This window comes from Triticum aestivum, chromosome 7D, assembly GCF_018294505.1.
Source record: "Triticum aestivum cultivar Chinese Spring chromosome 7D, IWGSC CS RefSeq v2.1, whole genome shotgun sequence".
NCBI classification, from domain to species: Eukaryota; Viridiplantae; Streptophyta; class Magnoliopsida; order Poales; family Poaceae; genus Triticum; species Triticum aestivum.
In genome coordinates this window covers 102,003,975-102,148,153 of record NC_057814.1, presented here as the reverse complement: position 1 = coordinate 102,148,153, position 144,179 = coordinate 102,003,975, and the positions used below count along the sequence as shown (strand labels likewise).

At 45.7% G+C, this 144,179-nt stretch overlaps 4 protein-coding genes and 1 long non-coding RNA gene across 7 annotated transcripts; 4 read left to right on the top strand and 1 right to left on the bottom strand.

The window, feature by feature from the left end:
- Nucleotides 1-87,933: 87,933 nt before the first annotated feature.
- Nucleotides 87,934-89,511, top strand: LOC123168796 (hydroxycinnamoyltransferase 4). The gene has a single exon (XM_044586663.1). The coding sequence runs from the start codon at nt 88,007-88,009 to the stop codon at nt 89,297-89,299; it is 1,293 nt and encodes a 430-aa protein (XP_044442598.1). The 5' UTR covers nt 87,934-88,006; the 3' UTR covers nt 89,300-89,511.
- Nucleotides 89,512-92,649: 3,138 nt separating this feature from the next.
- On the top strand, nt 92,650-96,065 carry LOC123168026 (pentatricopeptide repeat-containing protein At3g25210, mitochondrial). Its single transcript, XM_044585889.1, has 5 exons — nt 92,650-94,261; nt 94,591-94,722; nt 94,806-94,994; nt 95,106-95,582; nt 95,731-96,065. Exon 1 carries the CDS (start codon nt 92,712-92,714, stop codon nt 93,906-93,908), a length of 1,197 nt encoding a protein of 398 aa, XP_044441824.1. The 5' UTR covers nt 92,650-92,711; the 3' UTR covers nt 93,909-94,261; nt 94,591-94,722; nt 94,806-94,994; nt 95,106-95,582; nt 95,731-96,065.
- Nucleotides 96,066-110,199: 14,134 nt separating this feature from the next.
- Nucleotides 110,200-111,132, top strand: LOC123168025 (uncharacterized). The gene is made up of 2 exons (XR_006484191.1): nt 110,200-110,452; nt 110,555-111,132. It is a non-coding gene; the product is annotated as an uncharacterized lncRNA (long non-coding RNA).
- A 2,835-nt stretch (nt 111,133-113,967) lies between these two features.
- Nucleotides 113,968-114,728, top strand: LOC543081 (hydrophobic protein OSR8). The gene is made up of 2 exons (XM_044585888.1): nt 113,968-114,272; nt 114,369-114,728. Exons 1-2 carry the CDS (start codon nt 114,177-114,179, stop codon nt 114,501-114,503), a joined length of 231 nt encoding a protein of 76 aa, XP_044441823.1. The 5' UTR covers nt 113,968-114,176; the 3' UTR covers nt 114,504-114,728.
- A 20-nt stretch (nt 114,729-114,748) lies between these two features.
- On the bottom strand, nt 114,749-127,219 carry LOC123168024 (ABC transporter C family member 13). 3 transcript variants are annotated; one of them, XM_044585885.1, is made up of 36 exons: nt 126,976-127,217; nt 126,846-126,886; nt 126,671-126,755; nt 125,781-125,945; nt 125,570-125,698; nt 125,224-125,324; nt 124,689-124,758; nt 123,985-124,239; nt 123,474-123,543; nt 123,028-123,088; nt 122,122-122,209; nt 121,563-121,681; nt 121,365-121,462; nt 120,987-121,053; nt 120,742-120,859; nt 120,538-120,654; nt 120,368-120,448; nt 120,028-120,282; nt 119,544-119,645; nt 119,396-119,463; nt 119,129-119,260; nt 118,903-119,050; nt 118,483-118,766; nt 118,239-118,386; nt 117,912-118,087; nt 117,728-117,839; nt 117,574-117,627; nt 117,040-117,162; nt 116,795-116,893; nt 116,588-116,680; nt 116,358-116,468; nt 116,123-116,284; nt 115,864-116,051; nt 115,552-115,741; nt 115,261-115,428; nt 114,749-115,035 (listed from the first exon to the last, which is right to left on the bottom strand). In XM_044585885.1, the coding sequence occupies exons 1-36, from the start codon at nt 127,003-127,005 to the stop codon at nt 114,958-114,960; spliced, it is 4,386 nt and encodes a 1,461-aa protein (XP_044441820.1). In that variant the 5' UTR covers nt 127,006-127,217; the 3' UTR covers nt 114,749-114,957. The 3 variants fall into 3 exon arrangements, with proteins under 3 accessions (XP_044441820.1, XP_044441819.1, XP_044441821.1); XM_044585884.1 differs by having other exon boundaries at nt 126,671-126,886; nt 126,976-127,219; XM_044585886.1 differs by lacking the exon at nt 125,570-125,698 and having other exon boundaries at nt 126,671-126,886.
- Between the last annotated feature and the right edge of the window lie 16,960 nt (nt 127,220-144,179).

The following is a 144,179-nucleotide window of genomic DNA, read 5'->3' as shown; positions in this document are numbered from 1 at the left end:
ATCGGCCACTTTACTGCCTTCCCTCTAACACAAACTTGTTCGTGTTTTGTGTTATACCTTGAGATCCTTGCTATCCAGCATTTGTTCCTCTTTACTTTGGAGTATTACCAAATTTTATATCAAGAATGTCGTGAGAATTTCACCACCTCTTTAGAATTCTTGATATAGTAATACATCTTACCGTCTACATTCAGTTCTTGGTCCCCATGTTGATTTTAACCGAAGTACCCACAAATGAACTGTGATGTGTAAAATTCAAAACTTCCAGCAACCCTATTGCTTGTAAGTTACTGAATGATAGTTACATTCTTGTGTTTTGGATATCGAATCACCATTCTAACATTGATCATGCTACCTAGGCCCATATGTCGGGTGCACCTTTCAACCAAGGTTTAAATTGTGTATGATATCCTCGAGCATACATCATTATATCATTTGATCTGACAAATGTTATCTCCTTGTTCACATAATTGTGGAAATCCATCTTTTGGAAATCTCAATGGAATGTCGCTGAGTCCATCAGCCACCTCCTAACCCTCTCCTTGGTATAATGATGAACTCTTGTTTCGGAACTTGCTTTCATAGTTCATTTCCCGAGAATCTTACTATGTCATCCCATCAATTCGTGTTGCACTTTCTTCTCAGACATCCTAAGTCTGAGGTATCCTGACACCAATCAGATCTGAATCTCGGTCAGATATGATGGTTGAGACATATTTCCAAGAGTTGTAACATTGGTCTATTTATGACCCGGTAAGGTGATGTCATGCCTAACACACCTTGCCAGAGGACCTATTGTTATAAGTTTTCCTTTTTAGCAAGGTTAGCTATTCTTCCATGAGGAAATTGTAAGACTTACTCTATAAGTTGTTCCTGATGGATCCTTTTTGTTTCCAAAGTCTGATCTTCACCTGTTGACCATGTCAATGCTATCTCGAAGCATGTCTATGGTACTCCGATTTTCAACAGGAACATTTGAAGCCCAATGCTAAATGTTTCCTGCTCAATTATCCAAACACCGTTGTATGGGTAATGTCCTGAAATTTCTCTCCCCTACCTAAAGAGTTTTCTACATTATATCCTGTCATGAATATCATGCTCAGCTTGTCCTTGGGAAGGATATACCCTTGAACTATGTGTTTAAACACATTTTCCTTTCCATTCTTCTGTTTAATCTGATAATCATATTTTCCTTTCCATTGTTTGGTTTAACCTTTCTGGTGATCTATATGATCTAAGCAGTAATATTCTCCTGCTTATGTAAACTCCTCGGTGTACAACACTGTCAGTAAGACCATGTTATTATTGTTGGTGATATTTCGGTAACCACCGATGGACGAGAACTCTGCCTAATGGTCCGCCTCGTTTCAACGAGCAGGAAAATGGTTCTCTTCGTCCCTCGCCCTTGGTACCGACGATGTTGCTGACATATAACTCACAGGCTACCCTCTGACATGCCTTGCTATCATGATCATGCAAGATGTCACCGCCCTTCCTACTTTTAACCCACATGGTGGGCCCATAACCCATAGTTCCACAGGATCGAAACCTGACTCTCCTGTGCACCCCCTGTTCCCAAATTTATTCATCGCGCGTGGCCTCGTATGTAATTCACGGACCACCGTCCTACTGATCTATACTGGCATCAGACATAATACTTATTCCGATTGCTTTGAACCCCTTTCACACTTTGTTTCAAGCTTCGAACGATTGCCTACCCGTTTGAAACTTCTCTTGGTACTTTCTTACTTGCTCTCGGCTTTTCTTAAGGTTTAGTTCGAGAGATACTTTCCGCCATTTTCCCCGGTGATGTTGACCAGATAGTAAACCCTGCGGAAGTCCGTTCTTCCAGAATACCCCCTTACTCTGTCATAAGTACGATGGAGTTCCCGAAGAAAGGACGACAACTTCATCATGATGACCTGAAGCAGAGAAATGAAGACCTCAACATAATGGATCGACCTCTTTGAGAATAGCAACCAAGACCGAGAAGACTCGTTAGAATTTCGCGACCAAATCCCTTCCCCCTTACTTCCCCTCTTAAATCTCGGGACGAGATTTCTTGTAGTGGAGGAGAATTGTGACGCCCGGATAATTAGGCTACAGTAATTCCACACTAATGATGCCACGTCACCTCGGTTACTGTTGTTAATCTCGCGATGGTCCAAAAACAATTCCAATTCAAATTCAAAATCAAGCAAACAATAAAACTTTTCAAATGTCAAAACTAAAATGTTCTAAAAGTGACAAATAAATCATATGTAATATTGGTGGAGGAACCAAGTCTTTATAAAATGTTTAAATGCACCAAACTAATTAAATCAGTAGCTAAAACCATTAATTAAATGCCTTTTGTATTTTGTAAAATTTTAAACTATATTATTTTGGGATGAAACTTTTTGTGGTAGTGACATAATTTGTAACAACAATTTAGGTGCCACTTTCGTATTTTATAGAAACTAAAACAATTTGAAAGATTAAACAAACAGACCAAAAAAAATATGAAAAAGTAAAAGAAAACAAAATAAACAAAAGACCCCCCCTCCCCTGGGCCGTTCGGCCCAACCGGGCCACCAGGTCGGCCCACCCCGCCTATAACCCCCCCCCCCACTACCAGAAACCCTAACCCACCCACTCTCCCCGATCCCCTCTCTCTCGCTCCCCCTCGATCCCCCTCTCCCTCCCCCGTTCTGGATCGGGAGCGGGCGCCCCCGACGCCACCCGTCGCCCGCCTCGCCGCCCCTCCTGGCCTCCTCGCCGCCGCCCCGGTCCGCCATCGCACTCCGCCGTCCAGATCGAACCGCGCCCCGCCACCCTGACGTCGTTCCCCGCAGCGCCGCCCCCTGCTTGGGTCAGGTCGGGGCCGACCGCCGCTGCCTCGACCTCGACGCCAACCGCCGTGGCCGGACCCCGACGCCGCCGCCACCGGACCTCCTCAAGCTCCTCCTCGACCCCCGTTGCCGAACCCCTACCGCCCCTGTGAGCTCCCCCTCTCCTCGTTCCCCCTGTGCGCCCTGCCTCTCCCCTGCGCTCGGCTCCGCCGCCCGCCGGCGCCCGCGGACAGCCGCCCCCGGCCAACCACGTGGTGCCCCGCCCGTCGCACGCCTCCCCTGCTCCTGGCCGCGCGCGCCTCGCGTCGAGGCGACGCCTCGCCGGCGGCCTTGCCGTCGATCGCCCGCGGCCCCCTCGCTGGCCGCCGCTCGGGTACGTCCCGCCGGGCCACCGCGCCCCCTGCCCCGGCCACCTCGGCCATGGCCTCGTCCCTGGCTGGCGCCCCTGTCCTCCTGGGCAAGCGCCCAAACGGGCTGGGCCTGAGCGCCTGCTAGCAACCGCCCCGCAATGGCCCTCTGGGCCACTGACTATGGGCCCCGCCCACAGAACGGTTTAAAAAAACAAATTTAAAAAAATAATAATAATAATAAAATAATAATAATAAAATAATAATAAATAAATAAATAAAAATAAAATAAATAAAAATAAATTAAAAATAAAAATAATTAATTAATTAGTTAATTAACCCTGTTTAGATTAATCTAATTTAATTAATTAGTTTAATTAATTAGTTAACCCTAATTACACTAATCAGTCTATGACATGTGGGACCCACGTGTCAGATGACTGCTGACGTCAGCATGATGTCATGCTGATGTCATCGCAACACTGTTTTGGATAATGTTGAATTAAATAATTAATTAAAATTCAGAAAATGATTAAATCTTTAGAAAATCATATAAAATAATCCGTAACTCGGATGAAAATACTTTCTACATGAAAGTTGCTCAGAACGATGAGACGAATCCGAATACGCAGTCCGTTCGTCCGCCACGCGTCCCTAGCATAGTGAACCTGCAACATTTCACCTCCGGTTCATCTGTCCGAAAACGTGAAACACCGGGGATACTTTCCCGGATGTTTCCCCCCTTCACCGGTATGACCTCATACCGCGTTAGAACACGTCTAGCTCTACCTGTTGTCCTGTTATGCACTTGCTTGCTATGTATTTACTGTTTCTCCCCCCCCCCCTCTTCTCTTCGGTAGACCCCGTGACGATGCTGATGCCCCTGTGGTCGACTACGTCACCGATGACCCCTCCTTCTTGTCTGAGCAACCAGGCAAGCCCCCCCCCCCCCTTGATCACCAGATATTGCCTATTCTTCTCTATACTGCTTGCATTAGAGTAGTGTAGCATGTTACTGCTTTCCGTTAATCCTATCCTGATGCATAGCCTGTCATTGATGCTACAGTTGTTACCTTTACCTGCAATCCTACATGCTTAGTATAGGATGCTAGTGTTCCATCAGTGGCCCTACACTCTTGTCCGTCTGCCATGCTATACTACTGGGTCGTGATCACTTTGGGAGGTGATCACGGGAATATACTATATACATTATATACATGACACATGTGGTGACTAAAGTCGGGTCGGCTCGAGGAGCACCCGCAAGTGATTCTGATGAGGGGGCTGAAAGGACGGGTGGCTCCATCCCGGTAGAGGTGGGCCTGGGTTCCTGACGGCCCCCGACTGTTACTTTGTGGCGGAGCGGCAGGGCAGGTTGAGACCACCCAGGAGAGAGGTGGGCCTGGCCCTGGTCGGCGTTCGTGGATACATAACACGCTTAACGAGTTCCTGGTATTTGATCTGAGTCTGGCCATTTGGTCTATACGCACTAACCATCTACGCGGGAGTAGTTATGGGTATCCCGGCGTCGTGGTATCAGCCGAAGCTCTTTTGACGTCAGCAACTGAGTGGCGCGCGCCGCATTGGACCGTAAGCTCGCGCTTGTATTAAGGGGGCTAGGTCTGCTTCCGGCCATGTACGCAACATGCAGGTGTGCATAGGGCGATGGGCCCAGACCCCTGCGCACATAGGTTTAGACCGGCGTGCTGACCTCTCTGTTGAGCCTAGGTGGGGCTGCGACATGTTGATCTTACGAGGCCGGGCATGACCCAGAAAAGTGTGTCCGGCCAAATGGGATCGAGCGTGTTGGGTTATGTGGTGCACCCCTGCAGGGAAGATTATCTATTCGAATAGCCGTGTCCCTCGGTAAAAGGACGACCCAGAGTTGTACCTTGACCTTATGACAACTAGAACTGGATACTGAATAAAATACACCCTTCCAAGTGCCAGATACAACCCGGTGATCGCTCTCTAACAGGGTGACGAGGAGGGGATCGCCGGGTAGGTTTATGCTATGCGATGCTACTTGGTGAACTTGCCATCTACTCTCTTCTACATGCTGCAAGATGGAGGTGGCCAGAAGTGTAGTCTTCGACAAGATTAGCTATCCCCCTCTTATTCTGGCATTCTGCAGTTCAGTCCACTGATATGGCCCTTTACACATATACCCATGCATATGTAGTGTAGCTCCTTGCTTGCGAGTACTTTGGATGAGTACTCACGGTTGCTTTTCTCCCTCTTTTCCCCTTTCTATACCGGATTGTCGCAACCAGATGCTGGAGTCCAGGAGCTAGAGATCCCGAGGATGATTCTACGTGGATTTCGGCTTCCAGGAGTTAGTTAGGAGGATCCCAGGCAGGAGGCCTTGCCCTTTTCGATCGTTGCTACTTTTGTGCTAGCCTTCTTAAGGCAGACTTGTTTAACTTATGTCTATACTCAGATATTGTTGCTTCCGCTGACTCGTCTATGATCGAGCACTTGTATTCGAGCCCTCGAGGCCCCTGGCTTGTATTATGATGCTTGTATGACTTATTTATCTTGTAGAGTCGTGTTTTGATATCTTCCCGTGAGTCCCTGATCTTGATCGTACACATTTGCGTGCATGATTAGTGTACGGTCAAATCGGGGGCGTCACATTTATCTCCCGAGAATGAAGTTCTTAATTTTAAACAAAGGGAAGGAGAAAATCTAAAAGATGCTTGGTATAGAATCTGCAATGCTCAAAATAGATCTACCCGAAAGCAATCTACTACCATTCTTCTTCGCAATTTTTATCTAGGCGTCACTCCTTGGTATAGATATATTCTTGATACCATTACTGGAGGGAATTTCTTGGGTAGCCATACTTTTGATTCTTATAATGCTATGATAGATTTGTTTGGCTCACCACCTCTTTTGCTTAATGGAACTATGCTAACTTTGGAACATGTGATGCAAAGGCTTGAAATTATTGAAAATAAAGTTGCCACTACGGAATTGATTGAGAATTTGGATAAAAAGATCCATAATCAAATTACTCAATATGGATCTAAAGTAGGAGTCACTTTGAAAAAATTTAAAGAGAAGGAACCCATAGTTAATGAAAGAATAGTTCAAGATTCTACTAAATTGATAAGCTTGAGGGTATTACTACCAACTTGGGGTCTGCTTTTTCTTCCTTTAGAAATACTCCATATCCTTCAACCAAAATTTCCAAGCTTATGTATGTTCCTAAAAATAAGGGTGAATCTTCTAGTAAGGAAACTGCGGATCTCAAATCAGTAAGTGTTCACCCCAATTTTTTTGCTATCATTAAGGAACCATTTGATACAAATGAATTTCTTGATTTCTTTCCCAAAAGTTGGATCATCAATAAGAATAAAGAAGTTCCTAAGGGTTATAGGTGTTCTATTGAAGAATTGCCTACCAAAGATGGCAATACCTAGATCTATCCTTGCTTTTATGCCTAGCCAGGGGCGTTAAATGATAGCGCTTGTTGGGAGGCAACCCAATTTTATTTTAGTTTTTTGCTTTTTGCTTCTGTTTAGGAATAAATACTTGATCTAGCCTCTGGTTAGATTTGTTTTTATGTTTTAATTAGTGTTTGTGCCAAGTTAAACCTATAGGATCTTCTTGGATGATAGTTATTTGATCTTGCTGAAAATTCCAGAAACTTTCTGTTCACGAAAACAATTGTTAAAAATCACCAGAACGTGATAAAATACTGATTACAATTGCAGTAGATCAATAAACAAATTTTCTAGGTCGTCCTATTTTGGTATATTTTTCTGAGTTCCAGAAGTTTGCGTTAGTTACATATTACTACAGACTGTTCTGTTTTTGACAGATTCTGTTTTTCGTGTGTTGTTTGCTTATTTTGATGAATCTATGGCTAGTAAAAGAGTTTATAAACCATAGAGAAGTTGGAATACAGTAGGTTTAACACCAATATAAATAAATAATGAGTTTGTTACAGTACCTTGAAGTGGTATTTTGTTTTCTTTCGCTAACGGAGATCACGAGATTTTCTGTTAAGTTTTGTGTTGTGAAGTTTTCAAGTTTTGGGTAAAAGATTTGATGGATTATGGAACAAGGAGTGGCAAGAGCCTAAGCTTGGGGATTCCCATGGCACCCCAATATAATCTAAGGACACCAAAAAGCGAAAGCTTGGGGATGCCCCGGAAGGCATCCCCTCTTTCGTCTTCGTCCATCGGTAACTTTACTTCGAGCTATATTTTTATTCACCACATGATATGTGTTTTGCTTGGAGCGTCTTGTATTATTTGAGTCTTTGCTTTTTAGTTTACCACAATCATCCTTGCTGTACACACCTTTTGAGAGAGACACACATGATTCAGAATTTATTAGAATACTCTATGTGCTTCACTTATATCTTTTGAGCCATATAGTTTTTGCTCTAGTACTTCACTTATATCTTTTAGAGCACGGTGGTAGATTTGTTTTATAGAAACTATTGTTCTCTCATGCTTCGCTTATATTATTTTGAGAGTCCTACAAAACAACATGGTAATTTTCTTTAATTATGATAGGCATCCAAGATTAGTAAAAAAATTCTTATGAGTGTGTTGAATACTATGAGAAGTTTGATGCTTGATAATTGTTTTGAGATATGAAGATGGTGATATTAGAGTCATGCTAGTTGAGTAGTTGTGAATTTGAGAAATACTTGTGTTAAAGTTTGTGATTCCCGTAGCATGCACGTATGGTGAACCGTTATGTTATGAGTGGCGGTCGGGGACGAGCGATGGTCTTTTCCTACCAATCTATCCCCCTAGGAGCATGCGCGTACTACTTTGCTTTGATAACTTGTAGATTTTTGCAACAAGTATATGAGTTCTTTATGACTAATGTTGAGTCCATGGATTATACGCACTCTCTTCCTTCCACCATTGCTAGCCTCTCTAATACCGCGCATTTTTTGCCGGTATCATACACCCACCATATACCTTCCTCAAAACAGCCACCATACCTACCTATCATGGCATTTCCATAGCCATTCCGAGATATATTGCCATGCAACTTACCACCGTTCCGTTTACTATGACACGCTTCATCATTGTCATAATTGCTTTGCATGATCATGTAGTTGACATCGTATTTGTGGCAAAGCCACCGTTCATAATTCTTTCATACATGTCACTCTTGATTCATTGCATATCCCGGTACACCGCCGGAGGCATTCACATAGAGTCATATTATGTTCTAAGTTTTGAGCTGTAATTCTTGAGTTGTAAAGTAAATAAAAGTGTGATGATCATCATTATTAGAGCATTGTCCCAAGTGAGGAAAGGATGATGGAGACTATGATTCCCCCACAAGTCAGGATGAGACTCTGGACGAAAAAAAAGAGGCCATAAAAAAGAGAAAAGGCCCGAAAAAAATGAGAGAAAAAAGAGAGAAGGGACAATGTTACTATCCTTCTTCCACACTTGTGCTTCACAGTAGCACCATGATCTTCATGATTGAGAGTCTCCTATGATATCACTTTCATATAGTAGTGGGAATTTTTCATTATAGAACTTGGCTTGTATATTCCAATGATGGGCTCCCTCAAAATGCCCTAGGTCTTCGTGAGCAAGCAAGTTCGATGCACACCCACTTAGTTTCTTTTGTTGAGCTTTCATATACTTATAGCTCTAGTGCATCCGTTGCATGGAAATCCCTACTCACTCACATTGATATCTATTGATGGGCATCTCCATAGCCCGTTGATACGCCTAGTTGATGTGAGACTATCTTCTCCTTTTGTCTTCTCCACAACCACCATTCTATTCCATATAAAGTGATATGTCCATGGCTCACGCTCATGTATTGCATGAAGATTGAAAAAGTTTGAGAACACCAAAAGTATGAAACAATTGCTTGGCTTGTCATCGGGGTTGTGCATGATTAAATACTTTGTGTGATGAAGATAGAGCATAGCCAGACTATATGATTTTGTAGGGATAACTTTCTTTGGCCATGTTATTTTGAGAAGACATAATTGCTTAGTTTGTATGCTTGAAGTATTATTATTTTTATGTCAATATTAAACTTTTATCTTGAATCTTGCGGATCTGAATATTCATACCACAATTAAGAGGGTTACATTGAAAATTATGCTAAGTAGCATTCCACATCAAAAATTCTGTTTTTATCATTTACCTACTCGAGGACGAGCAGGAATTAAGCTTGGGGATGCTTGATACGTCTCCAACATATCTATAATTTTTTATTGTTCCATGCTATAGTATATTCTGTTTTGGATGTTTAATGGGCTTTATTATACACTTTTATATTATTTTTGGGACTAACCTATTAACCGGAGGCCCAGCCCAAATTGCTGTTTTTTGCCTATTTCAGTGTTCCGCAGAAAAGGAATATCAAACGGAGTCCAAACGGAATGAAACCTTCGGGAACGTGATTTTTGGAACAAACGTGATCCAGAGGACTTGGAGTCCACGTAAAGTAATCAACGAGGAAGGCACGAGGCAGGGGGCGCGCCTACCCCCCCCCCCCCCAGGCGCGCCCTCCACCCTCGTGGGCCCCTCGTTGCTCCACCGACGTACTTCTTCCTCCTATATATACCTACGTACACCCAAAGCATCAGATACGGAGCCAAAACCCTATTTCCACCGCCGCAACCTTCTGTACCCGTCAGATCCCATCTTGGGGCCTTTTCCGGCGCTCCGCCGGAGGGGTCATTGATCATGGAGGGCTTCTACATCAACACCATAGCCTCTCCGATGATGTGTGAGTAGTTTACCTCAGACCTTCGGGTCCATAGTTATTAGCTAGATGGCTTCTTCTCTCTCTTTGGATCTCAATACAAAGTTCTCCTTGATCTTCTTGGAGATCTATTTGATGTAATCTTCTTTTGCAGTGTGTTTGTCGATATCCGATGAATTGTGTGTTTATGATCAAGATTATCTATGAACAATATTTGAATCTCCTCTGAATTCTTTTATGTATGATTGGTTATCTTTGCAAGTCTCTTCGAATTATCAGTTTGGTTTGGCTACTAGATTGATCTTTCTTGCAATGGGACAAGTGCTTAGCTTTGGGTTCAATCTTGCGGTGCTCGATCCATGGACAGAAAGGGAAACGACACGTATTGTATTGTTGCCATCGAGGATAAAAAGATGGGGTTTATATCATATTGCATGAGTTTATCCCTCTACATCATGTCATCTTACTTAAAGCATTACTCTGTTCTTATGAACTTAATACTCTAGATGCATGCTGGATAGCGGTCGATGTGTGGAGTAATAGTAGTAGATGCAGGCAGGAGTCGGTCTACTTGTCACAGACGTGATGCCTATATACATGATCATACCTAGATATTCTCATAACTATGCTCAATTCTATCAATTGCTCGACAGTAATTCGTTCACCCACCGTAATACTTATGCTCTTGAGAGAAGCCACTAGTGAAACCTATGGCCCCCGGGTCTATTTTCCATCATATTAATCTTCCAACACTTAGTTATTCCTAGCACCGTTCATTTTTGCAATCTTTACTTTTATTCTTTATCATAAAAATACCAAAAATATTATCTTATGATATCTATCAGATCTCACTCTCGTAAGTGACCGTGAAGGGATTGACAACCCCTTTATCGCGTTGGTTGCGAGGTTCTTATTTGTTTGTGTAGGTGCGTGGGACTCGCGCGTGGTCTCCTACTGGATTGATACATTGGTTCTCAAAAACTGAGGGAAATACTTACGCTACTTTACTGCATCACCCTTTCCTCTTCAAGGGAAAACCAACGCAGTGCTCAAGAGGTAGCAATCATATGTATTCAAGCCCAACCAGTCCGGAAGGCCGATCCCAATGGTGGAGAAGGGGTCTACCGGAACAGCCGCACTGCTGTGGATGTTGTGCAAAATGATGGTGGTATCCGGCCGGAGGTATGCAAGCCAATCTTCGTTGGCACCGACCCAGACCTATATATAAGACGGTGGGTAGCGGAGAAATTACGGGATGGAAATGGAATAACTAAGTACTACATGAACAAACTCCATTACTGACCTGCTCATCGGACAAAATCCGACTACCTCTCAACGTCGGCAACTCTAGCGGAGTCAACGTGCAACCATGGCCAGGGAGCGGTGGACTGTTCGAAGGATTGTCCCATAGAAGAACCTTCTCCTCGAGGACGCATGGAAGACCAACAAGCATGGCCTTTTCCCAAGCCATTTTAAGCACCGTCTTGAAATAGTTGGTGCAGGAAGCACCGAGTCTTGCGGCGGTGAGGACGTCGGAGCAGCGTGCGATTTCTCCCAGAGGATCGTCGTCCAAGGCCTCCCAGCCCCGACGAGGAGGAGAACCGCCTGGCAAATCCATGGGAGCAGCGACAAACTGCCTTCTCTTCGGGGGGAGGGAACTGGCGAGGAGGAGATAAGAGCGTAGTAACCGCAGGGCCTCGTCCCTTCCAACTGTAGATCGTTCGTTCCAACTGTAGCGAAGGGGTGAGGCTATTATTTACTACTAGTACTAGCATTATGGGACGTTATGGGATTGCATTATACTGTAAATAATGGCACTAGTAAGAAATTTTTGGCACTAGCTAGTAGTTTTTGGCGTGGATTAAGAAATTTTGGGTATGTTTTTGCTATTTTTTGTACACGCCAACTAGTGTCAAAAAACGTCTTACATTATGTGACGGAGGAGTACGTACTCGTACTGTAGCAGTACTAGTACTACTTTCTCAACTAGTAGTGCGAGGGTACTACTAGTTCTATGTACTGTACTTCTAGTATAGTGCACCAGTTTTGAACTCTTGAATCTCAGGGCCAAGGAGCTACAGTTGGAAGTGGAGGGTACTACTACTGTTCTCTAGAACCATTGTTGTACTATCAATGAAGGGAAAGTGCACCTATGTAGTGGCCTAGTGGGTACTCTCGGTGCTCTATTCAGCCGCTCCTCTCACGTAGCTGGCCTACTCGGCCGCTCCTCTCACACACACACTAGCAGCCTGTTTATCAGCGACGGTTACTGCGGGGGCAGAACATTTGAGTTATTTGATACAGCGAGACTAGGATTTTTGCTTCCATTTGTGGAGGTGTAATGGATCTCGTCGAACTTTGTTAGTAGTTCCTTCTTTATGAATGAGATGAAGCAAAGCTTTTGCCTCTGTTTCAAAAAAAACACGTCAAGAGGAATTTCTTTTATAGTAGAGCCGATAATGGAGTGATGTCCATGCGTGCAACGCCACAAGCTACAGAGTAGTAGTAGAGCACTTTACGTACAGAGCCATATTGCATAGTTCCCAATGCCCCGCCAGGCTTTTCCGGCTCCTCGGGCTTAATTGGGAGGCGCTAGTTTAAATATGCTACTAGCTGATGAGGAAGCTGCAAGCGAGGTGCGGCTAGGGCGAGCACGCGAGCCACGAGATGCTGGGAAGGAAAACCCGTTCACGTGGCTAGGCTATCTAGTGCACCCAGATTGTGGTGCCGCACGTCCATTTGACTTCAAAACTCAAACTACCCGTGTAAAATATTGGCTCGCGGCAAAGTTACTATTTAAAAAAAGGCCGTTGTGCGTTCGACCGGGATCGAACCCACAAAACGAGGTATACACTCCCGCGACCACTAGTAGTACTCGTTGGAGTACAACGCAACCTAGAATCGCCTTTTGTCGCTAGTAGTACATTGTTCCTTACAAGAAACCCCTAATAATGCAAGAAACCACTAATAATGCCAAGAAACTACTACCACTTGCATACGTGGCAGACTTAAGATAAGACTACCTTATCAACCATTGTACATGCTCTTACAAACCAGCCCTACCAAGAAACGACTACTCTACAAAGTGCCGTTATAGGCACGTTTCAACCCATGGCCCTGTTTGGATACATTTGTTGTCAATCTAACCCTGCCATCCAAACACCACTTTGGTTAGAGTTAGTTCAGGGTTAGAATCTAACCTCTGACTTAGAGTATCCTAACAGGGCACATGTCGGCCATTAAGTCAACGCCTTCTATTCGACCGGGCGGTATGACTTGTGGGACCTACATGTCAGTCTGCACAAAAATCCCCGAGTGACCTCCTACCTCCGGCCCGTCCACCTAGTCATCCTCGGCCATGGGACGCAGCTACTGCCGCCGGTAGAACGCGAGGTCAAAACCGCCGGCAGTGCGGAGCCCATCTTGCGGTAGCCCGGATACCAGCTCCGTCCGGCGCTCGCGGCCGCTAGCTGGCCAAGATAGCTCCGTCCAGCTGCTTGTCTGCAAGGTTTGCTAGCTAGATTGGCACTGCGGCGCGGCAGCTTGCTCGCGCGCGCCGCGCTAAGGCCAGCCATCTGGCTCAAGTGAAGGCCAGCACGGCGGCTTGCTCGTGAGTCACGCTCGGGCCAGCCTGCCAACCCGTGCGGAGGCCAGCGCGGCGTCCGGCCCGTCCGGCGAAGTGGCGGCCAACTCGCTCATCACCGGCGCCACCGACGAACACGCATCAGTATTGTTTGAAGTAATGTTCAGGAAAAAATAATGATTTGAGGGGGAATAACAGGATAGAAGGTCAGATGTGGGTCCCTCGTGTCAACGGTCAAACAAAATGTGTTGGTTTAAGTTGCCTCGTCAGCATGGACATGTGGGCCAACCCTGTCATAAATGGGTTTAAACTAACCTAATCGGTAGGTAGTAGTTTTTGGCGTGGATTAAGAAATTTTGGGTATGTTTTTGGTATTTTTTTGTAGAATAGATTCTTCCTAGGGCTGGTTGAAAGTGGTAGTTTTTTGTTAAATACTCTACATATGTAAGTAGGAGTGAAAGTTAAGCTTTGGAACCCAATAAGCAAGGCTAGTTACATAGTGCATATGTGTACATGATTGAAGTAAATATCAACCATGAGTGACTAATATCTTGATGGAGAACTCGAAACTATGGAATACTAGGGAATTTTTTTTGCATGGTTTGAAATACTAGCAATGTTCATGTGCGTTGCAACGAATCATAATTAGAATAATACTTATTCACAAACTTGATACAAAACACTCTAATTTTGATATACATATATCACTAGAGATATATTATGTTTCAATTAGAATATATTCCTTGGGCTGTTTTGATGAGGTCAGGGAGGGATGTGGTTGGTTTTAAGATACTAATTATGGGTTTTTCCGCAAATTGGTAGACAAGTGGGATGTTTGTGAGAAAAGGCAACAACTTACCTCACAGTCATTAGATGTAGATCTAATGGTCACAAACGACGGATGGCAGACACACCATCATCACCCACTTAGTCTTCTGTAGGAGTACTAGCAAGATCCGTGCATTGCACGGAACATCAAGATGCATTTTTTTATAAAAACACTCATTGTGATTGACCCATGCGGGAGTAATCCCATGTGTAAAAACTAATGATATCTCGAGAAATAGGAGATAAGGTGAAGAGGAGTGGGGCGTGGTGGTGATTGGTGGTCGGACTGAACGGAGGCATGGGCGATCCAGATTAATGGGTGTTTGTGCGTGTCTGTGTGTGTTTGTGCATGCGTTTGTGTGTGAGAGGGAGTGTGTGTATGTGGAGTAGAGAGACCACTAATGATGTAAACCCAGTATAAGGGAAGGGGGAATGGTGTGACATGTGTAGTAGCAGGATAGCATGGGTGCGGGCGGGGGGAGCAGACTATTTGGAAGAGACATCGATTGTGTGTGGGAGAGGGGTGTGAGAGCGAGAGAGAGGGAGAGAGAGAGAGAGAGAGAGAGAGAGAGAGAGAGCTAGCGACGGAGAGAGAGAGGAAGAGAGGGGGCGTTTGTGTCCATAAATGGCGTATAGATAGGGAGACAATGTTGATGTTGTTTGAAATTGGCCTATGTACGGAGACGCAAGGGAAGCGAGCCATCGTGTGTGTGATAGGGACTTCATGAGAGATCTAGAATAGATGGTGTAGAGAACAATGTGCAAGATCGAGAACGATGATACATTAGGGAGCTATGGAAAGAGTCACGACATATATGTATACAGGGAGGAGCTGGGGCGGGTCCGCATGTGGGAGAGGTAGAAAGAGGAGAGTGGTGCACAAGGAGACAAAGTGTGCTTGTTTTGCAGTGGGGGTGGTGTGTGAGGTGAGTGTGCGAGAACCTCATAACTAGGGAGATAGACGTTTGGGGGCAACGTTTTGTGTGTATGGGAAAGATACACTCTACATAGTGCGTGTGTTTGGGAAAGAGAGATGCCGGGAGACCTAGCTAGAGAGTGGGGGAAGAGATGTGTGCATGCCCAAGAGACAAAGTGATACAGACCTATATTGGGGTCCGGACTTTAGAAGAGAGAGGGGTGTTAATGTGCTCGTGTGTTGGTGTTTGGGGGAGAGAACGACTTCTCTGTGTGTGGGGGGTGGGCGACGAGGGGGGGGTTGGCTTCAGATAAAGAGTGAGATGTCTATATTTGAGGGACTTTAGCGTAATTGAGATATACATGGTCAATAGTGTGTGCACTCAAGGTTGATCAATTTGTTTCACAGTTTGGACTATGAGATAACGATACTTTTGAACACGCGTGATATACTTTGATGTACCAAAATTACAAACCTAAGATTGGAATTTTGGAATTCGACTCCATCATTAGCTTTTGTAATTCATTTAAACGAAGGTACATTTTTAAGCCGGGATTCCGTGATTTCAAATTCGTATATCAAACCTAGAGATATACACATACGGGCATGTTCAAACTTTATAATCATCCACTTTATTCATACACATACACATTTTTGCTTTTGTCATCATATTTAGGATAAACACATTTGGAATTTCATTTGAATTGGACCATATGTTGGTATTTACTTGTAGTAGCTCAGTGATCCATATTTGAATTGAATGGACAATCTAAGTTTCGAGTTGGAGACACTGATTTAAAAAACTTGCACTTTTTTTGCGTGCAAAACAAACAAATTCTCGGCCATGATATCATAGTCGGCCGTACAAGAGCAGAATATAATTTCAGGCGCCAAAAGCTTTCAAACTTCCCGCTCACATCGAAATATCTCGCGCCCGAAAGTTTAGCCCTGCGATATTCCTGTTTTACCCCTGCCACATGAACGGAAAAGGGCTGCTTTAGTAACTCCATTGTTTTCCCCTCTTTGCCCCCAACATTCTTCCCCAGAGCCCCTCCCCTTCCCCTCCCCGACCCCCCCCCCCAACCACGGCAAGCCGCCGAATCTAGTCCTCCGCCGCAGCGGTGGACCTCACACCCCGACGGATCTACCTTCCGCACCTTGGAACCCCCAACTGCCAACTCACCACTTCACCGGAGCCGCTTCAGCGACTGGCTTGTACACCACTCCAGATCTCCTTGACCGCCATCATGGTCCATCGCACTGGATCTGCTTAACCGGCGCCCTCGTCCACCACAGTGTAGGCCCTTCACTGACTCCCTCGTCCGTCCCTTCGCTGGCCCTTCATACAAGCCCTCGTCCGCCGCAACAGATCCGCCTCACCGAAAGCACTGTACAACGCGCCCGCCGAAGCCTTCGTCCACTGCACCGGACCCGCTCCACGGACGCCATATTCAACTCCACCGGCCCTGCTTTACCGACGCCGCAGCCTCATCAGGTTATTTCGATCTGTACTCCTTCGGTTTTTCTCTTTATCAGTGCAACTGTTCACTTACCACAGATGAGCTTTCTTGTATGTCGACAGGCGCCGCAACCATAGCACCGGAGCCGCTTCAGCGACGGCGACAGCCGGCCCAAACTCAACCGCAACACGAGCACCATCGACGATCCTTAGCTATCAAGTATGCCAACGATACCCATACGCCGCCGAGAATCAGGTACTATTATCCAACGGCCGGCGCCTACGTTCACTTTCTTAGCATAAGCACCGCACCTTTGAATTTCTTCAGGGCATCATTCAGTTTTTCATGAGACGCGTTATTCTGCTTGCACCTGTAGGGCCATACTTCTGGCAGTGAACATGTTACATGTGCTAAATTACATACCAGTGCACATATAGTTAATATGCTTTAGTTTTGTCCTAAGTATTACTGTACTTCCTAGATATCACTGCCTACTATTTTACTTCTTGCATGCTATATTTATGATAATGGTGTTGTTCTGATGCCACCTGTTGGTTCCATCAGACTGCTTCATGTTCTCTATGCTTAATTACACATCAGCAAACTAGCATGTGGTTCCGCTGGTTTTTGTTTGTTTTACCCTACATTTTCTGATGCTAGCTATTACATCACTGCTACGAGCCTCTGTTCATTACTTTTTGTGTGTTCTTGATCTTCCCAAGTTGCATGACTAATTTGATGCTTCTATTAATTATGGAGCTGCCAACCCCATCAAGCAAAATATTTGTTCTTTTGGGGCTGGCACCTCGAACAAGCATAAAAATAGAGGGAAGCAGATATATTGTCGTGTATGCACACACCCTTCTTTCATTAGTTTAGATGAACCATTGATGATCAATTCGAACCAGTGCATGCGATTAAAATTAATTTTACCTAAATAGAGGGTGCAGAATAAACTACAACAAGTAGATTTGCAACCACGGGATGCTGACGATATCTTCAAAGAACATTGCAACAGCAGCGAGGCTTCACAGCAACATATGGTAAGCCAGTGTGTTTTAGTACATGTGAAATGTAATGCGTGTGGGCTGCTTTCTTGGCTTGTGCCCTCAACCTGTAATCCTACAGAATAACAAATAGTTCAGTTGTCTGCTTTGCTGTATTGCTTGATTCGAATGCTTGTTTGTTACTTGTTACGCTATACCTGAGTTGGCCAATATGTCAGCAGTGCCTGCTGTACTATCGTAAAGAAATGCATGCCTAGTTCATTTGAGTCCTTAACTTTTCCTCTGAACTTCATCACAAGACTGTCTTCGTAGTTTATATGAGGCCACACTGTTAAGTGCTTTCTCAGATTATTTCAACTGCTTAGATGCCTTGGCAACTTAAATATAGCGGTGGTACACTCCCTTTCAACTAGGGATGTCAACTGGGTCCCGTTTAATCCCGATTAAAGTCCACTAGTGGTATGATAGTTCAAAAGAGTTTTTGTTTTTTGAGGAAAATGAACCAGGGAGCTAGCAAAAACTAACTAGATGGGACTGGCGGATGTCGTTTATTTGCCACTTACATCCCTAGTTTCATCTTACCATTTTAATTTCTTTTCGGCTGATGCTGCTTCGAACCATTTAAATATAGCTTGCCATGCTCGGCAATAATTCGTATGTCGTTTACCATGTAAGCTTACTGCCTGGATCATGCGATAACTATCTCTTACTTATGTCCAGCGGAAACCTTTCAGGATGCCGTTCACACTAGGACACAATGTACAACCCCAGAATCTATTTGTGGAAGCAGTGCGCCATCCATGTTACCAGATGGTAGCAGTTCAGAGGCAACACCGCCGGAGAGCAGTCTGAGCACATATATTATAGTTCTTGAGGCTCTACTAGAGGTAGAAAGAGATGGTGTGGCTGCCATGAATGAGGTAATCTCGATCTTGAAGCTGGAAATTATGCAATTAGCTGCACGCATTATGCAAGCAACCCAAGAATTGGAGGAAGTAAGAATGTTGCATTTGAAGACGGAGGAGGTCCTGCTGCTTCTGCTATCTGAAGCCTAGGGTAATCCCAGTTCTTCTTTAGATAGCAGTTGAAATTGTCATTAGATTATTGTACTTGCATGTTGTGTCATGTCTCTGAATGGATTATGTTGTAAGACCCCCTATGTTGTCCATGTGTTGTAATGATCCAAATTTTTAGGCGAGGTAATCCTCAGTACTTGTATGATTGACATAAGGTGAACTGTTTTTCGTGTGAGCATATTGTATTGGATGAAATAACTGTTTGACTCAAAGTGTATCCAACCTACTGAATTCGAAGATCACGGCATTTCTAAATCATAATCATATATAAAGGTGGAATAAATCTTTGTTGTGGTTTTGAAGAAATAAATAACAAAACGTAGAATTATCTGTGGATATTCGTAATCGAATAAAAATTGGATTTGGATTTAGTTGCCAGGGCCCAGGGCAAACGTGAATGCTAATTCTCCCAAGTTTTGAACGAAGCGGCTAAACACCCACTATCATTTGTGGGCTGCCCGAAGCAAGTGTTTGCGAGATGGAAATTACTGTCTACCCCTGACACTTGACATCCTTATCGACCGGATTTACACTGCTGTCGATAGGGGTAGACTAGTAACTTCAATCAGACGTGACACGACGGCCTCTGAGCCCATTCAGACACGGTGGGCGCCAAACGTGGGCGGCAAAACACATTTGATTCAAGCTCGTCCGAAAGACATGTGTCTCTCCCTCCATTTCCCCATTCATCCACGGTGGGCGGCAAAACAAACTCTCCTCGTCCGAAATCGATGTAGGCTAATATTTTAAATAGGGGCAGATGTGTAACTTCCCTCAGACGTGACACAACCGCCCTACCTGTCAGCCCCGTTCATACACCGTGGGCGCCAACCGTGGGCGGCAAAACACCCTCTCCTCGCCCGAAATCGTTACCGGCAAATATTTGGGAGATGCGAGATTACCGTCCTATCCCCAACCGACGTGATGTCCGAAATTTTAAACGGGGGATAAGTTCGTAACTTTCCCACATTTCAGACAAGCGCGTCCCAAAGTTTGAGATCCCCCCTCCCCCTCCATTTCCCCATTCATACACCGTCGGCGCCACGACAACCTCCCCACTGCGGCCAGCCTCCTCCGTCCGCCACCCCATCCTCCACCTTGCCGGAGCCGCTACCCCTACCCCGTCGTCCACTGCAAGAGATGGACGTCTCTCATCCACGGCGCCGGACCAGGATCCTTTCATCGCGTCGTCTCGCTTCATCGGCGCCGTCGTCCACTTTGTCGTTGCCGCTCCTACGACCGCCTCGTCCACGGCAACAGGATTTATCCCCTAACCCAGGCGTCTGCCATCTAAAGTCTTCTTCCCCGCCGCCGACAGCCATCGCACCCGCAGCACCCTCAACGTATCAGCAGGGGCCTACACGGCGTCGCAAGAGAGGTGGTACTCTTCCATATGTGCTTAAGTTATTGATCTCACCCGGAAAATAGATCTTAAATTGTTTACTGTACTTTTCTTGTCCGTACCAAATCGTAGTGGCTAGTTGAATGCAAACATTGGTTGCGAAGTAGCTTTGTCCGGTTTGCACCTTCAGATCCGCCATGTCACGGTCACTATACTCGTAAAGCTTATGGTTTCCCCCCTTTATATTCACTACCATCATCGTAGGTGCTTCACTGCTTCGTGTCGTGCTAGCACTGCTCCTCAAGACCTCAACCCATCAAGCGAAACAACATGCCACTCATAATTCCAAAGCTTACGTGTTGAAATACGAATCTGATATGATGCTCATATTACTAAAACAGAGAACGTTTAATTGGTCACCTAATGTTCCTATATTCGTTTCGAAAAGCATGTGCGCCACCCACTGGTCCAGCTAGTTCCACTTTCCTGATTTTACTCTTGATGCTTAGGGTTTTCCCCTTTTATCTACTCTACTATGATCTGCGTAGGTGCTTTCTGTCATACTAGCATTACTCCACCCTTCAAGCTAAACAACACAACACTCAAAATTCCAAAGCTTAGTTGTTCAAATATGATTGTGATATGATACTGATATTAGTTAACAGACACATTTAATTGGTTAGCTAAAGGTCCCACTTGAGTTTCCAAATGCATGTCGCGACATATAGAGAGACAGCAGAATTGCATTTCTTTGTCACTTGTTGACTGTACTTTCTTGTCCATACCAAATCTTAGTTGTTATTTCAAAGCAAATATCGGTTGCTAACTACCCTTTGCGCGGTTTGCAGCTTCAGATCTGCCATCCCACTGCCACGGTCAACACTATACTCATCATGCTTACGGTTTCCCCATTTTATGATGACCACGATCAGCCTACGTGGTTCGTGTCGTAATAGCACTGCTCCACCCATCGAGCTAAACAAGCTTAGTTGTACAAATTCAAATCTGATATTATGCTGATATTAGTAAAACTGAGAGATGTTTAATTGGTCAGCTAAATGTTCCTACTTTAGTTTCGAAATGCATGTGAGCCACATATGGAGAGACCGGAAGGAATAGTATTTCTCTGTGCGCTCTGGTTCATCATGGGTGGCCAACCGACATTGTATAGAAAGACTTGTAATATCTTCAATCTGCTTGCTCTTCTGCTCTTCTTTAAGATGATCCTCTTCTCTTGCGGTCGACTGGTCAGGTCGAGTTATTCTCCCTTAGTATATTTTGAATCTGTCAGGTCAGGTCGACTTGTTCTTCTTTACTATATGTTGAAGCTGTCATCTGCGAAGTATCATCACTTCTGGAGCTCTCATATTTTGAGTAGTAGGCCACATTATATTAATGCACACACCAAATTACAGCATGCATGGCACCTCTTAGAAGAATTGCAGAGATAGCACAAAGGGGTTTACAGGGAGGAAGTATTGGATTAGAATCACTTCTGCATTACAAAGATAATCTCACTTGTTTTTATGTTTTCATGCATGTCAGGTATTGAACATTATCAAAATGAATATGAGAATGGGCGCACGAGAGGAATATTGCGGAACAATCCACTGGCTAACAAACTTGGCATGGTGGAGGATGGCCTATCTTATTCACCCATCAAGGTGCATGCTCTAACTTGGCAAGGTTGTATTGGTCGCACATATTTTGCATCTGACCTCTTGCATTACTTCTACTTTGTTACACCATCTGCTTAGTTTAAGCATCATATATGAGTATATGCCATACCTATCCATTTTCTGTACCTATTCCATGTGTCGTCATACTATGTTTTTCCAGTCAAATGTTGTTCTTTCGTAATAGATGTCCAAAAGGAAGAGGGTGATTGCAGATCCTCAAGGAGTACAAACTAGGTATTTGGAAAAGGTAGTGATACCTGTTAAATCAGATAGATCAGCAGCCACAGAAAACACAGGCCCAACTGTAACAGACTTTACCCCTACTCCAGTGGCCAAACCCCTATTAGAACTGCTGACAGCCCAGCGTCAGGTACTGTCTATGATATCAATTCAAAATTTGAACTCCTAAATTTCTGCATGTGCCTTACCTTCTCTCTTGTATGAAAACTAATTTCAGATGAATCTCCTTGCTCAAAGGATCATAGGATCTCACGACAATACTGGGCTCTGCATTGCTCTTGTCAGTACCTCTTGCCCTTTGTCAGCATACTTACACTCATTGTTGTTTGATTATGTAGCATCACTGTAAATGTTCGCTTCTTTATCCTCCCTTTGCTTGAAATTATAAGATCTATATTTACTCTTAGATAAATGTAGAATTAACACAATGGTTATGAAGTTTTGGATTGCTCATGTAAGTACCTGTTGTCATGTACTCCCTCTGTATCGAATTAATTGTTGATCAATTGGATGTATTTAGAACTTAATAGTGCTAGATACATCCATTTGAGCGACAACTAATAACGGACGGTGGTGGTATTACTGTACATGCATCGCGAGATAGTTGATTGTCTAGCATTACTCTGCATCTTATCTGCCCTGCCCTCCACTTTCTCCAAATTATCATATCTACATTTACTCTTACCAAAATGTTGAATAAAGCCAATGCCACTGCACACGTTGATGTCTGCATTCCTCTTGTCAGTACCTTTTGCCTTGTAACGCTGTACTTAATTAATTGCTATTTGATTATGTATCATCAGTCTGCACCTGAGCTTCATTATCCTCTATTTCTTCCAATATTATTTGATCTATATTTACTCTTTGCAAAATGTAGAATAATGGCAACGCTTATAAAGAATTTTCTTTGGGGAATTTATTGAATTATCTTTCCATCAACATGGAGAAGGGCTTTGTCCAGCCCGTGTTAACATGTAATGTAAGTTCATCCTTCTCAAGCCTTCAAACTTTGTTCTAGTATAGATTTGGATAGGCATCATTTCCTCCACTGCTGTTTACATCTGATTGGATGTTTGCAACAACTACCAGTTTTAAATTGTAGTTGTAAAAACATGTTCCTTATGCAGAACAGATCCATTTATTTGCTTATATAATTGTGAAACCTGTTACGTGTCTCCTTGTTTCTCTTTCAGAGTCGTATCTCTTATGCCAGGCAGAACTTTAGGAAAGATAGTGAGCCAAACCATCTTGAGGACAGCGAGATGACCCCAAGGTCCTGTCTTGATGAAGACAGTGAGTTGAAGCTACTCACCAGCAGGTGTGAGACAACCTCTGTGCAGTCGCTGCCTCAATCAGTTCGACTTCTTCAGTCTCAACTTAAAGCGGAAAGGCTTGCTTCAGCTCAGCTCCGACTTGAAGTCAAAGATGTAATGAAGATGTCAGGGGACTGCCTTGCGCACTATGGTGCCATACAGCTAGGGATGAAGCATCTATCGTTGACACAACTGAGGTCTCATCAGCTTGTTCGGCTGCTTGCGGGGCCCGAGCTTGCCAGGTCTAGTGCCTTCTGAAGTGCTCTCAGTTTTGTATATTCTTTTGTCGGCGCGTTTATATGCACTGGTGGCGACCTTTGATGCCCAGTGTATGTAATCCGCGGTCATGTTGCGCTTTATTATCACCGGTAGCGAACTTTGATTCCCAGTGGATGTAATATGCCGTAATTTCTTTGTTGTATAGTCTAGGTTTATTCTTTGGTCGGTATGCTGTAATTTAGGCCGGAAGGTTCAGTGGATCTCAGTGTTGTCGGTCTTCAGGCCGGCCCGTTACTCATATGGGCCAAAACGTGGGCCTATAATCATCTTGGGCCATTAGCAGGTCTAAACCTATAGTAGTTTCCCGCCTTTAACAGGCCATGGGCTACATATTTACTGTAGTGACACTGGGCTTCCTACGGGCCGTAGAAACAATGGGCCTTCTACGGTCCGTAGAAACAATGGGCCTTCTACGGGCCGTATCATCAATGGGCCTTAGACGGGCCGTATGATCGATTGGCCAAACATGGGCCAAAAACAGACCGCATTATGGCCGTAAACGGGCTAGAGTTGGAGTCGTCCGTTCATGGGCCGACCATAACGGGCCGTCGTTAATAGGCCGTATTTGATGACGCTATGAAAACGGCCCAACGTATTAACGGGCCACAAACGGGCCGACTGTAACCACGGGCTGAATTTGGCCCACAAGCAGAAAATGGCAGTAACGGGCCGTAAGTAACCGAATGCTGGAAATGAGCCCAAGAATAAATGGGCCCTGAGAAGGCCGAAAGATAACATGGGCTGCAAACGGCCCAATGGATTAATGGGCCGTTAATGGGTATAAAGTGATACACTGTTCATTACGGGCCAGTTTCACCACGGGCCGTTAATGGGCCAAGAGTTACAAAGGGCCTCATATGGGCCGAAAGACGTCATGGGCCATACATGGGCCGGAACTTAAAATGGGCTGGAATCATATTGGACGGCCCAGATGACGCTACTGGGCCTAATTCGGATAGGTCGTAACGGGCCCTGGGTTAGCGGGCTGTAAATGGGCTATATGCGAACAGGCCGTTAACAGGCTTTCCGTGGGCCGGCCCGCCACCTTTTGACCAAGTCAAACGGGCCGGCCTTTTCACAGGAATGGGCCTCTGTTGGGCCGTGCCACGTGTCGACGTATCATAGGCGCCTTCGGTCCAATGAGTGGATGACATCTGTCCCAACGGTGAGCCGACACGTGTTTCCTCCAGCCAATGATGATTTTACACGTGGAAAATCCCCATTGGCCGGGGCTGTTAGCGGGTTATCGGATCCAAAACCGGACCCAATAGCTTAACGGCGTTCCGTTACGGTGGATGCCACGTGTCGGTCACCCTTGACGAAAGCACTTCTGTGATGCACGATTTATCGTCATAGAAGTGGACACTTCCGTGATGATAATTTTGGTAATGTCATGGAACACTTCTACGACAGCACAGGTATGACTATCTTGATTCTGTCATAAATTTGTCATGGATGTACATGCATGACAGAAAACGTGACTTACTGTGACAAACACGTATCATCACGGAAGTGTATTTTTTTTTGTAGTGAGGGTAGCTGACAAGCAGGAATATGAGAAGCAGTTGACACTGACTTGGGAATGCACTAGAGCAAACACTACACTAAAAATGTATCAACTAAAAATGCCAACAATGTGACTAATTTGACACTGACTTGGGAATGCACTAGAGCAAACACATTTGTAAAAATGCCCAGAGCAAACACATTTCATCGACAACATACATGATCACAATAACAATATTGTAGTGCCAGAAGAACACCACCACACATTTCTAAAATTATCTTCCACTGCCAGCCTACTCACTCTAATTCAATTGTGCCTACCATTCCAATTCAATTTGGCCTAGTCAATTCACTAAAACCCTAGCGATGCAAATCAAAGCAAAATGAAAATCCTAGCGAGAGAGGGAGATTAGCCGCTAGCTCCGCTGCCGCCACTGGAACCCTGGTGTAGGGGGATGAACCCTAGTCGTCGGTCATTTTCGCCGTCGTCATTGCTGAAACCCTAGCGGCGATGCAAATCAAAACGAAATCAAATCAAATCAAATCGGACGGCAACGAGCGGCGAGAGGGAGAGAGAGAGGGAGATTAGATGTTACCTCACCACCGGAATCGGCCAGAATCGGAGCGCCGACGTCGACAGAAGAAAGGGGGACGAGAGAGGAAACAAAGAGAGAGAACGGGCACGGGGCATAGAGAGAAAGGGAGGGAGTAGTGGGGCGAGGTGGCCGTTGCCCCTTGATTTTTGGGCTTGGGCCAATATGCAAAAAATAATTAATTTAGCCCAAACATAAAAATTACTTACTTAAATAAAAGCAATACAACATTTCTACTTTGCTAAAAACAAATAATAGAGTAATATTATTAAACACATTATAGAGTAATAATAATATAAATTTAGCACAATATTATTAATCTAATAAAACATTAAATACTAAATATATTTTAAAAAATGTCGGAATTTTTAACTAAATAATATAAATTAAAAACTACAATATAATATAAATATGATCACCACCTACAAACAAATAAAAAGGAAAAAATTGAAGTCTCAAAATATAATATAATAATGTTCACATTGACAAAATAATATTATTAAACACATTCCAATCAATTAAAAATAAATAGTTATAAAAAAATTAATTCCAAAAATAAAACTATCTACAATATAATATAAAAATGAACCCCACGTCTGTTTGGTTTGTGCCCAAGATTGCCCCACCAAAGCATTGGCTAGCCAAAATTTTGGTTGAGGTTTTGGTTGCCCATGATTTCGCCAACACTGAAAGAAAAATGAAGTAGAGTTGGCTAGAGTTCATTGGCATGCCAAAAAATTGGCAACCAACCAAACAAAGACTAATCTTTGGGTCATGGTCAAAATTTTGGTAAGGTGCTCTTTGGCCACAATCCAAACACACCCATAGTACTGGCGTGGAAACCCATGTTACGCCATAACTAAACATAATTGTTCTGGCGTTCTTTGTTATACCACGCCAACACTATATTACGCCCTTTACTATCCGTGGGACCCGTGTACCTGTGACATTCAACGATTATCTAGCGCCACCACTATGTCCCTAGTAATGTTGTACGAAATAAGCCAACACCACAACTATTTAAAAAAAACTAGTGCTAGCGTTGGTTGAAAATGGCGTGCACCAACGAAAGTTGTGGCTAGCACTTTTTCCACTAGTGAAATATGGGCCACTTCTTGTCATTTGAGTATTTTGGTGAGTTTTACCTTGAATGATGGGAGGGTTGTTACTTTTTTATTTTCTTTCTGTAAGATCCCATTTTCTAAATTATGAAACGGTGGCCCATAGAGAGGAGCCTCATGTGTTTTAGAGAGTGTTGCTACAGGCGCATAATAAGAGCATTTGTCGAAACGCTAGACCTCTATAGTCTTACCCGAAAGAGAAAATACTCATTGGCTCTCGGGTGTGTATGCACCTGACACGGGAAAAAAATAACTACAAAAATAGTAAAAACAATCGAAAACAAACTTGACCTTCTTTGTACCCATATAAAAAGTTTCACGAAGGGAAAACTCCCTCGACTTTAGGGCAAAAAGTAAACAAAATTTTTAGGACAAAAAATGTGAATAGTAAGTTGTATATAGTGTTGGGGTTTTTTCAATCCAGAATATGTTGAATGTCATTGCTTGGTGAAACTTTTTATACAAGTACAGTAGAAGGTCAAGCTTGTTTTCAAAAAGTTTCAGATTTTTTGAATTTTTATACAATTACTTATCGTTACATCTAAGGTGCATATACACCCGAGAGCCAAGGGTATTTGTCCTACCCTAAAGACTATGTTTTGGTGATAGCGGATTATAACACAGACACACATCCCCGCATGGGTTAAGCACAATAAGGCAGGTTGGAATTTTCTCATTTTTGTTTATTATCTTAGTTATTTTTACATTTCTTTATTTATTTTCTCTTTTTCTTTTAAATATTCCATTCTTTTGTTTCTATACGCATGCGTTATGCCCAGTAAGGCAAGTCAGAATTTTCACCTTTATTTATTTATTTAGCAATTTTCTTTTTTATCTCTTTGTTTGTTTTCTCTCTTCCGCTTTTTAAATATTTTATATATTTTTTTTCTATATGTCGACTGTTTTCCGTTTCTTCATTTTCTGAAATAGATGATAATTTACTAAATTTTTACCTTTTATTTTATTTATTTTCACATTGTATTTTTGTAATTTTCTAGGTAAATAACTTGATTTTAATATGACGAAGATGAATATATTTATGGAATACCTTCTTTTTTATTTTTTAACATTAACTCATTTTTAATATATATGTACATTATGTACAAAAACCAAAATTTGAACATACATGAAGATTTTTAATTTGATATGTGTGAACATTTTTTTTACAAGGCATAAATATGTTTTTCACATACTAAGACATTTTAAAGAGGACGTATTATTTCATATATGTAAAAAAAAATTATCCTTTGAAAAATATAAATAATAAAATGAATATTATTTCATGATTTTACGTCTTTTGAGAAATACTTGTAACTTTATTTATGTTCGCAATAATTACATGTACACTGATCCAAGATTCAAGAAATTACAATGTAACTCATACAACTAATAATTCCAACGTAATCTCTTAGTCATCTTTTGTAAAGGGACAATTATTGGACTGCAACTTTGGTACCGCAACTCATTCATCTGCACGAACTTGATCACAGATAAAGGTTTATGGATGCCCCCTTGAGCTTCCCATCCAAAAACATGGGAAGTTGTGAGCGATGAACATACTTGGACCTGAGATGATCCCCTAAAAGTGCAAGTCGTTGGACCATCAAATCATCACCATAATGTAAAGGAAAGATTCTAACTCCCCCAAAACCAAAAAAAATATGATGCAATAACAGAAACTCATCCAAATAACTGGATCTACAAGGACACACACACACACCTTTTTGACTCCATCAGATCTCTACAAAGAACCGATATAAATTTATTTGTAAAAATACCACGATGACCACTAAATGTCGAGGAAAACTACATTTTTTTTAAAGATTCGAGGTCCTCATCCCTCATCACTAAGGGCATCTCTAACACCGACCCGCAAATTCCTCCAGTATATGTTCGTTTTTCTGTCCGGACGTGGTCCGCGGATATGATACGGGAGGGAGCCATCTAACGTTAATTACAAAGTATTCGGTTGGGAGGAGAAAAAGTAGGTGAAGACAATGCATGTGGTGGCTATTTGTGGTGTGACATCCAGTTGGGAGGAGAGAGAGAGGAGAGAGGGACCATGCATGTGAAGAGAGAGAAAAGAGGGGAGGACCACGCAGAGGCTTTTGGTTGGTCAAGTGGATGTACAGACTCCGGTATATTTCACCTACTTTTGTCTCCACTTTGCCCAAAACGGACATTCGGACCGCTCCGCAGATTGATACAGGTCCCTATTGGATTGCAAAAGTAAACAAATGTGTTTGGTCAGACATATATCAAAGTTTTCCGGGTCTCCCTTGGAGATGCCCTAAGATGACATCTGGAGTTCAGGGGGCCAAAATTCCCTCGTGCAGTGTTGCTAGGGTTCCTACGTAAAGGAAACTATATTTCAAGACTTCGTGCAGAAAACAACAATACCAGCTAATGGGCTGCATCAAGGCTAACCCATGTAGGATCCTTCATGCGCTATGAGTGAGATGCAGGGCTATGTGCTGTCCGTACCGATTCCTATTAGGAATCTCCTACAAAAACAGGCGGCTATCGGGTAGGCCCAACACTGTAGCCAAACGGGGATTTTCTCCTGTTTATTTTGTTTTTCCACCATTTGTAGCAAGATTTTTCCCTGGTGTTTTCCTACACATTGTACATTTTTCTTCTACATTACTACAAAAATTATACACATTTAAAAAATACAAAATAATTGAATAATATTTTTTTCATATATATGTTTTGATACCAAATTTTTCCCATACATACTAGACATTTTTTTATATATAAAATATTTTCTTGTATATATTTACCATTTTTGAATACATGTTTTCGAGGAACATTTTTAAATAGATGAATAACATTTTTTACAAATGCTTGTTTTCATTTTTTTTCTCGAATGCACACCGAAACATTTTTTGTACGATAATACCTTATTTTAAATGGTGTGACATTTTTATATATTGTATAAATAGTTTTTTAATGTCAAAATCATTTTGTTTGAAACACGTAAACATTTTTTCTAAAATTTACCATACATTTTTTGTTTGATAAGAAACATGTTTTAAATTGCAAGGACATTGTTTTATATTGTACTAGCAAATATGTCCGTGCGTTGCAACGGGAGAAAAAAAGCATAGAACATTAAGGATCAAACTACTGGCCCCTTTGCTTTCTATTGGACGTGTTGTGGGCCATCAGATAGGATGCATGATGGTAGACCTCGCCATCCGTTGGCCATGTAGAATAGGCAGCGCATCCCCCTCCACGGAAGAGCTTCAACATGTCCATGGTATCCGGGTGTAAAGCAACAATGAGTTGTCATCATCGACATGTTCAGAGCCAAAGAGCCAAGAAAGAGCTGCAACAGGAGAGATAATATGAAACAGGAATTTTTTAAACATATGTCCGTGTGTTGCAACAGGAGAGATAATATGAAACAGGAATATTTTTTGAAATTTACAATTTTTTTTAGAAAACATGAGCCTTTTATAAAATCACTAATATTTTTGAATTGGTGATTTTTTTAAACGGAAAAATATTTTCAACATTCAGAACAATTTTAGAAAATGGATTTTTTAGACACGAACGTTATATTCAATTTGCGAACATTTCAGTAAAACAATAATATCTTTCGAATTTTGAACAATTTTTAAAATGTAACTATTTTTTGAATATCTCAAGCAAATTTGAAAAAAAAAACTATATTTTTTTGAATTTTGAACAACTTTTCGATCGAGAAAAATAAAATTCCAAACAAATTCAAAAAGTATTTGTTTTAAATTTCTGAAAAGTTTTTGGAAATTTAACAAAAATTGAAATTCTGGAAAATTTTGTGGAAAAAAAATAAAGTTGAATGGGAAAAAATAAAAAATAAACAAGAAAGAAAAAGTAAAATAATAAGTAAAGAACAAAGAAAATGGGCCGGCCCAGTCTTGGGCGCCTTGTGCGAAGCCCATACTATATGGCGCACAGTGCGGCAAATGGTGTTTTACCCACTACGTGGGCAGTAAATTAAGTGGGCTGGTTTCGCTGGGCTAGAGTGCATGTGGCCCAGATATGAAATTCTGGACAAACCATTATTTTTTCCAACAGACAGACGCAAAAAATATTTAGTACCACCTCAAATAAAAGAAGAATCTTTTCGGTGGTGAACGGATGAAAAAATCAGAGAAACGCACCTTGCTTTATTAGTAGGTATAGATATAGATATATATTTTTTAAATCACATTGATTTTTTGAAAATTATGAACATTTTGTATTGTTACATACAATTTTTAATGATACAATTGTTTTTTAAATGTTGAGGTAACAATTTTTGAAGTACATTTACAAATTTTAATGTGCGTTGAACACTTTTTAAAAACTAAATTATTTTTATAATACATTTATTCAAAATTTAAAAAAGGAAAAAAAAGCACGTGACACCAGCATGATGTGGCCACATGGTCACGATGCCGGCTCATTACTGGCTACCTGGAGGGGACTCTCGCCTAGAAGTCGCCGCGCGCGGCACGCTCCCACCAGTGAGACTCGTGGTCGCGCAAGGCACACAGCCAACAGGTCATCGCTGATGTATAGAGGAGCGCCCAATGTGTGGGCCTCCCTATTTTCTTAGTTACTTCAATAGTATTTTTTTCTTCTGCTTTTCTATTCTTTTTTCTTCTTTAAATAATTCGGTATTTAAACAAGTATTGAAATTTAAAAAAATGTTCAAGAGATAAAAAATGTTCACGGATTCAAAAAAATATTAGTCATTTAAGAAAATATGTTCGCATATTAAGAAACGTTCACAATTTTGAGAAACATGTTCATGATTTTGAAAACATGTTTGTGTATTAAATAATTGTTTGTGAAATTGAACAAATGTCACGATTTTTTTAAAATGTTTGCGAGTTACAAAAAAAGTCATCCATTAAAAAATTGTTTGCTGACTAAAAAAATCATGTATTGAAAAAATGTTCATGCATTTCCAAATTATTTTTCAAAACAAAAAAATGTTATGAATTTCTGAAATTCACCCCAATTTCCAAAACAAAAACACCGATTCAGAAAAAAATCAGTAATTCAAAAATAAAGTTCATGGGTTTCAGATTATTTTTCACAATTACAAAAAATGGTCGTTAAAAATGTTCAAGATTTATAAACAAATCATGAATTTGAAAATGTTCACTATTTCAAAATTGTTAATGAATGTGAAAAATGTTCATGATTTTAAAACTGTCCACAATTTCAAAGAAATAAAAAATAAAAGGAAAAAAATAAATGAACATGAAAAAGAAGAAAAAAGGAAAGCAAAAGAAAAAAACACACAAAAACTTGGTTTGGGAAGGAGGTGATGGAACCTTCCAAAATCGGAAAGAGCAAATGGGGGAACCTTCCAAAATCAGAAAGAGCAAATGGGCCGACCCAAATATACGTAGCGGTAGCTGAGGGGGATGGGTGTACGCGCTCGATCGGGAAGTTGCGGCCTACGCGCCAAATAGGGTTGGCCTATGGCCAACTCCAATCCAGCAACGGATTTGGTCCATTCCCGTCCCTTTGGGTTCGAGCGGGCAAAAATCACGGCCCAACGTGGGGACGCAAATAGACGACTGTTTGTTTTTTGTACGCCGCGACCCATTTCTAGCACAAATTAGGGCCGATTTTGTATCCAAGCGGACACGCCGTGGACGCCCGCAATGCCCTCCCCTTGTCCCTCCTGGCCCGCCCGTGTGTGGCACAACATCCATTGTTCAACCCCCCCCCCCTCTATTGCAACACCCCGACCTCGTCGCCCTCGCCGCCGGTACCCAGATCCGGCTGCTTCGCCACTGCCCACCCCCCACGGCCGCATCGCAACCGCCCCAGCCCCCTCGGTCGCATCCACCGACAACCCCACCGCTGATGCTACCACCGATGCCCACTCTTTGTCCGCGTTGTTGCCGCTACTCACCACCGTTGGAGGACTACAGGGCACGCCGAGGCCCGGGTCGCCGGCAGCACCTCTACCTCCACGGACACCACCGGAGGACGCGGGCTTCTACAGGCCTGCTGCGATGAACCGAGGGCTGGTTCTTTCCTCGTCTATTACTCGTCCACGCTCGCGACAATCGACGCCTGCAGGGTGTTTGGTCATGTTCTTGGCTATGGTTCCTTCACACCACAAGGTACAGATTCACCACTCCGAAGGGGCAAGGATGGATTGTTCGGATGAGTTTTTTTCAGCAACATCCTATGTTCATCATCCAACGATGAGGAATTCATGGTTGCTACTATGGTCGTCAAATAGCACATCTTGAGCCAGTGACCAATGTTTAGGGGATCCATCCCGGGCCATGCTCCAGGTTTGCATCGTAATAGGGAATGCGGCCATTGCCTACTCTACGACTATTATTTCCAGCTTACAAACCCACTTTTAAGTGCTAAGTTTTTTCCAGCGACACTTCCAAATGTAGAGCTTGTGCTCAACCGTCTTTGGAGGGAGTAACACTACTAGGGAAATCCCTAGCAGTAGCACTGGGTTTTTGCATAGCAGTAGCGCGGGGCCCATGCTACTGCTAGGGCTCTACAGCTAACTTTTAGCAGTAGCGCTGGTCTGACCCCCGCTAGTGCTAACTCAGTTATCAGTAGCGTGGGTTTATACCCGCGCTACTGCTAAGTACTAGCGGCATGTGCCCTTACCCCGCGCTACTACTATTCATCGTATTTCATTTCTTTTGTTTTATACTGTATTTAGATACCATTATACAAGTTTTGATACAGTTGTAATTAAGAGATTGTTATATCATTATGACCATGATGAGTTATTATACCAGTGGATGAAATAAACGTGGATTAGATTCAAGTGGATGGATCCAGAGTGACCAAGTTTGGATTAGTAGTCTAATCCAAACTTGGTCACTCTGGATCTATCCACTTGAATCCAATTCGTTTTTCTTCACCCAATGATATAATAACTCATCATGATCATAATAACAACTCATCATCATCATCATCATTATAATAACAAGTCCTCCTCATCATCATCATAATAACAAGTCCTCACCATCATCATAGTCATATAGCAACTCATCATTCTAGTGCATACTCCTAATAATAATAATAATAATAATAATAACAACAACAACAACAACTCCTCATCATCATAGTCATATAACAACTAATCATTCTAGCACACAACTCCTCATCATCATTGAAGGAAATATGCCCTGGAGGCAATAATAATGTTATTATTTATTTCCTTATTTCATGATAAATGTTTATTATTCATGCTAGAATTGTATTTACCGGAAACTTAGTACATGTGTGAATACATAGACAAAACAGAGTGTCCCTAGTATGCCTCTACTTGACTAGCTTGTTTATCAAAGATGGTCATGTTTCCTGACCATAGTCATGCGTTGTCATTTGATGAACGGGATCACATCATTAGGAGAATGATGTGATGGACAAGACCCATCCGTTAGCTTGGCATAATGATCGTTTAGTTTTATTGCTATTGCTTTCTTCATGACTTATACATGTTCCTCTGACCATGAGATTATGCAACTCCCGAATACCGAAGGAACACCTTGTGTGCTATCAAACATCACAACATAACTGGGTGATTATAAAGATGCTCTACATATGTCTCCGAAGGTGTTTGTTGGGTTGGCATAGATCGAGATTAGAATTTGTCACTCCGTGTATCGGAGAGGTATCTCTGGGCCCTCTCGGTAATGCACGTCACTATAAGCCTTGCAAGCATTGTGATTAATGAGTTAGTTGCAGGATGATGCATTATAGAACGAGTAAAGAGACTTGCCGGTAACGAGATTGAACTAGGTATGAGGATACCGACGATTGAATCTCGGGCAAGTAACATACCGATGACAAAGGGAACCACGTATGTTGTTATGCGGTTTGACCGATAAATATCTTCGTAGAATATGTAGGAGCCAATATAAGCATCCAGGTTCCGCTATTGGTTATTGACCGGAAGTGAGTCTCGGTCATGTCTACATAGTTCTCGAACCCGTAGGGTCCGCACGATTAACGTTCGATGACGATCGGTATTATGAGTTTATGTGTTTTGATGTACCGAAGGTTGTTCGGAGTCCCAGATGTGATCACGGACATGATGAGGAGTCTCGAAATAGTTGAGACATAAAGATTGATATATTGGACGATGTTATTCGGACACCAGATGAGTTCCGGGGGTCACCGGGTAAATATCAGAGTGCCGGGGGGTTATCGGAACCCCCGGGGGAACTAACGGGCCTCTATGGGCCTTAGTGGGAAGAGAGGAAAGGCCGGGAGGGGCTGGCCGCGCCCCCCCTTGGGTCCGAATTGGACTAGGGGAAAGGGGCGGCGCCCCCCTTTCCTTCCCTTCCCCCTCTTCCTTCCTTCCCCCTCTCTCCCTCTTGGTGGATTCCTACTAGGACTTGGAGTCATAGTAGAATTCCCCTCTTGGGGGCGCGCCCTAGGGGCCGGCCGGCCTCCCCTTGCTCCTTTATATACGGGGGCAGGGGGCACCCTAGGACACACAAGTTGACAGTTGTCATTGCCGTGTGTGGTGCCCCCCTCCACATATTTCCACCTCGGTCATATCGTTGCAGTGCTTAGGCGAAGCCCTGCGCCGGTAACTTCATCATCACCGTCACCACGCCGTCGTGCTGATGAAACTCTCCCTCGGCCTCAGCTGGATCAAGAGTACGAGGGACGTCACCGAGCTGAACTTGTGCAGATCGCGGAGGTGACGTACGTTCGGTACTTGATCGGTTGGATCGCGAAGATGTTCGACTACATCAACCGCGTTACTTAACGCTTCCGCTTTCGCTCTACGAGGGTACGTGGACACACTCTCCCCGCTCGTTGCTATGCATCACATAGATAGATCTTGCATGACCGTAGGTAAATTTTTTGAAATACGGTGTTCCCCTACAGTGGCATCCGAGCCAGGTCTATGCGTACATGTTATATGCACGAGTAGAACACAAAGAGTTGTGGGCGATAATAGTCATTCTGCTTACCAGCATGGCATACTTTGATTCGGCGGTATTGTTGGATGAAGCGGCCCAGACCGACATTACGCGTACGCTTACGCGAGACTGGTTCTACCGACGTGCTTCGCACACAGGTGGCTAGTGGGTGTCTGTTTCTCCAGCTTTAGTTGAATCGAGTGTGGCTACGCCCGGTCCTTGTTGAAGGTTAAAACAGCACACTTGACGAAAAATCGTTGTGGTTTTTTGATGCGTAGGTAAGAACGGTTTTTGCTAGAAGCCCGTAGCAGCCACGTAAAACTTTCAACAACAAAGTAGAGGACGTCTAACTTGTTTTTGCAGGGCATGTTGTGATGTGATATGGTCAAGACGTGATGAGATATAAATTGTTGTATGAGATGATCATGTTTTGTTAAAGTTATCGGCAACTGGCAGGAGCCTTATGGTTGTCTCTTTATTGCATAAGATGCCAGCGCCATATAATTGTTTTACTTTATCGCTATGCGATAGCAATAGTTGCAAAAGCAGTAGTTGGCGAGACGACCATGTGACGACACGTGGATAAAGATCAAGATGATGGAGATCATGGTGTCATGCCGGTGACGATAGAGATCATGACGGTACTTTGGAGATGGAGATCAAAGACACAAGATGATGATGGCCATATCATGTCACATATTTTGATTGCATGTGATGTTTATCTTTTATGCATCTTATTTTGCTTAGTACGACGGTAGCATTATGAGATGATCCCTTACTAAAATTTCAAGGTATAACTGTTCTCCCTGAGTATGCACCGTTGCGACAGTTCTTCGTGCTGAGACACCACGTGATGATCGGGTGTGATAAGCTCTACATTCACATACAACGGGTGCAAGCCAGTTTTGCACATGCAGAATACTCGGGTTAAACTTGACGAGCCTAGCATATGCAGATATGGCCTCGGAACACTGAGACCGAAAGGTCGAACGAGAATCATATAGTAGATATGATCGACATAATGATGTTCACGATTGAAAGCTACTCCATCTCACGTGATGATCGGACATGGTTTAGTTGATATGGATCACGTGATCACTTAGATGATTAGAGGGATGTCGATCTAAGTGGGAGTTCTTAAGTAATATGATTAATTGAACTTTAATTTATCATGAACTTAGTCCTGATAGTATTTGCATATCTATGTTGTAGATCAATAGCTGACGTATAACTCCCCTATTTTATTTTTGATATGTTCCTAGAGAAAACTAAGTTGAAAGATGATAGTAGCAATGATGCGGACTAAGTTCGTGATCTAAGGATTATCCTCATTGCTGCACAGAAGAATTATGTCCTTGATGCACCGCTAGGTGACGGGCCTATTGCAGGAGCAAATGTAGACGTTATGAACGTTTGGCAAGCTCGGTATGATAACTACTTGATAGTTTAGTGCACCATGCTTTACGGCTTAGAAACGGGACTTCAAAAAATGTTTTGAACGCCATGGAGCATATGAGATGTTCCAAGAGCTGAAATTGGTATTTCAGACTCATGCCCGAGTCGAGAGGTATGAGACCTCTGACAAGTACTTTGCCTACAAGATGGAGGAGAATAGCTCGACCAGTGAGCATGTGCTCAGAATGTCTAAGTACTAAAATCGCTTGAATCAAGTGGGAGTTAATCTTCCAGATAAGATAGTGATTTACAAAGTTCTCTAGTCACTATCACCAAGTTACTGGAACTTCGTGATGAACTATAATATGCAAGGGATGACGAAAATGATTCCCTGCGCACTTCGCGATGCTGAAATCGGTGAAGGTAGAAATCAAGAAAAGCATCAAGTGTTGATGGTTGACAAGACCACTAGTTTCAAGTAAAAGGGCAAGGGAAAGAAAGGGAACTTCAAGAAGAATGGCAAGCAAGTTGCCACTCCCATGAAGAAGCCCAAAGATAGACCCAAGCCTGAAACTGAGTGCTTCTACTGCAAAGGAAATAGTCACTGGAAGTGGAACTGCCCTAGATACTTGGCGGATAAGAAGGATGGAAAAGTGAACAAAGGTATATTTGATATACATGTTATTGATGTGTACTTTACTAGTGTTTATAGCAACCCCTCAGTATTTGATACTGGTTCAGTTGCTAAGAGTAGTAACTCGAAACGGGAGTTGCAAAATAAACAGAGACTAGTTAAGGGTGAGGTGATGATGTGAAATGGAAGTGATTCCAAGGTTGATAAGATCACCATCGCACACTCCCTTTACCTTCAGGATTCGTGTTGAACCTAAAATAAATGTTATTTGGTGTTTGCGTTGAGCATAAGTATGATTGGATCATGTATTGCAATACTGCTATTCATTTAAGTCAAGGAATAATTGTTGTTCTATTTACATGAATAAAACCTTCTATGGTCATACACTCAATATAAATGGTTTATTGAATCTCGATCGTAGTGATACACATATTCATAATATTGAAGCCAAAAGATGCAAAGTTAATAATGATAGTGCAACTTATATGTGGCACTGCCGTTTAGGTCATATTGGTGTAAAGCGCATAAAGAAACTCCATGCTGATGGGCTTTTGGAATCACTTGATGCTTGTGAACCATGCCTCATGGGCAAGATGACTAAGACTCCGTTCTCCGGAACAATGGAGCGAGCCACTGACTTATTGGAAATAATACATACCGATGTATGCGGTCCGGTGAGTGTTGAGGCTCGCGGCATGTATCGTTATTTTTTGACCTTCATAGATGATTTGAGCAGATATGTGTATATCTACTTGATGAAACATAAGTCTGAAACATTTGAAAAGTTCAAAGAATTTCAGAGTGAAGTGGAAAATCATCGTAACAAGAAAATAAAGTTTCTATGATCTGATCGCGGAGACGAATATTTGAGTTACGAGTTTGGTCTTCAATTAAAACAATGTGGAATGGCTTCACAAACTCATGCCACCTGGAACACCACAACATAATGGTGTGTCTGAACGTCATAACCGTACTTTATTGGATATAGTGCAATCTAAGATGTCTCTTACCAATTTGCCCCTATCGTTTTAGGGTTATGCATTAGAGACAACTACATTCATGTTAAATAGGGCACCATCTAATCTGTTGAGACGGCACCGTATGAACTATGGTTTGGCAAGAAACCTAAGTTGTCATTTCTTAAAGTTTGGGGTTGCGATGCTTATGTGAAAAAGTTTCAACCTTATAAGCTCGAACCCAAATCGGAGAAATGCGTCTTCATAAGATACTCAAAAGAAAGTATTGGGTACACCTTCTATCACAGATCCGAAGGCAAGATCTTTGTTGCTAAGAATGGATCATTTCTAGAGAAGAAGTTTCTCTCGAAAGAAGTGAGTGGGAGGAAAGTAGAACTTGATGAGGTAATTGTACCTTCTCCCGAATTGGAAAGTAGTTCATCACAGAAATCAGTTCCAGTGATGCCGACACCAATTAGTGACGAAGTTAATGATAATGATCATGAAACTTCAGATCAAGTTACTACCGAATCTCGTAGGTCAACCAGAGTACGTTCCGCACCAGAGTGGTACGGTAATCCGGTTCTGGAAGTCATGTTACTAGACCATGATGAACCTATGAACTATGAGGAAGCGATGATGAGCCCAGATTCTGCGAAGTGGCTCAAAGCCATGAAATCTGAGATGGGATCCGTGTATGAGAACAAAGTATGGACTTTGGTGGACTTGCCCGATGATCGGCAAGCCATAGAGAATAAATGGATCTTCAAGAGGAAGACGGACGATGATAGTTGTGTTACTATCTACAAAGCTAGACTTGTCAGAAAAAGGTTTTTGACAAGTTCAAGGTGTTGGATACGATGAGTTTTTCTCACTCATAGCGATGTTGTAGTCTGTCCGAATCATGTTAGCAATTGCCACATTTTATGAAATCTAGCAAATGGATGTCAAAACTGCATTCCTTAAATGGATTTCTTAAAGAAGAGTTGTATATGATGCAACCAAGAGGTTTTGTCGATCCTAAAGGTGCTAACAAAGTGTGCAAGCTCCAATGATCCATCTATGGACTGGTGCAAGCATCTCGGAGTTGGAATATACGCTTTGATGAGTTGATCAAAGCATATAGTTTATACAGATTTGCGGTGAAGCCTGTATTTACAAAAAGTGAGTGGAGCACTATAGCCTTTCTGATAAGTATATGTGAAGGACATATTGTTGATCGGAAATGATGTAGTATTTTCTGGAAAGCATAAAGGAGTGTTTGAAAGGAGTTTTTCAAAGAAAGACCTTGGTGAAGTTGCTTACATATTGAGCATCAAGATCTATAGAGATAGATCAAGACCTTTGATAAGTTTTTTTTCAATGAGTACATACCTTGACAAGATTTTGAAGTAGTTCAAAATGGAACAGTCAAAGAAGGAGTACTTGCCTGTGTTGCAAGGTGTGAAGTTGAGTAAAGACTCAATACCCGACCACGGCAGAAAATAGAAAGAGAATGAAAAGTCATTCCCTATGCCTCAGTCATAAGTTCTATAAAGTATGCTATGTTGTGTACCAGACCTATTGGGTACCTCGACATGAGTTTGGCAAGAGGGTACAATAGTGATCTAGGAGTAGATCACTGGACAACGGTCAAAATTATCCTTAGTGGAATAAGGATATATTTCTCGGTTATGGAGGTGATAATAAAGAGTCTGTCATAAAGAGTTACGTCGATGCAAGCTTTAACACCGATCTGGATGACTCTAAGTCACAATCCGGATACATATTGAAAGTGGGAGCAATTAGCTAAAGTAGCTCCGTGGAGAGCATTGTAGACATAGAAATTTGTAAAATACATACGGATCTGAATTTGGCAGACCAGTTGACTAAACTTCTCTCACAAGCAAAACATAATCACACCTTAGTACTCTTTGGGTGTTAATCACATGGCGATGTGAACTAGATTACTGACTCTAGTAAACACATTGAGTGTTAATCACATGGCGATGTGAACTATGGGTGTTAATCACATGGTGATGTGAACTATTGGTGTTAAATCACATAGCGATGTGAACTAGATTATTGACTCTAGTGCAAGTGGGAGACTGGAGGAAATATGCCCTAGAGGCAATAATAAAGTTATTATTTATTTCCTTAATTCATGATAAATGTTTATTATTCATGCTAGAATTGTATTAACCGGAAACTTAGTACATGTGTGAATACATAGACAAAACAGAGTGTCCCTAGTATGCCTCTACTTGACTAGCTTGTTTATCAAAGATGGTCATGTTTCCTGACCATAGACATGTGTTGTCATTTGATGAACGGGATCACATCATTAGGAGAATGATGTGATGGACAAGACCCATCCGTTAGCTTGGCATAATGATCGTTTAGTTTTATTGCTATTTGCTACCTCTTGAGCGCTGCGTTGGTTTTCCCTTGAAGAGGAAAGGGTGATGCAGCAAAGTAGCGTAAGTATTTCCCTCAGTTTTTGAGAACCAAGGTATCAATCCAGTAGGAGGCCACGCACGAGTCCCTTGCACCTACACAAACAAATAAATCCTCGAAACCAACGCGATAAGGGGTTGTCAATCCCTTCACGGTCACGTACGAGAGTGAGATCTGATAGATATGATAGGACAATATTTTTGGTATTTTTATGATAAAGATGCAAAGTAAAATAAAAGCAAAATAAAAGGCAACGGAAATAGCTAAGTGTTGGAAGATTAATATGATGGAAAATAGACCCGGGGGCCATAGGTTTCACTAGTGGCTTCTCTCAAGAGCATAAGTATTTACGGTGGGTGAACAAATTACTGTTGAGCAATTGACAGAATTGAGCATAGTTATGACAATATCTAGGTATGATCATGTATATAGGCATCACGTCCGAGACAAGTAGACCGACTCCTGCCTGCATCTACTATTATTACTCCACACATCGACCGCTATCCAGCATACATCTAGAGTATTAAGTTCATAAGAACAGAGTAACGCTTTAAGCAAGATGACATGATGTAGAGGGATAAACTCATGCAATATGGTATAAACCCCATCTTGTTATCCTCGATGGCAACAATACAATACGTGCCTTGCTGCCCCTACTGTCACTGGGAAAGGACACCGCAAGATTGAACCCAAAGCTAAGCACTTCTCCCATTGCAAGAAAGATCAATCTAGAAGGCCAAACCAAACTGATAATTCAAAGAGACTTGCAAAGATAAACAATCATACATAAAAGAATTCAGAAGATTCAAATATTGTTCATAGATAAACTTGATCATAAACCCACAATTCATCGGTCTCAACAAACACACCGCAAAAGAAGATTACATCGAATAGATCTCCACGAGAGAGGGGGAGAACATTGTATTGAGATCCAAAAAGAGAGAAGAAGTCATCTAGCTAATAACTATGGACCCGAAGGTCTGAGGTAAACTACTCACACATCATCGGAGAGGCTATGGTGTTGATGTAGAAGCCCTCCGTGATCGATGCCCCCTCCGGCGGAGCTCCGGAACAGGCCCCAAGATGGGATCTCACGGGTACAGAAGGTTGCGGCGGTGGAATTAGGTTTTTGGCTCCGTATCTAGTAGTTTGGGGGTACGTAGGTATATATAGGAGGAAGGAGTATGTCGGTGGAGCAACAGGGGGCCCACGAGGGTGGAGGGCACGCCCAGGGGGTAGGCGCGCCCCCTACCTCGTGCCTTCCTGGTTGATGTCTTGACGTAGGGTCCAAGTCCTCTGGATCACGTTCGTTCCGAAAATCACGTTCCCGAAGGTTTCATTCCGTTTGGACTCCGTTTGATATTCTTTTTCTGCGAAACTCTGAAATAGGCAAAAAACAGCAATTCTGCGCTGGGCCTCCGGTTAATAGGTTAGTCCCAAAAATAATATAAAAGTGTATAATAAAGCCCAATAACGTCCAAAACAGAATATAATATAGCATGGAACAATCAAAAATTATAGATACGTTGGAGACGTATCAAGCATCCCCAAGCTTAATTCCTGCTCGTCCTCGAGTAGGTAAATGATAAAAACATAATTTTTGATGTGGAATGGTACTTGGCATAATTTCAATGTAATTCTTCTTAATTGTGGTATGAATATTCAGGTCCAAAAGATTCAAGACAAAAGTTTAATATTGACATAAAAATACTAATACTCCAAGCATACTAACTAAGCAATCATGTCTTCTCAAAATAACATGGCAAAAGAAAGTTATCCCTACAAAATCATATAGTCTGGCTATGCTCTATCTTCACCACACAAAATATTTAAATCATGCACAACCCCGATGACAAGCCAAGCAATTGTTTCATAGTTTTAGTGTTCTCAAACTTTTTCAATCTTCACGCAATACATGAGCGTGAGCCATGGACATAGCACTATATGTGGAATAGAATGGTGGTTGTGGAGAAGACAAAAAGGGAGAAGATAGTCTCACATCAAGTAGGCGTATCAACGGGCTATGGAGATGCCCATTAATAGATATCAATGTGAGTGAGTAGGGATTGCCATGCAACGGATGCACTAGAGCTATAAGTATATAAAAGCTCAACAAAAGAAACTAAGTGGGTGTGCATCCAACTCGCTTGCTCATGAAGACCTAGGGCATTTTGAGGAAGCCCATCATTGGAATATACAAGCCAAGTTCTATAACGAAAAATTTCCCACTAGTATATGAAAGTGATATCATAAGAGACTTTCTATCATGAAGATCATGGTGCTACTTTGAAGCACAAGTGTGGTAAAAGGATAGTAACATTGTCCCTTCTCTCTTTTTCTCTCATTTTTTTATTTGGGCATTTTCCCTTTTTTATGGACTCTTTTTTTTCGTCCGGAGTCTCATCCCGACTTGTGGGGGAATCATAGTCTCCATAATCCTTTCCTCACTTGGGACAATGTTCTAAAAATGATGATCATCACACTTTTATTTTCTTACAAGTCAACAATTACAACTCAATACTTAGAACAAAATATGACTCTATGTGAATGCCTCCGGCGGTCTACCGGGATATGCAATGAATCAAGAGTGACATGTATGAAAGAATTATGAACGGTGGCTTTGCCACAAATACAATGTCAACTACATGATCATGCAAAGCAATATGACAATGATAGAGTGTGTCATAGTAAACGGAACGGTGGTAAGTTGCATGGCAATATATCTCAGAATGGCTATGGAAATGCCATGATAGGTAGGTATGGTGGCTGTTTTGAGGAAGGTATATGGTGGGTGTATGATACCGGCGAAAAGTGTGCGGTATTAGAGAGGCTAGCAATGGTGGAAGGAGGAAAAGTACGTATAATCCATGGACTCAACATTAGTCATAAAGAATTCATATACTTATTGCAAAAATCTACAAGTTATCAAAGCAAAGTATTACGCGTATGCTCCTAGGGGGATAGATTGGTAGGAAAATACCATCGCTCGTCCCCGACCGCCACTCATAAGGAAGACAATCAATAAATAAATCATGCTCCGACTTCATCACATAACGGTTCACCATACGTGCATGCTACGGGAATCACAAACTTTAACACAAGTATTTCTCAAATTCACAACTACTCAACTAGCATGACTCTAATATCATCATCTCCATATCTCAAAACAATTATCAAGCATCTAACTTCTCATAGTATTCAACACACTCATAAGAATTTTTTTACTAATCTTGAATGCCTATTATTGTTAAAGCAAACTACCATGCTGTTTTGTAGGGCTCTCAAAATAATCTAAGTGAAGCATGAGATAACAATAGTTTCTATAAAACAAAATCACCACCATGCTCTAAAAGATATAAGTGAAGTACTAGAGCAAAAACAATATAACTCAAAAGATATAAGTGAAGCACATAGAGTATTCTAATAATTTCCGAATCATGTGTCTCTCTCTCAAAAGGTGTGTACAGCAAGGATGATTGTGGTAAACTAACAAATAAAGACTCAAATAATACAAGACGCTCCAAGTGAAACACATATCATGTGGTGAATAAAAATATAGCTCCAAGTAAAGTTACCGATGGAAGTAGAGGAAAGAGGGGATGCCTTCCGGGGCATCCCCAAGCTTTGGCGTTTAGGTGTCCTTAGATTATATTGGGGTCCCATGGGCATCCCCAAGCTAAGGCTCTTGCCACTCCTTGTTCCATAATCCATCAAATCTTTCACCCCAAAACTTGAAAACTTCACAACACAAAACTCAGCAGAAAATCTCGTAAGCTCCGTTAGCGAAAGAAAACAAAAGATCACTTCAAAGTACTGTAATGAACTCATTCTTTATTTATATTGGTGTTAAACCTACTGTATTCCAACTTATCTATGGTTTATAAACTATTTTACTAGCCATAGATTCATCAAAATAAGCAAACAACACACGAAAAACAGAATCTGTCAAAAACAGAACAGTCTGTAGTAATCTGTAACTAACGCAAACTTCTGGAACTCCAAAAATTCAGCCGAAATAGGAAGACATAGACAATTTGTTTATTGATCAGCAGCAATTGGAATCAATATTTTATCACGTTCTGATGATTTTTAACAATTATTTTCGTGAACAGGAAGTTTCTGGAATTTTCAGCAAGATCAAATAACTATCATCCAAGAAGATCCTATAGGTTAAACTTGGCACAAACACTAATTAAAATATAAAAACACATCTAACCAGAGGCTAGATCAAATATTTATTCCTAAACAGAAGCAAAAAGCAAAAAACTAAAAATAAAATTGGGTTGCCTCCCAACAAGCACTATCGTTTAACGCCCCTAGCTAGGCATAAAAGCAAGGATAGATCTAGGTATTGCCATCTTTGGTAGGCAATTCTTCAATAAGACACCTATCACCCATAGGAGTTTCTTTCGTTTTATTAATTATCAAACTCCTAGGCACAAATTCGAAAAAATCATTTGTAGCAAATGGTTCCTTAATGATAGTAAAAAGATTGGGATGAATACTTATAGATTTGAGATCCGCAGTTTCCTTATTAGAGGATTCACCCTTATTTTTAGGAACATACAGAAGCTTGGCAATTTTAGTTGGAGGACTTGGAGAATTCTTTACAGAAGAAAAAGTGGTTCCCAAGTTGTTAATGATACCCTCAAGTTTATCGATTCTAGTGGAATCCCGATTTATTCTTTCATTAACTATGGGTTCCTTCTCCTTAATATTTTTCAAAGTGACTCCTACTTTAGATCCATATTGGGTAATTTGGTTGTGGATCTTTTTATCCAAATTCTCAATTAACTCTACGGTAGCAACTTTATTTTCAACGATTTCAAGTCTATGCATTACATGCTCCAAAGTTAATGTAGTTCCATTAACCAAAAGAGGTGGTGAGCCAAACAAACCTATCATAGCATTATAAGAATCAAAAGTATGGCTACCCAAGAAATTCCCTCCGGTAATGGTATCAAGGATATATCTGTACCAAGGAGTAGCGCCTACATAAAAATTGCGAAGAAGAACAGAAGTAGATTGCTTCCTTGTAGATTTATTTTGAGCATTGCAAATTCAATACCAAGCGCCTTTTAGATTTTCTCCCTCCCTTTGCTTAAAATTTAGAACTTCATTCTCGGGAGACAACGGAGAAGATAGAAGACTAGCCATAACGACAAGCAAACGGAAAAGAGGCAAACGGAAAAGAGAGGGCGAATAAAACGGCAAGGGTGAAGTGGGGGAGAGGAAAACGAGAGGCAAATGGCAAATAATGTAATGCAGGAGATAAGGGTTTGTGATGGGTACTTGGTATGTTGACTTTTGCGTAGACTCCCCGGCAACGGCGCCAGAAATCCTTCTTGCTACCTCTTGAGCACCGCGTTGGTTTTCCCTTGAAGAGGAAAGGGTGATGCAGCAAAGTAGCGTAAGTATTTCCCTCAGTTTTTGAGAACCAAGGTATCAATCCAGTAGGAGGCCACGCACGAGTCCCTCGCACCTACACAAACAAATAAATCCTCGCAACCAACGTGATAAGGAGTTGTCAATCCCTTCATTGTCACTTACGAGAGTGAGATCTGATAGATATGATAGGATAATATTTTTGGTATTTTTATGATAAAGATGCAAAGTAAAATAAAAGCAAAATAAAAGGCAACGGAAATAGCTAAGTGTTGGAAGATTAATATGATGGAAAATAGACCCGGGGGCCATAGGTTTCACTAGTGGCTTCTCTCAAGAGCATAAGTATTTTTGGTGGGTGAACAAATTACTATTGAGCAATTGACAGAATTGAGCATAGTTATGAGAATATCTAGGTATGATCATGTATATAGGTATCACGTCCGAGATAAGTAGACCGACTCCTGCCTGCATCTACTACTATTACTCCACACATCAACTGCTATCCAGCATGCATCTAGAGTATTAAGTTCATAAGAACAGAGTAACGCTTTAAGCAAGATGACATGATGTAGAGGGATAAACTCATGCAATATGATATAAACCCCATCTTGTTATCCTCGATGGCAACAATACAATACGTGCCTTGCTGCACCTACTGTCACTGGGAAAGGACACCGCAAGATTGAACCCAAAGCTAAGCACTTCTCCCATTGCAAGAAAGATCAATCTAGTAGGCCAAACCAAACTGATAATTCGAAGAGACTTGCAAAGATAACCAATCATACATAAAAGAATTCAGAAGATTCAAATATTGTTCATAGATAAACTTGATCATAAACCCACAATTCATCGGTCTCAACAAACACACCGCAAAAGAAGATTACATCGAATAGATCTCCACGAGAGAGGGGGAGAACATTGTATTGAGATCCAAAAAGAGAGAAGAAGCCATCTAGCTAATAACTATGGACCCGAAGGTCTGAGGTAAACTACTCACACATCATCGGAGAGGCTATGGTGTTGATGTAGAAGCCCTCCGTGATCGATGCCCCCTCCGGCGGAGCTCCGGAACAGGCCCCAAGATGGGATCTCACGGGTACAAAAGGTTGCGGCGGTGGAATTAGGTTTTTGGCTCTGTATCTGGTAGTTTGGGGTACGTAGGTATATATAGGAGGAAGGAGTACGTCGGTGGAGCAACAGGGGGCCCACGAGGCTGGAGGGCGCGCCCAGGGGGTAGGCGCGCCCCCCTACCTCATGCCCTCCTGATTGATGTCTTGACGTAGGGTCCAAGTCCTCTGGATCACGTTCGTTCCGAAAATCGCGTTCCTGAAGGTTTCATTCCGTTTGGACTCCGTTTGATATTCTTTTTCTGCGAAACTCTGAAATAGGCAAAAAACAGCAATTCTGGGTTGGGCCTCCGGTTAATAGGTTAGTCCCAAAACTAATATAAAAGTGTATAATAAAGCCCAATAACGTCCAAAACAGAATACAATATAGCATGGAACAATAAAAAATTATAGATACGTTGGAGACGTATCACTATTGCTTTCTTCATGACTTATACACGTTCCTATAACTATGAGATTATGCAACTCCCGAATACCGGAGGAACACCTTGTGTGATATCAAACATCACAACGTAACTGGGTGATTATAAAGATGCTCTACAGATGTCTCCGAAGGTGTTTGTTGGTTTGGCATAGATCGAGATTAGGATTTGTCACTCCGTGTATCGGAGAGGTATCTCTGGGCCCTCTCGGTAATGCACATCACTATAAGCCTTGCAAGCATTGTGACTAATGAGTTAGTTGCGGGATGATGTATTACAGAACGAGTAAAGAGACTTGCCGGTAAAGAGATTGAACTAGGTATGAGGATACTGACGATCGAATCTCGGGCAATTAGGATTTGTCACTCCGTGTATCGGAGAGGTATCTCTGGGCCCTCTCGGTAATGCACATCACTATAAGCCTTGCAAGCATTGTGACTAATGAGTTAGTTGCGGGATGATGTATTACAGAACGAGTAAAGAGACTTGCCGGTAAAGAGATTGAACTAGGTATGAGGATACTGACGATCGAATCTCGGGCAAGTAACATACCGATGACAAAGGGAACAACGTAAGTTGTTATGCGGCTTGACCGATAAAGATCTTTGTAGAATATGTAGGAGCCGATATGAGCATCCAGGTTCCGCTATTGGTTATTGACCGGAAGTGAGTCTCGGTCATGTCTACATAGTTCTCGAACCCGTAGGGTCCGCACGCTTAACGTTCGATGACGATCGGTATTATGAGTTTATGTGTTTTGATGTACCGAAGGTTGTTCGGAGTCCCAGATGTGATCACGGAGATGACGAGGAGTCTCGAAATAGTCGAGACATAAAGATTGATATATTGGACGATGTTATTCGAACACCGAATGAGTTCCAGGGGTCACTGGATAAATATCGGAGTGCCGGGGGGTTATCGGAACGCCCCGGGGAACTAATGGGCCTCTATGGGCCTTAGTGGGAAGAGAGGAAAGGCTAGGTGGGGCTGGCTGCGCCCCCTCCCCCTTGGGTCCGAATTGGACTAGGGGAAGGGGGCGGCGCCCCCTTTCCTTCCCTTCCCCCTCTCTTCCTCTTGGTGGATTCCTACTATGACTTGGAGTCCTAGTAGGATTCCCCTCTTGGGGGCGCGCCCTAGGGGATGGCCGGCCTCCCCCTTGCTCCTTTATATACGGGGGCAGGGGGCACCCTAGGACACACAAGTTGACAGTTGTCTTAGCCGTGTGCGGTGCCCCCCTCCACATATTTCCACCTCAGTCATATCGTTGCAGTGCTTAGGCGAAGCCCTGCGCCAGTAACTTCATCATCACCGTCACCACGCCGTCGTGCTGACGGAACTCTCCCTCGGCCTTAGCTGGATCAAGAGTACGAGGGACGTCACCGAGCTGAACGTGTGCAGATCGTGGAGGTGCCGTGCGTTCGGTACTTGATCGGTTGGATCGCGAAGACGTTCGACTACATCAACCGCGTTACTTAACGCTCCCGCTTTCGGTCTACGAGGGTACGTGGACACACTCTCCCCGCTCGTTGCTATGCATCACATAGATAGATCTTACGTGATCTTAGGTAATTTTTTTGAAATACTGCGTGCCCCTACAATCATCATAGTCATAACCAACACTAGCTAATTGTGCTTAGCACATGATGAGTACTAGCTAGGACATGCTACTCTCTCTAAGGTAAAATAGCATAAAACAGGATAACCCCCGAGTACCCATTATGGAGAATAGAGATCCACCTGTCTCCAATTTATGGTTGCGCACCATGTTGGCTCCAAGTAGTTTCCTGCGATCATTCATAACTTTTCTCCATCCTTTGATTGTGAGGTCTTCATCTCTTCGAGAAATCGAGTATGCACTCCGGTGAACCATAGGCAAACTTGACTATAAGCTAATAATATCCATGTCACCTTTCATATGCATCAGATGAGGCACACAATCCTTCAGGAGTTTCTGTTAAAGAACATCATAATAACATACTTAGCAATGTAGTCTAGCTTAAGAAGAATGTATGCAAAAGATGCACTAGTGACATAATAGTAACAAAAATCTTACCATGCTATTTCCATGGATGTTGTCATAGTTCAACATGTGGACTAGTGGCACATATTGAGCATAATTTTTGTTAATTTCACAATTGTTCTTAAAAGTCTCAACATTATTAATAAATGAGACAAGATGATTTTTAAGTAAACAATATTAGGTTTTGTCTACTGTATTAAGTTTTGTCTACTACCTTCCGTACATTTCTTGAAGAATGGAAATAAACTGTCAACTATTTTTAAGTAAATAATATAAATTACTTAACAAATTTATTTGACAAACTCACATAGAGGTAGAACTGGAAGCATATCCACATCCACCTAAATGTCGATATTATCTTCAATATCATCTTCAGGATGAATATCAAAGGTTATTTGCATATCCTCCTCAAATCCATAATGCTTTGAGCTCTCCAATTTGAGCAACCAAAATGTGAGTGATTAACTACATAGTAGAGCCTAAACCGAAAAGCGCAACCATGTTGAGTACTAAGGTGAGCTAGCTTCGTCTCCATATTGTCACTCTCTTGGAAACCGAGCTTTTCCAAGACAAACAGTCTTGCATGGCAGGGGATGCACTAGTTAAATTGAAAAAAAAAAGTTACACGTTGAAGTAAAGAAGCACAAGTCATGCTTAATTACACGTTCATGCAAAGAAGCACAAGTCAGTACTTGTCGTCGTTACATACCGTAAAAACATCGAAGGTCTCGTCCAGCTTGATGGTGAAGTACCTACCATTTTCCAGGTGACGCCTGTCGCACATACCCCGGTCGTCACCGCAGTAATCACACTCAGGCATTCTATCATCGCGAGACATTTCCTGTGTTCATAATTCAAAGATTATAAATCGACGATAATTACCAGGAACTCAACACACAGATCACTATTCAGCATGGGTTGACTTTTGGTCTAATGTGTCTTCCTTGAAAACTCTCATCTCAAGTGGTGTATACGGTGGGCAGTCCCTCTCTAACATATTCGACCGGCGGTGATGGTCACTCCTCCCTTCGTTCCGAACTGCATTACACAAAAATGTCTAGCACACGGGAATGAAGAAGAAGCGACCCCCATGACAACAGTTGGGATTCTTCCTCTCTGATATTTCATTAGTATATGGTGGACACTGGCTCACAGATATTTCGACCATCGGTGATGGTCGCTTCCCCTCCTTCTCTCATGCATTACAAAGGTATATCACGAGAAGAAGGAGAGGAAACGACCCTCACGACAACAGTCGGGATTCTTCCTCTCTGATATTTCGAAAGTATATGGCGGAAACTCCCTCACAGATATTTCGATGGTCGGTGATGGTCGCGCATCCTTTATTTCGAAAGTGCATTACACAAAAATGTCTAGCACCTGCGAAAGAAGAAGAAGCGGCCCCCATGATACGTCTCCAACGTATCTATAATTTTTTATTGCTCCATGCTATATTATCTTCTGTTTTGGACATTATTGGGCTTTATTATTCACTTTTATATTATTTTTGGAACTACCCTATTAACCGAAGGCCCAGCCCAGAATTGCTGTTTTTTGCCTATTTCAGAGTTTCGCAGAAAAAGAATATCAAACGGAGTCCAAACGGAATGAAACCTTTGGGAGCGTTATTTTTGGAACGAACAAGATCTAGGAGACTTGGACCCTACGTAAGAGAAGCTTCCAGGAGGCCATGAGGTAGGGGGCGCGCCTACCCCCCCAGGGCGTGCCCTCCACCCTCGTGGGCCCCATGTTGCTCCACCGACGTACTCCTTCCTCCTATATATACCTACGTACCCCCAAACGATCAGAACAGGAGCCAAAAACCTAATTCCACCGCCGCAACCTTCTGTACCCACGAGATCCCATCTTGGGGCCTGTTCTGGAGCTCCGCCGGAGGGGGCATCCATCACGGAGGGCTTCTACATCAACACCATAGCCTCTCCGATGAAGTGTGAGTAGTTTACCTCAGACCTTCGGGTCCATAGTTAGTAGCTAGATGGCTTCTTATCTCTTTTTGGATCTCAATACAATGTCCTCCCCCTCTCTCGTGGAGATCTATTCGATGTAATCTTCTTTTTGCGGTGTGTTTGTTGAGACCGATGAATTGTGGTTTTATGATCAAGATTATCTATGAACAATATTTGAATCTTCTCTGAATTCTTTCATGTATGATTGGTTATCTTTGCAAGTCTCTTCGAATTATCAGTTTGGTTTGGCCTACTAGATTGATCTTTCTTGCAATGGGAGAAGTGCTTAGCTTTGGGTTCAATCTTGCGGTGTCCTTTCCCAGTGATAGTAGGGGCAGCAAGGCACGCATTGTATTGTTGCCATCGAGGATAACAAGATGGGGTTTTTATCATATTGCATGAATTTATCCCTCTACATCATGTCATCTTGATTAAGGCGTTACTCTGTTTTCATGAACTTAATACTCTAGATGCATGCTGTATAGCGGTCGATGAGTAGAGTAATAGTAGTAGATGCAGGCAGGAGTCGGTTTACTTGTATCGGACGTGATGCCTATATACATGATCATACCTAGATATTCTCATAACTATGCTCAATTCTGTCAATTGCTCAACAGTAATTTGTTCACCCACCGTAAATACTTATGCTCTTGAGAGAAGCCACTAGTGAAACCTATGGTCCCCGGGTCTATCTTCATCATATTAATCTTCCAACACTTATTTATTTCCTTAGCTTTTTACTTCGCTTTTATTTTACTTTGCATCTTATCATAAAAATACCAAAAATATTATCCTATCATATCTATTAGATCTCACTCTCGTAAGTGACCGTGAAGGGATTGACAACCCCTTATCGCGTTGGTTGCGAGGATTTATTTGTTTTGTGTAGGTACGAGGGACTCGCGCGTAGCCTCCTACTGGATTGATACCTTGGTTCTCAAAAACTGAGGGAAATACTTACGCTACTTTGCTGCATCACCCTTTCCTCTTCAAGGGAAAACCAACGCAGTGCTCAAGAGGTAGCACCCCACGACAACAGTCGAGATTCTTCCTCTCTAAAAGTCACACTAGGAGCCCCAACAAACTGAAAGCCAACCCGTTACATACATGGAGTAATGACATAAAAAATGGCCTATGTTTTGCCGGAATGTCATTTAATTCACGTTCCAGCAAATCACGGGCACTCGATATGTCCTACTTTCTAGCACAAGTCATGCCAAAATTCACGGAAACTTTCGGCATGACCATTGATAAAACATGACATATTGAGCGCCTGAAATTTGCCGGAACGGAAATGAATCAACATTCCGGCAAAACATAGGCCAATCGAAGTTTCCCTGCAATAGAAAGAGACATATGTGGCCAACTTTTGCACCACATACACAGCAATTCAAGTTCATACAATCTCTGTATATAAATGTTGGTCATTTTCATTTCTACTTCGAGTGTGCATAGACTTTGCTGCCATGTCTACCCTAAGTGATTGGTATTGATTCAGAAAGTTGAAAGGCGATGATGTTCTTGATTAACTATATATTTGCAGTTATTTTTAGCCTTAAACAAATATGGCTTCTTAGTAATGTGTTCCCTGGATCAATAGCAACATATCTTCTTCTGTGAATCATTATATATTCAATGTATAAAACAATCTAGCCTAAAAAACCTAAATATAGTCGTAATAACCCTAAATATAGCAAAATATACCAAATAATCTTAAATATAGGAACATTAAATATAGCAAAAATACTACAGAAAAATTTGCCTAAATAAAACAAAATAAGAATTGGACTATACAATGCCATGTATACCCATTATCATCCAATATTGGCAAAAAAATACTAAAGAAAATACTAAAGAAAAATCTTTGTTGTCCTAGAACATATGAACCCTAGAAATTAAAACGAAGACGAAGAGAGGCGGAGGAGGGAGGCTACCTGTGGCGGAGGGGACTTGGAACGACGGAGGGGTTTGAGGACGACAGAGAGAGGCAACGGGGTCTGGCGGAAGTGGGGGAGGGCGGTCGCGCGGGGGAGGGCTTGGACGGGGGAGGGAGTCCACGCGGGAGGGCCAGGATGGGGGAGGGCGGCCATGCGGGGAGGGCAGGACGGGGGAGGGAGGTCGTCAGAGCAGGGAGAGTGAGTGAGAGTGTGAAGAATGGAGAGGGAGAGTGACGGGCATGGGTGGATAGGGCCGCTTAGTAGTAGCGCAGGTTGAAGCATGCACTACTGCTCATGGAAATACCTTCAGCGGGGGCAGGCGGCCTAGCGCTCCTGCTAATTGAGGCCCACCAGCTGACCCGTGTAAGCATAGTAGCAGCGTGGGGCCAGTGGCCTGCACTACAGGTATATGATTTGTTGTAGCGTGTGGTGTAGAGCCCGTGCTCCTACTAACGCTCGACTCGGGGGTACCTGGGGCTCGCTTAGCAGCAGCGGTTATTGGGCCACAATGCGCTACTACTAACATGTACCTGTAGCGACGGTCTTACGCCCGCGCTACTGCTACTTAATAGTAGCGCGGGTCTGTCACCCATCGCTACTACTAAATATCTACCTATATCATTTTCCCTAGTAGTGTAATGGGGTATGTTGATTACTTCAAATATAAGCCCGATGCCCTTGGAAAGGTTGGCTTCTCCTCTTATCAGAAATGTACTACAGCTGTTCGAATGCTTGCATACGGAATTCCTTGTGATCTTGTGGGTGAGCATGTATGCATGAGTGAGTCCACATACCTTGAGGCATTGTACATGTCCTGCAAAGCTATATATTGTATGCATTGGGCGTGGAAAAACTTTCCTTTTGCATGGTAGGGGCAATATAAGGGACATGTTAAGGCTTGCACGGTTAGACTTAAAGCTGTGGCATCACAAGATATCTGGATTTGGCACTCTCTTTTGGTATGGTAGATTCTTACAATGACATCAACGTGCTTCAGCGATCTCCGGTGTTCGATAGGCTTTCTGAAGGCCAATCCCCAGATGTCAACTTTGAGGTCAATGGGCACCAATACAACAAGGCAAGCTGATGGTATCTATCCTAAGTGAGCAACTATTGTGAAGACAATCTGGGAGCCCGTATGAGAGAAGAGGGCTAGGTTTGCCTAAGAACAAGAGAATGCTAGGATGGATGTGGAGCGTGCTTTTGGTGTGCTCCAATCTCAATGGGCTATTGTTTGACACCCAGCTAGAACATGGAGAACTCAAAAGATGTGGCGGTGATGACATGTTGTGCGATCATGCACAACATGATCGTAGTGGATGGACGTGATGACAGCCTCTTTGACAAAGAGTTTTGTCGGAGTAAATGACCACGGGTAGCCTCATCAGCCTCCCATGGTATTTCAAGACATCGGGGCTGGCTGCGCCCCTCAAGAATCAAAGGCAGAAGGCCGCCTTCCTGGGGCCGGCTGGTCCAAATGGCCGGCTGTTAGGAGGCGGCAAAACTCAGAAGACGACCGCCGAGTGGGCCGACTCCTAGCACGCGGCCTCTAGAGAGGCTGGCTCCTAGCAGGCGGCCCCTCGTGCCCTCGAAGTTAGCACCCACATAAACACGACGAGACGGGGCGTGGCTACAGTGTAGTCTGCCACCACCGAATCCAGGGTGGAGCGTGACCACAGTGCAGCATACTGGGCGGACACCCCTCGCCCGACGCCGCACTGTTGCCATGCAGCCCATGACATCATCCATGGCAAAGAAGGCCATGCTCCACAACGAACTGTCGGTACGACCTACAAGCGGCGGGTCCCACCTGTCCGTGAGAAGCCAGAAGACGGCGAGCCCTAATCAGCCGGCTTGTGGGGAGGCCGACTCCTGACCAGGCGGCCCTCCCCCTCCATTGGAGTCCGTGCACCATTAATCAGAAGAGACGGGGAGTGGCTACAGTGAACGCCCACCAGGCGGCGGGACTGTAGCCACGCTCCCCCCGACAAAGCACACATCATCAGCGGCACGGCTACAGTACTAAGCAGCCGGCAAGACCCGCCAGCGGCGGGAGCGGCTTGTCGGCCGAGTACTAGACAGCCGGCGGGACCCACCAGGCAGCGGGCCCCAGCTGCCGGCGAAGAAGCCGGCGACTAGAGACGCTGACAGCCGGGTCCTACCATCTGGACAGATTACCATCGTACCCCTGGGGGTGGGCCTATATAAACCCCCAGGGCACCCATGCAAAGGGTTCAACCCCTGAGATACTACACACACCACGTAGAGAGAGGAGTAGAGCCAGCCCTGCCCTTCTACCTCCTTAGCCAAACAGCTCAAGGAGCACTTGTAGTCACTTGTTGAGTTAGTGATCATGCGGAGACCCCGCAGAGCAGGACTAGGGGTGTTATCTCCTAGGAGAGCCTCGAACCTGGGTAAAGTGCGCCGGCGTTCGTGTCTACGCCTTATCCCGTTTCCAGGCACCGGTGACGTCTTACTAGCTCCCACCATGATAAGCCATCCTTTGGCATATGTCGCCCCAAACCCCCGACATTTGGCACCCACTGTGGGGCTAGGTGCACCGTCGTCCGGAGATATGTTCTGGACGGGAACCTTGTTCCTTCCTGGCGAGTGCAGCCAGCCCAGCACGCCCGATGGCGTCTGCACCGACGCGCTGCATCGCCCGGAAGTCGCCTGCGCGGCGAGCTGCCTCGCTGATCTTGTCGCCGAGATCCGACTCACCAACGAGCATGTGCCCGACACGGGAGTAGCCAGCTCCAAGAGCTGCCTCATCGACCTCCTTGGCAAGCTCCACATCGCCAACAAGCCCTTCTCCGACCTAGAGTCGATTGGCTCCACCGACCCGATGCTTGTCGACTCCGACACGGCATCCCTCGATGCCTTCCCCACCAACATGGTGGTCATCGACATCCCACTCCCTCGCGCGGATAGTAGCGGCAGCACTGTCACGGAGGTGCTCGTCATCAGCCACGACGGGGCCTCTGGCGGAGCTGCTCAGGACCCGCTGCAAGCGGTGCTGCGAGACCTGTCCGCACCCATCGCGGCAGCCGCTGACGCCGAGACCTTGGAAGCTCACCGCATCGCGCTCGTCGAAAGCGCCAAGAAGTTGGCTGCCATGAGACGCCTCTCCGAGGCCTATCAGCGTGAGGTCGACCGCGCCATCGATGGCACCCCGACTGCTGGAGAACCCAGACGCGTGGGCACGATCCAGCAACGTGGGGGCACCATCGCCAGATGTTTGGGGTGGACCGCCCGGTCTACGCCACACCCGCGGAAAACGTACATGCTGCCCAAGTGGCGGAAGACGAGCTGGACCGCCTGGAAGGAGACGAGCGTCGCTACATGACGGAGCGTGTTCAGCAGCTCATCGATGCGGCTGATGTGCCGCAAGAAGCCGGCCGCCGCATGCCAGAGCCCGACGCGCACGATGAGAATCCTCCCCCCCCCCCGCCGAGATCAAGGCGCGACCTCCTGGACGCCGACAGGCGGCGCCCGCGACCAGAGAGACCGAGAGCCGGCTGCTAGCCGCAGCCAGACGCGTATCACCATCGAGCGCGACCAAGACGGCCGCCCACGAGCAGTGGAACGACGGGGCGATCGCTCGCCTCCTCCTCCCCCTCGCAGGGAGAGGCGCGCCTCCCCACAACCTGTTGAGCACCCGACTCTCGACGACCTGCTGGGCCACCGTGAAGGAATCGGAGAGAATGATGCCCGCCACCGGATCGACCGCCTCGCTTGATCCCTGGCGTTAGAAGAAGAAGACGCGATGGGCCCGCCTTGTTTCGGCCCTCTCATTCGTGATGAGCCCTTCCCCAAAGGATTCTCGCTCCCACGGGACACGCCCAAGTACAATGGTTCCGTGAAGCCGGAAGATTGGCTGGTCGACTACTCCACGGTCGTCAACATAGCGAATGGCAACAAGCGCGTTGCCGTAAAGTACATTCCGCTCATGCTCCAGGGCATGGCCCGGACATGGCTGAACAGCCTGAAGCCCTACAGCGTCAACAGCTGGGTAGATTTCACCGAAGTGTTCGTCCGCAACTTCACCAGCACCTACAAGCGGCCGCCCAAGCCTCGCAAGCTCTCGCTGTGCGTTCAAGGCCCGGACGAGTCCACCCGCGACTACTTGACGCGGTGGGCTGAACTGCGCAACTCCTGCGAAGGGGTGCACGAAGTGCAAGCCATAGATTACTTCACTGCCGGGTGCCGAGAGGGCACCTTACTCAAGCACCGACTCCTCTGCAACGAGCCGGCCACCCTCGATGAGCTGCTGATCACAGCGGACAAGTACGCCACTGCTGATTCCTCCATGAAGTCGGAGCTCGAGTGGACACTTCCGGAAAAGTGCTCCCTCCAGCTCCTAGAACGCTGGCTGGAGACAATAGCCGGCGCCAGCAACAGAACAACAACAAGCGCAAGGCCCCGCAGTTGGCTTCCACCAGCCGGCAGGTGGCAACAGTTGAGGATCAGCAGCCGGAGGGACAACCCTTACCGAAGCGTCAGAAGGGCGGCAAGCCGGCTTGGTTGCCTGCCATCTCCTATGAGCAAACCCTCGATGCTCCCTGCAAGTTCCACAGCGGCATGAAGCCGTCCAACCACACCACCCAAAAGTGTCACTGGCTCACCCAAATCTCCAAGGGCGAAGGACTACTGTCTCCTCCACCTGCCGGCCTGCCGCCGCCGCCTCCTCAGCAGCCGGCAGCCCGTCCGGCAGTCGGCGCCATCCAAGACGAATTCCCTGAAGAGCACAGAGCCTACATTGTCTTCACCAGTGTGGCCGACGACAAGCACAGCCGACGCCAGCAACACCGAGAGGTGAACGCTGTCGCTTCGGAAGCTCCTGAGTTCATGCACTGCTCCGAGAAGCCCATCAGTTGGAGCCGAGTTGACCACCCGTAGGTGATGCCTTCTCCGGGTTCTTATGCCGTGGTGTTGGATGCCACCTTTGCAACAGAGAGGCGAGCTGCTCGCTTCTCCCGAGTTCTGATAGATGGCGATAGAAGCATCAATATCCTCTACCGCGACACTATGGAGAAGTTGTGCATCAAAGAGAAGCAGCTCCAGCCCAGCCGGACTGTCTTCCGCGGTATTGTGCCTGGCCTTTCCTGCTCACTAATCGGCAAGATCAAGATAGATGTCCTCTTCAGAGACAAAGATCACTTCCGCCGTGAAGCAATTTGGTTTGAGGTAGTTGACCTGGAGAGCCCTTATCATGCCCTGCTTGGCCGACCCGCTCTGGCCAAGTTCATGGCTTGACCGCACTACGCCTACCTCAACATGAAGATGCCGGGAACCAAGGGTATTATCACCGTGTCTGGAGATTACAAGAAGTCGGCCGCCTGTGCTGCAGCCAGCAGCCGGCTGGCCGAGTCCCTTGTGATTGCAGCCGAGAGGAAGCTCCTTGACCGGGTGGTGGCCATGGCTAGCAAGCAGCCGGACCTGTCACCAGACCCCAAGGAGTCGGAACCTCAGGGCTCCTTCCAGCTGGCCAAAGAGACCAGGAAGATTCCCTTGGACCCGAACCACCCAGAGAGGCACGCTATCGTGGGAACCAACCTCGATAGCAAATAGGAAAGCAAGCTCGTCGATTTCCTTCGTGAGAATCGGGACATCTTTGAAGGAAATATGCCCTAGAGGCAATAATAAAGTTATTATTTATTTCCTTATTTCATGATAATCTGTATTATTCATGCTAGAATTGTATTAACCGGAAACTTAGTACCATGTGTGAATACATAGACAAACAGAGTGTCACTAGTATGCCTCTACTTGACTAGCTCATTGAATCAAAGATGGTTAAGTTTCCTAGCCATAGACATGAGTTGTCATTTGATTAACGAGATCACATCATTAGGAGAATGATGTGATTGACTTGACCCATTCCGTTAGCTTAGCACTTGATCGTTTAGTATGTTGCTATTGCTTTCTTCATGACTTATACATGTTCCTATGACTATGAGATTATGCAACTCCCGTTTACCGGAGGAACACTTTGTGTGCTACCAAACGTCACAACGTAACTGGATGATTATAAAGGTGCTCTACAGGTGTCTCTAAAGGTACTTGTTGAGTTGGCGTATTTCGAGATTAGGATTTGTCACTCCGATTGTCGGAGAGGTATCTCTGGGCCCTCTCGGTAATGCACATCACTATAAGCCTTGCAAGCATTGTAACTAATGAGTTAGTTACGGGATGATGTGTTACGTAATGAGTAAAGAGACTTGCCGGTAACGAGATTGAACTAGGTATTGAGATACCGACGATCGAATCTCGGGCAAGTAACATACCGATGACAAAGGGAACAACATATGTTGTTATGCGGTTTGACCGATAAAGATCTTCGTAGAATATGTAGGAGCCAATATGAGCATCCAGGTTCCGCTATTGGTTGTTGACCGGAGACATGTCTCGGTCATGTCTTCATAGTTCTCGAACCCGTAGGGTCCGCACGCTTAAAGTTTTGTGACAATCGATATTATGAGTTTATGTGATTTGATGTACCGAAGGTAGTTCGGAGTCCCGGATGTGATCACGGACATGACGAGGAGTCTCGAAATGGTCGAGACATAAAGATCGATATATTGGATGACTATGTTTGGACACCGGAATGGTTTCGGGGAGTATCGAACATATACCGGAGTACCGGGGGGTTACCGAAACCGCCCGGAGAGTTTAATGGGCCAAGATGCGCCTTAGTGGAGAAGAGGAGGGGCGGCTAGGACTGGCCGCGCCCCCCCCCCCTCTAGTCCGGATTGGACAAGGAGGGGGGCGGCGCCCCCTTTCCTTCCCCCTCTCTCCTTCCCTTCCTTTCCCCCTCCTACTCCAACTAGGAAAAGAGGGAGTCCTACTCCTGGTGGGAGTAGGACTCCTCCCTGGCGCGCCCTCCCCTGGCCGGCCGCCTCCTCCCCCCTGGTCCTTTATATACGGGGGCAAGGGAGCACCTCTAGACACAACAATTGATCTCTTGATCTCTTAGCCGTGTGCGGTGCCCCCCTCCACCATATTCCACCTCGATCATATCGTAGCGGTGCTTGGGCAAAGCCCTGCGTCGGTAGCATCATCATCACCGTCACCACGCCGTCGTGCTGACGGAACTCTCCCGTGAAGCTTTGCTGGATCGGAGTTCACGGGACGTCATCGAGCTGAACATGTGCTGAACTTGGAGGTACCGTACATGCGGTACTTGGATCGGTCGGATCGTGAAGACGTACGACTACATCAACCGCGTTGTGTTAACGCTTCCTCTTTCGGTCTACGAGGGTGCATGGACAACACTCTCCCATCTCGTTGCTATGCATCACCATGATCCTGCGTGTGCGTAGGATTTTTTTGAAATTACTACGTTACCCAACAATCTTCGCATGGTCTCCCAAAGACATGCCAAGTGTTCCAACGGATTTCGTCAAGAACAAGCTACATGTCCGAGCAGATGCCAGACCAGTCAAACAACCCCTCTGTCGCCTGTCAGAGGAGAAGAGAAGAATTGTTGGTGAAGAGATAGCCCGGCTTCTAGTAGCCGTCTTCATTATGGAAGTTTTCTTTCCAGAGTGGCTTGCCAACCTAGTCCTTGTATTGAAGAAGAACAACAAATGGCGCATGTGTATTGATTATACCGGCCTCAACAAAGCTTGCCCCAAAGATTCGTTTTCCTTGCCTCGGATTGACCAAGTGATAGACTCCACATCCGGATGCGAGTTGTTGAGTTTTTTGGACGCCTACTCAGGTTACCACCACAAGTTGAACCCGGCCGACCGCTTGAAGACCGCCTTCATCACACCATTCGGAGCCTTCTGTTACCTGACCATGACATTCGGCTTGAGAAACGCCGGTGCCACCTTTCAGCATTGCATGCAGAAGTGCCTCCTCAAGCAACTCGGCAGAAATGCCGACGCCTATGTAGACGACATTGTGGTGTAGACGGAGAAGCGTGATACCCTCTTGGAAGATCTCAAGGAAACTTTTTGAAAATCTGCGTCGGTTTCAAATCAAGCTCAACCCAGAAAAATGTGTCTTTGGAGTACCAGCCGGCCAACTCCTTGGCTTCCTAGTCTCAGAGCGCGGCATTGAGTGCAACCCTGTCAAGATCAAGGCCATCGAGAGGATGGAGAGGCCCACCCGACTGCGAGACATCCAGAAGTTCACCGGCTGCTTGGCATCCATCAGCCGGTTCATCAGTCGGTTGGGTGAGAAGGCTCTTCCCCTGTACCAGCTCATGAAGAAGACCACTCGCTTTGAGTAGAACGACAAGGCGGACGAAGCTTTTCTCCAACTCAAGAAAATGTTGACCACGCCGCTTGTTATGGCTGCTCCGGCTGCTAAGGAGCCCATGCTCCTCTATATCGCCGCCGCCAGCCGGGTGGCCAGCACAGTCGTGGTGGTAGAACGAAAAGAAGATGGCAAAGCATTGCCAGTCTAGAGGCCTGTGTATTACTTAAGCGAGGTGCTGTCAGCCTCCAAGCAGAACTACCCCCATTACCAGAAGATGTGCTACGGCGTGCACTTTGCCGCCAAGAAGCTCAAGCCATACTTTCAAGAGCACCCCATCACGGTCATCTGCACCGCTCCACTTGCCGAGATCATTGGAAGCCGAGATGCATCGGGCCGAGTGGCCAAGTGGGCCATCGAGTTGGCCCCCTACACCATCATCTACCAGCCTCACACTGCCATCAAGTCCCAAGCATTGACCGACTTCCTCGTTGACTGGGCCGAGACCCGGTACTTGCCGTCAGCACCCGACTCCACCCATTGGCGGATGCACTTTGTGTTGGGGAACGTAGTAATTTCAAAAAAAATCCTACGCACACGCAAGATCATGGTGATGCATAGCAACGAGAGGGGAGAGTGTCGTCTATGTACCCTCGTAGACCGTAAGCGGAAGCGTTATAACAACGCGGTTGATGTAGTCGTACGTCTTCACGATCGACCGTTCCTCAGCACTGAACGTACGGCACCTCCGCGTTCAGCACATGTTCAGCTCGGTGACGTCCCGGGAACTCACGATCCAGTAGAGCTTCCGGGAAGAGCTTCGTCAGCACGACGGCATGGTGATGGTGATGATGATGCTACCGACGCAGGGCTTTGCCTAAGCACTGCTTAGATATTACCGAGGTGGATTATGGTGGAGGGGGGCACCGCACACGGCTAAGAGATCAATGATCAATTGTTGTCTTGGGGTGCCCCCTGCCCCTGTATATAAAGGAGATAGGGGGAGGCGGCCGGCCAGGAGGAGGGCGCGCCAAGGGGGGAGTCCTACTCCCACCGGGAGTAGGACTCCTCCTTTCCTAGTAGGAGTAGGAGAAGGGAAGGAAGGGAGAGAGGAAGAGAAGGAAAAAGGGGGGCGCCGCCCCCCCTCCTTGTCCAATTCGGACTAGAGGCGGAGGGGGCTCGCGGCTGCCCTGGCCGCCCCTCCTCTTCTCCCACTAGGGCCCATTAGGCCCAATATACTCCCCGGGGGGTTCCGGTAACCCCCCGGTACTCCGAGTATATGCCCGAAACCTCGCGAAACACTTCCGATGTCCGAACATAGTCATCCAATATATCGATCTTTACGTCTCGACCATTTCGAGACTCCTCGTCACGTCCGTGATCATATCCGGGACTCTGAACTACCTTCGGTACATCAAAACACAAAAAATCATAATACCGATCGTCACAGAACTTTAAGCGTGCAGACCCTACGGGTTCGAGAACTATGTAGACATGATCGAGACACGTCTCCGGTCAATAACCAATAGCGGAACCTAGATGCTCATATTGGTTCCTACATATTCTACGAAGATCTTTATCGGTCAAACCGCATAACAACATACGTTGTTCCCTTTGTCATCGGTATGTTACTTGCCCGAGATTCGATCATCGGTATCTTAATACCTAGCTCAATATCGTTACCGGCAAGTCTCTTTACTCGTTCCGTAGTGCATCATCCCGTAACTAACTCATTAGTCACATTGCTTGCAAGGCTTATAGTGATGTGCATTACCGAGAGGGCCCAGAGATACCGCTCTGACAATCGGAGTGACAAATCCTATTCTTGATCTATGCCAACTCCACGAACACCATCAGAGACACCTGTAGAGCACCTTTATAATCACCCAGTTACGTTGTGACGTTTGGTAGCACACAAAGTGTTTTTCCGGTAATCGGGAGTTGCATAATCTCATAGTCAGAGGAACATGTATAAGTCATGGAGAAAGCAATAGCAGTAAACCAAAAGATCAAGTGCTAAGCTAACGGAATGGGTCAAGTCAATCACATCATTCTCCTAATGATGTGACCCCATTAATCAAATGACGACTCATGTCCATGGCTAGGAAACTCAACCATCTTTGATCAACGAGCTAGTCAAGTAGAGGCATACTAGTGACACTATGTTTGTCTATGTATTCACACATGTATTATGTTTCTGGTTAATACAATTCTAGCATGAATAATAAACATTTATCATGATATGAGGAAATAAATAATAACTTTATTATTGCCTCTAGGGCATATTTCCTTCAGTCTCCCACTTGCACTAGAGTCAATAATCTAGATTAGACAATAATGATTCTAACACCCATGGAGTCTTGGTGCTGATCATGTTTTGCTCGTGGAAGAGGCTTAGTCAACGGGTCTGCAACATTCAGATCCGTATGTATTTTGCAAATCTCTATGTCTCCCACCTGGACTTGATCCGGGATGGAATTGAAGCGTCTCTTGATGTGCTTGGTTCTCTTGTGAAATCTGGATTCCTTTGCCAAGGCAATTGCACCAGTATTGTCACAAAAGATTTTCATTGGACCCGATGCACTAGGTATGACACCTAGATCGGATATGAACTCCCTCATTTGATGCTTCCGAAGCAGCTATGTACTCTGCTTCACACATAAATCCCGCCACGATGCTTTGTTTAGAACTGCACCAACTGACAGCTCCACCGTTCAATATAAACACGTATCCGGTTTGCGATTTAGAATCGTCCGAATCAGTGTCAAAGCTTGCATCGACGTAGCCATTTACGATGAGCTCTTTGTCACCTCCATAAACGAGAAACATGTCCTTAGTCCTCTTTAGGTACTTCAGGATGTTCTTGACCGCTGTCCAGTGATCCACTCCTGGATTACTTTGGTACCTCCCTGCTAAACTAATAGCAAGGCACACATCAGGTCTGGTACACAGCATTGCATACAAGATAGAGCCTATGGCTGAAGCATAGGGAACATTTTTCATTTTCTCTCTATCTTCTGTAGTGGTCGGGCATTGAGTCTGACTCAACTTCACACCTTGTAACACAGGCAAGAACCCTTTCTTTGCTTGATCCATTTTGAACCTTTTCAAAACTTTGTCAAGGTATGTACTTTGTGAAAGTCCAATTAAGCGTCTTGATCTATCTCTATAGATCTTGATGCCCAATATGTAAGCAACTTCACCAAGGTCTTTCATTCAAAAACTCTTATTCAAGTATCCTTTTATGCTATCCAGAAATTCTATATCATTTCCAATCAACAATATGTCATCCACATATAATATTAGAAATGCTACAGAGCTCCCACTCACTTTCTTGTAAATACAAGCTTCTCCAAAAGTCTGTATAAAACCATATGCTTTGATTACACTATCAAAACGTTTATTCCAACTCCGAGAGGTTTGCACCAGTCCATAAATGCAGCGCTGGAGCTTGCACACTTTGTTAGCACCCTTTGGATCGACAAAACCTTCTGGTTGCATCATATACAACTCTTCTTCCAGAAATCCATTCAGGAATGCAGTCTTGACATCCATTTGCCAAATTTCATAATCATAAAATGCGGCAATTGCTAACATGATTCGGACAGAGTTAAGCATCGCTACGGGTGAGAAAGTCTCATCGTAGTCAACCCCTTGAACTAGTCGAAAACCTTTCGCAACAAGTCGAGCTTTGTAGACAGTAACATTACCGTCGGCGTCAGTCTTCTTCTTGAAGATCCATTTATTTTCTATGGCTTGCCGATCATCGGGCAAGTCAACCAAAGTCCATACTTTTTTCTCATACATGGATCCCATCTCAGATTTTATGGCCTCAAGCCATTTTGCGGAATCTGGGCTCACCATCGCTTCTTCATAGTTCTTAGGTTCACCTTGGTCAAGTAACATGACCTCTAGAACAGGACCGTACCACTCTGGTGCGGATCTTACTCTGGTTGACCTACAAGGTTCAGTAGTAACTTGATCTGAAGTTTCATGATCAACACCATTAGCTTCCTCACTAATTGGTGCAGATGTCACAGAATCCGGTTTCTGTGATGAACTACTTTCCAATAATGGAGCAGGTACAGTTACCTCATCAAGTTCTACTTTCCTCCCACTCACTTCTTTCGCGAGAAACTCCTTCTCTAGAAAGGATCCATTCTTAGCAAAAAATGTCTTGCCTTCGGATCTGTGATAGAAGGTGTACCCAACAGTTTCCTTTGGGTATCCTATGCAGACACATTTCTCCGATTTGGGTTCGAGCTTATTAGGTTGAAGCTTTTTCACATAAGCATCGCAGCCCCAAACTTTAAGAAACGACAACTTTGGTTTGTTGCCAAACCACAGTTCATAAGGCGTCATCTCAACGGATTTCGATGGTGCCCTATTTAACGTGAATGCAGACGTCTCTAAAGCATAACCCCAAAACGATAGCAGTAAATCAGTAAGTAACATCATAGATCGCACCATATCTAGTAAAGTATGATTACGACGTTCGGATACACCATTACGCTGTGGTGTTCCGGGTGGCGTGAGTTGCGAAACTATTCCGCATTGTTTCAAATGTAGACCAAACTCGTAACTCAAATATTCTCCTCCACGATCAGATCGTAGAAACTTTATTTTCTTGTTACGATGATTTTCCACTTCACTCTGAAATTCTTTGAACTTTTCAAATGTTTCAGACTTATGTTTCATTAAGTAGATATACCCATATCTGCTCAAATCATCTATGAAGGTGAGAAAATAACGATACCCGCTGCGAGCCTCAGTATTCATCGGACCACATACATCAGTATGTATGATTTCCAATAAATCCGTTGCTCGCTCCATTGTTCCGGAGAACGATGTTTTAGTCATCTTGCCCATGAGGCATGGTTCGCAAGTACCAAGTGATTCATAATCAAGTGATTCCAGAAGTCCATCAGTATGGAGTTTCTTCATGCGCTTTACACCAATATGACCCCAACGGCAGTGCCACAAATAAGTTGCACTATCATTATCAACTCTGCATCTTTTGGCTTCAACATTATGAATATGTGTACTACTATCGAGATTCAACACAAATAGACCACTCTTCAAGGGTGCATGACCATAAAAGATATTACTCATATAAATAGAACAACCATTATTCTCAGATTTAAATGAATAACCGTCTCGCATCAAACAAGATCCAGATATAATGTTCATGCTTAACGCTGGCACCAAATAACAATTTTTCAGGTCTAAAACTAATCCCGAAGGTAGATGTAGAGGTAGCGTGCCGACGGCGATCACATCAACTTTGGAACCATTTCCCACGCGCATCGTCACCTCGTCCTTAGCCAGTCTTCGCTTAATCCATAGTCCCTGTTTTGAGTTGCAAATATTAGCAACAGAACCAGTATCAAATACCCAGGTGCTACTGCGAGCTCTAGTAAGGTACACATCAATAACATGTATATCACATATACCTTTGTTCACCTTGCCATCCTTCTTATCCGCCAAATATTTGGGGCAGTTGCGCTTCCAGTGACCAGTCTGTTTGCAGTAGAAGCACTCAGTCTCAGGCTTAGGTCCAGACTTGGGTTTCTTCTCCTGAGCAGCAACTTGTTTGTTGTTCTTCTTGAAGTTCCCCTTCTTCTTCCCTTTACCCTTTTTCTTAAAACTGGTGGTCTTGTTGACCATCAACACTTGATGCTCCTTCTTGATTTCTACCTCCGCAGCCTTTAGCATTGCGAAGAGCTCGGGAATTGTCTTATCCATCCCTTGCATATTATAGTTCATCACGAAGCTCTTGTAGCTTGGTGGCAGTGATTGAAGAATTCTGTCAATGACACTATCATCCGGAAGATTAACTCCCAGTTGAATCAAGTGATTGTTATACCCAGACATTTTGAGTATATGTTCACTGACAGAACTATTCTCCTCCATCTTGCAGCTGTAGAACTTATTGGAGACTTCATATCTCTCAATCCGGGCATTTGCTTGAAATATTAACTTCAACTCCTGGAACATCTCATATGCTCCATGACGTTCAAACGTCGTTGAAGTCCCGGTTCTAAGCCGTAAAGCATGGCACACTGAACTATCAAGTAGTCATCAGCTTTGCTCTGCCAGACGTTCTTAACGTTGTCAGTTGCATCTGCAGCAGGCCTGGCACCCAGCGGTGCTTCCAGGACGTAATTCTTCTGTGCAGCAATGAGGATAATCCTCAAGTTACGGACCCAGTCCGTGTAATTGCTACCATCATCTTTCAACTTTGCTTTCTCAAGGAACGCATTAAAATTCAACGGAACAACAGCACGGGCCATCTATCTACAACAACATAGACAAGCAAAATACTATTAGGTACTAAGTTCATGATAAATTCAAGTTCAATTAATCATATTACTTAAGAACTCCCACTTAGATAGACATCCCTCTAATCATCCAAGTGATCACGTGATCCATATCAACTAAACCATAACCGATCATCACGTGAGATGGAGTAGTTTTCAATGGTGAACATCACTATGTTGGATCATATCTACTATATGATTCACGCTCGACCTTTCGGTCTCAGTGTTCTGAGGTCATATCTGCATATGCTAGGCTCGTCAAGTTTAACCCGAGTATTCTGCGTGTGCAAAACTGTCTTACACCCGTTGTAGATGAACGTTGAGCTTATCACACCCGATCATCACATGGTGTCTCGGCACGACGAACTTTGGCAACAGTGCATACTCAGGGAGAACACTTTTACCTTGAAATTTAGTGAGAGATCATCTTATAATGCTACCGTCAAACAAAGCAGAATAAGATGCATAAAGGATAAACATCACATGCAATCAATATAAGTGATATGATATGGCCATCATCATCTTGTGCCTTTGATCTCCATCTCCAAAGCACCGTCATGATCACCATCGTCACCGGCGCGACACCTTGATCTCCATCGTAGCATCGTTGTCGTCTCGCCAACTATTGCTTCTACGACTATCGCTACCGCTTAGTGATAAAGTAAAGCAATTACAGGGCGATTGCATTGCATACAATAAAGCGACAACCATATGGCTCCTACCAGTTGCCGATAACTGTGTTACAAAACATGATCATCTCATACAATAAATATAGCATCATGCCTTGACCATATCACATCACAACATGCCCTGCAAAAACAAGTTAGACGTCCTCTACTTTGTTGTTGCAAGTTTTACGTGGCTGTTACGGGCTGAGCAAGAACCGTTCTTACCTACGCATCAAAACCACAACGATATTTCGTCAAGTTAGTGTTGTTTTAACCTTCACAAGGACCGGGCGTAGCCACACTCGGTTCAACTAAAATTGGAGAAACTGACACCCGCTAGCCACCTGTCTGCAAAGCACGTCGGTAGAACCAGTCTCGCGTAAGCATACGTGTAATGTCGGTCCGGGCCGCTTCATCCAACAATACCGCCGAACCAAAGTATGACATGCTGGTAAGCAGTATGACTTGTATCACCCACAACTCACTTGTGTTCTACTCGTGCATATAACATCTACGCATAAACCTGGCTCTGATACCACTGTTAGGGAACGTAGTAATTTCAAAAAATTCCTACGCACACGCAAGATCGTGATGATTCATAGCAACGAGAGGGGAGAGTGTCGTCTACATACCCTCGTAGACCGTAAGCGGAAGCGTTATAACAACGCGGTTGATGTAGTCGTACGTCTTTACGGTCGACCGATCCTCAGCACCGAACGTACGGCACCTCCGCGTTCAGCACACGTTTAGCTCGGTGATGTCCCGCGAACTCACGATCCAGTAGAGCTTCCGGGAAGAGCTTCGTCAGCACGACGGCGTGGTGACGGTGATGATGATGCTACCGACGCAGGGCTTCGCCTAAGCACCACTATGATATTACCGAGGTGGATTATGGTGGAGGGGGGCACCGCACACGGCTAAGAAATCAATGATCAATTGTTGTCTTGGGGTGCCCCCTGCCCCCGTATATAAAGGAGCTAGGGGGAGGCGGCCGGCCAGGAGGAGGGTGCGCCAAGGGAGGAGTTCTACTCCCACCAGGAGTAGGACTCCTCCTTTCCTAGTAGGAGTAGGAGAAGGGAAGGAAGGGGGAGAGGAAGAGAAGGAAAAAGGGGGGCGCCCCCCCCTCCTTGTCCAATTCGGACTAGAGGGGGAGGGGCGCATGGCTGCCCTGGCCGCCCCTCCTCTTCTCCCACTAGGGCCCATTAGGCCCAATATACTCCCCGGGGGGTTCCGGTAACCCCTCGGTACTCCGGGTATATGCCCGAAACCTCCCGAAACACTTCCGGTGTCCGAACATAGTCATCCAATATATCGATCTTTACGTCTCGACCATTTCGAGACTCCTCGTCATGTCCATGATCATATCCGGGACTCCGAACTACCTACGGTACATCAAAACACAAAAAACTCATAATACCGATCGTCACAGAACTTTAAGCGTGCGGACCCTACGGGTTCGAGAACTATGTAGACATGACCGAGACACGTCTTCGGTCAATAACCAATATCGGAACCTGGATGCTCATATTGGTTCCTACATATTCTATGAAGATCTTTATCGATCAAACCGCATAACAACATACGTTGTTCCCTTTGTCATCGGTATGTTAATTGCCCGAGATTCGATCGTCGGTATCTTAATACCTAGCTCAATCTCGTTACCGGCAAGTCTCTTTACTCGTTCCGTAGTGCATCATCCCGTAACTAACTCATTAGTCACATTGCTTGCAAGGCTTATAGTGATGTGCATTACCGAGAGGGCCTAGAGATACCTCTCCGACAATCGGAGTGACAAATCCTATTCTTGATCTATGCCAACTCCACGAACACCATCGGAGACACCTGTAGAGCACATTTATAATCACCCAGTTATGTTGTGACGTTTGGTAGCACACAAAGTGTTCCTCTGGTAATCGGGAGTTGCATAATCTCATAGTCACGGGAACATGTATAAGTCATGGAGAAAGCAATAGCAGTAAACTAAACGATCAAGTGCTAAGCTAATGGAATGGGTCAAGTCAATCACATCACTCTCCTAATGATGTGACCCTGTTAATCAAATGACAACTCATGTCCATGGCTAGGAAACTCAACCATCTTTGATCAACGAGCTAGTCAAGTAGAGGCATACTAGTGACACTATGTTTGTCTATGTATTCACACATGTATTATGTTTCCGGTTAATACAATTCTAGCATGAATAATAAACATTTATCATGATATGAGGAAATAAATAATAACTTTATTATTGCCTCTAGGGCATATTTCCTTCACTTCGATGGCTCGAAGATGTGCACCGGTTAGGGAGCCGGCATCGTCCTTACCTCTCCCAAAGGTGACAAGCTTAGATATACGTTGCAAATCCACTTCGCCGCCTCCAACAATGTGGTCGAATATGAGGCGCTCGTACACGGGCTCCGACTGGCCAAAGAACTCAGCATACGCCGGATCCTATGCTACGGCGACTCGGACTTGGTGGTCCAACAGTCATCTGGCGACTGGGACGCCAAGGATGCAAATATGGCAAACTACCGCTTCCTCGTCCAGCAGCTCAGCCGATATTTTGTGGGGTGCGAGTTCCTTCACGTGCCACGGAATGACAACGAGCAAGCAGATGTCCTGGCATGGATCGGCTCCACCCGGCAAGCCATACCAGCCGGCGTCTCCCTTCAGCGCCTCCTCAAGCCGTCCATCAAGCCTTCACCGGAATCAGAATCTATCTTCATGCCAGTTGCTCCCGGAACAGTCGGATCCGACTTGGGGGCTGCAGCAGTTGGCCCGGGGACTTCGGCAGGCGGCTCGGGGACTGCAGCAGTCGCACCCGGCCCGGGGACTCCAGAACTCGGCCCGGGGGCGGCGGCAGTGGGTCCGGGGACTTCAACAATGCAGCAAGCAGCGGCTGACTCCACCCCGCCGCCTCCCAACCCAACCACCCTAGTTGCAGTGGCCATACTGACAGTGGAAGAAGTCACAGCACCATCATGGGCGCAGCCCATCCTCAATTTCCTGGTGAACAGAGAGCTGCTGGCTGATGAGGTCTCGTCCCGACAAGTGCAGCGCCGAGCAGGAGCCTACACTATAGTAAACAGAGAGCTTGTTAGACGCGGTGTGACTGGAGTTTTCCAGCGCTGCCTGGAACCAGAAAAGGGCAAGGCAATCCTCAAAGATATCCACCAAGGCGAGTGCGGCCACCACGCAGCTCCAGATCCCTTGTCGCCAAAGCTTTCCGCCATGGTTTCTTCTGGCCGACTGCTTTGGAAGACGCCAAGGACTTGGTCAAACATTGCAAGGGATGCCAGAAATTCAGCTCGAAGCAACATCTGCCGGCCTCTGCACTCAAGACCATCCCCCTCACTTGGCCCTTTGTCGTGTGGGGGCTGGACATGGTGGGACCATTCAAGACAGCATGCGGCGGCATGACCCATCTACTTGTCGCCGTGGACAAATTCACCAAGTGGATCGAAGCAAAGCCAATCAAGAAGTTGAACGGCCCGACTGTTGTGACCTTCATCGTAGACATCACCGTCCGGTACGGTGTACCACACAGCATCATCACCGATAATGGCACAAACTTTGCCAAAGGCGCCTTGGCCCGTTTCTGCGCGACGCATGGCATCCGACTAGACTTAGCGTCCGTTGCCCATCCGCAGTCAAACGGCCAGGTCGAGCGAGCAAACGGCCTCATCTTGTCCGGCATCAAGCCCCAACTGGTCGAGCCTCTGGAGCGCTCGGCCGGCTGCTGGATCAACGAGCTGCAGGCCGTCCTCTGGAGTCTGCGCACCACTCCGAACAAGTCAACCAGCTTCACCCCTTTCTTCCTAGTGTATGGAGTCGAGACCGTCATCCCAACTGACGTCGAGTTCGACTCACCTCGCGTCACCATGTACACGGAAGCGAAGGCGAAGGAAGCACAAGAAGACGGCGTCGATCCGCTGGAAGAGGGCCGGCTGTTGGCAGTCAGCCGGTCTACCATCTACCAGCAGAGTCTGCGCCGCTACCACAGTTGAGGGTTCGGGGCACGTTGGGCGCGATTTCCGCGCCTTTGCTCCTTTGCTCGTCGCGGCGTGCCTCAATGGCCTGACTGGCGGCAACGGCGTAGCCAGGGAAGAATTCTGCACAAGAAGAAAATATTAGAAGCCAGAAGCCGACTTCTGCAGCAGTCGGCGGCTGTTCAAAAGGAAGAGGCAACTCACCGTCGATCATTTCTTCGATATCGCCATAGCCGTCATTCAGCGCCTTCTCCTTCTCGGCCCAGCTCGAACGCTCAGTCTCGAACTCGGCCAGGAGGCTGGCCTCACCGCCCTTCGCTGCCTGGAGGGCCGCCTTGTGCTGATCCGCCTGGTCAGCCAGATTCTTGGCCAGACGGTCACACTCCTTGGCCGCCTTGCCACACTCCTCCTCCTTAGCACGCAGCGCGGTTTGGGCCTTGCCCAGCTGCTGCTGCAAGGTGGCGTTGGCTCCTACAGAAAACAAGAAAGAAAAGACAGTCAGCGAATCAACAAAAGAAAAAAGTAGTTACTGGAAGATCCGGCCCGATTGCTCAGAAGTCGACCCGAATCTCGGGGGCTACACCCCGCGGGTGTGCTGGCGCGCCCCCGCGAGAATAAGGGCGGAGTGCTCACTCCAGCTGTCGGACAGGTCGGCGGTCCGCTTGGCCAGCTCCCAGACATGGGAGTTGAAGGCGGCTGCGTGGATGTTGTGGTAGTCCTACAACGAAGACAACAGAAGAGAAAAGAAAAGGGTTAGCACTCGGACCTTCCTTTTAAGTTCCGAGCCGCCTGCTCAGCGGCTGGCCCGGAACTCGGGGGCTACACCCAGTGGGTGCGCTGGCGCGCCCCCACAGAAGATTTTGAAAAGATCGCAAGAATCAAAAACAAGCAATCAAGAGACATACCCGGATGGTTGCGCGCGTCGCCAAGACCTCCTTTGTGTACTGTTGGAGGGCGGCGCCTTGGGCCTGAAGATGGGCCTAGACGTCATTCGCCGCCTGATTCAGCACGCCTGTCCCGCCCCCAGGAGTCCACCCTGGTGGGGCGGCGCTACTGGCCTCGGCGTCAGGGGCCGAAGAACTTGCGGCCCCAAAGTCCAGCGGCCTTGGCACGGACGCCGCCTTCTCCGAACGAAGGCGTCCTGGAGTGCTGACTACCGGAGTCAAGCCAACCACCAACTCGTTGTCAGCTGGTGGCGCCGGTGGCACTTCAGGCCGACTGCCCTGCGCGTCGGCAGTCGACGCTTGCGGGGGCACCTCCACCCCCAAGATGATGACGTCGCCCCATCCCCTCTCCATGACCGGCTGGTCATTGCTGGCTCCCCCAGTCGGCGCCGGGATCTTGGGCGCGGGTGGCGCGGAGCATAGTGGGACGATGAGTTGCGGAGCCTGGCTGTGGGCCACCTCCCCCTCCTGCGCCTTGGCGGCCGCGTCCGCCCGCTCCTTGGCCGCGGCGTCGACCTGAGCTTTGGTGGCCGCGTCGGCTTCATCCTGCGCCGCCTTGCTGGCCGCCGCCTTCTGCCGCTCCGCCTCCTCCCGCTCCTTGCGTGCCTTCTGTGCGTTCCGCTCCGTTGCCGCCTGGAGCTCGGCGCGCGGGTCAACACGGCGGGTGTTGGCGGAACCTTCTGTCGCCCCAATCACGAAAGCAGAGTCTGACCGCTCAAGAGAGAGCGGGGCCCTGTTCAAACAAGGAAAAGAAGAAACTCAGAAGGAGTTTGCAAGAAAGAAGAAAAAGAAAGCGCAAGAGATAGCAAACACTTACGAAGACACCATGGGCGGCTGCTTCGGGGCCTTCTGGAACTGGGCCGCCTTGGCGGCGGCCTCCTGCCGCCTGGTCGCGGCGGCCGTGTTCCGGGGCTTTTTTGGTCGGCTGCTGAACAGCGGCGGGCCGGCTCGGCGCTTCGGCGCGCTGCCTGGTGCGGTCGTCGCCGCTGAGGAGCTCGCGCCCGGCCTATCGACGCCCTGCGAGCGGCGCGGTTCGGCCTCCCCCTTGTAGTCGTCGGGCCAGTCCTCGACTCCGGCTCCTCCGGAGTCGCCTCCTCTGGAGCCGCCTGCTCCGCCACCTCCACATGTGGCATCGTCTTCTTCCAGGGCGGCCGCCCCCAAGTCGGGGTCGTCCGCGTCACTCACTGATCGGTCCGGCGGGTACTCCTGACCTTGTTCCAGGGCGTCGACTGCCAACTGGGTTGTGAAGATCTGCATCGTGACCGACTGATCAGGCGGCAAAGCAGAACCCGGCAAATAAAGAGAAAAGAGTTGAGGACTCACCGCGGGCGGCGGGTCTGCGCGGGAGTATGGTCGCTTGCCGAACTGCCACTCTGCCTTCGAGAGCTTGCAGTTCGAGATATAGTTCACCAGCCGGGCCACTTTCGTGTCCGGCATCTCCTTGGTGCACATCTGGCACGGGTCTCGATGCCCGCTCATCCGGCTGATCAGTTGAGGCCGGCCTTGTAAAGGGAGCACCCGGTGCACCACGAAGGTGGTCAGTAGGTCCGACCCCTTGAGGCCCTCCGACTCCGTCATCTCCTTGAGCCGAGCGATGGCGGCGGTCGAGGCGGCCGACAGCGTCCTCGGCTTGAAAGTCCAGTTGGTGCGGGGCTCAGCCGGCGGGCCGGCTGTATAAGCCGACGGGTTCACGAAGTCGGCCGTCGGGTGGACATTCTTGACATAGAAGTAAGATTTTTGCCATAGCTTGACCGACTGTGTCAAGCTGATGGACGGGAAGCTGTTCCCGGAGCTCGGACGTCGCACCGCGATGAAGTCTCCGCACTGGGCCACCTCCCCCTTGACGGCGGTGCCGAGCTTGGTGTAGAAGAACTCCCCCCAGAGCTCAAGGGTGGGGAGAACGCCAAGGTAACCCTCGCAGAGAGTAACGAAGGCGGACAACAGCACCACCATGTTCGGTGTGAGGTGGTGCGGCTGGAGGCGATAGAATTGGAGGAAGGAATGGAAGAAGCCGCTAGCCGACAGGCCGAAGCCACAAAGGAAATGCGACCGGAAGACGACGCGTTCGCCATCTTCTGGCGCCGGCGTGATCTCCTTCTCCGGCGGGGTGCGTACCTATACATAGCCCGCGTCGGGCAGCCATCGCGTTTGGCGGAGGAAGGAGAGGTGGTCGTCGTGGACATTCGAGCCGTCCCAGTCACCGGCCCGCTCGCGCGCCATAAGAGCTCGAGCCGACGGAGGCACGCCGCGGTGATGAACGCGCAAGACCGCGGCGGAGCAGCGACGCTGCGGGAATACAGGCCCGGCGACGATGGGCTGCGGCAGCACTTCGGCAAGATGCGGGAGTGCGGCGGCAGCAGCAAAGAGGAGAAAGGAGAAGGGAGAGGAGGGCGCGCGTGCGTCTGCCATCCCCCTGCTCTCCCTACTTATAGCCCAAGCGGCGGAGACGAGGGGGCGAGAACGTGGGAGGTCGTGGGATTAACTGCGCCCACGACCCCCACGACCCTACAATTACCGCGCAGTAACGGCGTGTAGTTACTGCGCCATGGAGTCCTAACCATCCGCCTCGGCCGCAGTGGATCCGCGCGTTCGCCGAGGCATGGTAGTGGTGGGCCCCAGCCTGTAGCAACGTCCCGTCGCGCGCGTGGGCTGGCAGGCTGGCACGGCTGGCTGGCGCCACGTGGCACGCGGGTAGCGGGCGGCAAGCCTGGCGCCCGGCTGGCGTGCCACCTGGCTCCCGCCACGACGCTTCAAAATCACCAGGCGGCCGGCCTGGTCATGACCGACTCCTGACAGTCGGCACTCCGGAAGACGGACGAAGCAAGATTAGCCAGACCACTCAGAGTAGGAAGCCGCTGAGGCTCCTCGCCTCTTTCAGCCGTGGCGCCCCACCAGCTTCGGGGACTACTGTCGGAGTAAATGACCACGGGTAGCCTCATCAGCCTCCCATGGTATTTTAAGACATCGGGACCGGTTGCGCCCCTCAAGAATCAAAGGCAGAAGGCCGCCTTCCTGGGGCCAGCTGGTCCAAACGGCCGGCTGCCAGGAGGCAGCAAAACTCAGAAGACGACCGCCGAGTGGGCCGACTCCTAGCAGGCGGCCCCTCATGCCCTCGAAGTTAGCACCCACATAAACACGACGAGACGGGGCGTGGCTACAGTGCAGTCTGTCACCACCGAATCCAGGGTGGAGCATGGCCACAGTGCAGCGAACTGGGCGGACACCCCTCGCCCGGTGCGGCACTGTTGCCACACAGCCCATGACATCATCCATGGCAGAGAAGGCCATGCTCCCATGACGGACTGTCGGTACGGCCTACAGGCGGCGGGTCCCACCTGTCCGTGAGAAGCCAGAAGACGGCGAGCCCTGATCAGCTGGCTTGTGGGGAGGCCGACTCCTGACCAGGCGGCCCTCCCCCTCCCTTGGAGTCCGTGCACCATTAATCAGAAGAAACGGGGAGTGGCTACAGTGAACGCCCACCAGGCGGCGGGACTGTAGCCACGCTCCCCCCGACAAAGCACACATCATCAGCGGCACGACTACAGTACTAAGCAGCCGGCAAGACCCGCCGGCGGCGGGAGCGGCCTGTCGGCCGAGTACGAGACAGCCGGCGAGACCCAGGCGGCGGGCCCCAGCTGCCGGCGAAGAAGCCGGCGACTAGAGACGCTGACAGCCGGGTCCTACCACCCGGCCAGATTACCATTGTACCCCTGGGGGTGGGCCTATATAAACCCCCCCCCAGGGCACCCATGTAAAGGGTTCTGCCCCTGAGATACTACACACACCACGTAGAGAGAGGAGTAGAGCCAGTCCTGCCCTTCTTCCTCCTCTAGCCAAACAGCTCAAGGAGCACTTGTGGTCACTTGTTGAGTTAGTGATCATGCGGAGACCCCGCAGAGCAGGACTAGGGGTATTATCTCCTAGGAGAGCCCCGAACCTGGGTAAAGTGCGCCGGCATTCGTGTCTACGCCTTATCCCGTTTCCAGGCACCGGTGACGTCTTACTAGCTCCCACCATAATAAGCCATCCTTTGGCATATGTCGCCCCAAACCCCTGACAAGTTTAATTTCTAGGGTGAGAACGAGCCTTATGGAGTGGCAACATATGCACAACTCACCCAATTTATCAGGGAATGCATGATTGGACAACTCATATTCAACTTCAAAATAATTTGGTTGAGTACATGTGGACTCACAAAGGCAACCAATAGATATATCTGCTCTTTTTGTTTCAATATATTTGTTACAATTTCAAATTCATTTGGTTGTAAACTATGCGATTTTATTTATTGTGTTGTAATAAAAAACTATTTCACATATTTGTGTAATCGTGAGTATTAGAAGGGATATAGAGGGGTTGATTGGTGTAATGCAATTGATGTTTATTGCTTGAGCCTCGTGGCATATATATAGGAGTACATGATCTTCTTGAAGTACAAGACAATCTAGAATAATTCCTAGTCTATCCTATGTTTCCTAATAATCACGATACTCAACATTCCCCTGCGATCACAGTAGTAGTGACGCAGACGGTGAGACTGAAGAATAATCCGAAGGTAAGCCGACAGACATCTCCCCACAATCGAAACGGTCGACGCATCACGGAAGTTGTGGCTGGAGTGAAAACCGACGAGGTTGCTCAAGCAAAGCGATAGCTCTTTGTGCCGATGTCGATGTAGCCGTGATCGAGGTAACCGTGCGAGGGACGCCATGGTCGATGTTGAGTCGGGGTGGCCGGTGTCGAGGTAGTCGCCGGACCGGGAAGAAGAGCGGCGGTGGCGACCTGAGGAGGCGGCGGTTAGGAGCGCGACGGCGGTGCTTGAAATAGGCGAAGAAAAACCTGACAGCATGACGAAGACTGACGGGGACGGTGGCGTTCCCGTGCCTAGGAAGGCGGGGCGGTGCATACCACACAGAAGTCGACACACATGGATGGCGAAGTGGACCGCGTGCCGCGGCGCTACAGCCGGAAAGGCTAACGCAACGGTAGCGTGTGGGCCGGGGCGACGGTAGGGACCGCGTGCCATGCTCACTATGACCCGATGGAGCGATGCAGCGGCTACGCAAGGGTCGGTGCAGCCACGGAGACAGCCTAGAGCAGATGGCTTCGGGACGGCGGTGGACCGCGGGCGGCGACACTACGGCCCGAAGGGGCGACGCAGCGGTAGCGTGCGGGTCGGTGCGGCCACGGGATGAACCACGGACGGCGGTAGGGACCGTGTGCCACACTCGCTACGGCCCAATGATGCGATGCAGCGACAACGCGAGGGTCGGTGCAGCCACCGAGACGGCCTGAAACGGACGGCGTCGAGACAACGGTGGACCGCGGGCCGCAGCATTACGGTCCAAAGGGTGACGCAGCGACAGCGCACGATTCGATGCAACCGCGGAAAGAACCACAAGGTGGTGGCGCTGCAACCGAGGAGGCAACGGAACGGCAGCCAGTTGCTCAATCGATAGGGGGACGTTGTACTCGAAAACAATCTTCATGAGATCCTCCGAAGCTGCACGTAGACGGTTAATCTGATCGTACACGTGGCGAGCGAGATCCAAAAGACGCGAGCCGACGGTGAAACATCCGCGACGTGCCTGTGCACGGCCGGACGTGGCATGAGGACTGCATCTGATGTTCGCGCGGTCGGATTTGCCAACAGCAATCAACCGGCCGGAAACGCATGCCATGCATTGCACGGGATGCATGCTTTAACAGCGTCGTGGATGGCCTGGTGGGCATGCTTTAACAGCGCCGTGGATGGCCAGCAGGACGATGGGCCAGTGTAGACGCGACCGGCCACCGTACCAATGCACGCGTTGCAGCCGGGCGAAGCCGAGAGTCGTCGCCTATGATCGAGTAGTGGCGCGTTGGAGATGATGGAGGACGACGGCTGACGCAAACCCATCATAGATCGGAAAACCAAAGAAAAAATAGCACCGATCAATTGATCAGCGAGAGAGAAAAACCTCAATTAATGATTGGGAAAAAGACTTTTTAGGACAGCCGATCAACGTAATCGGCGGACGAACCCTAGGTATGGACGGCGCGGCCCTCGGCGGCGATTATGGAAATCGACCGCCCCGGGGGTGGCGCGGTGAGGAAGCGGCGGCAGCTAGGGTTTGGATCGTGGTTAGGATGATACCATGTTAGAAGGGACAGAAAATAATTGATTGGTGTAATGCGTTGGATGTTTGTTGCTTGAGCCTCGTGGACATATATATAGGATGCATGATCTTCTTGAAGTACAAGACAAGCTACAACAATTCATAGTCTATTCTATGTTTTCTAATAATCACGATACTCAACAGTGAGCAATGTTTTGTTTTTATTTGTTCATTTGATTTATATGTATAGAATGTTTAATTTGAGAAAAATTGGCAACAAAATGGCCGAGCCGGACCAATTGGTCGATTGGTTGGGTGCACTGGTCAGAACGGCACGAACAAGACCGGACAGTGGCTAAAGTGGCGATCCAAACAGACGAAAAATAAACAAAACATGCGTCCGGGTCTACATTGGAGTTGGCCTAAGTTGCGGGGCTTCTTCGCCTTCTTCCCCTAAAAAGAACTACGGTGTGTGAAGTTGTTTCGTCTCCCCGCCGTCTTCTCTTTAGTAACATCGATGATGAGCATAGTGTTGAATATTTTGATGAGACCAGCTAATGAAGAGTTGGTACCTATATTATTACCAAAAGAAATAGCTCACAAAGTTTTCAACTCCTGTCTCCATCGCAAGTAACTTCCTAAACTTGTAAGTTATGTTTTAAAAAATTGTAATATAAAAATTACTTTGACTGTATATTTTCTGAAATTTCTGTATGTTTATGATTACCGATAGGCGTGCGCTGCTTTGCTTGCCGACGACTTCATCTTGATGACAAAACATGACATCGATGATCGTCATATAGAGAAGACATGGAAGTTGGAATCTTTACCATCAAAACCAAAAGCTGTCGCGCACTTCCTCTAAAGAAAAATGTCGCGCACTTGGACGACAAGCGAAGACTTGAAATCTGTGTTATCAAAACCAAAAGCTGAGAGTTCTTGCCGGGTCCTATTATACCAATGCCAACTTGATCTATCGCGTTCAGAGTGCTGACAGAAGTGGCTCGTGTGAACCTCGAGCTAAAAACTAATTTCATGGTCGACCGGCCGTGGTCATAGATTAATCGTTGATCGTGGTTCATACCCACCAACTGACCGGCCACCTACGACTTTACCTTTTCCTCACGCACTTCCTGTTCTAGCTCCGAAATCACTGATGTTAATTGCCTCTTTAAGCCCATACTAGTAAGGTACATGGACATTGTACGTAGCTTATATAGATAACCAAAGTATGAATTGATCAATTTTTTTATGAATTACTATTGACATACCACATTATAATAGAGGTAAACATGTAAATTGAGATTCATATATGCATGGCGTAGATGTACATATAGTTTTCATAGTTTATCCTATTGAAAATCATTACAAAAATATTTTGAAGACTGCATGGCATAATACTACACGAAACTCATGTGAAATATATGAACACATTTGTCATTAGGTATCTCATATTGCAATTTTGAGTAGCTACTGTTGTCGTAAGCCTTGACAAAAAATAAATCATAAAGTAAAAATGAATGACAATTATTTTAGAAGAGGACAAAAGTGGAAGAACTAAAGTATGGAAGAGTCTAGAACTAATAAGAAGTGTTTGTAATATGAGGTTTGTGCATTGTGCGTTGTAAATGATACACTAAAAATGAATAACAAAAAAGTTTGGATAATGAAAGGATGGATGATTATAGAGCAAAGGAGGAGTGGTTGTGTTTCGAAGCTTGTGCATATTGTGCATTCTAAATTATAAAGTCAACAAAAGGTAATTCATTTAAAGCAATGTTGCAATGTTTTTAAATAATTAAAGTATGGAAGATCCTAGAATAAAGGATTAGTGCTTGTATCATGAGATTTGTGCCTAGAGATTAAGCTCAACCATGGATATCCAACGGCCAATAGTGCTAGGATTTGCAACCTATTTTTCATCGATTGGCTTCAACCAACGATAAATATTCAAAGTTATTCATACACTATCTAGTAGTATATATATTGATAAAAGCAATGACAGCAAAGTACAAGCTGCATAACTAGCTAACTACTACATAAACATATTGTAACCAGCTTTATATTATAAGTTTCCTAAAAATAGATCTATGTTATAAGTTTTGTTACATTTAAAATGATTGAAAAATAACTTTTCTACATTACATCTAACAACCACCCTTCAACCAGAACATACTATGCCACCCAGACAACACATACTCTACACGCTTCACTAGGTCAGACATTATTTCTTTAGTCAAACCTCAGCACATGAGGATTTCGTTGATCGTTTGGACCTTACTTCGGAGTATAGAAGTGGGTTATCCCGTGCAACTAGTTAGGCCCGACTCATTCATCGCATGTGGCACATAGTCAAAGATTGGATTCCTCCTATCTATGACAAAACGTGGATTAGTACTTAATTAGTTTATTGGTGCTTGCTTGAAGAGTTGTCTCAACACTTGGCTACATGTCCAGGACAATGTGACATGAACCATGTTCGGCGACAGTTGGACAAAGTGTCTCTCACCTTTGTTGCGATGTCTTCCTGACACAACATGTCAGGTGAAATCGACTAGATTTTTGTAATTGAAATCAAACTTGATGGCATGATCATCCATAGCATTTGGGCATAGTTAGCCATCACTAACAAAAGAAAGAGATCAAGCACAAGATGTGCATGGAGGTGAAGGCTTGATGGGTAGTAACTAGGGCATGCTCTTGCACAAATCAGAGGTTGATACTACTATAGAAAAATTAAGATCAACATTGTCAGGAGAATTTATTTCTCATCATTATCCACAATGCAGATCTACAACCCTTTTTATCAACATAATTTTAAAAATAGTGTAATTTAATTTATTAGCAATCGTACCTGATTTTGGTGAAAAATCACCCAAATTTTGTAAGGAAAAGCTTTTTTGGTATAACTTTTAGACCAAATGTATGTTTTTTACTATCATAGAAAATATCTATGGCTCATGAGTTTCTATATTTTTTCAGTGAATGGTTTTTTAATACACTTTTGTTCAAATTATGTTGTTTCTAATTCTTTGAAATTTAAGACACCATGTCATTGAAAGGAATGAATTCAGATGTTAAAACTACATTATCCATGTCAGCTTGGTCATGTTATTTTTGTAGATAAGTTTGGTCATGTTACATGACAAATAGATGGAAGTGAGTGGTAGCTCCGAGCAACTTGATTGAAGAATTAGTATAATGGGCAGAGAGTTATCAAGTATACAGATAAAATACAACTTGTGCATTTCAAAAATAAATAATGGATTACAAAAAATTATAGGGAAACTTCTCAACCCTTTAGCAATATATAATTTACCAAATAATGAAGTTCACATCTCAAAGACTCTTCGATTCTAATGTGTCATGTATTTTAGAATGGATAAAGTAATGAGAGGAAACAAGATTTGGACAAAGTAAAACAAATACACTTACCATTATGTTGTCCTCCTATTAAGGAGGAAAATTTACTTAAACAAATTTATTTGTCTGTCCCATCCAAAAGATCACTATGTAGCTATTGCACAAGTGAAACCTAATTATTATCAAGTCCACGACATATATAAAAATTTCTCACTTTTGTACTTCTAATACAAATGATTGATAATATGGATGTTGACCTCACATATTGATCTAACATCACATACGAACTACTAGCAAGGTCACAATATAAACTTTCTTATACTGATTTAGCCTCATGTACAAGTATAAACTTTTATGTAACGATTTAGTCTCATACACAAATGAGTATCTTCATTAATATGGTGTTTTTGGAAATATACAGTATAATCATCTTTTCCCAACAAATTACATATGATTAAATATATTTTCAGAAGTAGCAGGACCCCAGACAATTGCAAACCAAGCTTGCAACACACCAGAAGCCTGATATCTTTCTAGCAAGCTTCTTGAGCCTTGGCAAAGTGGTCACTATTCTTACATTGGGGGGTTGAGAATGTCTTCACAAATATTGACCATGCAAGACAGATGGAATCAACTAGATAGTATCTCACATCAGAACCATGGTCATTGACCTTAAAGTTGCATGCTGCAGCATCCCCATTTTGCTAGCCTCGCCAAAAGAGGAGGTCTGGGCGGTCACATTCTCTCGAAATAGGCTTTCGCCCCGCTTTACAAATAAAGCCACCACCTCTTCCATACAAGAGTTTTAAGTGCATAGAAATTGTATATTCTGCTGGGGCAACAACACAAACACGCCCAAGGAAAAGCATAAAAGAATAAAAAAGCCACCAAGTGGCCTCGGTCTCAGGGGGCCCGCTGCAAGGTAAGGCGGCGAGCGGCATCATGCATCATGTCCTTCATTAGTCCCAGTCGCTCGTGGTCGCGCTGCCTAGATAGCGGGTGCCAGTGCTGCAAAAACGATAGGAATGTGAAGATCGAGTCAAAGGCCCGTTGAAGAAAGACCCTCTCAATCACCTTCTTATTACGCATCATCCACAGAGTCCAAGCTAATGCCGTCAACACAAGCCAGAAGAGGCGTCTCCTCCTACCGATCTGGTTGGCTCTGTTTTGAATGAACCTAGCCAGGTCCAGGACCTCCCAGTCAGGTCCTAGATCCTCATAGACAAAACTCTAAAGAAACCTTGCTATCGTGAAAGAGAAGAGTATGTGGATCCCTGTCTCCGGGACCTCACACAGAGAGCATATATAGCCCATTCCCTGGGTTGTTTCTCTTGATCACCTCCGTCCCAAATGGTAGGTGATCCCTCAGTAATTGCCAAACAAAAATTTTGATCTTCAAGAGCAAGGGCTCCTTCCATGGCAACGATGCCCAAGCAATAGAGGGACGTTCGCGGCGTACTCCTACGATGTGGCCATGGCGGCAGATGGGTGGGTCACGTCAAGCTCAGGCGGGTTGGCGACACGGGAACATGAACGAGTTTGCAATGGAAGGCAGAGCCGTTTGGCAGCGATTTGCATGGTGAGGTGGCCGACATGGGAGCATAGGAAGATGCTGAGACTTCCTACCCATCGAAAATCAAGATGATAAAGTTGCATGTATATTTCCCTCTCTTTTTTCTATATATTTGGAGGATAGAGACTGGACATGGAACTTCTACACTTGAGCTCAAATGCACCCTCATGTTTCAAAAACTTCTGATTTTTTTTTGGCAACAAACATTGTTGAATTATCTTCTTACATGCAAATTTTTGTGACGCAATTACATCCATGGAGGCCTGGACCAAAAATAATAAAATTCATACTCCAAAAAATATATTTTTGACGGCATTTTGGAGAACTGATTTAGTAATTTTCGTCCAGACATCCACAAATTTGATGTCATCACGAAAATTTACACACAGGCAAGAAACTAAGCAGTGTTTGTTGCCAAATAAGTTCAGTTTATTTTTTTATTTTTTGGATTTTACTGTTCATGCAGAAGCATTTGGGCTCAGGATTATAAAACCACTTTTGGGTTAGAAAGGTGTTTTTAGAGGGTGACCTAAAATCTTAGGGAAAGGGGGGCATCAGACTTGCGTTCTCCCCACTTAGCCCTCGTTCTGGCATTGTGTCAAGCAACGTCGGAGAACATGTTGAGGTGTATCTTCGACGGATCTTGCAGAATTCAGTCGGAGAGCTAAGAATTTACCGGAATTCCAGTGAACTGTCCATATGGCGTGACTCGTAAGAGCTCAGATGGTCTGGTTCTTTGCAACCGGAACAAAAGGAGAAATTTCGTGGAAGTGTTGGAAAGTGAATCAGGTGTGCGCGTTTATGAAAGGAGAAGAGTAAAAAAGCATATGGTCTGCGCATTTACGAAAGTGGGTCAATAAGAATATGAACACGATAGGTGCCTTTCTCAAACGGCCAAACTTTTACCTTCACTTTATTCGGTCTCCCACTGAGCCCCCTGCTGGCTCTCCACTGCCTTTACTGCACAGCTGAGCTTCTGCCTATATACTCCAAAGAGCTCGGAGACACAACAACATCCACGTCAATGCATCGCAAGTCCCAACACGATAGATCTTTGCTCAAACGGCCAAACTTTTTGGCACTTGAAACATGTGATGACTTCACTTTATCGGTCTCCCACTGAACTCCCTGGTCTCCGCTGCCTTTATAGCAGACTCCAACCGGGCAAACCAAACGGACGCGCGCTATATTCGTTTTTGTTCATTTGGGTCGGCCAGACGGACGTTCATGTCCAGTTTCGTGTTTCGGTTGGTGTTTGCGTCCAACCCTAGCCCGATTCATTTTTTTTCACCCGTGGAAAAAATATGAAAAAACAGAAATATTTTGAAACTAAAACGATAATTAAACATAATGCCAGCCTGAAAGGCCGACGAGAGTCCACATTATATTAATTAAAACATTAAATAAAAAAGAAAACGCGCGCTGCCCTGGACGTCCTTGTCGTCGTCGTCATCGCCGGGGCCGGTGAGGTCGACGAGCGTCGGCGGCGGGCCAGCCCAGGGGAACGCCGTCTCCCAGGCTTGGGCAACGTCCTCCACCGCCGGCTGGGCTGCTCCACCGCGGGCACAGCGCTCCTCCTCCGCCTTGCGCTCCAAATGCATCTAGCGCTCGCCGTCAGCGCGCTCCTCCGCCAGTCAGCACGCCCGCCACTATTCGAGGTAGAGCTGCTCCTGCCTTGGCGTCGCCCCAAACCAGATCGGGGGCGCGCAGACCCACTCGCGCACCACTCCATCCCAGGTGAACCGTTGGGTCGCTGGCGCAGGGGACGGCGCCGGCTCGGCCTTGACAGGGGATGGCGGCATCACGAAGCAGTCGCCGGAAGCGGAGAGCGCGATGGCCTCCTGCAGTCGCACCTGGTACGCCTCCTCCTCCTCCGCCGCCTTGCGCCGCTCGTCCTCTACATTATTCTGCATGGCGGCCGCCAGAGCCGCCTAACAGGCGGCCTCCTCCTCCCAGTCCTCCTCGCGCACGACGGGAGGCGGCGGGATGCCAGCACGAACGTGCTGGACGCCGCGCCGGCGTTGCTCCTCGTTCTCGAGGCCGAACCAGACCTTCCAATCAGGAGAATCTAGCGCGTAGGCCGGGTTGAGGCGTTGCTTCGGCGTCAGCAGCTCCCGCCGGCGCCGCACCTCCTCCGCGTGCGCCCGCGGCACCGCCGGCATCGGGATCCGCTCTAGATCCAAATGCTAGTCGTGTGGCAACATCACATCGGCGGACGGGAGGGTGATGCGTTTCTCCCAGTGCCACCTCGCCTGGTGCACTGGGACGTGTAGCCGCTGTCTCGCCGAGCGGGCAGTCGCAGACGGAGGCAGGGGGAGCGCGCGCGAAGAGCCGGCGGGGGCCTTGCCCTTGTTCTTGCGGGCGAAGAAGCACATGGTGGCGCTAGGGTTGTCGCCGGCAGGGGAGCACGCTGATGCGTGTGCCCGCGGTAGGTGGTCGCCATTAATTACGACCACGTGGGGTAGTTGGTCATCCGACATGTGGGGCCGTGGCGGACACCGAGGAGGCACGTCCGCGTCGTGTCTGCGCCGACATATTTCAGGCTCAAATTTGAGCCGGAAATGCGTTGGTGCAGACATAAAGCAACATTTTAATTTGGGTCGGCGCGTCGGGCCGGTGTTTTTGTCTGTCACGACCCAAACGAACATAGGTGGTTGAAACCCCGTTGGAGTTGCTCTTACTGCACGGTTGATCCTCTGCCTATATAAACCACCCAAAGAGCTCGGAGACACAACATCCACGTCCACGCACAGTAGTAGAGCACTCCCTAGTCCCAAGCACGTACAGCACAAGAGAGCAAGAGACACGTACACGAGGCACACAATGGCAGCTGTCCAGGTGTTGTCGACGGAGATGGTCGTCCCGGCGGAGGCAACGCCGGGGGCCGCCGTCTGGCTGTCCAACCTGGACCTGGCTGCGCGCCGGGGCTACACGCCCACGGTCTACTTCTACCGGCCGAACGGCGAGCATGCGGGCTTCTTCGCGGCCGACGCCGTCAAGGACAGCCTCGCCAGGGCTCTGGTGGCGTTCTACCCGCTGGCCGGCCGCCTCGGGCTGGACGGCGCCGGGCGTGTCCAGATCGACTGCACCGGCGAGGGCGCGGTCTTCGTCACTGCGCGCTCGGATCACTACGCGCTCGAGGACCTCATGAACGAGTTCGTGCCGTGCGGCGAGATGCGCGACCTGTTCGTGCCCCCGACGCCCGCGCCGAACCCGCCGTGCGTCCTGCTGCTGGCGCAGGTCACGTACCTGCGCTGCGGCGGTGTCGTGCTCGGCCTGGCGCTGCACCACTCCGTCGTCGACGCCCGGAGCGCGGCGCTCTTCGTGGAGACCTGGGCGAGCGTCGCCCGCGGCTCCAGCAAAGAGGATGCGCCCGTGCCGCCTAGCTTCGACCACAAGCTGCTCGCCGCGCGCCAAGAGCGCGCGGTGCCGTACGACCACCCGGAGTACAAGCCGGAGCCGGCCCCGGTGCACGCGGCAACCGCGTCCACGTACGCGAGCGCCCTGATCACGGTGAGCAAGCAGCAGGTGAGCGCGCTAAGGGCGCGGTGCGCAGGGGCGTCCACGTTCCGCGCCGTAGTGGCGCTGGTGTGGCAGTGCGCGTGCCGCGCGCGGGGGCTGCCGCTGGACGCGGAGACGCGGCTCTACTCCATGATCGACATGCGCCCGCGCCTGGCGCCGCCGCTCCCGCAGGGCTACTTCGGGAATGCGGTGATCCGGACGTCGACCGTGGCCACCGTCGGGGAGGTGGTGTCTAACCCGGTGGACTATGGCGCTCGGCGGGCGCGCGCGGCGACGAGCCAGGGGGACGAATATGCGCGGTCGCTGGTGGACTACCTGGATGGCGTGGACGTGATGAACCTGCCACGAAGCGGCATCTCTCGCGCGCACCTGCGCGCCATCAGCTGGATGGGAATGTCGCTCTCCGACGCCGACTTCGGATGGGGCGCGCCGGCGTTCATGGGCCCCGCGCTCATGTACTACAGCGGTTTCGTGTACGTGATGAACGCGGCCGGCAAGGAAGGCGCCCTCACGCTCGCGCTGTCGCTGGAGCCGGAGAGCATGCCGGAGTTCAGGAAGGTGTTCACCCACGAGCTGGCCCGTCTCGAGGTGTAGTACACTACGTACCTAGAGGCACGACCATCGTCGACGTTCGTTGCATGGATTGTATAGTGGTTGCGTGTGCTATAGGCTGTTTTATTTTTCATAGTAGCTACGTATACGTAAGTTGATTGAGGGGGTGTTTGTTTTCAGGGACTTTTTTGTGTAGGGACTAAAAAAAATCCTCTTAAAGACTTTTTTACCAAACGGGAGGGACTTTTTAGGGACTAAACTAGGCATTTGGGACTAAATGAAGAAGACTCTTAAGGAGAGTCTTTTTGGACTTTTTGGGACTTTTTCAACAATGCCCCTCCATGCACTCATTGGCCCGCCACCCCATGGTGTTGTTTAATTTTAATTTTTATATATATACTAGGGGCAACATGGTCATTTAATAACCTCTAGGAAGGGACTAGGGACTTCTTAGTCTCTGGAAACAAACAGGGAGGGACTTTTTATGAATTAGGGACTTTTTAGTTGGGACTAGAAAAAGTCCTAGGACTAGAGAACCAAACACCACCTGAATTTGTAGTTTGGGTAAGTAGATTCTGTGGAAGAAAGAACCGTTGGGAGAGAAAGAAAGATGGAGAAACAAGGACGACACTTGAATCTCTTATAATCTAATGACTTGCCCAAAATAATTTTTTCAGGATTGAAGTATATAACCGATAATCCTAGACGCACGGACGAATACGGGCATCTCACGGGCATCTAAACACTAATCAATCTTCTCCCCCCTGATTTTCATGGAGGTGGGCCCTGCCTCACCCCTAATTTCCAGTCAAAAACTGCCATCGTTGAATGCGTGTAGCATTACTCGTATATAACCGGTCCCTATTTTCACTTATTCAATGTGCCCGGGCAACACTTTAGAATGTCTATTTTTATTAAATTCGTAGGACTTGTTTGTGTTTTTTTTGGAAAAAATGTTTTTAATCTATTCATTAACTATCATGACAGTATAAAGAACACGAGAAGTAACAAAAAATACATTCAGGTCCAGACACCATCTAGCAATCCAGGTCCATATATCATCTAGCAACGACTACAACAAGCACTAGAGCGAGCCGAAAGCGCACCGCCGCCAACGTCCACCTCACCGGAGTCGGGCAAACCTTATTATAGTAGACAGTTGGAAAGTTGTCGTGCTAAGGCCGCACATGACCAATGCATCAGAACATCAGCCGTTGCCAATGAAGAGAAGCATATATTAGAGGGATTGAACCTGTAGACACACGAACGCAGGCAAACGAAGACATGATCCATGTGGATCCACCGAAGACAAACACTAACTTAATCCCGCGAGATTTGCCTCCACGCGCCCTCCGATCGTCGCTAGAACTAGGCACTAGGTTAATAGGTTAGTTTCTAAAAATAATATAAAATTGTATGTAAACTACCTAAGATTGATAATATAATAACATGAATCAATAAAAGATTATAGATACATTGAAGACGTATCAAGAAGCGTCAACGAAAGGATGTATTAGGTAATGTTGGTTTGGGATCAAAGTAGTTCCTGTAGAGCGGCTGTGATCCAGCGCCATGGTTCAAAACTCTTCTCCCTTTGATTTAACTCTCGAACTTAATAATGTGCTCCACATCCCTGTCCATTTCCTCCTGGATGCTCATGATCATCATCATCTCGACATTTTTGTTTGACTCTGATGAATCAAAGAACTCCTTTTGCATTAATTTACCAAGCTCCGTGTTTCCATACTCCTCATCCGATGAGCCATCCGCATACATCGTTTTGCCTACAAAAAAACACATAGAACTGCTCAGACAATTTGTTGAACAGAAAGAGGCTGGCGACGGTGTCTAGAGCGGCGAGACGACCGGGTAGGAATTTTGTGGCAGTGGTGGTGGCGCTCAGGGGTCAAGACGACGACACGGCTAGTGTGGCGGTGGAGCTAGGGGAGGACCGGGGCAGACGAGGGAAAAGATAGGAAATAAAATGGCTCGTTGGACGAGGTCGCGGGGATTTGGTGGAATTTGTGATGAGCCCTAGCTGTTGGATCCAACATGATGCGCCCGAGCCTCCTCGTATCTGCCCAGATTTTTTTAGTAACATCCACCCTGATATGGGCTAGATATGGGGCTACCGGTTAGCCCAAATTTATAGGGCCGGTTTGAGGAGCTCGGGTAGGTCACAATTTTCTGACCGGTCACTGATTGGGTTGTATGCGACATATATGAGGCATTTGTGGAGCTCGGCTGTAAGGGCTAGTTCTTTCGTGTTATTTTGAGGGCTTTTAGAATAAGCTACCCTACTCAGCTTACTCTAGAAGGCCAACCAAACATTTTTTTTAGAAGCCTACTAGTCAATTCTTAACTAGTATGTTAATAGATTTCTAAAATAGTTTAATTGGGCTTCTAAAATAAGCTGGGTAGAATGCAGTTTATTCTAGTTTAGCCTTAAATGCTGTAAAGCACCACCACTAGTCTACTACTACTCCATTCTGGTTTATTGGTCTTCACTGTAGTCTGTGCCAAATTTTGATCATAAATTTAGTTAACAAAATATTCATGTATGTCATCAAAAATTATATCATTGAAAACTATGTTTAAATACGAATCAAACGATATAATTTTTGTTAACATGCACTCACATTTTGTCAAAATTTAGCATAAATTACAAAGGAGACTAATAAATCAGGACAGAGGTGGTACTTTTAATTGATGGTTCTAGAAAAAAAAACTACTCGTAATTGATGACGCAAAGCATTTGGTATGTGTAATGCATCTATCAAAGTTCTACATTGAAAAAAAAAAGTTCTACCTTGTGTATCATGCAAAAAAAAAGTTATACCTTCTAAAAGCACGAACAAAGGCGGAGAGAGACATACAGAGAGACACTCCACTGCATCGACAGAGGCAGCGGCTGCTAATTGATGGAGTGGGGCGACGAGTGGCTCGCCCCGGACAAGCTGCAGCACGTCCTCGCCTGCCTCCTCATCACGCTCGCCGCCGCCGCGCTCGCCGGCCGGAGCTCCCGCCCCTTCCTCCGCCGCCGCGCGCTGGCCCTCGGCTGCGCCGCCTCCCTCGCCGTCGGCGCCGCCAAGGAGGCCGCCGACGAGGCCCGCCTCTTCGGGTCCTCCGGCGCCTCGCTCAGGGACGCCGCGGCCGACCTCCTCGGCGTCGCCCTCGCCGCGGTCCTCGTCTCGCTCGCCCGCCGCCTCCGCCGTGAACGGCGCCGCGAGAAGGCCGACGACGATATGGACGGCAGCATCTCCATGGTCTGAGTAAGTCCGAGTCAAATGGGTCGCTGGGCCTAATTCTTTTGCCGGCCCGTTTTCACCGGCCCGCGTCGCGAGGCCTTTCTCGAGCGCGTGACCTTTCCACCGTCGCTCCGATCTCCCCCCCCCCCCCCCCCCCTCCTCCTCCTGCGCTTTAGGGAGACGCCGCCGCGCCGCCACCACCCGCTATGGCGCTCCTCGCCGCCGTCCGCCGCCTTCCTCGGGCCGTCCGGCTCCTAAAGCCTCACCACCTCAGCACCACTTCTTCCTCCACCTTCTTCGGCGACTCCGAGGGCCCTGCGCCCGCCTGGGAGCCGCGGTCCCCCGTCCGCTCCCCGCCGGACGATCAGTTCGCGGCGTGGGTCACGCGGCTGCGCCCGGGCTTCACCGCGTGCGACCTGGCCGACGCCATCAACTCCGAGCAGGACCCGGACCTCGCGCTCGCGCTCTTCCGCTGGGCGGCGCTCCGCCCGGGCTTCCGCCACGGCCCCGCCTCCTACATCGCCGCCCTCAACGCCGCCTCCTCCGGCAAGCGCCCCGTCGCCGCCGAGAACCTCATCCACGACGTGCTCGCGGGGGCCTGCGCCCCCGACCTCCAGCTCTTCAACGCCTGCCTCCGCTTCTGCTGCGACCGCCGCAGCCTCTTCCCCATCGCCTTCGACATGTTCAACAAGATGCGCGCCCTCCCGGCCAACGCCGGCTGCCGCCCCAACGTCGAGACCTTCACGCTGCTCCTCAGCACCGTCGTCCGCCGCGTGCGCCGCCCGCCCGCGTCGCTGGTCTACCTCCACGCCGTCAGATCCCTCTCCCGCCAGATGAAGGCCACGGGCGTGGTCCCGGACACCTACCTGCTCAACCTCATCATCAAGGCGTATGGGCGCTGCCTTGAGGTGGACGACGCCCTCAAGGTGTTCCGGGAAATGCCCCTCTACGGCTGCGAGCCGAACGAGTTCACCTACGGCTACATCGTCAAGGCCATGTTCCAGAAGGGCAGGACCGACAACGGGTTGGTGTATCTCAAGACGATGAGGGAGAAGGGGTTCGTGCCGAGCGGCGGCGTGTACATGTCGGCGGTGGCCGCGCTAGCACTGGAATGGAGGTTCGAGGAATCGAGAGAGGTGCTTTTGGATATGCTGGACAGCAAGCGGAAGCCAGATATGATCACTTACAGGACGCTGCTCGAGGAGCTGTGCCGAGCTACGCGGACAGAGGATGCGTTCCAGTTGCTGGAGGAGCTGAAAGAGCGGAAGCGAGGAGCATTGGACCAGAGGATGTACTCGGAATTGCTCGATGGGCTGCACTGGATTTCTCAGCCACAACAGAATAATAGTCTTCCTCGCTGTGACAGGGGCTCTGCCTCTGATGATAGGGGATCTCATGACTGAAATACTTTGATGAAAATTGCATGTCTTGGTGCTATCGAGTGGCGAATCACAGTCATAGAAGCTCTAATTCATGAAAGAATGTACTTCTGCTTGATAGATTCAATATGTTTTGATGCAGAAATGCGGAAGAGCATAAGGAGGAACTGCCTTGACCTGGTTGACTCAAACTTATGCACAATTACGGCTTTTGTCATGATTGATGCAATACCCACGGGGTAGAGAAGATACACAAAATGTCTTTGTTGGAGATGTGGGATCAGAAAAAAATATTGCTTGTTGCTGGCAGCAACGGTCGCTGGACTTGCTTGACAATAGCAATTTCCGAAGTAAATCACGTGTGGCATCTAGAAAAGGTTGTTCCAGGTATCATGTACTGTATGATATGAAGAACTACACAACAATACTTTAGTGTGGTACATTTTTAATTTTTTTGCTCGTAAAGTTCAGTCGCAGAATAAGTGTTTATGCCTGTGAGAATTTGCTCTTTGTTTCTCTACCTGGTGTTGATAACACAATCTGTATTGTAGAACCTTGTTCATGATAGATATTTATCTGTGAGAATAGTGCATCATGTGCCCCTTTTTTCCCCTTCCGAAATAGTATGGTCTGTCAATACACCCTTCATACCGCATTACATCTCTTGATATAACAAATGAGAACGCAATTCCTCCTTATGTTCCAGGATTTCGGGTGTACAACATCATTCAACTCTCTGGGTAAGAAACTACCCAGAGAGTGTGGCTGGAGACAGTTTAACATGATTTATTGTTATGAAATGAACAGTAGGCTGGAAGCTATTGCAACCTTCACCATGGTGAGGCCTCGCTTTTATATTGTGCATGTGAATTCGCACAAGTGGTTTTCTTCTGAATTTTACCAACATCCGTGTTTGTGCAGTGTCCAGCACTGGAACCAACAAAAATTGGTCGATTATATCGGTAGTAACAAATGGATTGAGTTTTGATCCTTTGCCAATCGTAGCAAGTCAGACACGAAATCCTGCATATTGCTATCCTGGTGTGTGGTATCATTTTTTGTTCTTTGAGGGGATGTAGTATCAGATCTCGGTGTTGGTTCAGTTCTCTGGTAAGTCAAGCACGTACTCCCTCCTTCCGTCCGGAATTAGTTGTCGTGCAGATGGATGTAATTCCGGACGGAGGTAAATCAGGGTGTGATTGTGATGCCGTGGTGTGCCAGTTGCAGGGTTGCTCATTTGTAGCTCAAGTTCAAGGGGCATCATGCTTTCTCGCAAGCTCCCGTGGAACCTGGCGACGGGACGGGTCTAACTTTGCAACCCTGGTCTAAAATCTGCAAGTTGCAACTGGCACAGCGGCACGAGTATGGAAATATGTACCCGGAAAAGTCTAGTCCAAATATCATGACACGAGTCAGCGCACGCGCGGTCGGTCGCTGGTGGAGGAGTTTATACCCTTCCGTTCCACCGAATGGACAGAAGCAAGGAGTGCTCCATCAGTCCTTTCCTCGTCCCACCCCCGCTTCCGCTTCCGCTTCCGCTTCCGGCGACCGCGTGCTGCACCGGGGACAGCGGCACCCACCGGACCGGAGGAGGAGATGGAGACGGCGCCGGGTTCGCGCTGCCGCCGGTGCCTGGAGACCCTGTGCGCCGTCCTCCTCCCGCCGCTCGGCGTCTACCTCCGCCACGGCTTCTGCTCCGTAAGTACACAAGATACACTCACGCTCACGCTCGTTGGCGAAATCCCCGTGCATGTTTCGTTTCCTCCATGCGTGCATCTCTTTCGCTGGCTGATTCACCCGATGCATGCTGCCGCTCACTCTTTCTTGCCGCTTGGTGCCGGAGCAGATGCGGTTCTTGATCAGCGTGCTGCGCACCATCATCGGCTACTACTTTTGCCTTCTCTTCGTTATTCAAGCCCCCGTCATGGGTTACGTGCGGAACTGCCTCACCTTCTCCTGTGTCTTGCTCCTCGTCGCATTCCTCAACTGCCCCAGTAATGGCGCTAACGACGACGTCGACGACTCCGCCACCGCCGCCTCCTACGTCCTGGTCGCCTGACCGTGTTTGAAGATTCCATGCCGTGTGGATTGTCAGGCCCACAACGAGATTATTTGGGCGAGGTCTTGTCACTGTACCAAAATTGAGTTGACCCACTTAAATCCAACCTCCTTATTGTGCCTCCTTGTGTTTTTTTTACAAAAGGGTGAATTCTAGCTTAAAAACGGAGCATGAAAGTGATATACAATTAGCACACACCCGGTCTTTGCATAGTTAGCGCTTGCCCGTAAATTTGCTTCTACATTCGTCCATGGACATGGATATGGGAGTTGGCCATCCAACACTGACCGCATACATTTCAAACACGGTTTCAACTAACCAGATAAATTTCATGCAAACACGACGGATTTTCATATAAACCGGAGCACATTCGTTACAATTCGGACATTTTTCATTAAAGAAGCAGCCGGACCCTAAACCTATCCTACGGCGGCGCCCGTCGTCCACTTCCTTTGTATTCCGCATCGGTGACCACATTCTCCATCTGCTGCTTCCATGAGCGACGGCAGGGTTCAAAACCCGTGAAGTGAAGGTACAGTCTCCGGCGAGGAAGGGTAGAACATGAGAGACAGACCGGCCCACTTGGGACAGAGTGCCCTGTCGCCTCCCATGCCCTACTCATCCTCAGAGGAGTCCCCGACCTGTCCGTCGCCAGTGCCAGTGGACGTGAGGTCGATGATGGACATGGACGGTCCGTCACTGTCCACATGCCACATGCGCCCCCGAAAGTTGGACGATGACGCGTAGGATGTGTAGTTGGCAGTGCTGGGGTCCATGACCGCCTGCGCCGCCAGTGCTTGTGCGGGCACGACTGCGTTTGCTTTGTGTTTCGAGCGACACCTTGAGCACGCGTGGCCTCGTAGAGCGCCCGCTGCTCCACAAAGAAGTTCGGGTTCGCCGCGCTCATGGCGGTGTTGGGGATCGTTGCAGAAATTAAAATTTTCTACGCATCACCAAGATCAATCTATGGAGTCATCTAGCAACGAGAGAGAGGAGTGCATCTACATACCCTTGTAGATCGCGAGCGGAAGCGTTCAAGTGAACGGGGTTGATGGAGTCGTACTCGTCGTGATCCAAATCACCGATGACCGAGCGCCGAACGGACGGCACCTCCGCGTTCAACACACGTACGGAGCAGCGACGTCTCCTCCTTCTTGATCCAGCAAGGGGGAAGGAGAGGTTGATGGAGATCCAGCAGCACGACGGCGTGGTGGTGGAAGTAGCGGGATTCCGACAGGGCTTCGCCAAGCGCTGCGGGAGGAGGGAGATGTGTCACGGGAGGGAGAGGGAGGCGCCAAGGCTTGTGGTGCTGCTGCCCTCCCTCCCCCCCACTATATATAGGCCCCCTGGGGGGGCGCCGGCCCTGGGAGATGCAATCTCCAGGGGGGCGCCGGCCAAGGGGGGGTGGCTTCCCCCCCAAGCCAAGTGGGGCGCCCCCCACCCCTAGGGTTTCCAACCCTAGGCGCAGGGGAAGGCCCAAGGGGGGCGCACCAGCCCACCAGGGGCTGGTTCCCCTCCCACTTCAGCCCATGGGGCCCTCCGGGATAGGTGGCCCCACCCGGTGGACCCCCGGGACCCTTCCGGTGGTCCCAGTAAAATACCGGTGACCCCCGAAACTTTCCCGGTGGCCGAAACTGGACTTCCTATATATAATTCTTCACCTCCGGACCATTCCGGAACTCCTCGTGATGTCCGGGATCTCATCCGGGACTCCGAACAACTTTTGGGTTACCGCGTACTAATATCTCTACAACCCTAGCGTCACCGAACCTTAAGTGTGTAGACCCTACGGGTTCGGGAGACATGCAGACATGACCGAGACGACTCTCCGGTCAATAACCAACAGCGGGATCTGGATACCCATGTTGGCTCCCACATGTTCCACGATGATCTCATCGGATGAACCACGATGTCGAGGATTCAATCAATCCCGTATACAATTCCCTTTGTCAATCGGTACGTTACTTGCCCGAGATTCGATCGTCGGTATCCCAATACCTTGTTCAATCTGGTTACCGGCAAGTCACTTTACTCGTACCGTAATGCATGATCCCGTGACCAACCACTTGGTCACTTTGAGCTCATTATGATGATGCATTACCGAGTGGGCCCAGAGATACCTCTCCGTCATACGGAGTGACAAATCCCAGTCTCAATCCGTGTCAACCCAACAGACACTTTCAGATATACCTGTAGTGTACCTTTATAGTCACCCAGTTACGTTGTGACGTTTGGTACACCCAAAGCACTCCTACGGTATCCGGGAGTTACACGATCTCATGGTCTAAGGAAATGACACTTGACATTGGAAAAGCTCTAGCAAACGAACTACACGATCTTTGTGCTATGCTTAGGATTGGGCCTTGTCCATCACATCATTCTCCTAATGATGTGATCCCGTTATCAATGACATCCAATGTCCATAGTCAGGAAACCATGACTATCTGTTGATCAACGAGCTAGTCAACTAGAGGCTCACTAGGGACATGTTGTGGTCTATGTATTCACACATGTATTACGATTTCCGGATAACACAATTATAGCATGAACAATAGACAATTATCATGAACAAAGAAATATAATAATAACCATTTTATTATTGCCTCTAGGGCATATTTCCAACAGTCTCCCACTTGCACTAGAGTCAATAATCTAGTTACATTGTGATGAATCGAACACCCATAGAGTTCTGGTGTTGATCATGTTTTGCTTTAGGGAGATGTTTAGTCAACGGATCTGCTACATTCAGGTCTGTATGTACTTTACAAATATCTATGTCTCCATTTTGAACAGTTTCACGAATGGAGTTGAAGCGACGCTTGGTATGCCTGGTCTTCCTGTGAAACCTGGGCTCCTTGGCAAGGGCAATAGCTCCAGTGTTGTCACAGAAGAGAGTCATCGGGCCCGACGCATTGGGAATAACTCCTAGGTCGGTAATGAACTCATTCACCCAGATTGCTTCTCGTGCTGCCTCTGAGGCCGCCATGTATTCCGCTTCACATGTAGATCCCGCCACAACGCTTTGCTTGCAACTGCACCAGCTTACTGCCCCACCATTCAAAATAACACGTATCCGGTTTGTGACTTAGAGTCATCCAGATCTGTGTCGAAGCTAGCATCGACGTAACCCTTTACGACGAGCTCTTCGTCACCTCCATAACGAGAAACATATCCTTAGTCCTCTTCAGGTACTTCAGGATGTTCTTGACCGCTGTCCAGTGTTCCATGCCGGGATTACTTTGGTACCTTCCTACCAAACTTACGGCAAGGTTTACATCAGGTCTGGTACACAGCATGGCATACATAATAGACCCTATGGCCGAGGCATAGGGGACGACACTCATCTTTTCTCTATCTTCTGCCGTGGTCGGGCATTGAGCCGTGCTCAATTGCACACCTTGCAATACAGGCAAGAACCCCTTCTTGGACTGATCCATATTGAACTTCTTCAATATCTTGTCAAGGTACGTACTTTGTGAAAGACCAATGAGGCGTCTTGATCTATAAGCAGCTTCTCCAAGGTCCTTCATTGAAAAACACTTGTTCAAGTAAGCCTTTATGCTTCCCAAGAATTCTATATCATTTCCCATCAACAGTATGTCATCCACATATAATATGAGAAATGCTACAGAGCTCCCACTCACTTTCTTGTAAACACAGGCTTCTCCATAAGTCTGTGTAAACCCAAACGCTTTGATCATCTCATCAAATCGAATGTTCCAACTCCGAGATGCTTGCACTAGCCCATAGATGGAGCGCTGGAGCTTGCACACCTTGTTAACATTCTTAGGATCGACAAAACCTTCCGGCTGCATCATATACAGTTCTTCCTTAAGATGGCCGTTAAGGAATGCCGTTTTGACGTCCATCTGCCATATCTCATAATCATAGTATGCGGCAATTGCTAACATGATTCGGACGGACTTCAGCTTCGCTACGGGTGAGAAAGTCTCATCGTAGTCAACCCCTTGAACTTGTCGATAACCCTTAGTGACAAGTCGAGCCTTATAGATGGTCACATTACCATCCGCGTCTGTCTTCTTCTTAAAGATCCATTTATTTTCTATGGCTCGTCGATCATCGGGCAAGTCAGTCAAAGTCCATACTTCGTTTTCATACATGGATCCTATCTCGGATTTCATGGCTTCTAGCCATTTGTCGGAATCCGGGCCCGCCATCGCTTCTTCATAGTTCGAAGGTTCACCGTTGTCTAACAACATGATTTCCATGACAGGGTTGCCGTACCACTTTGGTGCGGAACGTGTCCTTGTGGACCTACGAAGTTCAGTAGTAACTTGATCTGAAGCTTCATGATCATCATCATTAACTTCCTCCCCAGTCGGTGCAGGCACCACAGGAACATCTTCCCACGCTGCGCTACTTTCCGGTTCGGAAGGAGTGACTATCACCTCATCAAGTTCTACTTTCCTCCCACTTACTTCTTTCGAGAGAAACTCTTTCTCTAGAAAGGACCCATTCTTGGCAACAAAGATCTTGCCTTCGGATCTGAGGTAGAAGGTATACCCAATGGTTTCCTTAGGGTATCCTATGAAGACGCATTTTTCCGACTTGGGTTCGAGCTTTTCAGGTTGAAGTTTCTTGACATAAGCATCGCATCCCCAAACTTTTAGAAACGACAGCTTAGGTTTCTTCCCAAACCATAATTCATACGGTGTCGTCTCAACGGATTTCGACGGTGCCCTATTTAAAGTGAATGCAGCTGTCTCTAGAGCGTATCCCCAAAATGATAGCGGTAAATCGGTGAGTGACATCATAGATCGCACCATATCCAATAGAGTGCGATTACGACGTTCGGACACACCGTTACGCTGAGGTGTTCCAGGCGGCGTGAGTTGTGAAACGATTCCACATTTCCTTAAGTGCGTACCAAATTCGTGACTTCAATATTTTCCTCCACGATCTGATCGTAAGAACTTTATTTTCCTGTCACGTTGATTCTCAAGCTCACTCTGAAATTTCTTGAACTTTTCAAAGGTCTCAGACTTGTGTTTCATCAGGTAGACATACCCATATCTACTCAAGTCATCAGTGAGAGTGAGAACATAACGATAGCCACCGCGAGCCTCAACACTCATTGGACCGCACACATCAGTATGTATGATTTCCAATAAGTTGGTTGCTCGCTCCATTGTTCCGGAGAACGGAGTCTTGGTCATCTTACCCATGAGGCATGGTTCACATGTGTCAAATGATTCGTAATCAAGAGACTCCAAAAGTCCATCAGCATGGAGCTTCTTCATGCGCTTGACACCAATGTGACCAAGGCGGCAGTGCCACAAGTATGTGGGACTATCGTTATCAACTTTACATCTTTTGGTATTCACACTATGAATATGTGTAACATCACGTTCGAGATTCATTAAGAATAAACCATTGACCAGCGGGGCATGACCATAAAACATATCTCTCATATAAATAGAACAACCATTATTCTCGGATTTAAATGAGTAGCCATCTCGCATTAAACGAGATCCTGATACAATGTTCATGCTCAAAGCTGTCACTAAATAACAATTATCGAGGTTTAAAACTAATCCTGTAGGTAAATGTAGAGGTAGCGTGCCGACGGCGATCACATCGACCTTGGAACCATTTCCGACGCGCATCGTCACCTCGTCCTTCGCCAGTCTCCGCTTATTCCGCAGCTCCTGTTTTGAGTTACAAATATGAGCAACCGCACCGGTATCAAATACCCAGGAGCTACTACGAGTACTGGTAAGGTACACATCAATTACATGTATATCACATATACCTTTGGTGTTGCCGGCCTTCTTGTCCGCTAAGTATTTGGGGCAGTTCCGCTTTCAGTGACCATTTCCCTTGCAATAAAAGCACTCAGTCTCAGGCTTGGGTCCATTCTTTGGCTTCTTCCCAGCAACTGGCTTACCGGGCGCGGCAACTCCCTTGCCGTCCTTCTTGAAGTTCTTTTTACCATTGCCTTTCTTGAACTTAGTGGCTTTATTCACCATCAACACTTGATGTTCCTTTCTGATCTCCACCTCCGCTGATTTCAGCATTGAATATACCTCAGGAATGGTCTTTTCCATCCCCTGCATATTGAAGTTCATCACAAAGCTCTTGTAGCTTGGTGGAAGCGACTGAAGGATTCTCTCAATGACCGCGTCATCCGGGAGATTAACTCCCAGCTGAGTCAAGCGGTTGTGTAACCCAGACATTTTGAGTATGTGCTCACTGACAGAACTATTTTCCTCCATCTTACAACTGAAGAACTTGTCGGAGACTTCATATCTCTCGACCCGGGCATGAGCTTGGAAAACCATTTTCAGCTCTTCGAACATCTCATATGCTCCGTGTTGCTCAAAACGCTTTTGGAGCCCCGGTTCTAAGCTGTAAAGCATGCTGCACTGAACGAGGGAGTAATCATCAGCACGTGACTGCCAAGCGTTCATAACGTCTTGGTTCTCTAGGATGGGTGCGTCACCTAGTGGTGCTTCTAGGACATAATCTTTCTTGGCAGCTATGAGGATGATCCTCAGGTTCCGGACCCAGTCCGTATAGTTGCTGCCATCATCTTTCAGCTTGGTTTTCTCTAGGAATGCGTTGAAGTTGAGGGCAACGTGGGCCATTTGATCTACAAGACATATTGTAAAGATTTAGACTAAGTTCATGATAATTAAGTTCATCTAATCAAATTATTCAATGAACTCCCACTCAGATAGACATCCCTCTAGTCATCTAAGTGAAACATGATCCGAGTCAACTAGGTCGTGTCCGATCATCACATGAGACGGACTAGTCAACATCGGTGAACATCTTCATGTTGATCGTATCTTCTATACGACTCATGCTCGACCTTTCGGTCTTCCGTGTTCCGAGGCCATGTCTGTACATGCTAGGCTCGTCAAGTCAACCTAAGTGTATTGCGTGTGTAAATCTGGCTTACACCCGTTGTATTCGAACGTTAGAATCTATCACACCCGATCATCACGTGGTGCTTCGAAACAACGAACCTTCGCAATGGTGCACAGTTAGGGGGAACATTTTCTTGAAATTATTATAAGGGATCATCTTATTTAAGCTACCGCCGTTCTAAGCAAATAAGATGTAAAACATGATAAACATCACATGCAATCAAATAGTGACATGATATGGCCAATATCATTTTGCTCCTTTGATCTCCATCTTCGGGGCGCCATGATCATCTTCGTCACCGGCATGACACCATGATCTCCATCATCGTGTCTTCATGAAGTTGTCACGCCAACGATTACTTCTACTTCTATGGCTAACGTGTTTAGCAATAAAGTAAAGTAATTTACATGGCGTTATTCAATGACACGCAGGTCATACAAAAAAATAAAGACAACTCCTATGGCTCCTGCCGGTTGTCATACTCATCGACATGCAAGTCGTGATTCCTATTACAAGAACATGATCAATCTCATACATCACATATATCATTCATCACATCCTTTTGGCCATATCACATCACAAGGCATATGCTGCAAAAACAAGTTAGACGTCCTCTAATTGTTGTTGCATGTTTTTACGTGGCTTCTATAGGTTTCTAGCAAGAACGTTTCTTACCTACATAAAACCACAACGTGATATGCCAATTTCTATTTACCCTTCATAAGGACCCTTTTCATCGAATCCGATCCAACTAAAGTGGGAGAGACAGACACCCGCTAGCCACCTTATGCAACTAGTGCATGTCAGTCGGTGAAACCTGTCTCACGTAAGCGTACGTGTAAGGTCGGTCCGGGCCGCTTCATCCCACAATGCCGCCGAATCAACATAAGACTAGTAGTGGCAAGAAAATTGACAATATCGACGCCCACAACTGCTTTGTGTTCTACTCGTGCATAGAAACTACACATAGACCTAGCTCATGATGCCACTGTTGGGGATCGTTGCAGAAATTAAAATTTTCTACGCATCACCAAGATCAATCTATGGAGTCATCTAGCAACGAGAGAGAGGAGTGCATCTACATACCCTTGTAGATCGCGAGCGGAAGCGTTCAAGTGAACGGGGTTGATGGAGTCGTACTCGTCGTGATCCAAATCACCGATGACCGAGCGCCGAACGGACGGCACCTCCGCGTTCAACACACGTACGGAGCAGCGACGTATCCTCCTTCTTGATCCAGCAAGGGGGAAGGAGAGGTTGATGGAGATCCAGCAGCACGACGGCGTGGTGGTGGAAGTAGCGGGATTCCGACAGGGCTTCGCCAAGCGCTGCGGGAGGAGGGAGATGTGTCACGGGAGGGAGAGGGAGGCGCCAGGGCTTGTGGTGCTGCTGCCCTCCCTCCCCCCACTATATATAGGGCCCCTGGGGGGCGGCGGCCAAGGGGGGGTGGCTTCCCCCCCAAGCCAAGTGGGGCGCCCCCACCCCTAGGGTTTCCAACCCTAGGCGCAGGGGAAGGCCCAAGGGGGGCGCACCAGCCCACCAGGGGCTGGTTCCCCTCCCACTTCAGCCCATGGGGCCCTCCGGGATAGGTGGCCCCACCCGGTGGACCCCCGGGACCCTTCCGGTGGTCCCGGTACAATACCGGTGACCCCCGAAACTTTCCCGGTGGCCGAAACTGGACTTCTTATATATAATTCTTCACCTCCGGACCATTCCGGAACTCCTCGTGACGTCCGGGATCTCATCCGGGACTCCGAACAACTTTCGGGTTACCGCATACTAATATCTCTACAACCCTAGCGTCACCGAACCTTAAGTGTGTAGACCCTACGGGTTCGGGAGACATGCAGACATGACCGAGACGACTCTCCGGTCAATAACCAACAGCGGGATCTGGATACCCATGTTGGCTCCCACATGTTCCACGATGATCTCATTGGATGAACCACGATGTCGAGGATTCAATCAATCCCGTATACAATTCCCTTTGTCAATCGGTACGTTACTTGCCCGAGATTCGATCGTCGGTATCCCAATACCTTGTTCAATCTCGTTACCGGCAAGTCACTTTACTCGTACCGTAATGCATGATCCCGTGACCAACCACTTGGTCACTTTGAGCTCATTATGATGATGTATTACCGAGTGGGCCCAGAGATACCTCTCCGTCATACGGAGTGACAAATCCCAGTCTCGATCCGTGTCAACCCAACAGACACTTTCAGAGATACCTATAGTGTACCTTTATAGTCACCCAGTTACGTTGTGACGTTTGGTGCACCCAAAGCACTCCTACGGTATCCGGGAGTTACACGATCTCATGGTCTAAGGAAATGACACTTGACATTGGAAAAGCTCTAGCAAACGAACTACACGATCTTTGTGCTATGCTTAGGATTGGGCCTTGTCCATCACATCATTCTCCTAATGATGTGATCCCGTTATCAATGACATCCAATGTCCATAGTCAGGAAACCATGACTATCTGTTGATCAACGAGCTAGTCAACTAGAGGCTCACTAGGGACATGTTGTGGTCTATGTATTCACACATGTATTACGATTTCCGGACAACACAATTATAGCATGAACAATAGACAATTATCATGAACAAAGAAATATAATAGTAACCATTTTATTATTGCCTCTAGGGCATATTTCCAACAGGCGGCCCCGGCCTACTCAATTGTGCTCTTGCCGTAGATTTGGCCCTCCGCCTGCCAGTGCTACTCGGGGAGGAACATGTTGTACCTCTGCTCCTCCTGCACCTGCTGGAAGGTCGACATAGGAGTCGAGCAGGCTCCTCCTCCGTTATGGCGACATTGTAGTGTGCCTACGCCTACTTCATAGTCATGCTGGCATGCACAGGAGCGAGGTCTGATGTCGTGTCATCGTCGGAGACCTTGGGCGAGCTGGTCGACATACCATGCTCGATCCGCCAGGCACGGTGAGTCTGCTAGGCAGCTGCAAGGGCGACCATCTCGTGATTCTTTCTGATGACAGGCTCTCCTACATGGTGCTAGAGGTTGCAGTCATGGTGGATGTGGTACAAGGGACGAGGATGTGGAGCGAAAGTGTTGCGTTGTGGAGTTTAGCCAGGTGTCGCCTCCTTTAAATAACGGATTATAGTAAGGCCAAGCGTCCGGGTGCGTCAATGCGCAACGCCGTAGTTGGTTCCTCGGCCGGTGAGCCTGCTTGATGGCGGCATACGGACGAACGGGCATTGAATGGGAGTGGTAGATATCCGTCTTGTCCCGTACAGTAAACATCTTGGAGACATTGAACAGACAAGGACAACAGGGACGCAACGTGGGCGGCGCTCTCGGCCGGTGCGTGTTCCATTCTATCCATAGCCATCTCAACTGAATTGCAATAGCGAACTTCTCAAGGTTTTAAATTCCCAAGCCTTCGAACTCTTTAGGCCTACACAATTTCGCCCAATTGATCTTGCACTTCCCACCGATCACCGTGTCAGAGCCAGCCTAAAGATAGGCGTGCCACAAACGATCAATTTTCCTAAGCACCTCGACCGGGAGATCAAGTGGCGTGAGATGATATATGGTCACCGTCCTGAGGACCGCCTTGGCCACATGCCTCCCCCTCCATGGTGCAAGCTTCCCTGTGGTTTTGTCCTCAAAATGTTGTAGGTGAATCCTCCGTAACCTTCTGATCATGAGCGGCAGACCCCAGGTACCGGATGGGGAAGGAGGACCGACAGGCTGGAAACGATTGTAGCGTGTCATCGAGGTCAATGTTCTCACACAGGATAGGTGCAACCAGGCTCTTGGCGCAGTTTGTGACTAGGTCGGTAGATTCTCAAAGGAGGCTGAAAGATCGTGGATGTCGCCTAGAGGGGGGGTGAATAGGCGCTTTAAAATAATTACGGTATAGGCTTGAACAAATGCGGAATAAACCTAGCGGTTAATTTGACAAGCACAAAACCTACAACAACTAGGCTCACCTATGTGCACCAACAACTTATGCTAAGCAAGATAAACAACTAAGTGATAGCAAGATATATGACAAGAAACAATATGGCTATCACAAAGTAAAGTGCGTAAGTAAAGGGTTCGGTTAAGAGATAACCGAGGCACGTGGAGACGACGATGTATCCCGAAGTTCACACCCTTGCGGATGCTAATCTCCGTTTGGAGCGGTGTGGAGGCACAATGCTCCCCAAGAAGCCACTAGGGCCACCGTAATCTCCTCACGCCCTCGCACAATGCAAGATGTCGTGATTCCACTAAGGGACCCTTGAGGGCGGTCACCGAACCCGTACAAATGGCAACCCTTGGGGGCGGTCACCGAACCCGTACACTTTGGCAACCCTTGGGGGCGGTCACCGGTACTCGTCAAATTGCTCGGGGCGATCTCCACAACCTAATTGGAGACCCCGACGCTTGCCCGGAGCTTTACACCACAATGATTGAGCTCCGAACACCACCAACCGTCTAGGGTGCCCAAGCACCCAAGAGGAACAAGCTCAAGGGCACCAAGCACCCAAGAGTAATAAGCTTCTCAACTTGTAACTTCCACGTATCACCGTGGAGAACTCAAACCGATGCACCAAATGCAATGGCAAGGGCACACGGAGCGCCCAAGTCCTTCTCTCTCAAATCCCACCGAAGCAACTAATGCTAGGGAGGAAAAAGAGAGGAAGAACAAGAAGGAGAACACCAAGAACTCCAAGATCTAGATCCAAGGGGTTCCCCTCACAAAGAGGAGAAAGTGATTGGTGGAAATGTGGATCTAGATCTCCTCTCTCTTTTCCCTCAAAAACTAGCAAGAATCCATGGAGGGATTGAGAGTTAGCAAGCTCGAAGAAGGTCAACAATGGGGGAAGAACACGAGCTCAAAGGATAAGGTTCAATGGGGAAGAAGACCCCCTTTTTTATAAAAGGGGAAAAATCCAACCGTTATGTGCTCAGCCCGCACACGAGCGGTACTACCGCTCCACGAGCGGTACTACCGCTCTGGCGGAAGAAGCAGGGAAAAGGAGCAACCAAACATGAACCTTGGGGCGGTAGTACCGCTTATAAGCGGTACTACCGCGCACCCCAGCGGTACTACCGCTGGAGGAGCAGAACACGGGACCAAAAAACAGTAGCGGTACTACCGCCCGACCGGAGCGGTACTACCGCTTATAGGCGGTACTACCGCCCATCAGGGCGGTACTACCGCTTATAGGTGGAACTGCCGTGCCTTACTGCCGTGCAACTACTGCAAAACTCGACACGAAAAATGCAAGACCCAAAATCGAGGCGGTACCAGCGCGGAACCGTAGCCGTACTACCGCTTATGGCCATAGGCGGTACTACCGCTTTGGACAGCGGTACTACCGCTTGGGGTGATAAGCGGTACTGCCGCTCTGGCCGCGGTACTACCGCTAGGAAACCAAAACTGCCATAACTTCTGCATATGAGCTCCGAATTGAGCAAACTCAAGCTTGTTGGATTGAGAAAGACGAGTAGCATCAAAACAGCGACTGGTTATAGTAAGAAGAGGCAGGGGAGGTATGCCAAAAAATAGAGGAGTGAAACCTCCAACCGAGAAGAACCGACATAACTTCCAACATCGAAAACATCATAGAAGATGCGAGTGAACTCCGTTTTCGATGAACTCGAGCTTGTCATCAAGATGACCATAAGCTCCAAAACTCACAAAGAGAAGAACCAAACAAGAACCAACAAAGATGATGTAAGGATGCAATGGTTTGAGCTCTCTATGAACGATACGATCAAGCTACTCATCGAGAGCCCCCCTTGATAGTACGGCAATCGATCCTATAACCCGGTCTCCCAACTACCATCATGAGACCGGTAAAATAGAAAACCTATCAAGAGCAAACCTTTGCCTTGCACATGGTCCACTTGAGCCAGAAGATGACGATCTTGACTCCCTCAAGATGGACCACCTTTCTTGGTTGTGTTGGCTCGATGAAGACTAGTTGATTGCTCCCCCATACTCCACTATGGGTGAGCCACTCTTCCGCACATCTTCACAAGTCCATTGTCACCACAATGGACGGCAAGCTTCAAGCATTTGATCTCTTCATGATGCTTCACTTGAACTTGCACACCGCAACCTAACCCCACAAAGAACTCTCACGAAGATCATGGGTTAGTACACAAAGCGTAATCGACAATGCTTACCACACCATGGGATCGCTTGATCCCTCTTGGTACATCTTGTGCGCTTTGTGTGTTGATCAACTTGATAGTCTTGATCAACCTTGACTCTTTCCAACTCTCTTCATTTGGATGATGTCTTGAAGGTAAACATGAATGATCACACAATCTTCTTCTTCAAGACATGCTTGCAATAAGCTCTACTCTCACATGACCAATCTTTGGATAATTCCTTAATAACACCTTGGTCACCACATAAACTCCTTGAAACCAACACATGGACTTCAAGAAATGCCTATGGACAAATCCTTCAAATATAACTCAAGGCAACCATTAGTCCATAGAGATTGTCATCAATTACCAAAACCAAACATGGGGGCACCGCATGTTCTTTCAGAGGCAAAAGTGGCAGCAAGGAATTAGACATCCTCCTTGATCGGGGCGTAGAAAACAGTCGCACCGTTGGCGTAGAGAGAAGCTCGAATGCACGTGCGTCGTCTTCCCAGAGGGTGAAGTTCCCCCTGATCAACAACCTTGCTTAGAATGTGGTGGAGCGGGTCGATTTGCTTAGAATGTGGTGCAACGGGTCGATGGCTAGCACGAATAGCGACGGAGATAGTGGGTCTCCCTGCCGGAGGCCATATCTGTGCTTTATCATGTCCTCCACAATCCCATTTAGCAAGACCCGAGAAGATGACGATGATAGAAAGGCCGAGATCCATCCGCGAAAGCGAGCAGTGAAGCCAAGCAGTGGTGGTTGAGCATGTCCATGAGGTAGTGCCACCTAACGGAATCAAAAGCCTTTTTGGTGTCGAGCATGAGAAGGAACATTGGATTTTTGATGCAGTGGAATCTTCTGGCCAGATTACACACGAATAGAAAGTTATCACGTATGCTTCATTTTTCTATGAAGGCATCTTGTGCAATTGAAACAATCTGTTGATGTGCGGAGCTAACCGAATAGTGCTTGGCCACGGCATGAATGAGGCTGATAGGTCGGAAATCCGTGATGTCCTCAGCACCATCTTTCTTGAGGATGAGAGCAATATTCGCCGAATTCAGCCGATGGAAGTTTTCCGCATGGAGGTTGCTCATTTGTAGTTCAAGTCCAAGGGAGGTGCTTCCTCGGAAGCTGCTGCAGAACGTGTGGACTCGGCGGGTCTAACTTTACAACTTTGGTGTGCTGCCCATCGCAAGTTCCGACTGGCACAGTTGTACTCGTACTACAAAGCCTGAAATAGTCTAGTCTGGCGTTCACGTAGGAGTCAGCGCACGCGCCGTTCCGTTCCAACAAGAAGAAGAGAAGCAGCGAGCGTCCCCCCTACAGCTCGTTCCACAACCGCTCAGGCGAGCAGCACCGTACAGCAGCATCCGCCGGAGGAGGAGATGGAGATGGGGCCGGGTTCGCGGCGCCGCCGGTAGCTGGAGATCCTGTGCGACGTCCTCCTCCCGCCGCTCGGCGTCTACCTCCGCCACGGCTGCTACTCCGTACGTACGCAACTCACACATTCATTTCCCCTCCATGCATCCCTTTCACCAGCTGATTCACCGGACGCTGCCACTCTTTCTCGCTGCTTGTTGCCCGAACAGACGCGGTTCTGGATCAGCGTGCCGTGCACCGTCCTCGGCTACTTCGCCTGCCTTTTCTTCGTCACTGAGGCCCCCTTCATGGGCTACCTGCACGACTACCTCGCCCTCCTTGGTGCCTTGGTGCTACTCTGCCACTGCAGCAAGGGTTGTTACCTGCACAACCTGCTCGCCTTCCTTGGTGTCTTCCTCCTACTCGGCTACCACCCCAACAAGGACTACCTGCACAGCTACCTCGGCGCCGTCTGTGTCTTCGCCCTATTCGTCCGCTACCCCAGCAACGGCGACAACGGAGAAGTCGACGAGGAGGACGACCCCGCCGCCGCCGCCTCCTACGTCTCCATCGCCTAGCCTGACCGACCACCCATCTCTCGCTAGTTCGAGGTTAGTTAACCAGACAATAAAGCTACGAGTAGCTAGCAGAAGATGTGGTTTCATAATCTGCCAAATACTTGTCGAGAACTCGTGGTATACATCGACAATGGATCGTACTAAGTTGTCCCGAGCTCGTGAGTACTCCATTATGACGGTTTGTTTGCCAGGTTAAGTTGTACTGAATATTATACATTTTATTACTACTAGCTACTCGTTGCAAGTTCCAACTGGCACGAAGCCTAGTCTAGTATTGGCGGAGCAGTCAGCGCACGTGCCGTAGTTATCCTTCCGTTCCAGCAAAAGGATCAGCAAGCAAGCAGCCAACCGGCGAGCGCGGGAGAAGAGAAGAGCAGCATCCACCAACGACGGGAGGAGCCGAGGAGGAGATGGGGTTGGGCGCTTGGTGCCGGCGGTGGCTGGACCTCCTGTGCGTCGTCCTCCTCCCGCCGCTCGGCGTCTACCTCCGCCATGGCCGCTACTCCGTACGTGCGCAACACACACACACACACACACACACACACACACACACACACACACGCCGAAGAGCGAGCTCACCGTGTTTCATTTCCTCCATGCATCTCTTTCACCAGCTGATTCACCGGATGCCTGGCCATCTCTTTCTCTTTTGCATGCTGTTTCTTTTGCCTTGTTGCTGGAGCAGACGGGGTTCTGGATCAGCGTGCTGCTCACCATCCTCGGTTACCTCCTGTTATTTCTCGAGGTCCACTTCATGGGCTACGCCTACTGCGTCGTCTACGCCGTCTGGGTCCTCGTCTACGTCTACCGTGACGGCCTCCCCCATAACGGCGACGACGATGATGACGAGTCCCCATGTGCCACCGCCTCCTACGTCTTCGTTGCCTGACCAACGGACCAACCAGCAAAACCGTCGCCATCCCCTGCATTGATTTTTGTATGGACCTTGCCCTTGCAAGCTCAGTCTGCCCGACTGCTGAACGTTGAGATTGACATTTTATTATTGTAGGAGTAGGAAAGAAAGCATAAAGGAGATAAAAACAGGTTAACCAAACAATAAAACAAGCAAAAGAACTCTAGAACTGTTCGTGCAGATGAAATTTTCATTCACTCCGAGTCTCTGACCTCTTGGAAGAAACCTATATACTCCTTCCGTCCGAAAAAACTTGTCCCTCAAATGGATGTATCTAGTACCAAGTTAGTGCTAGTACATCCATTTGAGGAACAAGCTTGGGACAAGCTTTTTGGAACGGAGGGAGTACTTCCTATGAAAATAAACTTCAATGCAAATCCATTCATGTAGGTTATGCGCCTTTTCTATTCTTGAGTTTTTAGGAGTAATTGCTCAAAACCACCATATTCGTGGCTAGAGTATTGTAAAATTGTCATTTTTGCCAAAAATCACGAAAGACCACCACTTCTGCGTCAAGTGAATAACAAAGTGCACTAAATGGGCTGCAAGCCGCGACTAACTGGATAACTAACAGGGATGGCCCACCTGTCGGGTACATGTGGCGCGGGCAAACTGCTGTGCGGAGACGGACGTTGGCACTAGATCTTCTTCCTCCCACACCCTTTCCCCCATCCTCGACGGAACCACCGCGGAAGGGAGGGGGTTGGGCTGCTGGAATCCCACGACGGCGACTGGTGGTCGCTGCAGTCCACAAGCGGCGACGCGCGCACTAGCTACACCACTGACGCCTGGCGAACCGCACGAGGGGCGCTGGACAGCACCATGCCCGGCCGGCACCAAGGCCGGTGTAGCGGTAGTGAGCAGCGACGGCGCAAGCAGAAGCAACAACACAGGCATTGGGCAGCAGCGACGCAAGCAGAAGCAGCAACGCATGCAGCAGGCAACAACGGCGGCGGGCAGCGGCAAACAGCAACATAGGGCGGCGACGGCAAGCAGCATCAACGGCACACGCAGCGGCAGCGGCGGCAGGCAGCCACGGCCGGCCACCACCACGGTCGGCCTTGCCATGGCCGGCCACCATCATCGTCATTACACAAAGAGGACTTGGTTGCTTTTTAAAAGAAACTAATGGGGACTTGATTTTTTTTAAGTTACAGGAGCGGTAACAACCGTCTGGCTGCGACTGTTTGCCCTTGCCACGTGGCTCCGACAGGTGGGCCCCGGATGTCAGTTTTTCTGTTATTCGCGGCTCGAACCTTGTTTAGTGCATTTTGTTATTCACTTGACGTAGAAGTGGTGGTCTTTTGTGATTTTTGGTAAAAACGGTAGTTTTGAAGTACTATAGCCACGAATGTGGTGGTTTTGAACAATTTACTCAGTTTTTATAGACCTACAAATCAAGAAGGCAACAGAGAGAATCTTAAGAAAGTATAGTTTAGGAAAAGTTGATGTAAACTCTATGATGTCTTAGGGCATGTACAATGATGATATCTTAGTGATGCCACGTCGGATAAGAAAAACACATGAAACTTGTTGTATCCCACATTGGATAATAGTGAAAAAGATTTGGATAGCTTCGGCCTGTCGTTTTTACCCCAACTTGAGCATCGCCCCGAGAAGCTCCAAATCCACCCATTGGACTTGGACCCTGATCTGAATCCGAACATGACCGAAGAGGGGGGAGAAGGAGATGGGAATGAGAGTGAGAACTCGGGTTTGTGCGGATGGGTCAGGACAAGCCGACATGGCTGACATGTCCGAACATGCTCACATAATCCAATATCCGGCCAACATTTGGGATGAGTTTGAGGAGATCAGGGCAGTTCAGATAAATGGGTGGCTTTAGTGAGAATTTTTTCGGATGGTGTTCATACAATTCGACTGGACAAACGAGGTGGCTATGAGGACGACGACCGGAGATGCTCTGATGGTGCGTAACTGGTTTTTCAACTTCAGTTTTGGATGGCCATCGGAACTGGAATGTTGGTTGATGCTTATATTCAAAGAATGGGAGTCGTAGAATTTTAGATTTTGTCGCTCTCAATACGCAATTTGGCAGGACACGTGAGCGCGTGATAAACCCGAGCTGACCTGTAAAACGGGACCAACAGCGCTGTCGTGCGTGTGGCAGAACTCCCAGCCAACCCAACCCGCACAAGTCGCGAGGCCCGCGTCTCCGTGTCCCCCACCCCAACCGAGTCGCGATCTCCCCCACAGAAAAACAGAGCACCCGCACAGAAAAGCAGAGACCCGCACGCATCGTTGGTCCAGCTCCCCTTCCCTCCCGCAGTTCCACCCCCGCCTCCGAGTCCGGCGACCGCAAGCAACCCAGCCGGCGACCGCAGCGAGCGAGCGAGCGCGATGGGGCTGTGCTCGTGCTGCTGCCGGTGCCTGGAGATCCTGTGCGCCATCCTCCTCCCGCCCCTCGGCGTCTGCCTCCGCCACGGCTGCTGCTCCGTACGCCACCAATTTTACCTCGCCATTCCCCTCCTCAACCCCATCCCTTTCTTGGCCGGCTAATCACCATGTCTCTCCTCCTCGTTTCTGCGGCAGATGGAGTTCTGGATCAGCGTGCTGCTCACCATCCTCGGCTACCTCCCCGGCGTCCTCTACGCCGCCTACGTCATCTGCTCCGTCGACCCCGACCGCGTCCGCCGCCGCGACGACGACTACATCTACGTCGCCTGAGCAGCACTCCTCCCCTCCCCCGCCGTGTGGTCTTTCTATGGGATTAGGTTAGTGGAATGAACCAGCCCTGTTCCTGCCCCCTGTATATGTACATTTTGGACGGGTTATATATAGTACCTGAAATTGGATCCAGATTTGCTGGTACCGTGGATTGCAGTTACCGCTTACTTGCCTGATTCAGCTGTGGTTGTTGGTTTATGAGTATTTCATCTGGGTTCATTTCAACTTTGCTGTGATGATAATACTTTGATATAACAAATTCCATCCTAGATCCATTTCAGAAAACCTTGAGTTCCGACAAATTGATTCATGAGCTAGAGGATCAGGCTTCCTATAAGCTCTTAGATGTGCATGTGAACTGAACAAGGTATCATTGATCAAAGTGAGAGATACAACTAAGCCCTAGTGTTTCATCTAGTAGCACAACACAGAGTGGCACATGATTTTCCTAGGATCACACAGATGCCTTCGCAAATCGTGAGAACCTTGATCTGTTGTCATTCATAAGAACCTCTGGGTTTCCTTCTTCAACCTAAATTTGGAGGAAATGGAGTTAGATACTATTCTAACAAGGTGAGCGAAGGGCATTTCTAATGATTTGAACATATAACCACGCTGCTGCAGATGTCCAATGAAGGGCATCTGATTCACGTTGCCGTTTGTTCATTTCTGTGAAGCATTTTGTTGCATCCAGATTTTGACTCTTCAGGTATATATCATCACTAAGAGGTTACAAAAGCATAATGGCATGACTTACCAGTTTGCCTTGATCAAGAACTAGAATATTGTCCATCTTCATCACAGTTGAAATGCGATGGGCTATTGTGAGGACCGTCATGCCCTTGCATTCAGCAGAAATAGTATTCTGTAACAGGAATGCTGTCTGATTGTCAACATTGGCTGTGCACTCATCAAGGCAAAGTACCTGTAGAATCATAAGCAAGTTTAACTTCTTTGAGCAACTACGCGGCACGCAACTTAACATCATAGGCTTTTGCTGCTGATGAAACTTGCAGAATGTTTGAAAAGACCAACATAGTATAGATACCTTTGATGATTTTAGGATAGCACGGGCGAGACATAGGAGTTGTCGCTGGCCTACTGAAAAGGATCCACCACTTTCTTTAACATGGATATCAAGTCCTCCTATCGATTCTATCTCTGCCTTCATATGGCATTTTTCAAGAGCTTCCCATATCCTGATATCTGTTGTTATACCGAAAGGGTCTAGGTTTTCCCTGTTTGTCAACTCAAAATTAGAATGCTGGACATGGGTTTCTCTGTTTAGTTCTCTAAATAAATGTCCAACCAATGCCCACAAAATTGTAGAAGCCAGAAATAAGAGCAACTAATAGTTTACCTCAAAGAACCATCAAACAAAAACGGACTCTGGGGTACTACTGCAAAATGTCCACGAAGATCTCGGACAGCAACTTTGGCCACATCAAAACCATCTACTAAGATGCGACCATTGCAGATTGGAGTTAAACGGAAAAGTGCATTCAGTATACTGGATTTTCCTGCTCCGGTCCTTCCTATTATTCCAACCTAACAAACCAGGGCAGTTTAATGGTAGTTTTCTGAATGACTCAATAAGAATGTGCAAACAGTTACCATACCTGCATGCCAGATTCAATATGGAATGAGATTTCATTCAAAGCCGGTGGTAGATCCGCTTTGTACCTTAGAGTTACATGCTCAAACTCAATCTTCCCTTCTGTTGGCCAACTTCTATCAGGAGATTCTGATCCCTGGAGTTCTTCTTGAGGTATACCAACATACTGCAAGCATTATTGAATTATTAGAGGAAAATATGCTTGTCAGTAACAGGCAGAATATTTCTTGGCTTTTTACCTCAACAACCCTCTCAACAGAGATCATTTCCTTTTCTGTCTCTGTAAAAGTGGTTAAGAAGCTATTCAACAGTGATACAACAGGTGCTGCATATGATAACGCCAGGCCAACCTGCAGTGTATTTTTTCTATCTTAAATTCTATATAGTCAAACATACCAATATTTTCAACAGGAACAGAAATGTAAAAAAATGAGCCTGGAGTTGGTAATTTCTTCCCTGTCATACTTACCAGTCCAGGTGTACCAAACTTAACAGGAGAGTTACTATGGAAGCCAACAACGGAAATCACGGCGATGAACAAAATGATCAACCCTGCCAACAACTGAAGTGATCTGCTGGTTAATACATTGACTACGCAATAGGCCTAACTAATAGAGAAAGATTCATGGTTTCATAACAGAAGATGAAGTTACTATCCCTTGACAAAGAATTATACCTGGAGTCTTAATGAGAGCCACAGACTAGCAGTAAGCTCAGAGTAGGATGTTTTCTGGTATAGTGTCAGTTGTTGGATGAACCTCTCTAAGAAAAAAACCTGTGTATTTTACCGTCAGTGTCTTGAACAAATCACATTAACACAAGTCACTCGAGCTTTAAAGTTCTAACAGCTAGGTTCAAATGAAGGTAAAGGCTCTGGTATCCTTCATATAATTTTCAATAGTCTCGATGTAATTCACATACCTCCTTTTGGAATGCTCTTATCGTTGATGAACCATCAAGTGTCTCTGTAAAAGATGAATAGATAGGTGAACGAGCAACACTGTCAAGCCGTCTTACTTCACGTGATGTCGACCTGTAATAGAACTGCACAGAATGTTAATTTGTTTCTCCAAAAGTAGAGCATATGTACAGTGCGAACGAATCAGATTCCACACTAAATGTATTTAGGCTAACAAGATGAGTTCTGCACTACACATGAGCTCCTTACAGTCTGTTTTCAGTTTTGTGGAAGGCTCTCCTGAAACGCATGTTATGCAGTAGAACTTTATAGTTGATACCATAAGTGCCAATCAGTTTTTTTTGTGGGGTAAGTGTCAATCAGTTTATCACTACATAACATTATTCGAACATTCTCAATGCATGTTATATATCAGTTTATCACTAAATAACATGCATTGAGAATGTTCGAATAATGAATTTTAAAAAATTGGAAGAATGTGAAGGACCAAAGCCTTAGTGAAGAAAAGCACAAACTAAGGAAATGGATAACAGTACCTGCACTTTGCTGTAGATAAGCCAGAGAGGGACTAAGATGAGTACAAACGTAACCTGCGTGGGAACGTTCATGAGTTACAAGCTAATTGAATTGGTTTATTTGAATATAATGTTGTCCCACATTAGAATTATAGTAAAACTATTGCATATTTACCTGTGAATAACACAAAACAACAAGGGTGCCAAGTAAGCCGAAGAAGTTGGCCACAAATATATTGAGGATAAATGGAAGAGAATCATCAACAGTGTATAGGTCTGACGATAATCTGGAAGTTCATAAAGTTCATCAAGGGTGTTTCTGTATTGCAGAGTTTGCTGAAGATTCCTGACATACTAACCTATTCAGTATTCGGCCACTGGGATTTTGGTCGAAAAAATAAACCGGGGCACCGATTAGACTGCCAAGAAGATCGGCATGTATCTGAATTGCTGCACACAGACCGCCATATGCAAAAGAAAATGCCCTTCCCAATGTGAAAAGGGAGTTGATTATGCCAAACCCAGCAAGGATAGTCTACAGAGATCAAAATCTTGAATCAGCATATATGCACATCAGATCTTATTTATTTCACACACTGCTTCTGTTCTGAGTGACCAGATATAGATAACATGTTTATGATAATAACTGTTCAAATTCAGTAGACTTAGATAGAGAGCACTCTTACCAGATAAAATCTTGTGTTATTGGTGCCTGAGCTGCTATCCACCCAATAAGTCAACCAAAGATCATTGCCATTACGAGATGCTTGCATTAAGAATGCACTCACAAATATCAGAAATACCATTGACCACCCTGCAAGTGTTGCATATTTTCTGTAGAAATAATCATTTCGGATTAGCTGTAGTAGGAAGTTTAAGAAGCTTCCACTATTCAATGCAGTAAATCAACAATATTGCGAAAGTACTCACTTGTACACAATTATCTCAACCATGCCTTCTTTCCTGCCCTCTGCTTCAGTCTGATCTCTTTGTTCCTCCTGATCAACCACTGAACCATTGTCAAGCAAATCTTTAGTGTTGAATTCAAAGGTGCTTGGTCCTTTATTTTTTTCTGAACTTGTTGCTGAGACAGCAGATGAACTATCTGGATTAGATATTTTTGAATATGGAGTTGCCAAGAAACTGTCCAATGTCCCAAACCACTTGACAAATCCATTAGCCATGACCACAATCATATCTGCAGCATAAATAGCCTGAAGAGAAAAGGAAACATTGTTGTTGTTTTAGCGGAAGCTATCTTCATTTTCTTGCTATCAAATTAAATGCTCGTTTCATGCATTTAGAAACAACATGCTACAATCTGTTTTGGTGAGATCAGAAAATCATTACCTGGAGATTGTGGGTGCTTAATAATCGTGTTTTTCGCTTCATTTGTGGTCCCATAATGGCTTTTTCGAGGATCCATGAAGCAACCTGTGAGTCAACTGCACTAAGTATATCATCGAACAAGTATACATCAGAGTCATGATACAATGCCCTGCAAGTTTAAGATCACGTTGTTAGTACAAAAACTTTGGACTTTCCAGTCTCAACTACACAATGTTTTTAATATGACCTTGCCAATGCTAGACGGGCTCTCTGTCCACCCGATAAGTTGAGACCTTTCTCTCCAATGTGTGACATATCTCCCCCAATCATTGTTGAGATGTCAACATCAAGGGTACATGCTTGTATTACTTCTTCATATCTGCATAAATGCTCCAACGCAGAATAATAGTTAAAATAAGACACAATAAACACCAGGTAATTCAGCTTTAAAAATAATAATAATAAAGCAGAACAAGTGATTCTTATTGGTAAAGCTAACATTTTAATAATCTACCTCCTTGTGTCAAATCCTTTTCCAAGCAAAATGTTATCCCGTAAAGACCCAGATAATATCCAAGGTACCTACAAAAACCGATGAAAAATTTAAGTTTTATGCAGTTCAACTGCGAATCTTAAGCCATCTCTAAATCATAAAGTACAACCTGTGGTACATATGCAATTGAACCGCATGAGTTAATAGAACCACTGATGACAGACATTTCTCCAATAATTGAGTTCAGCAAAGATGACTTGCCTGAACCAACCTGAAAATGAACATAATATTATTATTTTTCCAGTTAACAAAAAAAAACTGCAATAGCCACAACACTCTACAAGAGTAGTTATTTTTACTCCTCTTGGCAAATTAAGGTGCTTAATAGAAAGCCTTGTGAAAGTTCCTATCCAGCTATCAGTATCCAAATCAAACGCAAATTTGCATTATAGAAGTGTCAGAGAATCGATGAAGCTGGAGAAAAGAAAAAAAGTGTGGCAATGAACATTTAAGAAGGTTTCACTGGTAATAGTATTGCAAATTCAAATATGATTTTCAGCCAGTAATACAGTATCCCCAAGGTATTCTTTCACCAATTAAAAGAACAAAATTCAAAGAAAGTAGTAGGATAATTATACAATTTTAAAAATCACCTCGCCTACGATTGCAATGAAGAGGCCTTTCTGTAGCTGTAGAGATATGTCTCTGAGAATTATTTGGGGCTCAACAGTGGAGGTACTAGACCAAGAACAACATAGGTTCCTGATCATAACAGCTGTGGGATCATAGATTGTTTCAGTATTTCTGTTGAAGTCATCCTTTACAATGTCACTTGAGATAGTCAACTTGGAAGAGCAATGCTCTGGAGTAGACAAATAGTTGTGCAGTCTTCTGCTAGAGATAACAGACTGCAATACCAGAGAATACAGATAAGGTTACAGTGGTAGAGATGCATCTGGCATTACAATAGCAGATGGAGATCATTTAACTTACATCAATCATCCCATTAATAACCCATGGCAATGAGTTTAAGGGAGATATTAATGTGTTGAAGAGTGCGACACAAGTGAAGACCTGTAAGAAGGAATCCATGTATGGAGTGTTTGTCACACCCCGAGGCCCGAGGGCATGTTTCAAACATATAATTCAAGATATTGCTTTACCGTGGCGGCATCCAGTGAGTGGCCCATTATTGCAAATATGGAAAAGGTGAAAAGGGAGAACAATGTTGGCGTGGTTGCCCAGAAATAGACACACCATGCATCCAGATATTTTCGAGTCTGTCAGGAAAAGAAGCACCTGTGAGTTCTAGTGCCAAAAATGCAACTTGATAGAAATTTTAAAATTGCTAACAAGCAACTGCACACCGCAAGATGCTTCACTTCTAGTTCTCTTCTTTTATTCAAGCGTTGAGTGAATAGTTTGTCCCAGCTGTACATCTTCACTGTTCTAATGTGTGCTAAGAGTTCTCCTGCACAACTTATCCTGTCCACAGAAAAATAGCAACAGACATTTTTGCACAATTATTCAAACTTTTTTTCCATTCCTATTATTCAATTAAGACAATAGTTTCTTTGTTCCATGATAGTAAGAGAGGAATTGCTTATCTCACCTCTCATCTTTTTGCTTCATCATTTTTTGTGTGGCAGTAGCAATCCTTGTAGAAATCCATTTGTTCACTGTAAAATATGGCAGTATTTTGATGACACAATTTTAACATAAATCTTGAAGTAATGATTAAGAAAGGCCTAGCATGACGTGATGCAATATTTATGGAATCATGGTTGCTTTAAGATGCACATTTTTATGTGTTAGCGCTAGCATAGGAGGATGTATCTGTCAATGCCCCAGATAAACGGAGACATTGATGAAGTGAGAGGCTGAAGAATGATCTACAAGTAACATGAAAAAATGGGATTTATGACCTGGCAAGTCTCTCGAGATATACGGAAACCTAGTTCACATTAAACAATTAGAAAAATAGCAATACCTGGTATCAGTATGGTTGTTATTGCAAGTCCAGATAGAAATGCATAATTGACTTGTGTATACAGTAGGTAAAGAGCAAGTCCAATCTGCAATGGGAAGCTAACCAAACACCAAAGTGTGCAATTCTGCAATTAATTAAGGCGGCAAAAGCATACAATTTAAGTCCGTAATAGCCAAGAATCAGTAGAGAATGAAATACCTCCAAGCATCGTGAAGATTGTTACATATGTTTACTGTGCGGTCAACGTCAACAGACATGAAGGTCTGAATCTCTCCTTCAGAAAACCTAGAACGCTCAGATAGACTGAGGCATAGACACTGTTTTTTTAAGGCACATACAAATTGAAAAGGGACAAAGGTAAGTCAAGTAATGTTTGAATGATGCTTCAAGTCTACTGGAAGTTGTTACAAAATTCCTTGTTGATTTTTAAGAACAAAAAAACATTCTACAGCAGCAGCCAGCAACAGAAGATATGCTACAACTATTGTACAATCTCACAAGATTGGTCTAAACAAAACATGAGCTATCATACAAACTACTCATTGGATCCATACTGAATGTCAGGAAATGGTGACCTAGTGTCCTAGATGATGATTCCTATCGTTCTTGGGAAGTGAATAGTAGCCAAGATGCATACGAACATCTTAGTAATATGTCCTCATGACCAGTTTTAATTAATTATTATTGTACAATGCAAGCAGACTGCAATATTTTTTGCTTAGATTTTTTCTTTTTAACAGAACTGCAGTAGGCATACCTTCCGGTAAACTATTCCCATCATGCTTGATCGCAACATCAACTTGAGCTTTGCAAGACGAAAGGAGTACTGGGTATCTAAAAATGACCTAGCAAACAGTGAAACAGAAATTGAATAAAGTTAATTACTAATGAGATTTGAAAAGATGCACAAGTGGTTAATCATCTGAAAATAATTGTTCAGCATTTATCTCGTTTCACTATTTAGTATGGTCATTACGACAAGTAAAAACCACACTCGTAATACCACAAGAGGTCAGAAATTATAACTGGTGAAGTCATCTTTATTATCATACTTACTCCATTCAGGACGAAACCAATTTAGCTAAAGCAACAGTAAAATGAACATGTGACACCAGTACAAGTGTACGGCATGATGCAGCACTCTTCAGAAGATAACATGAGAAGACCACAATGCCTATCATATAACCTGTCCGTCAGTGATTAAAAGGCTTACGAAGTTTGCAACTTTTAAACTGAAAGTTTATTTCGTTCAAAATGAAATTGAAGGCATACTGTGGATCTCAAATAAATTCAATACATAAATGGACTCGTCACTTTCTGTTAAAAGAAAGATTCGTCACTCTTGTTGAAGTATCAAAAATAAATTTTTCACCTTCATAAACTGTGACTATGTTACCACAATTTCACCTATAACTCATCAGTGTCTACGACTCGGTTAAAAACAATATCTACACTTTCAAATTTAAAGAAAAAACCTAAAATGGAACCAACACTCAAGGTGAAGTATCGAAATAAAAAAATCATTTTCATAAATTGTGACTATTTTGGCTGCAAAATTCACTTGTAGCTCATCAGTATCTAAGACTGAGTTAAGAATAATGTGTCTAGCTAGACTTCCAAATCACACAAAAACGCACAATTAATTTGTGGTGAGAAGATTTACTTGATAATCGAAGTCAATCCTAGGGAAATGGCAATAATATATCCATCCATGCCAACGGAACCTGACGAAAGAAATGTTGATAAATACCAGAATATGTAGCTTGGTTTATTTACATGGCTAAAAAGCACAAATAAACCAGTATAATGGATGCTACTTTGATAAGAAACATTATTCAGATACCCTGTTGTTCAATACATCTTGTAGTTTATTTATTGATGAATCCCAACATATTATGCAGTGCTTCTACAAGAACTACCAGCAGAATCCTAAGAACTACTTCTAAAAGCTTGTGAGAATATTTGCTGATTGTCTTTGGTTTTCCTGAGCCATCCATGTGAAGCAAACTAATGAAACACTCTTTATAGTGCAATTTCCAGAGGAACATGGCAGTTATTATCCTTAGAAATTTTTAGTGGAAAGCCGTGTAGATTTTTAGGAAACAACACCTTCTTGAATAAGCTTTATGAACTTGTTGAGTAGCAGTGGGCTTACAAAACTGATACTGTCATTTACCACCTGCACGAACGGAAATTATGATAATGTATTAGAAAACAAAACAATCTTTGAATGTAGGGTTCATTCTAAGCAATAATTTTGCCAGCATTCATTGAACAAGATAAAAATTATTAGCCAAGTATATCAACCTCCTTTTTGTGAAGTGCTAGCAATATATTAATCACAAAGCTGTCTGTCACAGGACACGTATCAAATTAATAAAATTCATCCCAGCATTTAGTACATGGAGTTCTCAATAGCAATATGATAATCCTTTTTTTGTAACTTGGTTAATATGGTCATGTATGCAACATGGCTATAGAAGGGGGATGCAGAAAGAGATCATGCACTTCTGTGTCATAAATCCATCGCCCTCTTTAATAAAATTACAAGCCCGAACAACTAATTCATATATACGACATAAATTTACTCAGATGATCTATAATAATTTTAAAAAGGTACCTTTAGTATGCCCAAACGTAAGTAGGACCATCCATAAGCGTAAAACATAGCTCTAAGTAGAGAAGAATCAGCATGGTATTTTTGATGTTCAGCGGTCCAGGAAGACAAAAGTTTGTCATAACAGGAAACAGTTCTGAGCTCAGCGGGTAATTCAAGTAGATCTGTGAAGTCAAGTTGTCTTCTGATACCAATGTCCATCATCGGATTAACAGACTTAAAAGTCAACAGTTCCCAAACATTGTGCTGCTTATTTACCTGAGAGGACAGGACATAAAGCATAGAGAAACTCAGAACTTGAACTATGTAATTTGTTTAATAGAAGTGAAATACCAGTGTCCAAATTACAAATAATCAAGTAGCAGGAACATTTTTTTCATACACAAAAGGTTTACGTTAACATATTGGCATGGTTTTGGAGGAACATGTTTGCAGGTGTTGATTATAGGTTGGCATAACCTGCCATGTTTGCAATTGTCACTTGGAATGTTCAGCTGTTTGGGGTTGACACCTGCACCCAGTACAGGATGCCATTTTTATCGCACAAATCACTTGCCCTCGAAACAAAGATGCCATATATTTTTATGGCAAGAAAAGTTAACATTAACTTGACGAGTTTAGCAAAATTATGCATTTATAACATAAGAAACTGCACACATCCTGAATGTACAACAAGAACTCAAAAAGGGATTACAAAAACTTCATACCAAGTTTGCATTTTCAGCCTCAGAATTTTCATTGTTCGGAATGAGGGGAGCTTCGATACAGTTAACTTCTCTGAAAGAGAACAACACAGCACACAGCTTTACATGAATTGTGAGGAACACAGCTCAGTATTATTTATAATGATGAATAACAACACAGGATTGGTTATTCAACAGAGTAGCTAGGTTGCTGTGCTTGGCAAAACAACTTGTCTTAGCGTGCCTAGGTTAAAGTTAAATAGAGGATGCAGCCTACATGGATCCAAAACAAATTACAGTTGTAGTTTGACTTTGCCTCATTTAGCAACGACACACATAAAATAGAGCATGGTAAGATTTAAAATAAAGCACAAGAGTGTACTAATTAGAATGACTAAGCATAAGTTATTTATACATGATATACCAATGACTTAGGTTGCATTTCATGATAAGCAACATGCTTGCTCCAAGTATAACTCCTAATTCCTAAAAGATAAAAACTGATTTAATGCATTAATAAAAACAATAATGTGATGTAGGTGATTTACAAACCAGTTACCTTTTGTTGCATAATTTGCGTACTGCAGTTATGACAATAAGAAAAAGTCCAAATGTAATTGATGTAGAGAATGAGACGATCTCCGTAACATATGCCATTGCCTGTAATGAATACCAAAAACAGAGCATAAACTAGATGCTTCTATTTGTGTAGCTGCCATTTCATGTCAATTTATATTCAACTTGCAGTAGCATGCCAGCTAAAGAAACAGTTGAATGGACAGAGAAGTTATAGGTTATCTTAATACAGCAGAAAATCGTACAGAGGAGTGTCATAACTCGTATCCATAACAAAGAAGCATCACTCAAAGGGAAAAAAAGACGGCAGATTGTGTGTAAAATGGAACCTTCATTTCTGTAAGCGTATATTGCAAATGAGGTATCTCTAGAAGAATCTTCAACATCCAGCAGATGCATATGATTGGGTTGCATAGTATTTCGGACCAAGGGCCATTGGCAGAGATAAGAACAGCTACCTATTCAAAGGACAGACTAGTTTTGATAATGGCCGGCTGGAAAGGAAGAGCATGCAGATCGTTATTGTAATGAACCTCTTACCCATGCAAGAAACTGGGAGCACCTGAAGAATGATTCGTGGTTTGGGACATCTATCCCTTCAATTTTCTTCTTTACAAGCACAATTAGTCCAAGAAGAGAAAGGCAGGCTGCAAAGCTAGGTATGCCGAACACAAACAACTTCTCTGGTAAACGTCTCCTGGCGTTCTGAAGCAGCAGGCGAAATTATATAATCGTTAAAAGAACATGGCAAAAAGTAATAACAGTGTATAAAATTAAATAACACTGCTAATTGCAGTCTAATTAACTATCGTTGCAAACAGGAAATATTGGATGATTAAACTTCTGCAATATTTAAGCAGCTCTCAGTTCTCCACTTATTCAAACAGGACATATTTGTTCTTCACTAGAAACATCAAACAGATCATTAGCTAGAATCTTTGGGTTCAGTACTCCAATTGGTAGAAAACCAACCGGCAACAAAGACCTTCAGTGAGTTCTGAAATACATGGAAGTTGCATAGCAATTCATCCTTCAGCATATTATTAACTGAACCCCTGTTTCAACCTATTGTTTAATAGAAAGTAAACACAACACTCTGGATTAGTATAAGACTATAAGTACATAAATGCTCTGCCTATAAGAAATAGCTGTCAGCATCCGACTGTCCTATAATGGGCAAACAGACAATAACACCTTGAGAATGACAGGTCCCACCAATACATCCTCAAACTCCAGAGGCCCAATTGCAAGCAAACAGAACTGAACTTGTATGCAGTTTTGCTCGGTGCTGCGATGCCTCACCAGTAAGTAATATAGGTTGGTGCCATCAACCATGTATCCACTATAAGTGTCGATTAAAATATATTTACTTTGATACGAACTAAGCTACCAGAGCATTTAATCAGTTCTGAACCCAATCGGACCAGTACCTCGGCTCTGGACTCGTTCCTCTTGGCGATGAAGAGCGCCAGGACGGCGACCGCGGCGACCACATTCCCCCCGAGCCCCAGCACCGTGCGATGCAGAGGAAAATTAAGGAACGGCAAAGCCAAAAACGATTTCCGATCGTCACCGCGCGAAACGGAGAACAAGGAAAAAGGATATAAATCCGCGAAGCACGGGGCGAAACGCCTCCCGTCCCAGACCTGCAGAAACCACCGCCGCGTCCTGATCAACAAAGCGCGCATTCGATAAAGGGGGAATCCGGCGCGCGCGAGGGGTTTAGGAGCCGTACCGTGGGATCGCCGGGGCAGAGGAAATCCATGGCGGCGGCGGATCCGCGCGCGGGCGCGAGCGGAGAGCCGGGGACTACGCTACGGAGCGGAGGAGGGAGAGACCCTGGAGCGTGCCGTCGTCGTCGTCGTCGTCCTCGCACACATTCCTCTTCTCCCCTCACTCTCGTCTTGATGAGTGAGTGCGCCGTGGAGCGAGGGGTTTTGGTGCAACTTTTCCGTCGCCGTCTTCCACCGCTGAGCGGCCGGGCCACATCGAGCGCGGGACCCACATGTCATGGCATGTGAAAAGTGGCTTAGGCTTTTGTGGGAAAAAAAGGGAAGAAAGGGAGAAAGCCGCGGCCGCACTAGCGCGACGCGAATGGCGTGCGCGCACGGACGGGGCACGCGGACGCCGGTGGTGTCCGCTCTGCGAGAGTGGGTGGGCTTTTTGTCAGCTTTTCGGCTTTCGGGCTTAGGATCCATCCTTTGCCTCTCTCTCTCATTTCCCTCAAAGAAAAAACTAATCACTCTCTCTCATGTGCTGCCCACTAGATCCACACTTTCTAACCAGCGTCAGTGCTATATCTCGCCTACTGCGAGATAGAGCACCATCCCGCCTTCAGGTTTTTCGTCGTGACTGAATCTGCGCTGGCTCAGTAACGTGATTTCCTATTGTTTTCTGGGAGCGGTTTTGAAAAGCTTCAATGGACGTTTTAAAAGCTTCTTTCTTTCCTGTTTTATCTATCTTTTTCTTTATTTTCTATTGGTTTTTGTTTCTTATTCAATTTGCAAATACATATTGACATTTTCAAAAACTTTGAATATTTTACATAATTTCACAAAAAATCATGTTTTAGTATACAGGTTTAAGCATTTTTTTGAAACACGTTAAATGTTTTATTAATGCACATTTAGTATTTGTAAAATACACACAGAACTTTTTTATAACGTAGTGAGCATTTTTAAATACATGTTTGAACATTTTCCAGAAACATCATCAACGTTTTTTAAAAACATGCAAACATTATTTTAAGTGCTAGAACATTTTTATAATGACACATACATTTTCACATGTTATGATTTTTTTCCTAAAATTTCATGAACACATAGTTACATTTCCTGATATTTTTTAAATGTTATCAAACATATTTTAAAACAAGTGAACATTTTTCAGAAGTCATGAATAATTTTTTGAATGGATCGACCATTTATTTTAGAAACTACACGACCGATCTTCTACATTTTCATGAATATTTTTCTGAAAATTTAATGAATTTTTTTAAAACGTGTGATTTATATTAAATGACCCGAGCATTTTTTTTAGAATGGCATGAAGTTTTTCTAAAAGTTGCACAAACAATTTGTTTACACTGCATTAATATTTTTAGATAAGCGGTAAGCATTTGTATGTTCTATGTAAATTAATTTTGGAAATACATACTTTGAATATTATCAAATATAAAAAGGTAAAAAACAAAAAATTGAAAATGAATGAAAAAGAACCAGCATAGTGCGAGTCTCAGCTTGTGTTGCACATTGGACCTGGCCCAGATAGCGAGCGTCGCAGGCGATGTCTCGATCATGAAGCTCCTAGTCAGCGCCTTAGACGCCAGCTACCCAAGTGGCTCACAATTTAGTGAAGCATGCTTTAAATTTAGGATGGGGTGCCATGTTTGGATAGGACACCCCGGAGATCTACTGTTCGTCCATGTAAACATTGTGACATTATAATAAAGCTTCACTAGATTACCTAAAAAAAGCTACCTAACTGGCGCTCACATGCCCACTCCCGGCCCACCAATGCAGCCTCCTTGCTCGCTCAGGTCTTCCCCTTTTGTTGACCAGTTGTCTATTTGTCTGTTGACTGTTGACTTTTCTAAAAAAATGTTCACAAGTTAAAAAAATCTACATTTGAAAACATTTTTAAATTGGAAAAAAGTTCATGGTTTTGAAACATGTTTTGATTTTTTTGCAAATATGAAAAAATAATTCATCAATTGAAAAGAAATTGTGGTTTAAAAAATGTTTGCAGATTAAAAAAGGGTATGTCAAAAAAGTGAAACAAAAAAATCGAAGGAAAAGAGGAACAAAAGCCAGTAGAAACCCCAGCAGAAAACATAGAAAAAGAAACCAAGCCAAATGTATGTACTAGCTTCACAAAAGCGGAAGTACAGAAGTTGTACGGACCCTTAAATCACGATACTCATGAGCACTGTGCACCGATAACCAAGAAACGAACGCTAAATAGGAGTTGGCCGATAGCAATCGCTTTAAGCGGTGTATAGACGTGTGCTCGCTGTCAACCGGTGTCTCCTATTTACCCCGTAGGTCGACAATTGTCTACCAAACGCGCAGCCCCCTGCTCGCTACGTGACTTGGGCCAGCCCAAGTAGCGCGGATCACTCTTCCTTTTATATTTTTTTATGCTTGTCTTTTCTTTTCTTTTTTCTTATTTTATTTTATGTTTATTTTTTCTTTATTTTTTCTGTTTTTATTATTCGTTTGGACAACATTTTACCAAATTTAGTGAACTTTTTTGTTGATCAATTTAAAAAAATCATCAAATTTAAATTTGTGTTCACCAAATACAAAGATGTTCATCGTATAATAAAAAATGTTCAGCTATTTTAAAAAATGTTCATCCATTTCAAAAATAATTCATCAAATACAAAATTTTGGACTGACAAAAAACCGGAGAAACACATTGTCCTTTAATATTAACTAGCACAAATGTCTGTATGTTGCAACGGGAGACATTGTTACCCATCTGATGTGTTTGCAAGTTTCTTCCGATTCATCAAAGCGATCTTCCGTCCACTTCCATTTAATTGCTCACCACTTAATTAGCCCATATAAGGCAGCATATTCCCTCATTCCTTTAGCAGGACTCATTCTCTTCTTCTCGCGTCACCATCCTCACCTCTGTTATTAATTCCCAAGCCGATATATTGACTTATCGATAATAGGTAACTCCAGGACGAATATAAATTGATGGCTCTGGCTCTAAGGAGGCGAGGTGGTATTATTTGATGATAATAGGAAGAGCCGATTTATTGAATTGGTGTTTTTTCCCAGGCCCAACAGAGGCCCAACACAGCATGCGTTATGTAATTGCAGTCGGCCTACTTGGAGCATAGATTACAAAGAAAGCGCTAATTTTTTGTGCATTTATTTTTATCCCTATGGCCCAATAGAAAAAAAATATGTGACGGGCCAAGGCCCAAAGCATGCACGGCCTAGTTGGTTTCTGGAGCGAGTCAGGGACATACAAAAAAGGAACGTGACGTATGAAAAAAGCTTGATGGACGAAAAAAAGTGAAGGAGGTGGTGTTTTTTTTTTCAGGCCCAACAAAGGCCCAATGTAGCATGCGCTATGTAGTTGCAGTCGGCCTACTCTGAGCAAAGGTTACAAAGAAAGCGCTATTTTTTTGTGCATTTATTTTTCCCTACAATCCAATCAAAAAAAAGATGTGACGGGCCAAGCCCCAAAGCATGCCCAGCTGAGTTGGTTTCTGGAGCGAGCCGGGGACGTATGAGAAAGGGAACGTGACATACGAAAAAGCCTTGATGGACAAAAAAAAGTGGAGAAACAATCATCCCTTTAATATTAGGTATTGATACGTATAGATATGGCCGACCTTTTTTCTCTAATAAATATGTTGGAGCTCGTGCTATAATCCTACAACCCGCTCCTCTTCTCTCCCTCTTCCAACTAGGCAAAAACGGATGTGACTTATAGCCAGCCTACATCATCCTATTTGTACTTATTCTTATGATAGAGATGACCATTTTTCTCTTCTTTGCGACAAGCCATGAATGACTAGCATGCCTGGGGTGGCGTGTTTCTGGGGGCGAACTGGCGGCTCCAGCATTGCGATCGTGTTCAGACCGCCCCATATTCGTTCAAATATATGGGCTGGGCATGGTGGGTGCCGGACAAGCCAAATGTTTGTGCTAGGTATAAGAAGGTCGATTGAGTGATGAATTCATAACGGGTTAGGGGGGTTGAGGAGCCCCGGTTGTAGATGGTCAGTGTTGGCTATGAGTAGTGCGAGCCAAGATAGCCATCTCATCCGCAACCAAAAGATACCAAAATCCATACGGTTTGACTCTTTTGCTCGTAATTCCCATGTGCTATATTCCGGTACATGCTGTGATCCTCACGTGCCCGATGGCTCGAGGGGCCACCTAACCGACTTTTATGCCGAAGAACTTCTCTTCCTGCTCGCCCGATGCCATGGAGATTGTGGAGAAAATGGTGCAAAGAGGAGATGGGATGGTGCGATTTTGCCCGCTCTGGCACCGTTTAAATAGCGTGCGGACGGCCGGAGCCAATCGGCGTTGTATTTAATGCCGGGTGGCTCGTGTACGGACGTGTGGCTGAAGTAGATTTCTCGGCAGACACATGGGTTTTAATGTAGGAAGGCGGGCAGTCTGTGGCCGTTGGAATGCGGCGAGGAGGCGTGTTAAGCCGGGTGAGCAGCAGGCAATGCTCTCTCGGCCGGCGCGCCGCTTCAATGCCGTGCCGGTAGTGAGAGGCCGCGTCTGTCGTGGACATCAATGTCGGCCGCTGCATGCTCTGAACTAGCATGAATGCGGCACAGCAAGCGGCGCGGGCGTTCGATGGGAAGTACGAGGAGGCGGGTGGGATTTTTTTGTGGGCTAGGGTGGTCAGAAGCGGACATGACAGTTGTCCGTACGCCAGCAAAGCCCCCTAGTTTGTCTCTGGCTTGTGGGGAAAAACACGTTCGGACCGCTCGGCGAACCGATACAAGGTCGCCTTGAATGACACAACACGTCTGGACAGCGTGGTCTGAATGTATGTGAGCGGTTCGAGGATCAGTGTTGAAGATACCCTAAGGTTCAGTGTGTATTCATGTCGCGAAATGACGGAAACCCACCAGTCCTGTATGTGCGTCCGGTCGGTCGCTCTCCTGCTCATGATGTATATCTTCTTGCTTCTGTGCACAACTTCCACTGCTGCCGTTTCGTTGCGATCACGTTGCTGTTGCTGGTAGGATTCGAGCTGCAGCTTCTGCTGCAGTGATTGCCTATTCATACCATAGTTACTAGTGGTAGCAGTGCAGCACTCACGTACTATTCCTTGCACCCCAAAGAAGTGAGGTTACTATGCCGAATGTCGTTTAATTAAATTGTATAGTGAACTAGACAAGTTATTCGCAAGTCTAACGCTAACGACTCATCCCTCCATCACCATCATATATGTCCGGGGATGCCATGTACTTCTTTTCCGGGGAGCCATGTATTTCCTTATACACGGTAAGAGCAACATTAACTGAACTTTGGAAAAAGGTCCCCCAAAATTTATCTTCAAATCTTTTTTTCGCAGGCATCTTCAAATCTTAACTCAAACATACTCTCAAATTTAACTGCTCAAATTCAAACTGGGCACAAATATTTCATTCAAAACTCAAATTTGAAACTATATTAGGACCACATAATGCATAATTTTACATAATAGTTCATAACACAACATCGTAATTCACAATTAAAGTAGATAACACTTACTTGGAGCTAAATTAAAGATAAAAGGAGCGCAATTCAAGCTAAAATGAGCACCAATTGGAGTCAGAGGCAAGGTTTATCACTGTCAGCCTGCCGGCGCCTGATGCCTCACCGTCGTGGGCGTCCTGTGCATCCTCGGCACTGGTTCACCATCAGCGTAGGCGCGGTATTAGCGAGATTTGTGACAACTAGCAACACTCATGATGCTCGGCGCTGGTGGTGAGTTGTGCCTCAACTGCGCGGAGCTCCACCACCATCGCGGGTTGGTGAGGAGAGTGGCGACGGCCGCAACATCGGTGAGCTGTGCCTCGGCGGCGCGGTGCTTCTCATTTTGCCACGGTTGGAGTGGCACCACGATACCGCCGCCATGCACCGTCACGCTAGCATCGGGCTGCTCCCCCCACCCCCTTCTCCTCCCCTCCTTTGATGATTCGGCGTCGACGTGGGGCTCCCCCACCTCCAGCTCCTCAATATCGTCGTCGACGTTTGACACGAGGCCGACGAGGTGTTGGCAGAGTAGGTGAGTGGGGATGACTTGTGGGGATAATGGGCGGGGGGGGGGGGGGGGGGGGGGTTGGGTAGGGTTTCAGTGAGGTGATAGCAGGAATTTACAGTGGTGGGTGGTCAATCGAGCGGCGCGCTGGCGGGTGTGCCATTTGTCCAGCGAGTAGGGATATCGCCGGACTTGACGAATCTTTTGAGGCTTAAATCCTCAAAAAAAGGAGTTATACGTTTGAGGGTTTAGTAAGCTAAGGTTTAACTCCCCTGCCAGTATGAGGAGTTAAACATTTTTTAGGGCTCAGTTAGAGATGTCCTAACCTCTGATGAGTTACAATGTGCCGTCAAGAGCCCGTGAGTGGGTTGAAGCCGAGCAAGCGCCGGAGTCTGTGGCATCTTGATGAGGCTTCATGTCAATCATAGCAGGGTCTACTTTTACGACCATGTGATCGAGGTTGTTTTCCAAGTGGGTATTAGTGGTGCCACCTTTTTTCCTTCATTGGGTGTCCATGCTCTTCTTTTAGCAAGTGAAGCTTAGGCGTGGCCATGTAGCTTTACAAAATGGTTGGCCGTACAAAGGGACAACATGATTATATTGATTTGTTGTTGTGCTATCAAATGTTGAAATGAAGTACAAGCTTCACATCTGCAAACATCTTGGAATGATTGCTATTATTGAGGTATGCTTTTGATGTTTTGGGTTAAGTGGCATTCCAATGTATATGTTTAAACACTTCAATTTTTCTAAGAAAGATGGGCGGTTGAATGTTCTATTTTGTAATTATATATTGTGAGTGACTAATTGATGTTACTAAATCCATGTTAAATATACATAACCCCCATTTACTAAGAACATGTATGCTAAGAATGTGTGCTAAAAGGATTGGTATTTCAGGTTCACCATGAAAAAGAACTGGACCGTGTGCTATAAATAGATGGTGTCAAGCTTATTGGAATCATAACTGCGGTTTCTAGTACATGCAAGCCTTCTCATCAACCACATGCATGCCCTTCCCATTTTCTTTTTAACAAATGCAAAACCTCATCAACCGCATGTAATCCTTCCACATTGTAATATTTTATGTTTTAGCAACACATCATTGCATTGAAGCTCGAAAAATCACGAGCAACAAAAAAAAGTGTTGTCACCCTCTATATATATGGCGAGAATGTGGAGCTAATGTGATTTTGTTGATTGATGTTGTGCTGCCGGATCTTGACTTGAAGTACATGCTTCACATCTGCAAAAATCTTGGAATGACAACTCTTACTTGGGTATGTTTTGGATGTTTTAGGTTATAAGTGGTATTCCTATGTATATGTTTGATCAATTCAATTTTGGTATGAAAAATGGACCGCTCCATGTTCCATTTTTGCAGTTATACATTGTGATTCACTAATTGATTTTATTAACTCATTTTAAATATATATATAACGCTCTTTCATTAAGAAAATGCATGGTACAAATGTGCGCTAAAAGTGGTCGATATTTCAGGGTAATGATGAGAAAGAACTGTGTTCTGTGTTAAAAATAGGCGGTGTTGAGCTTATTGAAATCAATCACAATTTTCTATCACATGCATGCCCTCCACATTATCAAGCACATGCAATACCTCAACATTCCCTTTTCAAGACATACAAACAGCCCAGGTCAGCAACTACATGCAACGTTTCCACATCGTGATTGATTTTTATTGGTTTAGCAACAAATCACTTCATTGGAGCTCGAAAAGTCATAAGCAACTATAACATGTCATCATCTTCAATATATATCATGAGAAGTGGAGCTGACGCAATTTTGTTGATTTTTGATGTGCTACCGGATCTTAACATGAAATACATGCTTCGCGTCCGCAAAAATCTTGTAATGACTGCTCTTATTAAGGTATGTTTTGGATCTTTTGGGTTTAGTGGTATTCCTATGTCTATGTTTGTACAATTCAGTTTCACTATGAAATGGACTGCTACATGTTTCTTTTTGCAATTATATATTGTGACCGACTCATTGATGCTATTAAGTCCATCCTAAGTATATATAGTCCCCTTTTGCTAAAAAACGTATGTTTTAAATGCACATTGAAAATGATTGCTATTTCAGGTTCGAAAGAACTGGACCGCGTGTTGATTTTTTTCTTCGGCGTAGAGCTTACTAGAACCAATTATTCCATCCGATCCAAATTGATTGACGCAACTTTAATACAATTTTAGTACAAAGTTGTAGTACTAAAAATGCATAAATTAATTTGAATCGGAGGGAGTAGCACACTTTTCTAGCACATGCAAGCTCTACCATTCATCAAGCACGTGCAAGATCTCCACCTCTGATATTTCAAGACATGCAAACCCTCCATCTCATGAGCCACATCCAAGCCTTCTTCGTCTTTATTTATTTTTATTGTTTTAGCAACAAACCAATTCACCAAAGCTGAAAAAGTCACAAGCAACTATAGCATGCACTGACTCTCAATATATATGACAATAATGTACAGCCGACGCAGTTATGTTGATTGTTGTATTCTACCGAATCATGGCATGAAATGCACCTTCACGTCCGCAGAAATCATGGAATGGTTGCTTCTATTGAGGTATGTTTTGGGTGTGGGTTAAGTAGTACTCCTATGTATATGTTTTGGGTGTATGTTGAGCTATGTTTGAGTAGTTCAATTTTGCTATAAAAGATGGGCCACTCCATGTTCCATTTTGTAATTATACATTTTGACTAGCTAATTAATATTCTTAACTCAATGTTAACTATATACATCCCACTTCCAATAAAAATATATGCTCAAATGTGCGCGTAAAATGATTGGTATTTTCAGGTTCACGATGGGAAAGAACTAGATTGTGTGCTCAAAACATATAGTGTCGAGCTTATTGGAATCGATAACTACAGTTTTCTACCACAAACATGCCCTTCACATAAAAATGCACATGCATGCCCTCCACAATCAGTTTTCTGCCGTAAGCAAGCCTTCTACGTCATTACTTTTATTTTTACTTTTAGCAACAAATTATGTCATCGAAGCTAGAAAAGTCGGCCAACTATAACATGCAGTAAATCTCTATATTTGACAAGAGTGCAGAGCCGACACAATTCTCTTGATTGCCACAGTGGTAGCGGATCTTGACATGAAGTAGATGCTTCGCGTCTGCAAAAGTTTTGAATGACTACTCTTATTGAGGTATGTTTTTGGGTTAAGTGGCATTTCTGTTATATGTTTGGTCAGTTTCATTGTTCCATGAACAATGGACCGTTCCATGTTACATTTTGCAACTATATATTGTGATTGACTAATTGATGCTATTAACTCCATCCTAAGTATATATAATCCCTTTCACTAAAAAATGTATGTTTAAAATGTGTGCTAAAAATGATTGGTATTTCAGGTCCACGATGGGAAAGAACTAGACCGCGTGCTAAAAAAAGATGGTGTTGCGCTTATTGAAATCGATAACTGCACTTTTGTTACACATGCAAGCCCAGCACATCATCAAGCACATGCAATCGATTCGAATTCACGAAAGCTAGAAAAGTCATGAGCAACTATAACATGCACTCACCCTCTATATATATGGCAAGAATATGGAGAATATTAATATTATAAATTTATCCTCGATAAACTCATGGCCATAACTCTCTACATCATCAAATACATACAAAACCTGCGCATTCTATTTTTTAACACATGCAAAACTTCCACATAATTGACCATATGCAAGCCCTTCATATCATCTTTTTATTTGTTTTAGCAACAAATCTTTCACCTAAGCTAGAAAGTCACGTGAAACTATAACATGAAGTTGCCCCATTTATATATGGTGAGAATGTAGAGGATATTAATATTTCAATTTTGTTCTTGATAAATTTATTCTTATAAAAAATTGTAGTAATACGCGGTGTATTGCCTAGTAAATAATAATAAAAAACAATTAATAAGAGTGCTAGATCAACCCTTCCGATTAAATTTACATGGTGCTTTGGGACCGAGTTTGCTCGTTGGTTCTCAATGAGATCATGGAATAAATGCAACAATGGAAACATGTTTATTAATGGTCTTGCATGTCTACTACACGTCAATCTTTTGCAGATAATATGTGGCCGGCTGATGAATATGTCTGGTCTCCTTCTATCAATAAAATTGGATCATCGGTACATATGCTAATTCTTAGCTTCTTCTGTTATGTTATTTAATTGGAGTGCAGGGCAGGCATGATACAATGGTGAAGTACTTGCCACTTGTGCCAAGAGGTCCTGAGTTCGATGCGGCCTCTATGCATTGCACTGGGTAAGGGTAAGGGTTGCCTCGTATACTTCTTCGCGAGACCCCACCTGGTGTAGGAGATTTTAGCACTGGGTATGTCCTTTTTATGGCCACGGTGTTTAGTTGGAGTCTCACTCAACATTGCAGCATTGCATATGCTAAAACTGAATCAATCATGTTCGTCCTATTGAGTATAATATTTTTACTTTCAGTAGAGTGTTCTATCGGCACCAAAAGAAATGCTATGATCTTGCATCTCACCGAAAACTTGTTTTGGTTGATTACTATGTTTAGTTATGTTACTGTTGACTTTGTTTGTCTTTTTAACCCAAAATCAGATCAGTATGTGAGGAGGAAAAGAAGCAATCAAGCAATCGTCATTGATTTGCACAATATATAATATATTACACTCTCAGGGTTAGATTTTCATGTTCACCGTCTTTTCTTTGAATTAAGGTTTCAAATATTACCTCTGTTTGTGTTTATTAGTCCCCATCGTAGTTTGGGTCAAAATTTGGCCATATATTTGACTAGCAAAATGTTAATACGTGTTGCCAAAAAATATATTGTTGGATTCATATTTCATTGTAGTTTCCAATGATATTACGTTTGTTATGTATAACTTGTATTTCATTAGTTAAAATCAGGGTTAAAATATGGCCCGAAATACGGGAGGAACTAGTAAATCAGGACAGAGGATGTAGTGGTGTACTGAAGCAATACTCATCGATGACTAGGATATCGAGTGCAACATGCCGTTCATTCGTTCGAGGGTTATATAGAAGGATAATGCTCTCCAATCATTTGTTACTCATGCAGCCACGAGTCCCGAAAAATGGACTGAGTTAATTTTCAGTACACCAATGAGCCACAACGTCATCCCCTTCTCACAGAGTGGCCACACGTGATGGTCTTTTTTTCGCTTCCCCAACAACCCATCATGATTCAGAGAGTTGTAGAACTCGTGCAACACAGTTTCAGAAAAAGAAAAGGACTCGTGCAACAGAAATACCAAACCCATTTTCTCGAAAAATGGATTGACCACCAACTTTTCCAACGGATTGATCACAACATCATCACCTACTGTACTACTCACATTTGCTCTCGTATCCCGATCATATACCACTCATGATTTGGAGAGTTGTAAAAGTCATGCAACACGGACCAACCACGTTGTCTTTCTCTATGCAAAAGAAGTGAATGTATTAAAGATCTTTGAGCCATTTAGTACAAACTGAAGAATTAGCTCGCTTAAGCAAAATCCCATATTTTCATTGTTCGACAAATTCACGATGGTGCGTCGTGGATGTCGCTGGCGTGTAAAGGCCAATCATGCTTAGACACGACGACAAAACATCAATCGTTTCTTTCCAAAAAGCTGGCAGAATTGAACTGAGCTGACCAACGGCCAAAGCAAACAGCGAATGCTTTTGGTGCTAGTGAATTTCTCTGGTGCTCGACCAACAAAAGTTGGCGCCTGCTCGCATCTATTGCTGTGCAGGCCATGGTGTGGTGTAGTGTGGAGCGCTCTTTTTGTCTCGTGCTAGAGCGGCAGCCCTCTGCGTATGCACCCCGAATGGAGAGACACGGGGGGCAGACCCAGTACCACCAGCAAGCAGTAGCGGGACAAAATTACTGTTCTGATCTATCTGGCTAACAAAATCTCGATTTGACCTCGTTTAAAAAAAAAATTCAATTCTGACCTCTTTGGGTGACGCCAACATCCCTGACGTCTGGGTTGCGAAGTAGACGCTAGGAACCCTGGCGTCTGGCCCCTGGCCCGCACTGCTTGCTGGTGGTACTGGGTCAAATCGATTTTTTTTTATACGAGGTCAAATCGGGATTTTGTTAGCCACATAGGTCAGAACAGTAATTTTGTCCGCAGTAGCGCATGCACCATAACCTATGTCGTTGTAGTACTAGTACAATCATCTGTTCCTCTTTTCATGTCAAACATCACGGAGAATGAATAATCTTGTGAGCCGCACTATTGTGACAAGCATCTACACCCGGGGCGCCTTAAACCCTTCTCAAACGGGCGGGCGGGCGGACCGGTCCAAACGTCTAAAGCCGGTTTCAAACACCCGGCTGTCCGGCGCCCCTCGTATCCAGCCCAAATATAGGGCCGATACGGACAGTCCGGGCACACCCGGGCGCGTTCGTCTGGCAAGCTGGGCCCATGACCGACCCCATGGCTGTCAAAAAAAAAATTCCAATCCGGCTCCTCGCTCGGAACCTTAGCTCACTCACTCACCTCTCTCGCTCCGTCCTCTCCTCTCCCCGCACCGATTCCGATCCAATCCGGCGCAATGTCGAGCTCCGACAGCCACTCCGGCTCCGACCTCGACGTCGACAAGGAGCTAGCCCTCCGCATTGCCTTTGCAGCGGTCCAACGTGGACACCAAGTGCAGCTTCGGATCGGCAGCGTCGCCGCAGCTCCCGCGCCGGCACAACATGGTCGCGGCCGTAGCTGGCCCCTCCCTTGGGTCTACCGCCGGTCGCTCACGCCGGTGGAACCCGACGAGGACAAGCGGCTCCTCGCTTGGGTCTACTGCCAGTCGCTCATGACGACGGAGACAGACGCTCACCGTCTACAGCGGAAGAACGCGAAGGCGCTCCAGCTTGCCATAGAGCAGTTAGAGCACAAGGCAAAGGAGGCAGCTCGACTCGCGAAGTTGAAACGCCAGCAGGACAGGGCCGTCCACGGGATGAAGGGGCTGATCGTCCTCTCCGATTCTGACTTCAACGACGGCGACGGCGATGACCACAACTCCACCTCCTCCTCCGACGACCAAGATCCTCCACCAGCCGCGGACGCTTACAGCTACGCTGGCGACCGGAAAGGGAAAGGCCCAGCGATGAAGTGGTGAAGACGCTCCCCCTCCTACGTTTTTATCATTTTTAGTTGTTGAAGTTAAGAACTTGTCCACCGATGAACTCCGATGATCTCTTGAATGATGTATAGTTTGTTTATGTGCATTTGCTTGCCCGTTTGATGCCAATTTTGTTGTGCGTTGTTTGATCTCGTAGAGTTGCTCTTACATTGCATGGTTAGTATGGACATAGGGTGCCGGATATGAGGTACACAGATGTGGAAGAGAAATTTAGGCGTGACTGGTCAGTGCGCGTTCGCGGGTGTTTGAGGGGCCGGATTTGCAGGTTGCGGCTGTAGATGCACTAAGGATATCTTCAAACGGACTCAAGAACCGCCTGCAACCGTCTGAACCACCACTAGTAGAAAAACGGCCTAATGTGAAGCACATTAGTACCGGTTCGTAACAAAACCGGCACTAATGTGCACATTAGTGCCAGTTCGTAACGGCTAGGCGGGCGGAGCTAATTAGTACCGGTTCGTTCCACGAACCGGTACTAAAGAGGATGTGGCACGCCGTGGTCCGTCTGGGGCCCCACCAGAGCCTTTAGTACCGGTTCCTACCACAAACCGGTACTAGAGATTTGTAGTTGCAGCTGTTTTTTAGTCCCACCTCGCTCGGCTAATAGGGTTTTTACCACCTTAAATATGTTATTTCTGAAACTATCACAAGCACTTGGTCTTCATTGAACTCTATGTGTAGAATTTGTGGCCGCAATATGAGTCTTCACCGGTTTCTAAACCGTTGAGGACTCATATTGACAATTCAGATTATACACAAAAAGATCATTGATGATCAATGTATTTTTGATGTATATTTTTACATGTTTACACCCTCACTCTGTCCTCTCAAACTCCGGACTTTTTTTGCGTTCAGCAGGCGCCATTCAAAGCCACGTCATCATTTCAAATTGATTTGTTTACTGATTTTTGCTATTTTTAATGCATTTACTGATTTGTTCTGAGCTAAATGGCCCTGAAATTGAAAAGCACTACAAATGAACTCTAAAAAGGTTGAAACTTGGCACGGTATCATCATTTCACCCGCATAGCATGTGCAAAAAAGGAGAGAGGGTCACGGCAAAAACTGGATGCATTTCGTGTACAAAATGGACAATCTCTTTCGAAGTATCAAGGTTTCGGACGAAAACTCATCTGTTACACCGGCAATTCAAAATTTTAATAACTTATTACAACTCCGGACTTTTTTTGCGTTCAGCAGGCGCCATTTAAAGCCACATCATCAACTTTCAATCCTTTCTGACATAATTTGCTATTTTTAATGCATTTACTGATTTGTTTTGAGCTAAATGGCCCTGAAATTGAAAAGCACTACAAATGAACTCTGAAAAGGTTGAAACTTGGCATGGTATCATCATTTCACCCGCATAGCATGTGCAAAAAAATAAAGAGGGTCATGGCAAAAACTGGATGCACTTTGTGTACAAAGTGGACAATCTCTTTCGAAGTATCAGGGTTCCGGACGAAAACTCATCTGTTACACCGGAAATTCAAAATTTTAACAACTTATTACAACTCCGGACTTTTTTTGCGTTCAGTAGGCGCCATTCAAAGCTACGTCATCAACTTTCAACCCTTTCTGACATAATTTGCTATTTTTAATGCATTTACTGATTTGTTTTGAGCTAAATGACCCTGAAATTGAAAAGCACTATAAATGAACTCTAAAAAAGTTGAAACTTGGCATGGTATCATCACCCGCATAGCATGTGCAAAAAAGTAGAGAGGGTCACGGCAAAAACTGGATGCACTTCGTGTACAAACTGGACAATCTCTTCGAAATAAATAGAAGAAAATAAATAAAGCAGAAAAGAAAAAACTATATAAAAAACTACTCAGAAATAAATAGAAGAAAATAAATAAAGCAGAAAAGAAAAAACTATATAAAAAATTACTAAGAAATAAATAGAAGAAAATAAATAATGCAGAAAAGAAAAAAACTATATAAAAAATTGTTGGGGCGCTGCCCAGTGGGCCTGCCAGACCTCGGGTGTGGAAATTCAGGCCCAGAAGGCCCAGCAGGCTCACAGGGCAGCGCGCCATAGTTAGGCCGAGAAGCCTGCTTTATAGAGGAGTTCGAAGGAGCAGCCGCGGCTGGATTTATAAACCAGTGCGGATGCCCTTCGCCCGGCGAGGTGGGACTAAACTTTGCGCCCCTCGCCTGGCAGCGCACCCCCTTTAGTACCGGGTCGTGGCTCCAACCGGTACTAAAGGGGGTGTCTTTAGTAACGGTTGTAGCCACCACCTGGTACTAAACAGCTGCCCTTCCCGCCGCTTGGCCTGGCCAAACCGGTACTAAAGACCCATCCTATATAAGCGGCACTCACAAATTTCGTCGGTTTTCATCTGCTTCTTCTCCTCTGCCCCGTCGCCCGTCGCCCCCGTCGCCACCCCTCGTCGACGCCCCCATCGCTGCCCCGTCCACGTCCCCGTTCCCGTCGTCGCCGCCCCGTCCTCGGCCGTCCCCGTCGTCATCGTCGCCCCGTCCCCGTCGTCCCCGGCCACCCCGTCCCCGGCCATCCCCGTCGTCGTCGCCGCCCCGTCCCCGTCGTCCCGTCGTCCCCGCCCCGTCCCCGTCGTCCTGTCGTCCCCGCCTCATCGCCGTCCCCGTCGCCGGTGAGCTCCTGCCCCGGCCGCCATATGCATGTCCACACACACACACACATTGTTAATTAGCTATAAAATTGTTAGTATTTTTTTATGTTTTTTAGTTATAGAAATATTTATAGAAATGTTAGAATTTTTTTCTGTTTTTTAGTCATAGAAATGTTAGAAATTTTTCTATTTTTTAGTTATAGAAATATTAGAAATGTTATAGAAATGTTAGTTATATAGAAATGTTAGAAATTTTAGAAATGTTAGTTCTAGCTAGATGAATTAGATTAATGTCAAATTGTTAGACGATGATCGATGTTTTTTTAGTTTCTTATAATTTTAGTTATAGAAAAATTTAGAATTTGCATATAGAATTTTAGTGATCACAATCCAATCATTTAAAAAATGTTACTTTTTGCGGGCATATAGTATTTGTTCTCGATGATGCCCGGCCCGCATCCTTGCCGTCGACCCGTTCGCGACGACGTCCTGCTTCAGAGGACCCATGTCCGAGACTGGGCTCCGCCGGGCTGGCACTTGGAGGTGCTACCTTCAGGGGCGCGCCGCTTGGTGAGGAACACGGCCCCGGGTCCCGTCGTCGACCCTGATCTCCTTTGGTGGCGTTCACGTGGGCCACATTCGGTGCAGAGGGAGCCGGTTCCACCGGAGGTGGTGCGTCGCCGTGTCAGGGAGGAGGACGAGCACGTCCGTCGCTACATGACTGCTATGGACGTCAGGTTCTCCAATACCTGGCAGGTTCTTTGGGCAGATGACCGGAGATATGATCCTGTGATGGTTCCTTCTCTTTGGGTGTCCACCGCCCACGCCTCAGGAACCGCGAGTGGCCTAGATTCTTCTGTAGTATTTGATCTTTATTAGCTAGCTAGCGAGTGATGTATTCGATATATAATATTCGAGACGATGTATTCAAGATTATATATATTATTAGAGACGTTGTATTCGAGATTATATATTATTCGAGATGAAGTATTCGAGATTATATATTATTCGAGACGATGCATATTATGTACTATGATTCAGTTTTTCCTTGTTGATTGCATCCATGCATTGTAATTTGAATACTAAATTGTTTTATATTTCTTCTGGATTAGTTAAATAAAAGCTATGGCGGACAATACCGACAGAGAGGGAGAAGAGACCCTGTTCGAGATCATACGCAGCCCTCGCAGGCCAGATAATCTGAATGAAGAAGATGACGGCTCCCAATATCTGAACAATACCGGGGAGGGTGATGATAAGATATTCGATCTCGACGACCGAATAGATAAAGTCGTGAACTTTAATTATGATTATGATGACGCAGACAATGTTGATCTTGAAATAACAAAGAGCGGCGAGGTATATTTATATAAGCAGGCATCTGGTGATCATCACATGTTTTTTTTGATTTGAAGATATATTAACGAATCGATCTTTGTTCTTTCAGCCC

Excerpts from the sequence above, each read along its gene's own strand:
- LOC123168796 (XM_044586663.1), top strand. The coding sequence starts at position 88,007 with ATGGCAGCTGTCCAGGTGTTGTCGACGGAGATGGTCGTCCCGGCGGAG.
- LOC123168026 (XM_044585889.1), top strand. The coding sequence starts at position 92,712 with ATGGCGCTCCTCGCCGCCGTCCGCCGCCTTCCTCGGGCCGTCCGGCTC.
- LOC543081 (XM_044585888.1), top strand. The coding sequence starts at position 114,177 with ATGGGGCTGTGCTCGTGCTGCTGCCGGTGCCTGGAGATCCTGTGCGCC. Across the intron at positions 114,273-114,368 it reads TCCGCCACGGCTGCTGCTCC|ATGGAGTTCTGGATCAGCGT; the intron begins GTACGCCACCAA and ends TTTCTGCGGCAG.
- LOC123168024 (XM_044585884.1), bottom strand. The coding sequence starts at position 127,005 with ATGGATTTCCTCTGCCCCGGCGATCCCACG. Across the intron at positions 120,655-120,741 it reads TAGAAGTGAAGCATCTTGCG|ACTCGAAAATATCTGGATGC; the intron begins GTGTGCAGTTGC and ends TTTTCCTGACAG. Across the intron at positions 119,261-119,395 it reads AAAGGATTTGACACAAGGAG|ATATGAAGAAGTAATACAAG; the intron begins GTAGATTATTAA and ends GCATTTATGCAG.